The sequence below is a fragment of the Trachemys scripta genome, chromosome 11, assembly GCF_013100865.1.
Source record: "Trachemys scripta elegans isolate TJP31775 chromosome 11, CAS_Tse_1.0, whole genome shotgun sequence".
In the NCBI taxonomy this organism is placed as follows: Eukaryota; Metazoa; Chordata; order Testudines; family Emydidae; genus Trachemys; species Trachemys scripta.
Window position 1 is genome coordinate 12,056,739 of NC_048308.1, and position 144,179 is coordinate 12,200,917.

Below are 144,179 nucleotides of genomic sequence, written 5' to 3' on the forward strand. Positions count from 1 at the left end.
CAGCCTACTTCATCGGATGCACGACACCACACGCATCTGATGAAGTAGGCTGTAGTCCACGAAAGCTTATGCTCTAATAAATTTGTTAGTCTCTAAAGTGCCACAAGTACTCCTGTTCTTTTTGCGGATACAGATTAACATGGCTGCTACTCTGCTACAGGAAATAGTATCGGGGGTAGCCATGTTAGTATGGATCTGTAAAAAGCGACCAAGAGTCCTGTGGCACCGTAGAGACTAACAGATGTATTGGAGCATAAGGTGCCACAGGACTCTTGGTCGCTTTTTACAGGAAATACTGTGCCAAGATATGTTCTACATGAATACTAAGTAGAAGAGAGAGTTATCCAGTTGCCTGTGAGTTTAAAACTACTAGAGATGAATTTTGGGATTAACTATGAACACATTTAAAATTATTTGTAGAGAACTGGTGTGAGGTGTCTGCGTCTGATCATTATGATTTGCCCAGTACCCAGGTTTAGGAGGCACTTTACGGTACAAATAAAAAGACAAGACAAAATCTCACAATTTAATGTTAGATGGCGTATGTGATGGAAGCAATATGGCCGTGGTTTACAAACTTTTTTTCTGGTGACCCAGTTAAAGAAAATTGTTGATGCCTGCGACCCAACGGAGCTGGGGATGAGGAGTTTGCGGTGTGGGAGGGGCTCAGGGCTGGGGCAGGGGGTTGGAGTGCGGGGGTGAGGGCTGTGAGATGGGGCCAGGAATGAGGGGTTCAGGGTGCGGGAGGGGGCTCTGGGCTGGGGCGGGGGCTGGGTTGTGGGAGGGGGTCAGGACTCTGGGATGGAGCTGGGGATGAGGGGGTTGGGGTGCAGGAAGGGGCTCTGGGTTTGGGGGGGCTCAGGGCTGGGACAGAGGATTGGGGCACGGGGTTGGGGCATGGGCTTACCTCAATCAGCCACCAGTCAGCAGCGCAGTGGGGGTGCTAAGGCAGGCTTCCTGCCTGTCCTGGCACTGCAGAATGCGCTGCACCCTGGAAGTAGCCAGTAGCAGGTCCGGCTCCTAGGTGGAGGTGCACAAGCGGCTCTGCGTGGCTCTCACTCGCAGGCACCATCCCCCTGCCGGCTCCCATTGGCCGGGAACCAGCCAATGGGAATGTGGAGCTAGTGCTTGGGGCAGGGACAGTGCGCCTTTGCCTCGCCCAGGGCCGGCTTCAGGCACCAGCAGAGGAAGCACATGCCTGGGGCGACGCATGCTAAGGGGCGGCACAGTCCAGGCAGATTTTTTTTTTTTTTTTGCTTGGGGTGGCAAAAATGGTAGATCCGGCCCTGGCCCCGCCTCTTCCTCCCCCCACCCCCGAGGGCGGTGGGCCGTCCTGCCCTAAGATTTGAAGGCACAAGTAGTGTTCTGTGTATACTGTGGCACACTGCACCTAAATCCAGCTTTTTTGCAGCAAAACTAATGCTGAATTCCACAGCATGTTGAAATTGCTGTGACCATTCAAGTAAGTTCCAGACAGAGCTTTGTAGTGAATTATATATGCATAGCGAGTTTCCAAATGGGCATGCAGTATCATTTCTACTCTCATCTTTAAGCCCAGCATTTAAAGGCATTACATAATATTCTAAAAATAAATTACTGAAGGCCAGAGTCTGATACCTTTATGCACCTGGCAGCTCCTCACTCCCCAAACAGGTCTCACTGAAGTCAGCAGGGCTACTCATGGAGTAAGGTACTACTCAATGTACTCAAATCAGGGCCTGCGTTAGTGCATCTCTTGAGATTTCTCACACCCACTTGATGGTACTTGCATTGGCTGTTTGTTTTAACGTCCAGGGGACACACGTGAAAAGCTGACACAGCAGGGAACTTCAGAGAAAGACACCCTTGTAGATCACCAACCCGAAATTCACATTATTAGACAAATGAGATTATAATGACTAGGGTATTTAATTAGGGAATTATAAATGGGAACATGGCCCATCCCAACCCTGCCCTACCCTGCTAGCACAAAAAACTTTCTGATGCCCATTATCGATCCCTGTCTTTGTGACATTCATAGCATGGGGCCCATTCTGCAGGAGCTGAGTTCTTGTTGCTCTCCAGACATAGGTGCCAGCTCCATGGATGCTCCGGGGCTCAAGCACCCACTGAAAAAAAATATGAGGTGCTCAGCACCCGCAGGGCTGGATTAATCTTTTGTGGGCCCCAGCACCTGGACTGTGGCTCCGCCCCCACGGTCTGCCCTGAGGCTTGAGGTCAGTGTTTTCCCCAGGAATTGAAATTAGTGGGGATGTTCAAATTTACAGGGGTGTGTGTGTCAGGGCTGATGCGGGGTGAGACCGTGAGGGTGAAGGTGGGCTGTATGGTACCATAGTAAAAACTAAAAAATGTTTCATGACCATTTTATTAGATTTAACTCATGTTTTAAAATCATCACACAAATTAAAGTTGGCCACTCAAGCCTTCTATGAAGCACTACATCTACATCCTTCTTGGTTTCTTGTTATAATTTTGCACAACTCTGTTAAGCAACTTCTTGAATGCAATGCATTCATCTTTGGTGACTTCTTGTGTGTCTGGTACTTCCATTCCTTCAGCTGATATGCTCATTAGTTCATTCACATGATTAGGCAAAAGGTGACTTCTTTCAGAACACAAAATTCTATTCAATGATGAAAAAGAATGCTCAACTATAGCTGTTGATACTGGGAGTAGCAAGAGATGAATTCCTACTTCTTTCATCCCAGGAAACAGCATAAAGATTGGGTCGTGCCTCTAGTGATGATTAAAAAATAAGTTGAAGTCAAATCTTCATTCATTCATCGTATGATATTCCACTCTGTGTTCAAATTCTCTATTCTGTCCTGAGCACATGGCAGCCCCATTGCTGGTAGTGCCTCACTCCACTCAACTGTTGGTGTTTTATAGGACAGGGATCTGTAAAAGCTATGTAAAGGTTGAGTAGAATCTAGACGTCAACTTCTGGACTGAAGTCTTTGCTTCTTCCAATACGTTTTCAATGGATAGCTCTCTGATTGATCCAATTGTAGCTTCTATTGCTGGACAAAGATCTACTACTGTTGTAGCAGATGCCTGGATGGCATTGTTTAATGACCCAAGTGGTTTCAACAGTAGACTTACAAGAGAGAGAATGGCAATAGTCTTCTCTGAATGTAGTAGCAAAAGTAATCCACCAGTCTCACTACTTAGATCTGTCCCATCTTAGTAGATACTTTCCAAAGCCAGTAATTACAGCTGGAGTAATTTTAAGACAACAGCCAAGGATCGCTCATGAGAAAGCCAGAGGGTTTTCCCAGATTGGACTAATTTGAACTTCAGTCCCAGCATATCTTCTATATTTTCCAAGATATTCAGTCTTTTTGGACTCTTGCTGAAAAAAGAATATAATGAAGACATTAAATGTTTAGATTTTTTAGTGTCTTTTGAAGAGTCTGCAGCTCGTACTAGCGCTAGTTGGAGTAGATGGCCTCTGCAGTGTGTATAGGAGAGATTAGGGTTACACTTTTCTCTGAGCAAAGCTTGTACTCCACCATGTCTTCAAGAGAAGTTTGCAGCTCCATCAAATGCACAAGCAGCCATCTATTTGGGGTCCAACTGACAAGCATTTAACTCTTCTAAGATAGGGATGTGTCTTTTATACATCTAGAAATGCATCTGCTGGCCTACCATTGACATCAAGATAATGTATACAATGACTTAATACTTGACACCCATTTGCATCGGTGCATTCATCAGCCATCTATGCAAATTTTTTGAATGTGGTGAGAAAGTTCTTCACTTTTTCAACTGTTGAGTCTTTCACTGTTGCACCACATGCTTCTAGCCAGTCAGTTGAGTTTCTTGCAGAAAGATAGTGAGCATTTGCTGTAGGGTGACCAGATGTCCCAATTTTATAGGGACAGTCCTGATTTTTGGGTCTTTTTCTTATATAGGCTCCTATTACCTCCCACCCCCGTCCCGATTTTTCACACTTCCTGTCTGGTCACCCTAATTTGCTGGTCTTGTTCGGAACCAGTGTTCAACTTCAGGATGAACAAGTGACAATGCACTTAATATTGGCCTCCAGTTTGTAGTGTGTGGTATCTCTTGCTTAAATAGAAAGTATGATGCCACAGTAGGGTGACCAGACAGCAAGTATGAAAAATTGGAATGGGGGTGGGGGGTAATAGGAGCCTATATAAGTAAAAGACCCAAAAACCGGGACTGTCCCTATAAAATTGGGACATCTGGTCACCCTATGCCACAGCCATGTTTGTTCGCATGAACTGTGTTGTGTCTCCAGCATTCTTAACAGCCTCATTGACACTCACCGGTGTTGTCCTTGTTCAGTGGAGACTCAGAGTTCAGAGGTGCTTTCACATGAGTTCACCTCCCAGGTGGGGGGCAAGAAGGCACCTTGCTCATTCCTCCAGCTGCTCACTGTTCGCTCTGGCCACCATTGTTCATTGTGCCACTGTTCACTTCATCGCTCTGTTGCCAATGGCCCTGTGCCATCACCTTCTGCTGCCACCTGCCACTGTGACCTCTGCGAGTTGGTCTCTTGAGGTTCCACCCAGCTCTCAGTGATTTCAGGTGAGCTCTCAGTGGGGGAACCTCGCTGCTAGTGCAGGCTGGGCCGTCTCTTCCACAGAAACACTGTCCCCACAGCAGGACTAAGCACTTAGACCTGATTATCAGTGATTTCAGCTGCAGTGGTCACTTAACAAAACAAATGACTATCTATGGAGCCTAATCAGCTCAGTCTTTAAACAGTGGAGAGGGGCAGGTCAAATAGTACTTGTGACTCAGGCAGACCATCAAGCAAAACACCTGTCCCCACCCTCTCTCTTGATGCCCTCCATCAGCACAGGCTAAGTACAGTTCTACTGCCCTTTACTCATACAATAAGAATAACAACATTTCATTACTCCCCTCACCCCCCTGCATTCAAGTGATTTGTAACCCAGTCTCAGTCAAAATCTATCACTTGGGCAACACAGCTCTGTTTGATGGATAGCTAGGTAGATTAGGTGTGACTGTAAATACAGTCTGGTCCTGAAGCCTTTCCCCCCAGCCCCAGCTCATCACTAGCTGTCAGGGAGAGCTCCTTTAGACTTCGCTTATGAATCATCATTTGAAATTATTAGGTTGGCCAACATCACCGAAATGAATGAACTGACATTGTCATCAAAAACAACCGCTGTATAAGGAAGCTAGTCTATGTTCAAACTTTTAAAATCTATTATACTTTTTCCAAACAATCACTAAATTGGCAACACTGCATGTAACTAGTTCACAAAACTGGGGGGGGGGGGCGCAGAATTCAGGGGTGTGTGTAGGGAAATCACTGCTTGAGGTCCTAGCCGCATTCCACCTCTTCCCCCAGGCTCCGCCCTGAGGCCCAACTCCCACTCAGCTTCTTCTCCCCGAGGCCCAGCGGCGGGGGGCAGACAGGAGCACCAACCGGCAAAAACAAAAGTCAGTGCCTGTGCCTCCAGCCTTCAGGGATTGATTGTCAAGGTCACAGCTTTCCTATAGAAACCTAATACAGGAAAATTGACGGAAGTGTCTTTATGCCAACTGTACAAAATTGCCTAATATGGTTTTAAAAAGTCCTCCTCCAGTGCTGTGCACCACTGGGAATTTATCACTGTTCTCTTTTAATAAATATCCCCCGCCTCCGTTCTTGCTGCAATTCACCGCTGACAATTACTGGTCAACTCAACAGAGCAGAGAGCAGTGGCAAGAGCAACAACATTTTAAAAATCACTGGGAACTTAAAAATCTGGAAAGAGAAAAGATAGACGGGATTAATGTATGAGGTACGGGTAGACACCAGTTTGGTTCAATGCCAACAAAGGTGATGAAAAAACTGGTGCCAATAACTGAGGAAAAGAATGTTTACCACTGTATCTAGCAAAGGACTCCAAATTATTTAAAAGTATTAATTCATGGCCTATAAACTAATTCTCCTTTGGTGATATGCAGTATGTTCTATCCGGGTCTTGTCTGATTGCTGTTTCTGTGAGCTCCTGGGGGGTCAAGTGGCAATTACTGCTACTTGCCTGTTGTGTTAGAAACATCGGACGTAATTAACTTTGACTTATTTGTCAAATCAGAAAGTAAAGCAAAACTTCATTCACAGCAATGCATGAAACTGAGAGCCTCCTATGAGTAGCTGAGCACCCTCCACTGCCAGTGAATGCAGTGGGAATTGAGGATATAGGCACCTTGCAGAAGCAGGCTAGATATTCCCAGTACTTTGCTTTTCTCTGGTAAAATTTGTTCCAGTGCACCACCCAAACCTTTAACACGGAGAATTGAGTCTTGTGCCTGGGGAGCATTTCACATTTAATGCAAAAAAAAAAAAAAGCAACAGCTTCCATAATAATACTTAGCACAGAGGGGTAGATGTAAAGGTATAGAGCCAGCTAGAATCATAGAATATCAGGGTTAGAAGGGACCTCAGGAGGTCATCTAGTCCAACCCCCTGCTCAAAACAGGACCAATCCCCAGACAGATTTTTGCCCCAGATCCCTAAATGGCTTTAAATCCCTTGACGATTGAGCTCACAACCCTGGGCTTAGCGAGCCAATATTCAAACCACAGAGCTAGCCCTCCTCCTCAGATCCTCAATTGATGCAAATTAGTGTGGCTCCATTAATTTCAATAGAGCCATACTGATTTACGCCAGTTGAAGATCTGGCCTGTAATCTAATACAGTGGCTCTCAACCTTTCCAGACTACTGTACCCCTTTCAGGAGTCTGATTTCTCTTGCGTACCCCAAATTTCACCTCACTTAAAAACTACTTGCTTACAAAAATCAGACATAAAAATACAAAAGTTTCACAGCACACTATTATTGAAAAATTGCTTTCTCATTTTTACCATATAATTATAAAATAATAAATCAATTGGAATATAAATATTGATGGAATATATAATATATAATATATGGAATATATAATATTTCAGTGTATATTATATAGAACAGTATAAACAAGTCATTGTCTGTATGAAATTTTAGTCTGTATTGACATCACTAACGCTTTTTATGTAGCCTGTTGTAAAACTAGGCAAATATCTAGGCCTGGTCTACACTAGGCGTTTATGTCGAAGTTAGCGCCGTTACATCGAATTAACCCTGCACCCGTCCACACCGCGAAGGTATTTAGTTCGACATAGAGGTCTCTTTAATTCGACTTCTGTACTCCTCCCCGACGAGGGGAGTAGCGCTAAATTCGACATGGCCATGTCGAATTAGGCTAGGTGTGGATGGAAATCGACGTTAATAGCTCCGGGAGCTATCCCACAGTGCACCACTCTGTTGACGCTCTGGACAGCAGTACGAGCTCGGATGCTCTGACCAGCCACACAGGAAAAGCCCCGGGAAAATTTGAATTTGAATTCCTTTTCCTGTCTGGCCAGTTTGAATCTCATTTCCTGTCTGGACATCGTGGCGAGCTCAGCAGCACTGGCAACGATGCAGAGCTCTCCAGCACTGATGGCAGTGCAAGCTCAGAATAGAAAGAGGGCCCCAGCATGGACTGATCGGGAAGTCTTGGATCTCATCGCTGTGTGGGGCGATGAGTCCGTGCTTTCCGAGCTGCGATCCAAAAGACGGAATGCAAAGATCTATGAGAAGATCTCTAAAGACATGGCAGAGAGAGGATACAGCCGGGATGTAACGCAGTGCCGCGTGAAAATCAAGGAGCTGAGGCAAGGCTACCAGAAGACCAAAGAGGCAAACGGACGCTCCGGATCCCATCCCCAGACATCCCGTTTCTACGAGGCACTGCATTCCATCCTCGGTGCGGCCGCCACCACTACCCCACCACTGACTGTGGACTCTGAGGATGGGATAGTGTCCACGGCCGGATCCTCGGACATGTTAGCGGACGGGGAAGATGAGGAAGGAGATGAGGAGGACGAGGCAGTCGACAGCGCTCACAACGCTGATTTCCCCGACAGCCAGGATCTCTTCATCACCCTTACAGAGATCCCCTACCAACCCTCCCCAGCCGTTACCCCGGACACAGAATCTGGTGAAGGATCATCCAGTAAGTGTTGTAAACATCTAAACATTTATTTGTAACAGAACATGATTATTAACAATGTAAAAAATGGGTTTCTCATGATTACTTTGAATAACTTAACGGTTCAGTCATGGGCAGTGCAAGTATTTCAAAAAAATCTAGCAATGTCCGGTTTTGCATGATTGTCCTGCCCAAGCCGCTCTACTGTGTAGTCCCTGCTACTGCAGCTACAGTAAGATGCGGTCTATATGTCCGGGGATGGAGCAGAAATCCTCCTGGGACATCTCAAGGAAGCTCTCCTGCAGGTAATTTGAAATCCGCTGCATTAGGTTCTTGGGGAGAGCGGCCTTATTGGGTCCTCCGTAGTAGGACACGTTGCCGCGCCACGAGACTAGCAAGTACTCCGGAATCATTGCTTGGCACAGCATGGCGGCATACGGCCCTGGTCTTTGGAGGCTTTCCCGGAGCATTCTCTGTCTGTCGCTCTCAGAGATCCTCATGAGGGTGATGTCGCTCATGAAGACCTGCTTTGAATGAGGTAGGGGAATGTTATTAGTGTTGGCTGGTTTGCAGCCACGCGGTGGAGGCGGGAAAGGGTCAGCCGAAAGGGATCGTTCCCGGGGACAGCCGCGAGGGTGTGGGACAGGAGCAAACTTCCTGCTTGCCGGATTGCTGGCAGCAGGGACCGACATTGATTTCAATGTGAAATGAGGCCATTGCTAATATTAAAGTTTTAAGCTGCCACGAATCTACGGCTTACCATGTCTGCCTGCAACAGAAATTCCGTTGTCCTGACAGGGTTCTCAAAAGTGCTCTGCAAAACCACAGACAGTGAATGCGAAGGCCGAGAATTCGACCTTGTGCTGAGTGCGCATGTGATAGGTGCTGTGCATGGTCCTGTTCACAGAGAAAGACTATGTTCTTTGTTCACAACTACATTTATCTTTCTGAGGAATTCACTCCCTTTTTCCCATTCCCACAGCCCCATCTGCGAGTGTCTTCCTCCCTAGCCTCTGGGAGTGTGATGACAGGCTAGGTTGTGAGACAGTCGCAGATGGGGCTGTGGGAATGGGAAAAAGGGGACACGGGAGGACATGTTCTCCGAGCTTATAGCCTGCTCCAGAGCACAGGCAGCACAGCAGACCCAGTGGCGGGAGAACTTGTCCCAAATGCACCAAGCCAACATGGATCGGGAGGAGAGGTGGCGTCAGGAAGACCAGCAGGCGACTCAAACCCTGCTTGGACTACTGAGGGAGCAAACGGACACGCTCCGGCGCCTTGTGGATGTTCTGCAGGAACGGAGGCAGGAGGACAGAGCCCCGCTGCAGTCCATCTCTAACCGCCCTCCCCCGCCACCAAGTCCCATACTCCCTTCACCCAAAGTGCACAGAAGGAGAGGCGGCAGAGTCCCTGCTAACTCTCACTGCACCCCTGCAGAGAGCTCGAGCAGCAGAAGGCTCTCAGTCCCCAAAGTTTGACAAGTTCTTTCCTTCCCGCCTGACACAAGCCCCCGTCCAAGTTTCACTTCCCAGTCCCCTGTGTAGTTGTTAATAAAAAATATGTTTCTGTTAACTACTGTTTCCATCATGTTCTTTTGGAGGAGGGGGGGAAAGGGGGTTGGTAATTGGACAGGACAGTCACCTTTGGCAGGGTACATAGTCGGGGGCAGGCACAGCAGCAGGGCACATACATAGTGCAGTGATGCAGTGACTACTTACCCTGGTTAGTCTGGGAGGTTCTTTTCATGTTATGTGGTGGGAGGTGGGTTGCTCTGTGACTTTGTGGCACGGGAGGGCAGTTAGAGATCTGAAGCGGCGGTCCTTAGGCAGGATCACAGAGCCACACAGCAGGGGATCTGTAAGCGTCCCCCCCCGCCACAAAGTCACATAGTACCCCCATACACACAGTCCCTATCAGGAGGGGTGACAGGCTCCGTTGAAAGAACCATCCCACCGCACCGGAGCCTGTCAGTCCTTCAGTTTAGAAGCTGCATTCGCGCGACTACACTACACCCGCTCCGCACCACAGTCTGCGTCCCAGTTTTAAAAAATTCCCGCGAAAACAGTATTACAGAAAACGGTGTGCTTTAACAAAGTAGAACTATTTTTATTTTGAAACGTGTGTTGGAAGTGGGGTGAAGGCTTCTCTGTACACAAAATTAGAAAGTCACAGGTTACCCTGCTCACTCAGGAACTTTGCTTTCAAAGCCTCCCGGATGCACAGCGCTTCCCGCTGGTCTCTTCTAATCGCCCGGCTGTCTGGCTGTGAGTAATCAGCAGCCAGGCTAATTTCCTCAACCTCCCACCCCGCCATAAAGGTCTCCCCCTTGCTCTCACAGAGATTGTGGAGCACACAGCAAGCTGCTATAACAATGGGGATATTGGTTTCGCTGAGATCACAGCGAGTCATCAAGCTTCTCCATCTCCCCTTGAGACGTCCAAAAGCACACTCCACCACCATTCTGCACTTGCTCAGCCGGTAGTTGAAGAGTTCTTTTTCAGTGTCCAGGGCACCTGTATAGGGCTTCATGAGCCAGGGCATTAGCGGGTAGGCTGGGTCCCCGAGGATGACTATAGGCATCTGCACATCCCCAACAGTTATTTTGTGGTCCGGGAAGTAAATACCTTGCTGCAGCCGTCTAAACAGACCAGAGTTCCTGAAAACACGAGCGTCATGAACCTTGCCCGGCCATCCCACGTAGATGTTGGTAAAACGTCCCCTGTGGTCCACCAGTGCTTGCAGCACCATGGAAAAGTAGCCCTTTCTGTTAATGTACTGGCTGGCCTGGTGGTCCGGTGCCAGGATAGGGATGTGAGTTCCATCTATGGCCCCACCGCAGTTTGGGAATCCCATCGCTGCGAAGCCATCTATGATCACCTCCACGTTTCCCAGGGTCACTACCTTTGGCAGCAGTACATCAACGATTGCCTTGGCTACTTGCATCACAACAACCCCCACGGTAGATTTGCCCACCCCAAACTGGCTCGCGACTGACCGGTAGCTGTCAGGCGTTGCAAGCTTCCAGAGGGCTATGGCCACTCGCTTATGGACAGTCAGGGCTGGTCGCATCCGGGTGTCATTGCGCTTCAGGGCAGGGGACAGCAACTCACAAAGTTCAAGGAAAGTTCCCTTCCGCATGCGGAAGTTTCGCAGCCACTGTGATTCATCCCAGACCTGCAGCACTATGCGGTCCCACCACTCAGTGCTTGTTTCCCGTGCCCAGAATCGCCGTTCCACGGCATCAACATGACCCATTGCCACCGTGATGTCCTCGGCGCTGGGTCCCCTGCTTTCTGAGAGGTCTGTGCTACTCTCACACTTCAGGCCATCACCGCGTTGACGTAGCCTCCTCGCCTGACTTTTCTGCATCTGCCTCAGGGCAACCTGTATGATAAGCTGCGAGGCGTTGAGAGCGGCCACAACTGCAGCGATGGTTGCAGCGGGCTCCATGCTCACAGTGCTGTGGCGTCCGCGCTGTCAATGACTTGAAAAGTGCGCGAAATGATTTCCCGCCGGCGCTTTCAGGGAGGGAGGGAGGGCGGGAGTGAGTGATGGATGGATGACGACAGTTACCCAAAAGCACCCTCGACACATTTTTTTACCCAGAAGGCATTGGTGGCTCGACCCAGAATTCCAATGGGCAGCGGGGACTGCGGGAACTGTGGGATAGCTGCCCACAGTGCACCGCTTCCAATGTCGACGCTTTCCCCGTTAGTGTGGACTCACAAAGTCGAATTACTGTCCTTAGTGTGGACACACACGTTCGACTTTGCAATATCGATTCCAAATATTCGATTTAAGTAAAATCGAACTACTCTCGTAGTGTAGACAAGGCCCTAGACAAGTTGATGTACCTCCTGGAAGACCTCTGCGTACCCCCAGGGGTACGTGTATCCCTGGCTGAGAACCACTGATCTAATAGACCCATTACTCTTGTGAGGTAGGTACACATTATTACTCCCGATTGAGAGACTGAGGTAGAGAGATTAAGTGACTTGCTCAACAAAGCAGAGTGAATCAGAGGTCGGACTAAAACGGTAGTTTTTCTGTGGAAAAGAAAAGGGAGCTAGAACATAATGTTAGAATTACTGACTGAATGTTTAACTGCTAGATTGCACCATTGTACCACATGGGGTCATTGTTTTCCACTCTGTATCGTAAGCGTCTGAGATCTTTCAAAAAATCTGTAACAACTAAGCATGTGATTCATTCTTTGTCATTTAAAAAAAGACAACTTCTGGCGTAGCACTTGGCAAGCACTTTGGAATTAATCTTTCCTCTGTTCATTTCACTTCAGGGGTAAAATAGCAGTGTACGGCTTCGGGATAAATTAAACTGCAGCATGTGAAAAGTTTAACAACTGTGTGTTTAGAAAACAACAATTTAGGTCTGGCCAGCTGGAGTTCTAGACATTGATAGCTCGTGTGTTTCTTCTGTATTAGACATGTTTGTCTAGAAAATTACATCATGGCAGCAACTTGTTTTCACCATCTCATTTCCAAAACTTCAAGCAAATTCTTTAGTCATGACCATGTTCCTCTGCTGGGACAAAATTAAATACATATGTGAAACTTAAGCAAACAAGGTCATTTAAGTTGAGGAAGCATTTGTTTACAAAGAATGAACCAACCCACCCTCAGTCCAACCCCTCAGAAACCCAGAATAAATGGCATTTGGGCCAGTAGCTCGGGGGAGGAGGGGAAGTCATGCACTTATGGTAAAAAATCACAGAAAGAATCACTTTCTTCTGACAGTGAGCAAGGAATTTTATTAGAACAAGGAAAATAATATTGTTCCTTAAAGCTACTGGGTTTAATTCTCCATTCCCTTACAAAAGCATTCATGAGTAATGTGGCCATAGGCTGGAGCACCCACGGGAAAAAAATAGTGGGTGATCAGCACCCACCAGCAACCCCGCAGATTAGCACTTCTCCTCTCCCTCCCAGCACCTCCCGCAGAGATTAGCTGTTCAGTGGCGTGCAGGAGGTGCTAGATGGAGGGAGAGAAGCAGGGGCAGGGAGAGATGGGGAGGGAGCGGAACTGGGCAGGAAGAGGCGGCATGGGGCCTGGTGGAGCGGAGGTCGAGCACCCCCTGGGAACTGAGGCCATGTTTAAACTACCAATCTGTGTCGACAAAAGTGATGTCAATACCCAAAAGTCGACATAGCACTATCCCACTGTTCTCTCGCTAGGTGTTGTGGGATGATGGAGTAGATCGTGGCACATCTTGGGACAGTGCCAAATGTCCCATGATGCATTGCTTTCTGCCTCAGCACTCCATGGGCTTCTGGCTTTCTTTTGGGGCATTTTTTCAACAGCCCTTCTTTGCTGTGCACCCCGACATCTTTGTGAGAAGGGATGGACCCCGCACCGCTCTCCTTTGCTCTGTTAACTGTCATGAAGACATCGCAGATGGCAGTGGAGTTAATCGTGAAGTTCCTAACTGAAGAAGACTCGCAGGCGCCCGACAGTCTGCATGATATGGATAGGAGCAACTTTACATTGCTTTTGGCATTCACAGAGCAGGTGCATAGGGTAGGCCATCGCTTTTGGGCTCGTGAAACAAGCACTGAATGGTGGGATCGTATCGTCATGCACGTGTGTGGGATGATGAGCAGTGGCTACAGAACTTTTGGATGCGGAAAGCCACCTTCCTGGAGCTATGCGCGGAGCTCGCCCCAGACCTGCGGCACAAGGACACCAGAATGAGAGCTGCCCTCCAGGGGAGAAGCGTGTGGCAATTGCTGTGTGGAAGCTGGCAACTCCAGACTGCTACCGGTCAGTTGCGAATCAATTTGGAGTGGGGAAATCGACCATTGGGGCTGCATTAATGCAAGTGTGCAGGGCAATAAATCGTATCCTGCTACGAAGGACTGTGACTCTGGGAAATGTGCATGAAATAGTGGATGTCTTTGCAGTAATGGGTTTCCCTAACTATGGAGGGGCAATAGATGGCACACATATTCCAATTTTGGCACCAGACCATCTTGCAACGGAGTACATCAATCGGAAGGGGTACTTTTCCATGGTGTTGCAGGTGCTTGTGGATCACCGGGGGGGTTTCACTGACATCAGCGTGGGGTGGTCTGGGAAGGTGCATGATGCATGCATCTTCAGGAACATCAGCCTGTATAGAAAGCTGCAAGTGGGGACTTTCTTTCCTAACCAGAAGATTACAGTGGGGGTGTTGAAATGCCCATAGTGATCCTGGGGGACCCTCCGTACCCCTTACAGCCGTGGCTCATGAAACCATACATGGGACACCTGGATAGCAGTAAGGAGTGGTTCAACCACAGGCTCAGTAGGTGCCGGATGACAGTTGAATGTGCCTTTGGCAGATTAAAGGCGCACTGGCGATGCCTTTATGGCAGGTTGGATCTCACTGAGGATAATATTCCCATGGTCATAGCCGCACACTGTACATTGCATAATCTCTGTGAAGCTAAGGGTGAAAGGTTTGCTCAGGGATGGTGCAACCTTGGCCACTGATTTTGAGCAGCCAGATACCAGGGCTGTCAGAGGAGCCCGGGGGGGAGAGGGGGGGCTATTCGAATCAGGGAGGCTTTAAGGCAGCACTTTGACAATGACCACCAGTAACATATATCTCTGTGTGAGTTGCTTCAATGTTACATGCCATGTAGTTTTCCTAGGGGGCAATTGTGACATTTGGGGCCTTATATTCCTGTAATAAAGTGATTACAATGCCTGTGCATGTATTGGCAGTGTCTGCAATCTCATCTTGTAGAAACAAAATAAAGATGATTTAGTATTGTGAAACTTTGCTTTTATTGCACAAAAACCAGCACACACAAACACACAGACGCTTGGTGGGAAAGGAGGAATCACGGAAGGGCAGACTTTCACAGCTGTGTGTAGGTCCAGCTATCATTATGAAAGTTGTCCGAGGGAATGGAGTAGAGTGGGAACTGAGAAGTCCCGGAAGGTGGAAAGGAATGTGCGGGCAGTTTCGGGAGGGGGCATGGAAAAAAGTTCTGAATGTGCTGCAGTGGAGTTCGAGCACTGATCTGCTCAGTCTGCGGCATGATTAAGGCTTTCAGCATCTGAGTTTGCTCTTCCATAATTTTTAGTATCTGCTCAGTAGCATCCTTAACAAATATATGGTTCTCTTTTCTGTCCTGCCATTCAGCTTCCCAGCACTCTTTCATTCCCTTTTTTTCTGCATTGGAGAACTGCAGGACCTCCCGGAACATGTCTTCTTTGCTGTGTCTTGTGCGCTTTCTTATCTGGTGGAGACGCTTGGGCGGGGTGCGTGAGGTGTTCCTGAAGGCCACATCTGGTGAAGCACAGGGGACAATGCACAGAAGCGGGATTGTTAAATTCAGCATTGAAACATTTCAGTTAAATACACCTTTTGCAACATTGCCATCACTTTCTCACTGACCCTAGCCAGGCACACATCTCTGCGAACATCCAAAGCATGGTGAGTGTTGGCGGAGGGGTATCCATGGGGCTCTAGGCAATGGATGTGGAGTCGCCACTGAGGATAGCATCCATCTCCTTGTAGAACTGACAGCTCTTAGGTGCAGCACCGGAGCAACGGTTTGCCTCCCTCGCCTTATGGTAGCCTGCCTCAGCTCCTTTATCTTCACTCTGCACTGCAGCATGTCCCAATCATAGCCCTTTTCGCAAAAGCTCGAGAAAACTGCCTGTAGCTATCCCAATCCCTGCAGCTCAAGCGCAGCCAAGACTGCACAGCCTCCTCTCCCCATATACTGAGCAGATCCAACAGCTCTGCAGGGGGAGCATTTGCTGAGATAACCCACCATGGTCACCTGGGAAGATGCAATGAGACCGCTCCATGCCGAGCAAACCGGAAATGGAATTTCAAAAATTCCCGGGGCTTCTAAGGGGGAAGGGTGGATGGTTGTTTACCTGGCTGCAGGGCATTGGAGTTCAAACTGCTGACCAGAACGGTCAGGATGGGCATTGTGGGACATCTCCTGGAGGCCAATTAAAGCGATGAAATGAAACGTGGTGTCTACACTTGCACTTTGTCGACAAAAATGTGGAGGGAAAAGACGTTAATCTCTCATGAGGGTGGATGTATTTTGTGGCCAAAACCGGGCATTCTCCCCGACAAAAGCTACCTCGGCGTGTGTACGCACTGACTGTTTGGGTCGACAAACAGCAGTTTTGGCGACAAAACTTGGTAGTGTAGACAAGGCCTGAGGAACTCGGTGCCTATGAATGTGGCCATTCCAGATTCTTGAAATATGCCTTTTATACCACACCCATCACACATTTTATAAGTTTGTTTTCCTATGTAGTAATGTGAAACCAGCTTGGAAAATGTCAGCGTTCTAACGGTTAATAATAAACAAAGTCACACAGAGGTAAAGGAAACACACAATATAAACCCAAAGACTGCTCCCCAAAACACAATGGACCCAGTTAATATGTGAGCCTGGCTATTTTGCACTGCTCCACTGGCACAAAACAGCTATAAACGTGACTTACCTGTACCTTTGAGGATTCCCCCTGCCTAAGAGAATCCCCACGTGGTGTTGAGCCACTGCAGCAACATCTGTCTTACTCACCCACCTTGTACTCCTGCTGCATGGGTGTTCCTATGCCCTGGTGATCCCTGACTGCCAGAATCATCTCTGGGGACTACGGGCAGCTGGCATAAAGTACAGCAGCCCTGAGGCTACTCTACCTTAAACCAGGGGCTAGTCTTAGACTGAGCACAGCTAGACTGGACCAGAGACCCCAACCCCAAGAATGAAGGACAATTAAGGGACCTTGAGTCTGGGGAACAGGAGCATGAAAAAAAAATCATCTCATGACTTGAAGGCTGGAAAGAAAATGAAGAGAGTTTTTAATCTCTGAGTTAAAGCATCATAGGTTAGAGCAGAGCTGTGAGAAACAGCGGTCCCGCCTGCTGCACGCATTGCTCTGTTCCTGACCGACGGCTCCCAGTTTTGTGGTTTGGCGTTAGTTTTGTTCAGTATGGACACAGTCTACTTTTGCATGCAGATTAAGATTCCTGCTTTTCATCTGGCCAGAAGGATGTTATTGTTTATGATGAATTGTTTCTGTCCCAGAATAAAGAGGAAAGCTCCAGCTGCTGATCTACAAACTTTCCCATATCACTTAAGCTGTCATTTCCTCCTTAAACAGAGGATGAATTCTGTGCCCCACCGATCATTTATTAGATGCAACTTCGGCTCTTTTGCTTTTCCCTTTTTAAGGATGCTTGTTTCTTCAGAGGTTAAGCAGGGAGCAGCCTTATTTAGTGGTGTCTGATGGATTCAGTGAGGGGGTGACACTTGTTCAATCAGTTTGCTACTGGAAGTCCTGACTAACTCAAAATTATTGTGATTCTCCATGAAGTTATGAAAGTGACCCACTACCCAGACAGTGGCGTGCAGAAAGTTATAAAAGTTAGTGGCTTCTGGCCATAGCGTGCCATTGATTTTAAACTCCTGTTTACCCTTTCTCATAATAAATGAGGCAGTCAAGGCTCTAAAGAGCTTACAATCTAATTTAAGACAGACTTGGCAAGTGGGTGTACTGTACAACAAACAAATGGGAAAATGAGTGAAACATGTAATAGTTACCTCAATCCCCTATGGGAACTGCTAGATGTTTTTGAGTCAATTAATTTTGAATGAGACATCAGTACAATTAGTAGCAAAAGTCTCTATGAAGTGGGTCTTAACAGGGACAGGAGAATGGCTTTATCAAATAATCAGGGGAGGGTGAAGGCACGAAGACATCTGTGGGAGAAGTGGACAAATGGGCTATTGAGACTGGTACTGTTGGTGGAGAGAAGCAGATGTGGGTAACTAGGGAGGAGCTAACTGTGAAAGGCCCTAATGGTAACGACAATAGGTGGAATTCTGGCATCACTGAAGTCAATGGGAGTTTTGCCACCGACTTCAGTGGGTCCAAGATTTCACCCAAGAAGTTTATATTGGATGCAGTGCAGAAACGGGAGCCAATGAAGGACAATATATAATATGGCAATTCCTATGTCCTTAACCAAATTCCCCATTGGAGTCAGGGGGAAGCTGTGCTTAAAAATCGCTGTCACTATGTGGCGCCTTATTTTATAAATGAAATGACTCAATAAATGCAGTGCTGGATATTCTGGGCCGGATCCTGGACTGATGGATAGCTGGGCTGCACCGCTTAAGTCAGGAACTGGTGCTGAATTGCCAGCACTGCATCTATTAAACTGAGTCAAACTTCACTGAGGTTATAGGGGGAAGAATTTGGCCCCAATTACTGATGACGGGTGGTAGTCTGATTCTTCCAGAACAAGGAGTGTTCTGATAGTTAAGTGAACATCAAAGCCTCTAGGAAACAATGACAAATTTTGTCTCAAGCTCTGGACACTCTAACTTGCAGTTCTTGTGGAAAGTGTGCATGAAATTATTTTGTGACTACCATTTTTCATTGTTTGTTGCATCAGAAACGCTGGGCTGCTCTGCAGATTTATTTCATGAAATCACTGTAAACTCAGCTTTCAATTTGTCCTTTTATTTCTTGATTTCAAAAATGCTGGGTATCTCCGGTTGCTAGAAGAATATAAATTGTCCTAGCAATAAAATTAAAAAAAAAAACCACACTTCTTGGTGCTAGCCCACACCAGTCTTGTGGGTGTCCTCAGATTTGCAGGCCAAGTACTACTGTACATGATTCCCCTGCAAGATATATAATAATTCCTCCCTCTTCTTCCCCTTCCCCTCTCTTTTATTCGGTCTTCAGCTTCTTGTGAGGTTCTAAATCCACTAGGTGTCTACAAAATTCTTCTGTTAAAACAGGAGACAAGACCCAATATTTCTAATATAAAATAGTAATTTCTTCCCTCCCCCTAAATGCTCTCTCCCAGCACTCAGGTCTTTATACATGGTAAAGAAATCAAACAAAAAGGCACAAACATTTTTTTATCTTTCCATGTCACCTTTATAATTAAATGGTTTCAGGGAGACCATATTTTTGGCCTCTGCTTTACTGAGCACATAAAAATCCTTTGTTTCCCATCAGGAAACCCAGGCATCGGAGCAGCAGGCTCAAGGTAGCAGCTATTGCTCATTTCATGTGTCAATCTCTCGGAATAAATGACTTTGCTGTTAATCAATCAGCAGAGCTAAATTTGCTGGGAAACATCTACAATTCAGGGACTAGAAACACTAGCTTCATTATATGAAGCTAGAAGCTGAAGCTGGACAAATTCACATTGGAAATAACACGCACATTTTTAACAGTTAAGGTGATTAACAACTGGAACAAACGGTCAAGGGAAGTGATGGATTCCCTATCTCTTTAAGTCTTCACATCAACACTGGATGCCTTTCTGAAAGTGATGTTTTAGTCCAGTGGCTCTCAAACTTTTATACTGGTGACCCCTTTCACATAGCAAGCTTCTGAGTGCAACCCCCCCTTATAAATTAAAAACACTTTTAAATATATTTAACACCCTTATAAATGCTAGAGGCAAAGCAGGATTTGGGGTGGAAGCTGGCAGATCGCTATGTAATAACCACACGGCCCCAGTTTGAGAACCCCTGTCTTAGTCAAACCCAAGTTATTGGGCTCAATACAGGGGTACCTGGGTGAAATTTAAGGGCCTATGATACACAGGAGGACAGACTAGATGATATAATTGACCTTCTGGGCTTAAAACCTATGCATATTTTTAAAGTTACATTAGGATTAAAGAGACTTGAACAATACCATCTAGGAAGTTCCATCTTTCCTTCCTACCTAAAAGGAGGCTCTCTAAGAGTACATCTATACTACCCGCCGAATCGGCAGGTAGTGTTCGGTGTATTGGGGATCGATTTATAGCGTCTCATCTAGATGTGATAAATCGATCCCCGAATCGACGCCTGTACTCCACCTTGGCAGGAAGAGTAAGTGGAGTCGATGGGGGAGCTGCGGCGGTCAACTTGCCACTGTGAGGACGGCCAGGTAAGTTGAACTAAGATACTTTGACTTCAGCTACGCGAATAGCGTAGCTGAAGTTGCGTATCTTAGTTCGAAAATACCTCCCTCCCCCAGTGTAGCCAAGGCCTGAGCCTTGGACAACAAGACTGGAAATCAGTGGGCAAGTTCCCAGCCACTCAAACAGTTTTGTTCTGAAGTCACAAAGTCAATTTCTTTCTTTGCCTGGTCTCCAACTCAGATAGGGCAGTCAAAATCATACGTGCAGGTAGCTTTGAAGTCTACTTTTCACCCTGAAGCGAGCAAAGAACAGCTTGCTAGAGGTGGAGGTAATTTAGTGAAGCCCTACTGCTTTCCAGGACATTGTGATCATGACAGATTCTGGTGTCAGTTTGGTTTACTACCAAAAGCCAGTGAAACTGCAGTGATGCTGTGCTTAGTGTAATATTTCTGTATGGGCCTATGCAAACTTGCATTTGTCCATTCTCCGGCCACTTGATGCTTTCAGCTTGTCCTCAGACGGTGGGCTTGATCATGAGCCCAGCTGCATGACTGTGCAGGGGAGAAAGGGGATATAAAGAGCCCCCTTATTCCTCTGTGTGGGATACCCACAGTCCCAGTCCCTGCTACTGGGCTGCTACTCCATCTTCTGCACTGGTGCAGAGAGGGAACATGGGCAGAGCCTTGGCTGCACAGACCTGACTGCGCTATCTGGCACTGCTGAATCATCACAGAGCTACACCAGAAAAAGGGTTCATGTATCCTACCTCTCAGATCCCTGAGCTCCCCCTGGGCCACACAGGTACAAGGTGTCCCTTACTCAGGATAGACTGTAAAGGGCTCAACCAGCCCTGCGTTTGGATCCTTACCATCTGAGTCACAATGATTGCTCTTCCACAGAGTAATCTAGTATGTTATCACCGGGAATTAGACTTGGCAAAATACTTCAAATCGTTAGCATAGCTATACCTCAGTTAGTGAAGAGACAAAGCTGAGTCCTGGTGAACCCTTTTCAAAAGAGTTCCTATGAATATTTAAGTACTGAGGGCCAAAATCCTCCATGATCATTCAAATAAATTACCAGTCGGGGATCTTCGCAGTATATGGCCTACTTTGCTTTCTGGATGATTGAAGAATTTAGCACTAAGTCCAATGGTAGCCCCCATAACCTGTTCCACTTTTTTGGCTGTGGAGATAAAAGGATGGAATTGACCTCTCAATGATTAGCTGTGCTGGAAGATTCTAAAGATTCTGTTTACCATGAGTTGAGAAAACAGTTTTTACTGAACTCTGAGCTGAACAAAGTCATGACCCATTTCAGACTTGAGTGTACAACAAAAGCAGTCCTGGCCCTTCCCTTTGGCCATGCTCCTTCTCATCTATCTCCTTCCCCGCAATTAGTACACGAGCTGGAGAATTTCTACTGTATCTAGTTTATTTTAAAAAACCCATAGTTTTACTATAGCAACTACAGTATGTTATTGTGAAGAGCTGCTGTTCACAGGAGCAATTAAGGATATCACAAGACTCAAAGATTCCATTGAAACCTATTCAGCTTCCCCATTGGTCCTGGGTATTTTTAATGGGTTGATTTGTGAGGGGGTGGGGGAGGGTGTCCAAATTTAGGTGAAATCAAGAATGCTGAGTACAAAGAAAATTCAGCACCTCTTTGGGATAGAGAACTCATCAGGCCTTGCTCCTGCAAAACCCATCTGTGGTACACAGAGTATGTACGATTGTTACACACTGCGGTGAATGGAAACGACATCTTAAGGCAAGTAAGGTTAAGAACTGAAGTGTAGGCCTCCTCAGTGAGCAGCAGCAGGACTCAGATTGGAAACTCTATGGAAAAGGGACTGTACCTTCCTATGTGTTTGTATAGGGCCTACCAAAATGAGGCCCTGATTGAATCCTCTGGTCACAACTGTAAGCAAAATAATCAATAGTAATAACTGATAGCTAAAGTCAACAGACTGGAATAGGACCTTTGACAGATGAGAAAACTGTCCATTGACTTCAGGGCTGAATGTGTCCCTTTGACTTTAGCTGTTCTCACAGATACTAACCTAAGTATGATTGGCTCAAATACTCCATACTACATCTATTTCTACTCTTTAATGGAGTTACACTTGTTTATCCCAGGAGCTGAATTTGGCCCAACCGAGTTTCATTCACAGCCACTACAATCTAGATGTCATCTTTCACTCTGAACTTTATAGAACTTAAAAAAAAAAAAAAGTAATATTTACAAATCAGGGATAGCTTATTTCATGGGACAGCTGATGATCCAATACTTTAAAGCTGTCAAATTTTTGCAACAGTCAGAATTCTTTCAGACAGTTGTGCTCTTTGCACTTTTGAGGGAAACATGATATGAGAGTCATTGCTGGGAAAGTTCTCCAATATCTCCTCCATTCCAAAGTAAACAAGCAATTCACATAGGACTAGACCTCTATCCTCTTGTTATTCAAGTAGCTGTAGGAAAACCTAATTCAAAATAAGATAGTGAGTCAAAAAAGATTTCAAAATGCACTTGTTATGGATCTGAATAGCTAGGGAGTTTCTTATACAGCAGTTTTATAAGGCAGATTGCCGTCCCTTATGGAAAAGATTCAGGCCAGGATTTTCAAGTGTGACTAGTAATTTGGGGCACCCAGCTTCAGATACTTTAAAGTCACATGATTTTCATAAAACACTGAAACTTTATGAACTTTTTATAAAATGTTTGGAACATCATGTGGAGTTGAATAGAGAGTTCCCTATGATAGAATTCTATAGGATTATGCAAAAACCTATTGAAAGTATATCATTCTCTGTTAAAACCCCTGAGGTTCAGCTCTTCCGCGGGCTTACTCAACAAAGCTCCACCCATTTCAGTGTGGGGCTCTGCTGAGTTAGATCGATTGAGGATGTGGCCCAGCTGTCTGAAAATCAGGCCTCTTTAAGGTGTCTCAGGTTGGCCACCCATAAATGAAAGCATCTAAAATCATTCATCACTTATGAAAATCTTGGCCTTATGGAATTTAATGGAAATGCAACTGATGGGGTTATACCAGTGGTGCTCAAAATTTTCCTGTCGTACCCCCCCCCTTACTAATATTGGACTCTATCTGCCCCCCCATTACTGCACACTTGGTTCAGCAGAGGAGCTGGAGCAGAAGACAGAGCTCGGGGCAGAACTGGGAATAGGGGAGGAACTGGGGCTAGAGGCTAAGCTGGCTTGGGGGCAGAGAGGGAATCAGGGCAGAGCTGGGATGGGGCAGAGCAGGAGGTGGAGTGGAGCTGTGGCTGGGGCCAGAACTGGGCTAGGGGGCACTCCTTCCCTTTCCCCCCATGCGGGCTGGCTCAGGCCCCAATGCGTGCCCCCAAAATGTTCCTCCATGCCCTCTTAGGGGGGCATGCCGCACAGTTTGGGGACCACTGGTTCATATAGAAATTAACAGATCCATAGAAATTCTACTAAAAATTCTGGGCCACATCCTCAATTGATCTAACTCAGCAGAGCCCCACGCTGAAATGGGTGGATCTTTGTTGAGTAAGCCAGCGGAAGAGCTGAACCTCGCAGGTTTTAACAGAGAATGATATACTTTCAATAGGTTTTTGCATAATCCTATAGAATTCTATCATAGGGAACTCTCTATTCAACTCCACATGATGTTCCAAACATTTTATAAAAAGTTTATCATTTTCTATTACATTCTATAGGACTTCTCCAGGATGGGAGAATGTTCTTAAGCTATCCCTTTTTCGCCTGATAAGTTAAAGCCTGTTACCTTCCCTGTGCATCTCAGACTCTCATCGCCTTGAGTGGGTATTTGAAATGCATGTGAACAGGTTAGGTCCTAAGTGGGCACGTATTATGGCAGCAACAAGTCAGGCCATCACAAAAGTCCACACAGGGCCAAATTCTACGGTTTTGCGAATGTAAGTAGTCCCAATGGGACAGACTATCTGTAAGGTGAGCAGGATCTGATGCACTGTAATGCAGTTAATATTAAGTGCAGCATTATCAAAGACAATGAGCATATCACATATATATGGGTGTGTGGCGGGGCATTCACCTTACACTAGCCTGGAAAGGGTTAAGGTGGCTCAGAAGGAGTTAGGTCAGAGGATGGGCCGCACCCCGAAGGAGAGACAGGCTTGATAGGCAAGCACTGACTGAGGATGGAGCCCAGCTGGGCAGGAGTAGGCAGGGCTGGTATAGGGTCAGGCAGTGATGATAGGAGGGGGCTGCAGTGTGGAAGACTGCAGTTATTCTGGGGGCTTCGGGAGGGAAAGGAGGAAAGGGTGGTGAATAAGGAAGTCTAATAGAGACAGAGCAGGAAGCAGCCCAGGGAAATAGCAACAAGTTTTGGGACAGAGCAGACCTTAGCTGTAGGATCCCTTGGCTGGTATCCAGAGTAGTGGGTGGGCCCACATCCCTCTACTAGCCACTGGGGAAGTGGCACAGTCTGGGCAGTAGAATGGAAGGCTGCGGCTGCTTGAGACAGATTGTCCGGTGATACTTTCATACCCTGGAAGGGGGAAAAGTATAGTGACCTGGCTGGAGGGCCAAGCCACGAAGAGGGAGCACCCCAAGCTACGAAGAGGAAACACTGCAGATCTTGGTGCATGAGAGGAGATGCGATGTGAATGAGAGACAGAAAGGGGCATCACGCGAGGTGAAGCTATTCCCACAAGAAGGGGCCCCTGTGGTTTGTGGAGAACCTGTGACAGGGTGCTAATGTCTGAGAGGAAAATTATAAATGATTTCAACATTTTGTTTCTAATCAGTGCAGCTGCTGCTCGGTTAGCTGAACCAGAGTGAGTGGAAAATAACTTATTTTCAGATATTTATTGAGTGATCTTGATAAGTATATAAAAGGGGCTGAAAAATAGCCATGTCTTCCTTTCTGAAGGAAAACAGAAGAGTATCACCTCTTCAGAGTCAATGGGGCAGAAAGCAAGAAAGGACTAATAACTTTCTAAGAGGCATTACAGAAGTCTTATCGCAAACCGAGTTGGCATACCATAATTACAGGCGTTACAATAGTGAAGTGTTAGGATTTATTCATGTAAATGAAGGTCAGAGGTTTTGCTGTAGAAAATAATATTTTAAAAAAGATTGGTAGGGTAAACATTTGTAAAGCGTAGTGCTCCTTAAAATTGCTGAGTGCTCTAAGCTCATAATGAAGGTAACCAAGAACAAGGCTGCCTAGATAGTGGACGAGACTGAAAATATAGTGGGCCAGGAATTCTGCAGGTGTAAACTAGCGTAGTCCATTAGAATCAACGGAACTATTTTGATTTATACCAGCTGAGGACCTGGTCTCTGTGTATTAAGGCTAAACCAAGGCTCATCATTAAATACATTCATACAACTAAAACGTGATCTGTGCCTTCTTCCACAAGCCCTGCTCTTGCAGGATGTCCCAGTGAATTCAATGGAACAGTTCCCTTGTGTACAGATTACTTGTGAAGTTTGCAAGAACAGTCTGTCAGAGCATGATCCAGCTCCCATTGACCCCAGTGGAAGATTCCCATTGTTGGACCAAGCCCTGATTTGGTAGGTGCGGTATTATAGGTAAACCATGGCAAATATTTAAAGGAACAAGGTGGGAAAGAGGCAGATGTTTATATTTGTGAAAAAAAAAAGATGCAAGAGCCCAGGCATGTACAGGGCTTTTCCATTGTTAACCAATATTACAATTAGTTTAAAATGACGGTAGTTCTGCCTACGTGCTATGTAAATAATTATTTTATTTAATCTTAATAGGAGATGGACTGCCAAATTTATTTCTGGATTTCTTAGCCTTTTGTGGACGAAAACTGGACTTGGAACATTATTTTCCCAAACGTACTTGCATTCTGTAATTGTGAGAATTTCATAAATTCACAGATTTTAAAGGCCAGAAGAAACTATTATGACCGTCAGGTCAGACATCTTGCAGCACACAAGCCATAGAATTTCATGCAGTGACTCTTGCACAAAGCCCAATAGCTTGAGGTTGAACAAGGGCACGTCAGTCCTCTTCAGGGGCCAAGATTTATTCATATCGTTTTAGTTCCACCAGCATGTTGTCAAAATCAAACTGTTTTGTCTTTGAGGAACTTTTGGGAAACATTTGTGAACAGGACTTTATGAAGAGCTTGGTTCTCTTCTCACACCATCCCAGTGAAAATTTGCCCCAGTTAATATCTATTTTAAATTAATTATTTAATGTATAAAATCCACCATAGCAACAATGTGCACTGGGCTCCAAACTGTGGAATAGCAACTGTAAATGGTTACTTTAATAGTAATACCCAGCACTTTTTGCCTCCTAAGTGCATTACCAACTTGTATATCGTTAAGCTTCACATCTCCCCCGTGAGGTGGTGGTGTTACTGCATTCAGTCTCGGAAACTGAGACAAATAGACAGGGCCGGCTCCAGGGTTTTGGCCGCCCCAAGCAGCCAAAAAAAAAAAAAAAAAAAGCCGCGATCGCGATCTGCGGCGGCAATTCGGCGGGAGGTCCTTCGCTCCGAGCGGGAGTGAGGGACTGTCCGCCGAATTGCTGCCAAATACCTGGACATGCCGCCCCCCTCCGGAGCGGCCACCCCAGGCACCTACTTGCCAGGCTGGTGCCTGGAGCCAGCCCTGCAAACAGAGGTAAAGTGACTTCCCCAAATGGGAGTCTGGTGTATAGGTCCCTGGACTGGAAGTTTGGAGACCTGAGTTATATTCTTGGCTCTGCTACTGACCTCCTGTGACCTTGGGTGAGTCACTTAATCCATCTTTGGGCTTCTGTCTCTCCATCTATAAAATGAAGATGTTATTTACCCTCCTTTGTAAAGTGCTTTGACAGCTACAAATGGAAAATACTGCATAAGAGACTTACAGGGCAAGGACTGTCTCTATCCTATAGGTATGTCTACACTGCAAAAACAAACAAACAAAACACCCAGTGGCAGTGAGTCTCAGAACCCGGGTCTACAGACTGGGGGTTGTGCTATGGTCTGATAACAGCCTTATAGCTGTTTCAACTCAGGCAAGTGGAGTGGGCTTCAGAGCCCACGCTCCAGCCTGAGCTGAAACATCCCACATGGCTATTTTTATTGCCGTGGCATGAGCCAAATCGGTAGACCTGGGCTCTCAGAGACTCACTGCTGCTGTTTTTTTTTCTCAGTGTAGACATACCCTATGTTGTTACAGCACCCAGCACAATAGAGCCTCAATGCTGATCAGGGCCTTTAGGCATTACCAGAACATAAATATGTATTACTGATTAAATAAAATTACTTTATGTAAAAGTTGGAATAGAACCTAGGAATTTCTGGCGCTCAATCCCCCTCAGAGGCCATTACACCTTTTCTCACGTGAGGAAATGATCTGATCTACTACTTGACATTGAGACAGGTTCCGCAGGTGTTAACCACACTCTGTGGGCTGAAGAAGCCACGCCCCCTCGCCCTGCTGGGCATGCTCAGATTGGAACCAGAGTATAAAAAAGGAGTAGCTCAGCTCAGTCTGGGCTGATTTGCCAGGACGGAGACCAGATGTGTATTGCAGGCTCCTTACTGGGAAGTTGCCAGAGTGCCAGCAGGCCACAGAGGCCAGCTGTGCTGAGACGAGGGTGACCAGATGAGATGAAGAAAATATCGGGACACCGGGCGGGGGGGGGAACCCGAGTGCTGCCGGCCGAGCAAAAAAAAAAAAAGCTGAGTGCACAAAATATCGGGACAAACAGCTCAAAATCGGGACGATCCCAATTTTATCGGGACGTCTGGTCACCCTATCTGAGACCCTGGTGGACACCTAACTGACTGCCAAGGCTGTGAGATTGCTGTCACTGAAGTCAGGGTAGGAAGCAACTCAGGGATTCGAACTGTAGCAACAAGCGACTGAGACTGATCACAAAAGTACGGGCTCCTCAGGGCCCTGGTTTAGGACCCTGTGGAGAAGTTGGGGCCAGGTCTGGCTACACCTGCCACTGTCAAAGGACAGTTTTATAGACTCTTGCCACCTGGCTGTGCTGCCCTGAGTAGAAGGGCTGCCATGTTGACATGAGGTACTAGACCACTTGAGCCCTCAAATCCCCATTTTGTCCCCCCCGTCCATGACCCAACACCCCGTGACAGGGTGTACCTACCTCATGACAAGGTGTATACCTACCCCGTGAAAGATATGTTTTGCATTTAAAAAGTGAAAGATATAGCAATACATTCAGAAAAATCATTTCACTCCAGCTCCCGTTGCTCATTTTGCAACATCAGTGGGGGGCAGTAAGTGTCCATTCTGTAAAACTCACTAAACTTCTGTTCCAATTTATAAAAAGTTTGTGGAATGTTTCACTTGAAATAAAACATTTCTCTCTAGGCTCGTGTGTGTGGGAGGTAGGGTATCACCATACAGGGCAACTTCCCCTCAGTGGTTCAGCAAGGACACCCACGCTCAGGCTTTCAGCTTCCCAGCTGTTGCCTCTCTTGGCTGGAGACCCATGTCTCTCTCTCCCTTCTGACCAGGGCATGGCCAAGCTGCACAGCTCCCGGCCTTCACCGTGCATTTCCTAAACAGACCTCCTTACTGCTTCTTCAGAGACTGATAAGAGTGATTGCTACAGATATAAATTCCGACACAGTTCTTTCTACTTTATTCTTAAGGTAAAAAGCATTACAGAGGAAAACATACTAAAACCAATAAAAGAACCTTTATGCATGCTAATGGGCTTACCAGAGTTCACCCTAACATGGATTCTCACAGGCCCAGTCCTTCCAACCCTCCCCTAAGGCCTTCTGTGGAGCACGGGTCCTGTCTAGTAGCTGGTCTACACTAGGGGGGGAGATCGATCCAAGATACGCAACTTCAGCTACGCGAATATCGTAGCTGAAGTCGAAGTATCTTGGATTGAATTATCTGGGGTCCAGATGGCGCGGGATCGACGGCCACAGCTCCTCCGTCAACTGCACTACCGCCACTCGCTCTGGTGGAGTTCCGGAGTCGACGGTGAGCGCGTTCGGGGATCGATATATCGCGTCTTAACGAGACGCGATATATTGATCCCGGATAAATTGATTGCTACCCGCCGATACGGCGGGTAGTGAAGACGTACCCGAAGAAGGCTATGAGCCAGTTTAAACTCGAGCTATTATCCAAAAGTCTCTTCTTTGTCTGTTGGGCTCTGGAGAATCCTGTTTGGACTAGGCTTTGTCTACACTGGACTTTCGTCAGTAAAACTTTTGTCGTTCAAGGGTGTGAAACTGCCCCTCCCTCCCCCATGACAAAAATGTTACCGATGAAAAGCGCCAGCGTGAACAGTACTTTGTCGGTGGGAGAGCCGCTCAGGGGCGGGGTTGGAAGTTTTTTGTCTGCCGACAGACAGCGGCTACACTGCGCGCCTTTTAGTGGCACGGCTGTAGCGGCACTGCTGTGTCACTGAAAGGGGTGTAGTATAGACATAGCCCTAGTGTACGTTTATACCTCCAGAGCGGTGGCTTGAAAGGCTGATAACGGAGGATGTTCATGAGCATTCCCCCTTGCTACCAGAGAAGGGACAGACCGTGCCACAAGAACACATACACAACTGCATGTTTAATGCCATGTACCCCAAAGTTAGTAACTCTAATTCAACAGAGTTTATCTTTATTCCAAAGGTTTCCTCAGGATATTGTCAGTGTCACATGGGGGTTGGAGGACATATGGGATAGGGTTGCTGTATGCCTGTCCCTGGCTCTGAAATGAAGGAGGGGGCCCTGCTCTTGCCCGGCTTTGAGGTTATTCTTACAAAGACTGTTCTAAATTTCTGATGGTCCATTCCCTTGGGATTTGCTGGGGTTTATTAAAACCCAAAAGAGTGATAGATGAGTAGAGATGATTCATGTCAGTGCATATAAACAACCCTGGGTGTTTGAGAGATTCAATGCTGGGGCCCCTCTCTCAGAGCCAACATGCTGCTGTGATCGCCTGTGGGAATCTTTTCCATGAAGTAGCACCCGTGGGGCTCCAGCAGTGCCCACAGATGCTCGGTGACCTGCACAGGCTTCTTTTCAAACGGCTGGTGATTGGCCGAGAAGCTTCACTTTAGCAGATTCCTCCCGTCTTTGCCCAGTCCCAAAGCTTCTGCACCAAGGTGCTTCTGCCCAGACGATTCCGTTCTGTAGAATGCCAGAAAGAATGGACCAAGGAGTGACTTTAAAGCTCACCTCCCCAGTTGGAGATGTACTATCTGTTTCAATCAGGGACTATTAGTTCTTGTGCCAGCTGGGCTCAGCTGCCACAGTATCACACAAGGAGAAGTGCCAGGATCCAAACTATCTAGGGCTTGGAGTTCCCTATTCTAGCTTTGGAATGACTGTTTAGTATAGCAAGAGGCATTAGAGACTAAAAGGGCTGATTTCCCCCTTCCATTGCTGTCAATGACAAAACTCCCATTGTTTTCAGCAGGGTCAGGATTAGAGACAAAATCCAGATTGTAAGCAGAAAATTCAGTGTGTGTCACTTTTGTAAAGCTAACTTTCCTAAACATCTTTATCTGCCTATCTATATAAACACATTACTCCAAATAAATGTGACAGGATAATGATTCAAAGGATAGCTAAGCACAACTGCGTGTCTCCAGAGTGTACAACTCCAGTCTGATAATCTAGTCCAAATCAGGGAGGTGGCCAGGAATTCCTTCAGATAGACACAATGTTTGGGTCTCCAATAGCAAAGGGCAGAAAAATAACTCTAACATTAACGTACATTCCTCTGTTTATTTCTTTTACTCCCTCATAAAGAGATGCTCAATGAACAAACTAGGCCATGTTGTTCCCTCGTCTGGTCTTCTTCTGATTATGAAGACTCAAGGATGAAAGCCAAAACTCCCTGGAAGAGACTCCAAATGGCAATGAAAGACCAGGGTGACTTTACAGCAGTGGTCCCCAACGTGGTGCCTGTGGGCTCCATGGCGCCCGCCAGGGCATTTATGTGCACCCACCCAGTGCCCAGCACGGGAGAGGAGCTGCGGCCCCACGCCTGCCAGGGACAGAGAACTCCAGGGCTGCAGAGAAGCCACAGCCCCGCGCCTGTCGGGCAAAGAGAACTCCGGGGCTGCAGGCTGCGGGCGCCAGTGTTCTCTGTCCCCGGCAGGCGCGGGGCCGCGCCTTCTCTCCGGCTTCAGCCGCGGCCCTGCGGCTCCACGCCTGCCGGGGACAGAGAACTCCAGGGCTGCAGGCGCCGGTGTTCTCTGTTCCCGGCAGGCGCAGGGCCCACCTAGTGCCCAGCAGAGAGAGAAACCAGGGCCCCGCGCCTGTTGGGGACAGAGTGCTGCAGGCGCTGGTGTTCTCTGTCCTCGCGGCTTCTCTCAGGCTTCTTTCTGCACTGCCAGAACTGCCGCCAAAAACAAAACAAAACAAACAAAAAAACGCTCTGTCTCTGCAGAATGGACCAAATGTTTATGATATTTATTTTGTAAAAACTCCTTAATTTTTCTTACAGGTAGATAAAAAAGGGCAAATTCACATGGTAAGGTGAAAGGGTAATTGCCGAATAATTTAATTAATACCTTTTACATGTAAAATTACCTTTTTTATCTTATGGATTCATATATTATGTAATATTAAATATGATGTTTTTCATATTATTTAATGTACAAATACAAAATAAGCCTTGAAAAATTGTTGGCGCCCGCCACACTCTTCTGAAAACATGAATGTGCTACTGGCCACAAAAAGGTTGGGGACCACTGCTTTATAGTGACTTAATAAATCCCCTAGATACAAGGCCAGATCCTCAACTGGTGTAAATTGGTGCAATTTCATTGACTTCAGGGGAGTTTCAGAATGCCAACACTAGCAACTTTACTGTCAGTCTCATGATATTCAGTGTTTTTCTTGAAGTCCCAGCTCCTGGAGTCAGGTGATAGTGTGTGAGAATCTCTTTCTTTCTTTCTTTCTTTCTTTCTTTCTTTCTTTCTTTCTTTCTCTTTAAATAAAGTTTCTAGCTCTCATAGTTGCAGAGAAAAGTTAGAAAACATGACCTGGATGACTTAAGGCTCAAAAGCCAGTAAGCAACGAAACAAAGCCCCAATTGGCCCAGTCTTAACTTCTGACACTGGGGGGAGCATAATACTGAAATCATACAAATCTCTTTTTTTCTCCTCCATCTCCCAACTGGGGACACTGCACAGCAACAAGGCAAGACCTCATCTAGCGCTCAAAAGACCACAGGGAAGGGGACCCAGCTACCACGCCCGCTGCTACATCATGGCCCCGATGAAGTGTGATCATCCCATCTGGGCCTTAAGTGTCTTGTACAACATTGCAGAGGAGGTCTGTGGAAGATCTAGAACTACAATCTAGAACTTCTGGCTCCTACTTGAGTGCCATCCTTCCTTCCCCTGCATCACCCCTTTTAGCATGGGAAAGCGAAATTCTATGCTATTGACTGGTATCAACACAAACAGAAGTTCACCTAAACTAGTGAGCTTAACAGTCTGAGCTTCATTAATCATCAGTAAACTCGGAGAAACAAAAGGCAGTGCCCGAAAGTGCCTGATAAGGCGCTGTGCTATTGCACGGCTAGGAGGCGCGTGGCTCTTTCAGCAGAGTCAGCCAGCTGGCCGAGAGAAAGGTCAGAGTGATGCTGTGGAAAATCATGTAGCGCATGTGCTCAACAGCAGTTTATGAGTCACTGCACCTTCCTGCAGTCGCTGAAGCTACTCAACTCCTTGAAATGAGAGGGCCAAAACTTGAGTTGGTGTAAGACAGTGTAGTTCCATTGACTTCAATGCAGCTACCCTGATTTATGCCACCTGATGATCAGGTTCATACACTTTGGGGAGTGGGGGGAAATGGTGAAACAATGAAAGTTTAACATGTTTGTGTGACGGATAGGCCAAGCCAGTGACGTTTGCAACTTATTTTAAGGCAGCCTTAAAGAAAGAACGTATGTAAAGTTCCATGCGAATGAGAGAGAGCAAGCACATAGTGAGTGATTCCTTCTGACATTCTGCATGTGAACTGACACAAACTGGCAGCTGCCCCGGCAATGGGGAGGCAGACGACTCTAAATTTAAAGGAGCAGTACACAGAATGACAGCTCCCCTCAGTTTCACAGCTACGTACATGGCAGTGGCATTGCCTTTGCTAACTATATGGACTACTGTGGATGTGTTACAGTCTTTATAAGGTAGCCTCCGTGCGTAGTTAATGGCAAGCATTGTATGGAGGTCAGGAAAGTTTTTGTTAAGATCAGACAGGCTACTGTAGATGGTGAATAAGGTGTTGGCTTTCACTAGCAACACTAAGGGTACGTCTATACTTACCTCCGGGTCCGGCGGTAAGCAATCGATCTTCTGGGATCGATCCCGGAAGTGCTCGCCGTCGACGCCGGTACTCCTGCTCCGCGAGAGGAGTACGCGGAGTCGACGGGGGAGCCTGCCTGCCGTGTGTGGACCCGCGGTAAGTTCGAACTAAGATACTTCGACTTCAGCTATGTTATTCATGTAGCTGAAGTTGCGTATCTTAGTTCGAAGTGGGGGGTTAGTGTGGACCAGCCCTAAAGGTGTGCTGGGGTTGAAGCTAGGAGTATTGCAAGTCAGTATCTGCAATTCTTCAGAAGCTTGGGCAAGAAATAAAACCTCAGTGCACCAACCATTCTCTGCTTCATAGTTCATCCAGAAAGGAAGCTAGAGGAGTAAGCAAGCTTTGGAAAAGGCGTTGGAGTTGTTCCTGTTTTATACAGGATCCACTACAAATATAACTTATGTCTAGGAAAATCAGCCAATGTTTGTCAGTGCTAATGCATTCTGCCCTGGCTAGATTAAACATTTCCTGCTCTCATAAATAAAGAGCTGGTCTGTAATTAAACTCTCACTAGGCACTAGCTTTGGCTTAAGCTTGTCAGCAGTGTGGATTAATTTATATTTAAATAATATCGAATGACGTTTATTAGGTTAAGATGTGATCTGACGCTGAGACCCTTCATCTAACAGTCCTGAGACGTAAACGGCTGGGAATTCTAGGCTGGGGGCTCTGAACTCTGCCTCTGTCTTTCCCTGTTGGTCTGAGAGAGACAAAGGCGACGTCTACACTAGAGACCTTACAGCGGCACAGCTGTACCGATGCAGCTACTTCACTATGCAGCTGTAAAATCTCCTATGTAGCCACTCTATGCCAATAGGAGCAAGCTCGCCCATTGACGTAATTAAACCACCCCCAATGTCGGCGAGGGAGCATAGCGCTGTCCACACTGGCGCTCCGGTCGATGTAACTCGTGTCGCTCAGGGGTGTGGTGGTTGTTTTCCACACCCCTGAGTGACACAAGTTATACTGAGAAAAGTGCTGGTGTAGACATAGTCGAAGTTTGCTGAACTCCACTGAAGGGTGTAAGGCCCATCAGGCTAGCATAAGTCTGGACAGGGGATTTCCCCAATTCCAGCTATTGCAGTACCTACACTAGTGGCCTGGTAACACTGCTATTTGCAGGAGTGCAGTTTATCCTGGATTCAAGCAAAGAGCAGCTCCACCAATGCAAATAGCAGCTTTCCCTGTTGCCCCCACTAAGGGTTTGCATTGATGCGGCTACATGAATGCCTGGCTTCCTATGGCTGAATAGAGGACAAAGCCCCACTCAAGACAAGGCCTTATGTGAGTCTTTTCTTGGGGTGCATGTGGATTTTAAGGATGGGGAATGTCGAATTCTCTACCACCAAATCACATTTGTTTTATATGAAATGTATTCTTAAATGTGACACTCACCTAGAGTGCATCTATAAATGCAAGAGTTACAACGTAGCTCTGTAGAAAATCGCTTCAAGTCGTTTTCATGCCATGGCCCAGAAAGTCTTTAGCTTAGCCAAGACAGGACTGTCCCATGGCTTTACAGACATTAGTTCTGTCCCATTCATTTGTAGTAATGCAACAGCATCCACGGCAGCCACACATGAGGGGGGTCACATGATGCTAGCGGCTTTACAGACATTTCTGAAGACATGAGTCAGCCTGCTCTGGCCATGGTATGCTGGGTAAGAGGGCCAGAATGATGTAGAGGGGCCCTGCCTGTTGTGGGTATTGGGACAGCTGGGTGTAAGGGGATCCTAAAAGCCTTGGGGAGGGGTTGAAGAGAATTCCCTGGGCGCAGATGGTGCGGAAGCCCCTCATAAGGCTGTCTGCCACGGACCCACTTGGGAGCCCTAGGGTTGGGGGTGTGCTGGGGTGAGGCAGAGGGCAGGAACGGCGTGTCAGGGGTGAGGCCCCAGCAAGCAGCATTGTGAAGATTCTTGGCAGCGCTGTGGCTGTATAACTTATCACCCCGGTGCTGCTTAAGTACGCGGGGTGGCTCTCCGGAGGCTGGAGCAGCCCAGCATAGCTTAAAGTCACTTTAGCCTCACCTCCCACTTGGCAGTGAGTTCTGTGTTGTGCCTCTTATGTGAGAGTCTGGCCTGCACCTCTGGTCCCTGCCTTTAGATCTTACGATCTTAGTAAATAAGTGACATAGGTGAGGGGAGAAGGGCACAAGCATTTACACTTTTAATGTACGTTTGCAATTGTTTAGAGATACGCGAGTTGCCATCTATCCCCATTTGCTCCCTTCATAACCATCATTAACTGATGGATTGTTTTGCTTAGGCATGATTGCAGAGAGATGTCCGGAAGAGGGATTTGAAAGAGCAGTGGGGAACACACAGGGAAGCTTGGGTAGAAGTTGATAAATGGGTAGACAAGGCCTGTGAGACTGGCAGACCAGAAGAGGCGGGGGAAAGTAGGGGGAGGAAGCTGCAAGAAGAGACAAGAGTGGACAAATAAGGAGGGGTGGCGTTGAATGGCCGTAACTGTTCTGCAATGTCGCTAGGTGTTGTCAAACAGCTACCAGTGACATGATCCTCCATGTGCAAGTATATGTAATGTGACACCCCAGGGGGGGTCATTGGTGTTGGGGACTGAACCTCTGGATTTAAGAGGCCCAGGTCAGTTAGCTGTAAGCCAGTAGTAGACTCAGAAACCTTTCTGGGTTACAACCAGTATGGGGGAGACAGCGCCACACTGTAAGCCCAGAATCTACCTGACGCAGCAAGTCACCTGAGCACTCCCCTCACATGAGTGATTCCATGGACTTCACTGGGATCGTTCATATGCTTTAAATGAGGGCTTGTCTATATGGCAAAATTGACTGGAACAACTATTCCAGATTAGCTCCCTGTGTGGATTGTTACTTTTGAAGTGTATTAATTAGTCTGGAATAAAAGCCACTCTTGTTCCTGAATAGAATGTCCACATGGGGAGCTGCTCTGGACTATAGCTGTCCTGGAGTTCTGATCAATTTCCTTGTGCAGACAAGCCCCCAAGTACCATCCCAAATTGGGGCCATTGTTTGTAAAATGCTTTGAGATCATTCAAGATGAAGGGTGCTATATGAATGTAAATGGTTCCTACCCACTGTGGCTGGGCATATCACTCTGTGTGACACCCATGCCTGTGGTGTTGCCAGAAGCAACATGTATGTCCAAACATTACACTAATTGCAAGGACAGAACAGCAAGCACAATGGAAGAGCAGAAGCAAAAGTCTTGGTTATAATGGCTGAAGGCAGTTCTGATGCATGAGGTCCATTTTCAGAGCAATACACAGGCCATTCAGTAGGCAATCCTTTTAAAAATAATGTGAATTAAACCTTTGCTTCTTCACTCACTGCACTCAAAATTCACTCAGTGATACATGCATCCAATATCATTGCAAAGGTAAATTATTATTGATTTGTAGGCAACACACAGACTATTAGAGACCAAGCTGGTGACATTTTATATTTTAATAGGGTGGTAATTCATTGCTGAAGCAAGTGTAATTTGGTTAAGAATTCTGAAGCCCTAGCTACAAATTTAATCAGCTGATTAAAAAAGGACACCATTATCAGTAACTTGTGTAATTAAAATCTCTCTTAGCAACTAGTTGAAAAGCTTTTCTCACAGCAGAGAAAACTAACTCATCACAGACGGTGAAAAAGAGGATGCCCAATAATGGTGAGATACAATCCTTAGGGCCTGATTCTGCAATCTCATTAAAGTTAGCGGGAGCTAGTGATGCTCAGCACTGTAGCACCTTGCAGAATCTAGCCCATAAGGTGCATCTGAAAGCTCTCCTTTGTCAAACATGAATGATACTGATGCGAGAGGGTATCTGACAAGTGCATACCTTACAGGAAGGCATTGCTTCATGGCATTGATATAGCGTCTCTATTGTTGGGGCCACTAGCACCTGAAGACGGTGACAGAGAATCACCGAACGTTTGTAAGAATTTGATCTCACATTTGGAGCACTCATGTAGTTCCCAGACCCCAGCATATGTGTTGCTTAACAGTGCCTTAGTGACCAAATAGCTTCTGCGGTTGCTGAATAGTGCAAGTTATTCTTGCCAAATCTGTCTGGCTATCTATGCCGAAGCTCTACCTTCCAGCTCTACTTTTTTTGTTGATGTAATAGAATCAATACAAAACACTAAGCCCTGTCTGGTTTGGGTGCTTGTAGAGAAAGAAGGCATGTGTCCACAATGTAAACACAGGAGCCGTGGATCTGTGTATCTGTCCTTTCTTGGAGGATAGGGGCTTCATCCCTGTAGATCTTTAATTAAGTGCTAATGGCAAAGTCTGCTATCAGCCCTATACTGTGGAACAACCATCAGTTGTTTTTAAAATCCTTTTTCCTCTAAATGATTTGTTTCTACTGTTAAAACAAACAATAGGTTAGTTTAGTTTACTGAGCAGCCTGATCACAGGCTCAGGAAGGAAAGAACTACAGCTGCTAGGTAAGCAGGCATAGCGCACTGTAACCCAGGGCATGGTTTAAAAGAGGGGGAGAATTGTGGAATTCTACCCTCCGGGATAAGGGAAGGCAGGAGGCCTGACACCTGAGGGGTGCACTCTGAGAGACCAGGGAAGAAACAGAACTGCAGCTAGCCCTGCCACCCTGAAGGGAAAAGAGACCCCGCCCCCCATTCTCCAATCTACACACCCCTTTTAAAACCCTGATTTTTTAAAGGTCTTGGGTGACTTCAGCACATAAACTGTTACTTCTCAGTGCCTGGGGAAATCAGGCCATTGATTTAGGTGTCTAAATATGGGGTTAGGGGCCTAAGTACAGACACCCACCTTTGAGATTTTGGGCTGCAAAATGGGGATCTGATTGGTGGCCCCCAGATGTTGTCGTGAGGGTTAGTAGATTAATGATTATAAAACAGTTGGAAGATACAAATGCTGAGTGTTATTATTTTGCATTCAGAAAATCACTTAAAAATTTGCACAAGTGTATATGAAAAAATTCTGACCATGTGCATTTAAATGCTGATTTCTTATGTTTGAAATATATTTTCATACACTTCTTTTAACTCAGACACATGCTACAGTTTTTCCCCAGCAACCCTACAAAATGTCATTCAATTTAAAGAGATTGATGGCTTTTCTTATCCTTATGAACAAAAAGTGATGTTAATGCCAAATTATCTAGCATTCTAGCCCAAAGATGATTTGCAGATGAAAACATTAACAGTCTCCTAATTTTTAACATGCACATTTAACCTAATTTAGTTTTTCAATGCTCATATTTTAGGTAATCACGGGGTAAGTGAAAGCATGATTCAGAATTTCAATATATATTAGCTCAGCTAACGAGACAGGCATTTGCTAGGTAAGATGAATACATCTTACTTTACCAATATAAGGTAGATAAATAATAGTTTAGCCAATTAATCCTTTTCAAAGTAAGGGAGGAAGAGGCGGATTGACTTTTCTCCAACAGCACAAATTTACCACATCCTGCATATCAATTTACATGCTCCTGCCCCATGGAAGTCAGTGGGAGTTTAGCCTAAATAAACAGTGTATTGAAGTATTTGCCTATATGGTCATTCTCTCTCTCTTTAGGGAGCAAACCATGTGTTAAATACACACATAGTATTATAGGGCTAGTCTGGAAAGCAACTTCAAGTTTCCCTACAAGAACTCTGAAGTTATCTTTTTTAAAAGAACAAGGAGTCCGGTGGCACCTTAAAGACTAACAGATTTATTTGGGCATAAACTTTCGTGGGTAAAAAATCCCACTTCTTCAGATCCATGAAGAAGTGGGTTTTTAAACTAGGGTGACCAGATGTCCCGATTTTATAGGGACAGTCCCGATATTTGGGGCTTTTTCTTATATAGGCTTCTATTACCCCCCCACCCCCGTCCCGATTTTTCACACTTGCTGTCTGGTCACCCTATTTTAAACCCACGAAAGCTTATGCCCAAATAAATCTGTTAGTCTTTAAAGTACCACTGGACTCATTGTTGTTTTTGTGGATACAGACTAACACGGCTACCCCCTGATACTTTTTTAAAAGGGATATTAGGGCAAGGAAACCATATTTAAAAAAACCCCACACCTTAATAGTGTTCTTGGCAGAGAGTGTAAATGCATATTTTTATGGCCAGTGCTTGGATGATCTAAGTTACATTTTAAGTGGCACTGATATAGATTCTTGGACAACAAAAAATGTTATAATGGAGTTAGTCCTGTTAAAAGTACATGGGTGTAGAAATGAGAAGAAACTTAGCAGCAGCTGCTAACTTTTAATGGCCTAAATGGAGAAAAGGAGGCAGGCAACATTTAAAAAGTCACTCTTTGGATATTTACAAATACTTCCCTTTAACACTGAGGTTTTCCTCTGCTAGATTTTGGTCATCCCTTTTAGAATCATAGAAGATTAGTGTTGGAAAAGACCTCAGCAGGTCATCTAGTCCAACCCCCTGCTCAAAGCAGGACCAACCCCCAACTAAATCATCCCAGCCAGGGCTTTGTCAAGCCAGGCCTTAAAAACCTCTAAGGATGGAGATTCTACCACCTCCCTACGTAACCCATTCCAGTGCTTTACCACCCTCCTAGTGAAATAATTTTTCCTACTATCCAACCTAGACCTCCCCCACTGCAACTTGAGACCATTGCTCCTTGTTCTGTCATCTACCACCATTGAGAACAGCTGAGCTCCATCCTCTTTGGAACCCCCCTTCAGGTAGTTGAAGGCTGCTATCAAATCCCCCCTCACTCTTTTTTTCTGCACACTAAATAAGCCCAGTTCCCTCAGCCTCTCCTCATAAATCATGTGCTCCAGCCCCCTAATCATTTTCATTGCCCTCTGCTGGACTCTCTCCAATTTGTCCACATCCTTTCTGTAGTGGGGGGCCCAAAACTGGACGCAATACTTCAGATGTGGCCTCACCAGTGCCAAATAGAGGGGAGGGATAGCTCAGTGGTTTGAGCATTTGCCTGCTAAATCCAGGGTTGTGAGATCAATCCTTGAGGGGGCCACTTAGGGATCTGGGGCAAAATCAGTTCTTGGTCCTGCTAGTGAAGGCAGGGGGCTGGACTCAATGACCTTTCAAGGTCCTTTCCGGTTCTAGGAGATAGGATATTGCCATTAATATATATATAATAATGCTCCTACTAATGCAACCCAATATGATGTTAGCCTTCTTGGCAACAAGGGTACAATGTTGACTCATATCCAGCTTCTCATCCACTGTAATCCCCAGGTCCTTTTCTGCAGAACAGCTGCTTAACCAGTCCCCAGCCTGTAGCAGTGCATGAGATTCTTCTGTCCTAAGTGCAGGACTCTGCACTTGTCCTTGTTGAACTTCATCAGATTTATTTTGGCCCAATCCTCTAATTTGTCTAGGTCACTCTGGATCCTATCCCTACCCTCCAGCGTATCTACCTCTCCCCCAGCTTAGTGTCATCCATGAGCTTGCTGAGGGTTCAAAACCATCCCATCATCCAGATCATTAATGAAGATATTGAACAAAATCAGCCCCAGGACCGACCCCTGGCGCACTCCGCTTGATACCGGCTGCCAACTAGACATCGAGCAGTTGATCACTATCTGTTGAGCCCGACAATCTAGCCAGCTTTCTATCTACCTTATAGTCTATTCATCCAGTTCATACTTTTTTTAAGCTTGCTGGGAGACCATATCTAAAGCTTTGCTAAAGTCAAGGTATATCATGTCCACCGCTTTCCCCATATCCACAGAGCCAGTTATCTCATCATAGAAGGCAATCAGGTTGGTCAGGCATGACTTCCCCTTGGTGAATCCATGTTGACTGTTCCTGATCACCTTCCTCTCCTCCAAGTGCTTTGAAATGGATTCCTTGAGGACCCGCTCCATAATTTTTCCAGGGACTGAGGTGAGGCTGACTGGTCTGTAGTTCCCTGGATTCTCCTCCACCTCCCTCCGCCCCTTTTTTTTTTTTTTTTAAAGTTGGGAGTGTAGGCTTGTTCTTTGGTGGTCAAATATGAACCTTTGGGAAATCTTTCATGATTTTCTTTCTATTATGCATCAGTAAAATCTGCTTTTTCTTAAGATAACTAGAATCAGGTCTTGGATGCTGGTAGGATCCTAGAAGTGAAATGGAGTCTTGGCTACCATCTTGGATTCAGGCAGGGCAAATACAGCAAAACCATTAATTGTTTACAAACGTCATTTCTGAACTTCTCTCTTTCCTTATGCTCGAAAGATCATATGCTAACGTTAAAATACAAACTTGTGTTAATGCTTTTTAAAACTTTTTTTAAAAAAGTTGAAACATGCTCAGGAGAAAGGAATCCAGAAACTGTTTTCCTTCTGTCTTCCTTGACTCAAAGTTGACATCCCAAACAAACAGACATACACCCTTTTAAGTCCAGTAAAAATATTAAGGTCCAGATCCTGACTAGCTGCGTCACACTAGAGGAGCCTACAAAACCTTTGAGCATTTATTAGCAAGTATTAGACAGTCCCTTATAGACACAGTACATTTTTAAAAAATTTGTCCGTTCTTAATAGTAAATAGCTGTACAAAATTGATTCAAACTAAAATTGGCACTCAGATTTAGTACACTGTAAATCAAACATCCTACTCTAGCTAGTTGTTATAGGAATATTTTAGTGCACTGGCCAACATTAGCCCCAAATCTTTTCTCCTTTTACTCCTTAGTTTCCTATAATCCTCCAATCTTCCAGACAAGACATAGAACACTGTAAATAACTATTGGTTTGTTTTTGACGTATTGCTGTTTATATCCCATTTCTAAAAGGAATCTGTGCTTCTCCAGTAGGCGACTTAAGTGGCCTCTCCTAGGGAAACTAGTACACTTGTTGTTTTTGAGATATATTGTTTTAAAAAGTGCTACTAGCTTATTTACAAAAATAATGTTTAATCATAGAAATAACTGTTCTGTGCATGCCAGAAAACTTCTGCATTTAGTGTCTGACACTTCAGGAAGCACTTATTCTTTAGGCAAGTTTCAAGTTTTTAGGCAAATGTACAACACATGAGCTAAGGCAGGGGATGCATAGAATACAATTAAGGAAGAACACAGGGAGTAAGTCCCTTCTATCCCTGTTATGAGTAGAGCTATGGGGAAAATGGGTTCCCCATTTCATGAAAAAATTTGAGATTTCAAAAGTGTTTCCTGTTCCACACTGGGACAAAACCAAAATCTTTCCAAATCTGGTGCAAAAAAACCCCAAAAACAAAACAAACAAACAAACAAACAAAAAAAAAGGGTGTGAGAATCAACCCCCTTGCCAATACCTAATGGTTAGGGTACTAACCCAGGTCTCCCACACAGGGCCGGCTCTACTGTTTTTGCCGCCCCAAGCAGCACGCCGAATTGCCGCCACGGATGGTGGGGGCAGTCCATGTGCCGTTAGGGCAGCACGCCTGTTTCCGCGACATCAGCAATTCAGCGTGCTGCTTGGAGTGGCAAAAACACATAGACTGCTGCCCCTTGCAGATTGCCGCCCCAAGCACCTGCTTGGAATGCTGGTGCCTGGAGCCGGCCCTGCTCACACAACCTAGTTCTGAATCAGGGGGTACATCCAGATTACCCGCCGTATCAGCGGGTAGCTATTGATTTATCGGGGATCGCTATATCGCGTCTCATTAAGATGCAGTATATTGAGCCCGCACACGCTCCCCGTCGACTCCGGGACTCCACCGGAGCGAGCGGCGGTAGCGGAGTCGATGGGGGAGCCGCGGCTGTCGATCCCGCGCCATGTGGACCCAAGGTAAATCGATCTAAGCTACTTCGACTTCAGCTACATTATTTACGTAGCTGGTTGCGTATCTTAGTTCGACACCCTCCCTCCCCCCGGTGTAGACCAGCCCAGGCAGAGCAAGGATTTGAACTTGGGTGTCTACCACATTCCAAGTGTCCTAATCACTGAGCTAGTGTGGGGTGGGTCTCTGGAAAAAAAGTTTAATTGAAACTGATACATTGGTCAAAACCAAAGCCTTTTAGTATAATCAGCATTTTCCTATAAAAGAAGTTGAAAAATTCCCCAACCAGCTCCAATTGTGAGTACTTTTTTAACTGATGTAGGATAAGCAAAACCAACATTCATGTGGTAGTAGGATACAGAATAGAATTTGGAATTATATACCTAGTGACTTCCATAATCCAGGTATCCCAAAGTACTTTGAAGTAGTCAGACGGAGCAGCGGAAGCAAATGTTTGGCAACCATTGTGAGTTAGATTCCAAAGATGTGGCCAGTCAGTTTGCCCAACTGTGGTGTGTTGCAGAAACACAAACTTCCTATAACTGAAGAATCTGCTATATTGCAGAAAGGAGAGTCGGATTCCTGGGGGCACAAAGGGGACATTAGCTGACCTAATGCCCCCTCCTGCACAAGGGGTCACCCAGGGTGATACAGAGTCAGCTCCACACCTTCAGGCTGTGGGGATAAAAGGTCTGGCTGCTAGACCACCTCTCTGCAGCGGTTGCTGGAGTTGTCCCTGGGGGCTATGGAAGCAAAGTACCTCCTCTCTGCATGCTGATCCCTGGCTCTACAAACCCTAAAATGCAGAAGCAAGGTGCATCGCTTTGAAGACCTAATGGGTGGTTCTGGGGTTCTGCCAGTTGGGGTGCAGCTGTAATTACCACCACGATTGCATAGCAACTGCACTTCTAGGAACACCACTCTGATGAAAGCTGTTTTATCAACACATTCTCTGGCTGCCCTGGCAACATCCCTTTCCCCACCCACTTTCTGACCCCTTCCTCCACCACCACTATAAGCAGAAACTTGGCTGCTTTGTGCTGCCACAGTCTAGCATCAATCTTTCTAATGGGGGTCAGGAATTGAACCCAGGTGTCATGTATGTCCCTGCAAATTAGAGTGTTAAAGAGACAAGTCCCACTAGGCCTGTTGCAAACATGCCTGATTTCCTTCAATAGAAAAAGGAAGCAGCATATACCTCCCATATCAAAACACGCACTGTAATAAGAGACTCTACAGAAACCCAGTACTTTGCAACTGTCCAGATTTGCCTTGTTGGCAACTGTGACCAGGCAGCTAGCAGAAACATACCGTCCTACTTGCCTCTCTGAGACAGCAAAAAAATACGGGGCTAGGACTTGCTGTAGCTGTCTGACACATACAGGAGAAAACAGACTCCCTGATTGCACCACTCCTAGTGCCTCGAGCTTTTTGGTCTGTCAGCATTTGTCTGTTCTCTCTGAATCTAATTTGCTTTCTAAGGGACAGCATGTTGAGTAAGTATTTCTGGCATGCAATCCTAACCGGCAGTGTGCATTGCAGCATTTCATTACCTTACAGGTTCACAGCACATAGGAGTCGCGCTTTTTACTTTCAGCTTTAGGTAGCTCAGACTCTTCTTCCAACTGGATAACCAGCTCTCCCTGGATAAACCAAACAAGCATGCCAACATACTACTTGCCCACGACAAAGAATCGCTTTATACCAGCTGCTTGGCACTAGGAACAAAGTTATATGCATCTCAGGTAAAGGGGCACTATACTTAAAACTTCCCCCTAGGATAACTCCTCCCTTAGTTACCTTCCCAAAGTTTAAGCAAGGATGTGTGTGTTTGGTAATACCTTGGAGCACGCTTTCTTTTGGGGACACACTGGGTGAAGGAGCTCTTCTAAGAGGCCCAGTCAGGCAGCACAGAGAGATTTTCTCTCAATGCTGGTCATAAACTTACATAAGACGAGCTTTAACTTGAATATACCACAAACGAGAGAATAAACAAGCACTACTTAACCTACTGCAAAGCCAGCCCCCATCTAACCTGTCACGGAGTTCCTGTGGCTGCTTCCTATCTCCCTTTCTCTTTAGTCAATAAGCCCTGTTCACCATCAGCTTTCCCCTCCCTCAGAAGCTCTCTCATTACCCCACAATCTATTCCACCTGCATGACACTTGAGCAAGGAGTTAACTCCCTGACTGCTGGATTCTGGAGGGGACTGTACACAGGTGGCTCCAGTCACCAGCTGGGGATAGACAGTGGGCCGCACCCGGGGTAGGTTTCTGTCCCTTTCTTCAGGGCTCTGTTTATTGTCTTCACAAAGAAAGAAAAGTGCACAACAAGAAACACAAACAATGTCACTAGGGGTTTGCACTTGGTAGGGACCTTTCTGAAACCAGGGGCTTCACAGGAAGGGGGTGGGCAGGCGGCTGGCAGACTCCTGCTCTGGTTACCAGAGAGTACCCTCTCTCGTCTCTTCTGGTTTTCCCCTCCCTTCAGGGAGCTGAGTTCACCTTTCTGATGTCCAGGTGAGAGTGTGGGCCAATCATGAGGTGCTGATCATCTATGTCAGCTGATTCCCAGCACCTATCTGCTGGGCTGCTCCCTGTCTCCCCTCCTTCCCCCAGATATCAAAGGGGCAGATTGCCCTGTCATAGGGACCGGCTTGCATGTTATTTCTTTGTGGACAACTTAATTCACCCCTCCCAGTACAAAGCTCGAGCGAACAGCTTAGGGTGAAGGTTAAGAGTCAGGGTATGTCTACACTTAAAATGCTACTGCACAAGCTGCAGCTGTGCTGCTGTAGCGCTTCAGAGTAGACACACACTACCGCAATGGGAGGGGTTCTCCTGTCACTGTAGGTGATCCACCTCCCTGAGGCCATGTCTACATGAGTGAGCTTACGGTGACACAGCTGTACTGATACAGTTGCGCCACTGTAAGATCGCTCGTGTAGCCGCTCTATGCTGAAGGGAGAGAGCTCTCCCGTTGACATAATAAAACCATCTCCACGAATGGCGATAGCTCTGTCGGCAGAAGAGGCTCTCCCTCCGACATAAGGCTCTGCACGCTACCGCTTGTGCCAGTGAAACTTACAGTAGAACCTCAAAGATACGAACACCAGAATTACAGACTCACCGGTCAACCAGACACCATGTGAAACAAAGTAACCAATCAGGCAGCAGCGAACAACAACAACAAAAAGCGAATACTGTATTGTGCCTCTATTGCATCTTAAAGGTAGGCACATCTGGGCTGCCTGTCCCCACCCTTTTCCTTACCCCCACCCCCATGCGCGGGGCACCCACTTCCAGTAGGAGTTGAAGATGCTGAGATTCGCAGGCAAAGCTGTGAGCCCCCACTGCCAGCCCGAGGCAGCCAGAGCTGAAGCGGCACTGGGGTCTGCACTACTTTCCTGTAAGCCGTGGGTGCTGTATGCACCCACCCTCCCCTAGCCAGGAGTGGGGAGCCCTGTTTTCACAGACATCCCCCTGCTGTGAGGGGGATGTGCTGTTTTCATCACCACCACCCTGGTTGGGAGGGGGACAAGCTTAGAAGCTGCCTGCAAGGAAACTGCCTAGGTGCCTCTGGAACCTGGCCTGGAGTGTGAACTGCTGGAGCCGGAGCTGTGTTCAGAGTTACGGACAACCTCCATTCCCGAAGTGTCCGTAACTCTGAAGTTCTACTGTATGTCGCTCAGAGGCGTTTTTTTTCACACCCCCGAGTGACATAACTTTTGCCGACATAAGTGGTAGTGTAGACATGGCCTCAGAGGCTAAATCGACAGAAGAATTCTTCCATTAACCTAGCACTGTCTACACTAGGGGGTAGGTTGGCATAGCTACATCCCTCAGGGTGTAGATCTGTCACACCCCTGAGCGGTGTAGCTAGGCTGATGTAAATTCCCAGTGTCGACCAGTCCTCAGTGATCCACCTGCAACAACTCATGGACAGGCCACTGGGCTGTATTGCAGTTCAGCTATGGCATTTATTCTAGCATGTGTGCAAAGTCTATAGCCAAACAATACCAAAACTAATGAAATCCAAACAATTTCTTCATGTTGATTTTTTACATTTTATTTGAAAGCAGCACACACTCTCAGACAAAATGCATATAACAGTACTTAGTGGCAGAGGAAAGACAGTCCATTAAATAGGTGAGGGGAAAAGTTGTATATAAAACTACAAAATATCTATGTGCTGGGGTAGTTTTCCAGCACTTAACCCCAGTGCACAATGAATGAGCATGTAGGGCAGGAATCCCTCACAGAGACATCATTAAGCTCATATACAATATATACAGTAAGGGCCATAGCCGAGATTATACTAGAGAGTGCTTGGGCCTACACAGGAATCTGTTGCTTGTTGAATATAATTTCATACCTGTTCTGCACAGATACAGAAGTCCCGAACCAGCAATAATGGGCTGTATCTCCGCCCCACAGTAGCAACTGAGTTGTGGAATTTGTGAACTAGCTTATTCTAGAATGAGGGTTTTGTTGAGTGCTTTCTGCTTCATTTTCTCCATGTGTCCTTGCAGTCTCTCTCTGAGTTTGCTATTCTGGGACTGTAAATACCAATCCAGCTGCTCTCTCGGGTCTCTGCAGGAGATGGTGAAAGTAATTTATATTTATAACAACAAGGTAAACTATTATATAAAGGTGATAAAACCAAAGAGAGCCATTCATGGCAATGTGTCATATTCACTCTTTTTTTAAGGGCAGGAGATAACTTTAGTAAGGTCTATATAAATGCTGTTCTACATGAGTATATGCAGTATTGAAAAGCGTAACAAGAACTGCAAACGTGGCATTCCATCTGAGCTCAGCTAACTGCTGACTGGGGAGGTAACTACTTACCTTACAGTGAGAATGTACTAGGAGCAATTTCAAGAGTATTTAGAAAAATGTAAATGGTATAATCCAGTAAAACACACACACATACGATAATGCTAATAACGAGCCTTCCATTGAGAATGTCAGGGACTTCCACTGGCATTGAAAGACACTGAATTGGGCCTTAACTGTTTGTTAATACAATCTTGGTTTCCCCATCATAGAGCCCAAGCAAATAGGGAACTTTTCCCCAAATCTGCCATGCAGGAAATGCTAAACCAGGTTATGGTTGTATTACTGCCTACTGGTTGTAGCAGCAGCCACTGTCTTCTGTGTCCTCTTCCTTCAACCTGGGGATTGTGACCTGTGGATTGGCCAGGCTCTACCATTTCCCAGGCCTGTCCTCAGTCTTCTGTGTAGCCATGTGGAGAAAGCAACTGTGGGCAACTCAGCACTGGGATGAGAATCACAATTTTTCATATTTATTCCGGTTGTTTTGGCCATCAAACCACAAGCTTCTCTGTAGCCAAGTCACAGAGTTTGTATCATTGCACAATAAAATGTCCTGAGAATAAATTCAAACTCCACATCTTATCAGCTCCATGGAGAAGCAGTTTCATAGAGTTTAAAGTCAGAAGGGGCCATTAGATCATCTAGTCTGACCTCCTTTATATTGCAAGCCATTACATTTCACCCAGATACCCCTATGTTGAGCCCTGTGACTTTAGGGAGATCAAAGCATTTCAGTCCTCATAAGACTAAGCGACTGTGTGTCCCAGCAGAGAACAGGAGAGACCAAGGTGCCAGTAATGCCAGAGGCTCCTGCAATGGCAGGGAATTGATTAGCTGAGATATGCCCCGATGATCCTAGCAGGCGATCCATAGCCCAGGCTGCAGAGAATGGTCAAAACCCCCAAGTCCCTGCTGATCTGACCTGGGGGAAAATTGCTTCCCAACCTCCAACCAGGGATCAGTTTGACCTTGCACATGTGAGCAAGACACAGCAGCCAGGCATCCGAGAGAGGATTCCCTGCTCTGGTCTATCCCATCTAGTATCCCACCTCCTGCTGTGGCCCATCTCTGATGCTTTAGAGGAAGGTGAAAACCAAACCAAACCAAACCAAACCAAAAAACCCACAGCCATGTTGGCAAAGAGATACACTATATTCTCTAGTAGATGTAATCACTGCTCTACAACTAATGCAAATTGGAGTTTTGTGATCACCTGCAAAGTAATCTAAATAACACAGCCTCCTCTGGCTAGTGCAGAAGTACCCAAAGCTCAATGAACAGAACATTTCTAATGCAATATTCTACTCTGTTCAATAGAGGTTTTTATGCTGTGTTCATTACTATAATATGTAAGTGCCTTCCAATCAGGGGTGGCTCTATGTATTTTGCCATCCCAAGCACGGCAGTGAGGCAGCTTTCGGCGGCATGCCTGCGGGAGGTCTGCTGGTAACGCGGATTTGGCGGCGCTCCTGTGGGAGGTCCGCCAGTCCCATGCCTTCGGCGTACCCACCGCCGAATTGCCGCCAAAACCGCGGGACTGGCAGACCTCCCGCAGGCACGCTGCCGAAGGCAGCCTGACTGCCGCCCTCACAGGGACCGGCACGCCGCCCCCTGCTGCACTTGGAGCCGCCCCTGATTCCAATCATGCATTAAACTATGTGACTAATACCTGTCACATGTCTATTCTTTCATTTGCTCCCCGGGGGGGGGGAGAAGTGTGAGTAAGGAGTGTTTTGTTTTGATTTTTTATAACACACACACACATGTGCACACAAACCTGTTTGTTAGAGAAAGCCAGGTCAAAGAAATGTGTCTTACACTTAGAGTGAAAGGTGGTGAGGATTGTGATGGTCTTTGGTTCCTATGAGAGTTCATTCCAAAGCTGTGGGCCAGTCTGTCTCCTGATCGAAGACGTGTTTAAAGTAGGGTGGGTTTTTTTAGCTTTGTAGAAAACAACAGAATTTTAGAAGATTGAATCTTACAGTCACACATCTTCTTACCCAGAAAGAGGAGCTGAGGTATCCACTAAGTTGCTGGAAGCAAGTTTAACATCCAGGGGTGTATCGCTAGGAGAAAAAGGCCATTCTTTATTAACACAAACTATTCCAGATCCTCATGTTCTAAACAACACAGTGAGAGGAAATAGAGAAAGCAGTAATGAGACACATAAGTAAACCCAGGTGCTTATGTACTACAAATTACTGTCAATTGACACTGCAGAGATGACAGTAATTACAGTTGCCACAATGCTCGGCATTTATATAATGCTTTATGGATGATATGCTGCCTACGGGGTTTGGAAACTCAATTCCTTTTCAAATTCATGGGAATTAGGTGATTTGAAAATCACAGCCTGCAAATTCAAAGCTCTGGATTAGTTGATTTCTCAACAGCTTTGTGAGGGAGGCAGGTAAGTATTATTACCCCCATTTTACAGATGGCAAAACTGAAGCATGGAGAGGTGAAGCAATTGGCCCAAAGCCACAGTGAGTCAGCGACAGAGCCAGGGTTAGAACACAGGACCGCCTCATGCCATTTTGCCAGACCACATTGCCTCTGGCTTAAGATCCCTACCTCCAGAATACCATGCTCACCATCATATTTTACCACCTTAGCCCTGTTCACCTTCCCTGCCCTCGTCAGCCCCCCTCACACCCTTCTACAGCTCCCCATAGGTGTGCTTGCCCTCACATATCTCCCCACAGAGTTGCTATCTAATACATCTTGAAGCCAGGACAACAGAGTTAGCCATACTTCTCCCTCATCATCTAATCCACAAAACTCCTGTCCATTCCCCAGAGCACTCCCCATCCCCCAGCTGACCAGCCTGGCTCCCCCGAATCCCTGTGCTGAGCTGTGGATGCAATGCAGTCTAGCGGTGATGCAATGTCAGTCTAGCACTATTGGAGAATGGAAGTCACCAGCAGAATTTGATTGGTCCCTTTGCTTTTCCTTGCAGAGATCAGGTTATACCAAAAAAGGGGAATAGCTCTTTGTGTTTATAAATGTGACATTTGAAAAGTAGCTTGTGTGTGAGACGCCATGGGAATGACTATGTGTGGGAAGCTGTGATTCTTTCGCTGGGGAAGTCTAAAACAAACATCACCATCCCAAGGGAAATTTCAAAGGACTCATTTCCTCTGCCAATGTCAGTAAATATCTGACCAAAAAAACCATTATAGAAAATTCACCTGGCCCAAGAAGAGCGAGTGCGTTTTATTTTGGAGACTAAATTCAGATCTTCAAGCATGAAACAAAGGGATTCAGTTCCACTCCAAGTGCACGATCTGAGCGTCATCTTAAGGATGGCACTGCTAGGAGACCTCAGAAATGAGCTTGTACATAAACCGAAACAAGAGACGTGCCCTCAACTTCCTTGCCAAGCGTCTTCCCTATATTTAAATAAATAGACATTTACCTTCCAACTTTCAGTGGTTTGCTTTTAACTTCTTCCCCTGATTCAATCTGCGGAAATTCGGCTTTCAGCATATCCGGGGTAAGAACCACTTTTAACTCAGCTTCAGTCTCACTGAAAATGAATATGTTGAAAAACACTTAGTTTTCACCTATTATTATTTTTTACCTGTCCTATATTTTTTAGCCTGGGAAAACAAAAGGATGTGTTATGCGAGAAGAACCATCTGTACCTTTTTGTTGCTCGGTGAGTGTTTTTATACACATGCTATATGTACACCCACATACACACACAGGTGCTTAAAATCTCAGTGCAAATTATATTAAATAAATAATAGAGAGGAAACTTACTAGCCAGTTATATTTTCCTTGTCTCTCTCGGGTAAGTCATCCAACATTGGTGGTACATCTATTGGAAGCATATCTAAATTGTAGGGATCACTACTGTGGAAATGACATAATCATATGTTTGAGATGAGAAAGATAGGGTAATGGCACATGATAAATATGTTCTGGGGATCTTCACATTATAAATATTCACCCCCAGGGGTGGGGCAGATAGGAGGTGGGGGCCGGGCCACGACCCGCTCCCCTAACCGGCCCGCCATACAATTTACAAAACCCGATGCGGCCCTCAGGCCAAAAAGTTTGCCCACCCCTGCTATAGACACATGAGTCAACAAAGCACAGTTTCGTTTTTTAAAGGTTAGATCCAAAATTGTTAAAGTGAGGCACCTGAGTATATACGTAGGCACCTAAATAAGTACACCTCTACCCCGCTATAACGCAACCCGCTATAACACAAATTTGGATATAACGCGGTAAAGCAGCGCTCTGGGGGGGCGGGGCTGCGCGCGCCGGCGGATCAAAGCAAGTTCGATACAACGCGGTAAGATTTTTTGGCTCCCGAGGACAGCGTTATATCGGGGTAGAGGTGTAGCTTGATTTTCCAGCAGCTGCAGCTCCCATTAACCTCAATGGCAGCTCTAAGTGCTCAGCACCTCTGAAAGTCAGGCCATCTATTTAGGTGCCTTAGATACCTAACATTAGGTACCCAGGTTTTGAAATGGTCATAGTGAGGTTTTCACTCAGCTGTGAGTGTGTTACACTGCTAATGCAGATAGCTATAGTAGGTACTAAGACTTCAATTCAGCAAAGCACTGAAGCACGTACTTACATTTCATTGGCTTCAAGGGGACTTAAGTACCTGCTTATAGTTAAGCACAACTGAAAGACTCCCATTGACTTCAACGGGTTTTTGGTCCATGCCGTGCTGAACAGGGATGCATTTAAGTATGTTCTGAATTGGGGCCTAAGTGCTATGCTCCAAGTGAATTAGTGTCACCCTCTTCCCCGCTGCAGAGCTAGAACTATGGGAGCACGGTGAGTAAAGAAGCAAAGCTGCTGTGACCCACAGTGGCAGTGGGGAGGAAGGGAGAGAGATGTTGCAATCAGATGCGTGTGTCTTAGATGTCACGTGTCCCGCTCACACCCTCACACATGCAGGGTATGCAGAGCTGAGTTGCTAGTATCTCCCCCCGGTGCCTGGGGCTGACGTGGAGCAGTCTTAGTCCATAAGGTTGGCTCTTATTAGACTGAAATGCCACTTACAGGGTTAGATTCTGCCCCCCACCCTTACTCACACTGAGCCTGACCCACTGCCCACTGAAGTCAATGCGAGTCTTTCCACTGGCTTCAATGGATTGGGCCCAGTGAGTAGTAATTTACTCTGCACATAGTCCTCTTTGTTTCAATGGGACAATGTGTGACGTTATGAGTAAGGGTGGCAGAATCTGGCCCGGAGTGAAGGTGTTTGATGTTCAAACTCTTTCTTACCAATGATGCATCACTGTGCTTGCCAGAGTGGGAGCATTAGACAAGGCTGAATAAACCACTGACGGGAATCTTCTCCAGTACGTTACTCCTCGAATGACTTCCTGAAACGACAACAGTCCCAGTGACCATGCGGGTAAAATGCAATCAGTAAAGAAAGAAAGGGTGGGAGAAATGTGTGCAGGAGGGAACGCCTTGCTTTGCTTGGTTAAAGCCTGTGTGTGCTGAGCTTCAGTTCTCTTCATCTGAAAAGTTACTGGCTCCAGTGCAGGGCCCTGGAGATGCAGTGGGGGGTTAAAAGAGGGAAATCATGAGGAGATCCTCAGGGCTGCTGCAGAAAGAACATGGAGAAGCTCTAGGGAGGAACAAGCTTCCACCAATGAACAATCAAATTTACCCATAAAGGCTAATAATCAACTGCGTATGCCATTAGTAGCATAACACATCTTCCATCTGGGATAACTGTTTAGGTTCTATTTGAGTCTACAAGGCAAATTCTCTGCTGACTTACACCCTTTGCAACTAATATTTCACTGAAACCAAAAGCTGGACCTTGTGATGCAGAAATTTCTTTTGTGTAATTGGAATGCTGGATCCTGTGGGATATTCTTTGGTGAATCTATATTTTGGATGAGGACAAAGATGATACTCAATGTTTGTTTCTGAATAGTCCAAAGGCTGCATACAGACGTACAATCCTGGAGTAGGATTCTGAAAACAAACACAAAGAAGAGATTTTAAAAAAATAATTCTGAGCCCTTTGAGCAAATCTGTCACTGAAAAATTCAGTTCTTGTCATTAATAAGAAAGGGATTCCCAGCTCAATCTCCACCACCTAGATCCCACTTTGCCTCTTTAGTTCAACTCAACACCCGATCTCTCCTTCCTCCCCTCTACCCCAAGGCTAAGTCTGTCCTATGATCCCCTATGGAACACGGCTAGCAACAGACACTACCTGGGATCACTCCTGGCTCATTGATTTCAATGGGAGTTAGGCACTTTTAAATATCCCACTAGGCATCTAGCAGTGTCTTTAGGCACCTAAATACCTTTGAAAACCCACCTATGATCATGGGCACTAAGATGGATACACAGAACCCAAGGAGCAATCCTCCTCCCCAACCCTTTCTCATTCTGCCTAAAGACGAGGCAGAACTGCAGACCCTGAGTGCAAGAGAACTGTGCCAACCCTATCCCACGTAAGGAGGTGCACGATGCCACACAGGGGTTGGAGAGGAGGCAAGGCTATGGCCCTCCTCTGTGCTGACCTGCAGATGAGCGGGGGACAGGCTGCAGCCCATATAGAATGTGGTAGTGGGTGTGCTGGGGAGCTCTGGATGTCAGTCAACACTTACCTATTGCTCCCCCTGGGGGTGGGGAAGTCTGGCTCTGGCACCTCCATAGCAGGGCTGTGCCCTACAGCACCATCTAGACCTGTGGCACACAGTTTTTATATATAAACCTAAGAAAGATAATTGTCTTCCAATTCCTTACCAACCCTGTAATGGAGCAAACGTACATTTCCCTCTGGTCCTTGGAGGCTTTACTAGAGCCGCGTTTTACTTACAAATATGCGAAGTGAGTGACTGTCTGGAGCTTGGAGTAACGCTTTGGGAGCTGCCAGGTTTAAAAGGCTCGTGTCCCTTTCCAAGGATTTCTCTCCTGGGTGTTCGTGTAGATCCTCCTGTGGTGAGGGAGGACTGAGCTGTGGCTTTGAAGAAGTTACTATTGAGATCAGCTCATCCTGGAACAATTCAGAAGACAAATGTTTTCAGGGTGCAGAGGGAGTTTTGGTGTAAAATATTGTGGCAAAATGCTATGCAGTGAAACCAAATAATGGATTTTGGTTGACTTGTTACCTTGGCTCCCTGCTTTAATGGTCGGGAAAGATTTTGAGGTTTATAACTTGTTGATGCATAGTGTGTACAAAATGGCTGGTACCCCATAATGCTGAAGTGCTGAGGAACCTAGGTACAAATGAAGATGATTTATTGTAACACATGCATATGGAGGTCAGTGTGTTCTAACTTTCCAGCTCTAATATGGACACTTCACATGGTTTCTCGCTGTAACAAATGCTTGGACCATCATTTGGGGACAGTGACATATGACGAAAACTTTGAGCAGGAATACTTAAGCCCTGTACAGTCAAATGAATTTGTGAAGGAATGTTTTCACTCTAGATGTTTTCTACAAAGGATCATGTGTGAAGTAATAATTTCTTGCACAAACAAGATTGATGGGCTGGAGGAAAGCAGTGTTTGCGTAATACACCTACCACTGGTATGTGAAAATAAAATGGGACAGCAGCAAAAGTACAAACAGGAAAAAAAAATTAAGAGCTCCTTTAAGCAGTGTTGTTTCTATGCTTGCTGCAATCAGCAAAACAAAGACTAGGCCAAATTCAGCACTGATTTAAGCCCAGTGGAATCTCCTGACAGAATTCGGCCTTTTTCATTTTCTAAATGTTGAGGGAAGAGGGTTTAGAGGTAAGAAGGTAAAAAATAGGTTCTGGATTCACAAAGCTTGAGAACTATTAAAATATAGCTGAAGATTGAGAAACAAGTCTGTATTTACTATCCACATTAGTGGAATACATAGGTATTCAACAGCACCTAGAAAAAAATCATGTCTTCCCTTTTTTGTAACTTTTATCAGGGGAATCTGGTATTTGCTTTGGGGCCAGATCCTGCACTCCTTGCATGCTCAATTCTTGAATTCAATGAGAAATGTGCGAGAAATGTGAGATCAGGCCCCTTGAATCAAAAGACTAGTAAGCCCAAGTCATATAGTTTCTCGAAGACTGTCTTCAGTCTTACGATTCAGGAAGCTGAGAGAGCAGAAGAGCAGAGCACTGGAGACACCATCCACTGGGGACACAGAACCTCATGCCTATGATGTGGTCTTCATCAGCTTGGTGAGCACATGGACTGACACTCAATGTGGAGAGTCTGACCCTGCAGACCCTTACTATGTCACTAGCCCTTTCCCATGCAAGTGTCCTAGTTAAGAAGTCATAGCAGTTGTATTAGTAGAAACTCTGTCTGAGGTGCAATGGCTCGAAGAGGTCACACAATTGGGGTGGTGCACCTCTGTACTGCCCCCTATTGCTGACTCTCCATGAATACTGCAAATGAGTCCACGCATTTAGGGAGTTAACAAAAGATAAATCCCACAGTCCTTACACAGTCAAAACTCCCATTGACCTGAATGACAGGCACTACTGGTTCATACACAAAATGCGGCACTGTATTTTTTATGTCACACTGACCCTAATGAAAGAAAGCAATATGATACAGGTGAGTGACTAAGCTGTACTGTCTCACCTTTAAGTCGTAGAACGGGTGAATGTGCTTGACTTTCATGTCTAAAGACTTAACAGGAACTGGACCAAGACCATCGGGAGCCTGAAACAATACAGTATTTTAAGACAACAATATACTGGGTATTTTCTTTTTCAGCCGAAATAAGTCATCAATACAGCCAGTTGGAAAAATGGGGAAAGAATTTTGGAAACATTTTAGCAGCATTTTCTTCCTGTCTTTTTGGGTTCTTGAAATTTCAGTGAATTTTTTTCTCCCCGAAAAAGTCAAATTTCAGAAAATTTCAATCTGCTCCAGCCATCGCTGCATTATTATGAACTTGAGGACAGTAAAAGGCAGTTAATAAAATGTAACACTTCATTTTTTTCACTATTTTGCCAGTACTTTTAATAAACCTATTGTCTGAATTAACAGTATTTGGTGTTTTGTTTTTCTCAGATAGCCACTATGGTACCTAAGGAATTTCACAGATGAATTCTCTGAGTTGGTATCTGCATTGATGTTGGAGTCCTCATGGATTACGGTTTGTTGGCATTTCAATGTGCAATGGTCCTCAGCTCAGATGGGTGCTTAGATGTTCTCCTGGAAGTTAAAGCCCCTTTGGGCTTTAACCCAGAAGCCTAGGGAAAGCTGTAACAAGTCTAGCCATAAGCATGGTTGTCTTTGTTTGTTGTCCGAATACATCATGCATAAGGCTACGTTTATGTCATGGAGGTCATGGAAGACATGGAATCTGTGACTTCCAGAGACCTCCAAGACATTCTCTGCTTCAGCCCAAGGAGCTGTGGGACTCGAGCTGGCAGCCAGCGGGGCCCTGGCAGGGTTCCAGCAACAGGTGACAGCAGCGACAGGGGGCCCCCTGCAAGGTTCCAGCATCAGGTGACAGACTTCTGAGGGGGCCCTCCTCAGGGTTCCAGCAACGGGAGACAGCCTTGCACGGGGAGAGGGCGCCTCAGGCGAGCGGCTGGAGGTGTCCCGTTTTCTCTTTGGGAAATATGGTCACCCTACAGCTCCCAGCCACCACTGTGGTGGGGGAAACCATGGAGCCGCAGCAGCAAAAGTCACAGACAGGTCACAGCTTCCATGAATTTTTGTTTATTGCTTGTGACCTGTCCGTGACTTTTACTAAAAATAACCATGACAAAATCTTAGCCTTAATCATGCGTTTAGCTCTTTAGCACAGACATTTGTAAGACAACTACCACTGTAGCATCTAAATAAGGGGAGAGTGTGTTTCCAAATGGATAGAGCACTGGACACGGGCTAAGGAGATGTGGGTTCTATTCCTGGCTCTACCACTGGCCTGTTGGATGACTTTGGGCAAGACACTTAGTCCCTCAGTTTCCCCATCTGTAAAATTGGGATAAATATACTAACCTCCTTTGTTAAGCGCTTTGAGATCTATTGATGAAGAGGGCTATATAGGAGCTGGGTATTGTCATTAATAAGTATCCTGTTAGATGGTCTCACCACCTCTTTGACTCCTTGTAGATGGGGGTTAACCTATATCAATGTCAGAGCTAGTCTGTTTCTTCATGTGATATTGTTGTGTATCTCTTATCCCATGCACCCTGTAAGATCAGTCTCTCCCCTAGAGGAATCCTGCCAGTTATGTGCAAGAGGACTCCATTTGTGTGATTTTTCATCTGCATCTGTGTCTCTACAGCAATTCAAAATAAAGGGCACATCTTCAATTACTCTTGAAATGAAAAAAAGGTTCCAAGCCCAACTCTGCCCCTACTTATAAAGTTGCAACTCCCAGTGAGGTCAATGGGATCTTTACTGTAATCTTTAAAGAATCTTACACAGTGAAACCTGTCTTAAGAGACCCCGCAAGTGATGAACAACACCAGGTGATTAAAAGAAGTTGCAGATGATCTAAAACCTCTGATTCATATACAAACAGTGTGTAAATCCATACAAAGAACAGGAGTACTTGTGGCACCTTAGAGACTAACAAATTTATTTCAGCATAAGCTTTCGTGGGCTACAGAACCACTTCTTCAGATGCATAGAGTGAAACACACAGACAGAAGATATTTATACATACAGAGAACATGAAAAGGTGGAAGTACGCATACCAATCGTAAGAGGCCAGTCAATTGAGATGAGCTATCAGTAGCCGCAGAAGAAAAAACTTAGAAGTGATAATCGAGATGACCCATAGAAGGTGTGAGGAGAACTTAACATGGGGGGGGGAAAAATTCAATTAGTGTAATGACCCAACCATTCCCAGTCTCTGTTTAGACCTAAGTTAATTGTGTCTAATTTGCATATTAATTCGAGTTCAGCAGTCTCTCTTTGGAGTCTGTTTTTGAAGTTTTTTTGTTGCAAAACTGACACCTTCAAGTCTGTCACTGAGTGATTAGAGAGGTTGAAGTGTTCTCCCACTGATTTTTGAATGTTATGATTCCTGATGTCAGATTTGTGTCCATTTATTCTTTTGCATAGAGACTGTCCAGTTTGGCCAATGTACATGGCAGAGGGGCATTGCTGGCACATGATGGCATATATCACGTTGGTGGATGTGCAGGTGAACGAGCCCCTGACGGTGTGGCTGATGTGGTTAGGTCCTATGATGGTGTCACTTGAATAGATATGTGGACAGAGCTGGCATCGGGCTTTGTTGCAAGGATAGGTTCCTGGGTTAGTGTTTTTGTTGTATGGTGTGCAGTTGCTGGTGAGTATTTGCTTAAGTATTTGCTGAACTCGAATTAATATGCAAATTAGACACAATTAACTTAGGTCTAAACAGAGACTGGGAATGGTTGGGTCATTACACTAATTGAATTTCCCCCCCCCCATGTTAAGTTCTCCTCACACCTTCTATGGGTCATCTCGATTATCACTTCCAAGTTTTTTCTTCTGCTGCTACTGATAGCTCATCTCAATTGATTGGCCTCTTACAATTGGTATGCGTACTTCCACCTTTTCATGTTCTCGGTATGTATAAATATCTTCTGTGTGTTTCACTCTACGCATCTGAAGAAGTGGGCTGTAGCCCACGAAAGCTTATGCTGAAATACATTTGTTAGTCTCTAAGGTGCCACAAGTACTCCTTTTCTTTTTGCGGATACAGACTAACACGGCTGCTACTTTTAAATCCATACAATGATTCTGTATTGCAAGGAGCTCCAGACCCATTGAACCATACAGTCAGTTTTCAGATACAAACACATGATCTTAGAACAGAGATCTCTAAAGAGTATTGGCCTTTAGAGATCTCTTCGTATTTGAGGACAAAAATGAATATGAGAAAGGGAAATGACCTTTTTGTTGGTCAGAATGGTTAATGCACTGACCCTCTTCTATAATGTGCAGTGTGGGAATTCATTCTTTATAGGAAACAAGAGTAGAAGGTGTGTTACTAAGTGATACCAACATTTGGGGATATTTTTAGTAGCCTTACAGCCACTTATCTCATTCTGACTCTGCACTGTACTGTGCTGGGCATTGCTCAGAGTTAGGAGATTGTACAGAGTGCATATTTTAATGTCAACTTTAAAAACATTGAGGAAAATTATTGGGCAATAATAGTCTTTAACCAGCTGACTAGCACAGAGCCCTTGTCTTCATATGTATGTAAAGTCCTATGCACATCTATGGTATTATAGAAAGAGCCTGGTATTTGGTATAACAGAACTAATACAATGGTGTTTATACTTCCAAGGCCAGGTCCTCAACTGATGTACATTGTCATAGTTTCATCAGCATCAATGGAGCTTCAACTATAGCAGCTGAAAATCTGGATCCAAGCTTTCAGGCTAAGTTCTCATTCACACTACCTTACTCTGGGTATTATATTTGTACCCACTTTAAGGCCCCTTTACACATCCAGAGTGCGGTAAAGTGGCCTGAGCGTAAGTGAGAATCAGACCCTTCATTTCTAGTAACTGATTTGTTGCCACTATAATCAAAGGACCTACCAGTTCATCAGACCACTGAGGTGGATGGTAGGTTGGGAATTTGAAAGGTAATATGCGATCTACAGACAAGTTGAAAGCAACGCTCTTATGCTCTTCACCCATAGCTGTTGAGCTGATGATTTTCAAACTGCTGTTTTCTGCCATGTGGAGAGAAAGAATCAAGATCTTGTAATAAATGTGAAGATATTCTCTTAAAAATAAAACCCAACCACAACACAGACTTTTAATTCCTTCCTGAGTCAGGATTTGCCCAGCCATTTTGATATAAATCGTAAGGTATTATTTCACAGGGCAGGGCTCTAGATGCCACATTTAAGAGTAGACTTGGAAGCATTTGATTTTTATTGGTAAATGTTGGTAAACATCAATTTCACTGGACAAACACAATCTGAAAAAAAATATTTCCATCAATAATATTCTAAAATGTACAGATAGGAGGAAGAAAAATGCTGCTTGAGAATATATTAGTTTGATTTAAGGATATTAACTTTGTATATTTTGACCTGTGATGTTGACAATTTGTATTTTAACATTTATAAAACTTTAACTTTCAAATCTGTGCCTACTGTCATTAAATAGTTAATATCTGTCTCTCCCTATTGTCTGACTCACCCCCATTATTTCCCACAACTGTGAAAATTAAAATTGATAAAACTAAAAAAAGTAATAATAAACATTGACATTATCCATCAAAATGAGAAAATAACAAAAATCTAACTCTGCCAAGCCCATTTAAGAGGAGGCAGGCAGTCCTGGGATTGCTGGGTCAATTCAACGGCAAGACATTCCCAACCGCTCTTCTCTAGCAGTAGTATTTTTGCCCACTTGTTTCCCTTCTCTGCAAAGGTTGTCGTGTCTGTTTGTTTCTGCTCATGCTGGAGGGCATATATTTAAGTCCTCAGATGCACCTAAAAATCCTTTGCACTGGCTGCCATAGCATCTCAGCTTTAAGGCGCCAATGGAGTTATTGTGATGGGTTTTGAGGAACTGGAATTGCCCACTGCAGAAAAAAAGAACTTTCTTCGGGAAAGGAAATGACATGGACAATAGACAAGGTGGGTTGCCAAACAGGGTGGGTAAGCAAGAAGGAGAGAGCGGTGAAGGAAGAGACTAAAATTCCATCATCACTTAGGACAACAATGCACCCCAGGGCTGGCCTTGTCTTGGATAACTCAGTGGTTTCTCAAAGGCTTATTCATTACAAAATGAGTAGCGTTTCTGTACTACCGCTTCTATTTCACTATGAGGAAATGATCCACTGCTGTTCTCTGCTTATCAAGAGCCAAGACCGATGTCACGTAATTACTGGCAAGCATCTGTTCGGAAACAGTGACAGGAGACAAAAGGAGCAGCACTGGATGGATGGTGTTGTATTTTCTGGTTCCCCCTGTTTTACTGCACCAAGTTCAAGCATCCTGTCCTCATCACCTTCAAGATCCTTTCTCAACTCTGTCCCTCCCTTTTTGTCCTCACTCACCTCTTATCATGTTGCCTCTTGGCTCTTCTGCTCCACCAATGATACCAGCCTTGTCCACCTGTTTGCCTGCTTCTCGGGCAAACATCTCCACACCTAGCACCCTACCCCTTATGAATGGAACACCTTCACTGAGATGATCCCTACAGTTAATGCCGTCTCCCCTTTCAAGTCCCTCTTCAAGACCCACTCCTTACTTGATGCCTAAAATAATAGATGACCAGCTAATAATAGATAAGCTTTGAGACTCTCAAGGATTGTTAAGGTGTTTTTCAATGCCTGTAAATAACGTGTATCAAAATCATACATATTTTGACTATACCCATTTCCAATTCCCATCACAAAATTGCAAGCTCTTGGGAAGGATTGTCTTTGTATGTGTGTGTGCGTGAGCTATACCTAACACTGTGGGTGCTATTGGAATAACCGCAATAAATTGAGATGAGCTAAAATGCAAATATCTTGTCCTACACTTTACCTGATACAGAGCTTTCTTCATCACTATGCTCTTTGATGTCTCTCTCTAGTCCACGGAACAAAAGTAATACGCGATTTAGCCGCCACTGAATCAGGACCTAGGATAATTATTTAAAGTTTTCAAGTTAATATTAAGTTGAATACTCTACAATTTAAATTTATATTGACATCCAGTACTGACAGCTTTATTTATTCCTCGCAGGTCACTTGGACTTCAGTTAAAAGGAGTTTTTTGATGTATTGCATAATTTTTGTCCCAGGATATTTCTGTGTGTTTATTTTTTTGGAAGTGTGGCAGGATGCATGTACTTGCTGCATACATTTTGACTAAAGACCAGCTAACTGTGACATTACATATAGAAAATAGAAGACTGAGCAGGTGGTTGTACTGTCAATTTAAATACAGATTGTAAATATAAGCCTTCATCCTGTAACAGGATCCACGTGAAGGCAAAGATCTGCCCATGAGGATCCTGTTGCAGGACAGGACCATGGATGTGTTATTGCCCCTGTAGAGCAATAAAGTCTTAACATGCACTTGGGGGCACTTTACACCACATGATGAAGTAGCAGCACAGAGTCATAGATTTTAGCGACAGAAGAGTCTATTTGAGCTCCTGTATAACACACACCATAGAATTTCACCCAGTTACCGATGCACTGAGCCTAATAACTCGTGTTTCACTAAAGCATATATTCCAGCAAGGTATCCAATCTTGAGCAGAAGACATCAAGAGATGGAGAACCTACAGTGGCCATTGCATTTGGATTGATGGGAAATGAATGGTAGAACTGCAGGGTAATATTTAAATCCAAACAGATAACTTTTCATTTATTTGATTTTTAGTTTCACAAAAACATTTTTCTTCGAATTCGGTTTTGCAAAAGTTATCGGTTTGTTTGTTTACAAATTCTAAATTTGGAGCCTTTAGCATTTTATCTCTGTTTAACATTGATTTATTCTAATAGTGGCGTATGGATTTTTTATTAAACCCTTTGTTTTCTGGAAAGGCCGTGGCACATTTATGACAAACAATGAAACCAATGGGCTAGCTGTGTAGGTTCCTTGAAGATGGCAAACTAAATCGGTGTGGTTTTTTGTGCGTTTCCCAAGACATGTTGCTATTACACTGCATTTTGGTTGTTCACGTTACCCGGCGAGCTGCTTGTTGAAACCGTCTTAGAATCCTGTGTCTGTTGGCCCAAGGGTCGTTAAGGAGGAGGTCAAACTTGGGCTGGACACTTGGACACTGCACAGCACACAGAAAGTGAAAATGTAGGTTATAATTGTTTTAATTAGATAGTGGAGGAATATCTAGCAGTCATTCCATGGACTGAACCCATACAATATTTTCTAGCATTGAGGTTATACCATGTAAAAATGTCCAGCCAAATAATAAACTAATTCTGCTCCTAGGCCATATCACACCCACAGTTTTTAAACTGAAATTCTCATTAATGGGTTCATTGGGAAGCCATTGTTAAATATTCAGAGACACAATATGCTCTCCTGTTGTGCTAGTGTAAACCTGGAGTAACTCCACTGAAGTAAGGCAGGAACACTACATAAATGTAACCAATTAGTGGTAGAATAGGGGTGAAAATGACGGGCCAGATCCTGATCTCCTTGATACCTGTGTAAATCTAAACGAACATCATTTATCTTATGGATGTTCGGGCCAAAACCTGGTCTCATTGAAATCAATGACAAAACTCCTTTTCAGTTCAGTGCAAGCTGGTTTGGCCCTTACTCCAGATATAAACTGGTGGAACTGAGATCAGAATTTGGCCTGATATCCTATTGTAGATCCTACAAGAGTACAGATACAGATACCCAAGGGTAATGACATCGGCAGAGTAAGTTCACCGTAGGGCGAAACATTTAAAGAAAAGGGTGTGATCAACCAGAAATCCTATAGGTCCAATGGTAGTGAGCAAATTGCTCCTAGGAGAACCTTCATAAACAAGCAACCTGCACCTCAGGTGGGGCCGACATGTCATCCTTTATAGCAACAGCAGTATATAAATTACAGCAGCTGCCTCGGCCTGCATAGTTGTGCATGCAGTGTTTCCCACACTGTGCTGACCTATGTATACAGTGAGCAGCTGGTCCTAACATTCTAAAAGTAGCACTGAAAAATTAGAGCTCTCAAATTAATAGGAAAAGCAAATGATGCAGAACAGCTAGGTATGCGGTATTAGCATAATAGCCCATGTGGACGTACCTGTTCGACAGACCGGATAAAACGTCTGAAAGAAACTTCCACTTTATTCCTTTGAAACTCTCTCTCCACAAAGGGATCTCCCCTTTTGATCTGGTTTGCCATCAGTAAGAAGGTCCACATTAGTGCAAAGTATTCAATATGCTCTTTCATCACTTATAGTTAATTACAACTGTAAAATTCCAGAATTAAACTGGTAGACAAATGCAGACTTGATACATTTCAGGGAGATGATCGCTGCACTTTAGAAAGTCAAACTAAGTAGCTCTTCTGCAGCTACTATTTACTGGAACATCCACTGAATTCAATGAATGTAAGGGCCTGGGAGGACAGGTTTGGGGGCGAAGGACCTGTCTGGTTTTAAGATTAAACTAGATAAGTTTATGGAGGGAATGGTTTAATGGGATAACATGATTTTAGTCAAATGAACAATATGCCATCGCTAGTAAATAGTATCAATGGCCAATGAGGGTCTGGCTGGAGAGTCTTGCCTACATGCTCGGGGTTCTACTGATCGCCATATTTGGGGTCAGGAAGGAATTTTCCTCCAGGGTAGATTGGCAGAGGCCCTGGAGGTTTTTCGCCTTCCTCCGCAGCATGGGGCAGGGGTCGCTAGCTGGAGGATTCTCTGCTACTTGAAGTCTCTAAACCACAGGATTTGGGGACTTCAACAGCAGAGTCAAGGGAAAGGGTTGGGACGGCTTTGTGGCCTGCATCATGTGGGAGGTCAGACTAGATGATCATGATGGTCCCTTCTGATCTTAAAGTCTATGAGTCTATGAGTCTAGGTCCCATTTCTGCATTAGGGTTGGGGTCTCCAGACCCCCAGCATGGTCAGGTATCAAGGAAGTGAGTTGGGCCCACTGCCTTCTCCCATGGCCCAGTAAGAACAAAGGACCCACTTTTCTGTGCAGCAGAGACCAGCCTCTAGATGGGCTACTAAACCAACACAGTGACAACTTCCAACCCTCAGCAGCACTGGACCAGGGAGCTCCTTCATTGTCCTTCTGCATATTGGCTGCAGTTTTCCCCCCTTCTGTAACCTCCCACTCTGCATTTCATCTGCCACTGCTTTTAACGGTACTCTTCCTATAGAAATCTTTCACATCACTGTTCAATTAGTAGTTTGTGCTGACATCTCTTAACTTCACCATGCTGTAAAAGCCATTCATGCTATTGGACTGAATGTTGATTTGTGCCTTTTAATTAACGGTGCCACTTTTCGCCAGGTTACTGATGTTTGACTTTTCCATTGCTGCCATTTGGTTACCTTGTCCTGTCTTAAATTCCTCATTGTCGTATGAGTAACTTCCTTTGCCATTTGATTTAATGGTGCCTTTTGAGTTGCTCCTCGCTCCCTACTTTGTTTCATTATGCCACCTGGGTTTGTCTTCCAGATCCGCATTTCTGATCTCTCCCTCTCTCTCCTGTTCTCTTCCCCCATCCCAATGCCTCTTCCCTACTGTCCCATCTCCTGCACACAGCTAAATCCTTTATTCCCCTCCATTCCAGGGCCATCTTCTCATAATCTCATGCTCAACTATGTTTCCCTAAATTAGCTTAAATAAAACTTTTGAATGTATTAAACATTAAACAAATACATATAAAAGAAGAGTGAAATCCAAAAGATGAACATGCAGCTAATGAAGCATCATTATTTTCTATTACTGTATGCCTCATTTTACTTCCTGTTCCTCCTTTGTTTTCATTCACATAGTTGTGTCTGATGTTAGGGCATGAGCCTGCAAACACATATGTGAATAATGAGGAGTCCCATTGATAGCCATGTGAATAACGTTATTCTCATCTGAGAGTGTTTACAGGGGTGGGCTGAGGGCTCATAGGCTGTAAGGCCAAGTCTTTCATATGTTCTGTGCAGAGCCATGCACATGCAAGGCATTATATAAATAGTAATAACAATAATAAGGGTTGGGAATAATATGTGAGGGAATTAGCATCACGAACACTGGTATGTATCAACCTGTTTAATAAAGCCAGCAGCCATCACAAACAGGGTATTAGTTCATTAGTCAATTTTATTTAGTCCAAAATTATAAATCTGATTTAAAAAATGCAGAACAAACAGTGAAGGCTAACCTTGTATTGCTCTTCTTCCTGCTGTCGTTCTTCGATAATCTCTCTCTTAAATTTCATAGAAATTGGATCTTTACCTGTATGAACTTGCCTGGATTTACAGTAGAGATGAGAAAAATCCTTCATGCAACATGCTGTTTGCTTTATTTAAAAGATAATGGACCTAATAGTCCTATTTCTAAGGCTTCTATCCAACTAATCCTTTAATTTAAACGGGACTACTCATGTGTTTAAAGTTAAGCATGTGTTTAAATGCTTTGCTGAACTGGGGCCTTTTTTAAACACAGGTGTAACTCCACTGACTTAATTTAACTCGGTGTGAGCTTGATTCTATACTCAGTGAAGTTAATAGCAAAGCTCCCATTGACTTTATTGGTGCAGGATGACGGCAAATGAGAGTGGAATCTGGATGTGTTCAGCAGCTTTCTTTCTGAATGGCAGTCAAAATAATATCCTTGTGCTTATTGCCTACTACTACTAACTACTTATCAGATTCCTCTCAGGAAAAAGAATGTGAATAGAATAAAAGCAATTTATTTGTTAAATTAATCTACCATGATCAGAAATGGTGGTTTTAAGCATGAATAAACTTTTCTTGCTTCATTCAGAGAAAGCATATTTAAACAAATCTTACTGCTGCTGTCCGTTATAAAAATGAATAATTAACACTCACCACTTAAGTTGATTTGCTTCTTCTTCCTGAATATCTTGTTTGACTTTTAGTTCAAATACAGCTTCCTTCATCTGTCTTGTTTTTGCACCTTCATTACCTTGGTACAGGACTGTGGACAAGAGCAGATAATTATTCTACCACTCTCAAACCAGAATTCTGTGTAAAATGAAAATACATTTTTGATGGGAAAACCTGACCGTTGCAATAATTGAGCTTATTAATCAAAAGTAAGGTTAAGGTGACACTTTCTTCAGAAACTAGGGTCATATTATGCCATCCGTTTTGAAGCCAAGCTCTCCACCTGAAATCATCATGGAGTTCTGTTAAAAATTAAAAAGCAAGATAAGGCCCCTCAAATTTATTTTATTCTGGATTGTTTCATTACGTTACCTTCTTTCAAGTGTTTAATCTTTAATTTGCCAGGCTCTTGAATCAAAACCGTTGCCACAGCATAGGGATTTGACAAATCTGCTGGGAATCGCAGGTTTTGGTATTCAATCTCCTGTGGGATAAAAATTAATAGGAAGAAATAAATTGTGTGTGTGATGTTTAGGTATAAGGAATAGTATCAGCCCCTGGAGGTACTTTTGGTAGTAGTTCTCTGTACCTTTACTTTCTGAATTTGGCTGGATTGTGGATGCTTTAAATGGTCTTTTCTCCGGATCACTTGCTTTCCTACTGACACTGTTTTCTTCTCTGAGAGAGTTTTATGTGTTTTAAATTCTTCCTTTCTAGATTTCAGAAGAAAAGACACAACTTTAATCAGTATTCTGAGAGTTGCGTAGGAGCCCACCACATGCCTGTCTGTGCCTTCTAGATATACAAGAAGATTGTGATGGTGTCTCTCAAATTACAATGATGGGCACGTAACTTCCTAATCCTGCTATGTCACAGTTCCCAGGAAGGATGAGAGATGTTCCAAAATATCTTATTGCCCCCTTGCTTCTGAAGGCCTTGGTGATTAGAGTGCTGATTGCATCTCAATCGGTGGAACAATATGTGGTGGAATGCTGTTCATTAAAGTTTCACTTAATGCAGTCTAGTTGCACTTTAAGCAGAATGGTGTGTAATCAAGATATTTGGCGTATTTGAATAACACAATCTAAGTGACATGGCAAAATAGCATGAAATCTTGTTTCATTAAGGTATTTTTAAAACAGAAATGGGCAAAAATATTCAAAGATAAATCAATCACACATACATGAAACCCCCATGGGGCATTGATGTTCCTGTGAATACACATACATAGGGTTTAGAGTTAAACTGTGCAATCCACAATTGCATTTTCATCTGTGCTGTTCCATATTCAAATGGTGCATATTTAACAACCACATCCACTTTCCCACTGGCTGGAATTATTCCTGTACATGGGAACAAAATACATTCCATTTACACTGAAATCATGGGAGCACTCTACTTCTGAGTAAGCCCAATAAAATGTGCTGAAATGGACCATGGTCTACATTTTTAAGAGTGACCAGGGTTTCTGGGTTTCCCAATTTAATCCACACATGTGCTAGAATCCTAGTATTAGTTTCATCTGAAGGTAAGAATGAAAATCCATCTAAATCAAGTAAATTTTAAAACCGTTTCACAGTTAATATCATGTCAGGAATAAAGATCAGATTATATTACCCTTAGGGCTGCTCTTCACTGGGAAATTAGGTCATGTTAGAACATGACCTTGGGGAGCCATGTTAAAATTAAAATGTTAAACATGATTTACCAGTTAGTGTATACAGAGACCTTCATACTTAAAATGCTCATGGGTAAGCCCTATTGGAAACAGAGAGTTAAGCATGTCCATCTGACACCATGTTTAAACAGGGTAGTCCCATTTATACCATGCTTAACATCATGTTAACTAACATGACTCCACAAGGAGTGTTCTAACATGACCTAATTTTGTGGTGGAATGAAGCTTTATGTTGAAGAGTAATTAGGTAAATTAAGCCCTGGTCTACACTGGGGGGGGGATGTTGATCTAAGTTATGCAACTTCAGCTACGTGAATAACGTAGCTGAAGTCGACGTACTTAGATCGACTTACCATGGTGTCTTCACTACAGTGAGTCGATTGCTACCGCTCCCCCATCGACTCTGCCTGCGCCTCTCGCAGCGCTGGAGTACAGGAGTCGACGGGAGAGCGCTCGGGAGTCGATTTAGCATGTCTAGACTAGATGTGATAAATCGATCCCCGCTGGATCGATTGCTGTCTGCCGATCCGGTGGGTAGTGTAGACATACCCTAAGAGGAGTAAGGTGCCACTCAATATGAGCAAGGATATCAAAGTCTGTCCCTAAATTTGCAAGATGTTTCCCTTTATTGTTCTATGAGAGCTAATGTTATTACAAGAAGATGAAAATTTTCAGAGTCTGTGCCTCTACCCACTTAGCTCTTACTATCATTTTTTCCATTTGCAAGGACAGAGAAGCTGAGGATACTAAATCTGTCCCTTTGGATTTGGGAAAGCAAGACTTTGTTGCTGTCATATTGTAACTAATGAATATTTTGGATCTAGTTCTAGGAATGGAGAATAGTTTAATTCTCCTGGAATTTATTCTACACAGCACGGCTGGGAACAAATCCAGACCATCTGTTACATTTCCAATACCCATTTGTCTGACATGATGCTTTCCTCTACTGGAAAAAGATGTAACAAACAAGTGGATAACTAAGTAAAGAAGAGAATGCTCTTTTGTTGGAGCATCATGTAGATCATTTAGAGAAGAGAAGCTCTAACTTTCCTACATGCCTAATTGAAAGAGTGTGCAAAAAGTAGCTGTGACACTACACTGTGATTCAGATGATCTAACTTGAAGGAGTTAAGTAGTATCTCCTTCCTATTGTTTCCATTGATGAGTTTTATTAAATTGAATATTTAACAAGATATAGGATGTCATTCATATCACAGTATAACGGGAGATGGGTATATTTTTCAAAAGTACCTAAGTGACTTAGGAATCTAAGTCCCATTTTCAGAACAACTTAGGCACTGAGGGCCAGATTTACGAAGATCTTTAGCTACCTAAAGATGCACATGGATGCCCAGTGGGATTTACAAAGGCACCTACGTGAGTTAGGCACCTAAGTCCCATTGATTTTCAATGGGAGTTGGGCACCTAACCTGTGTACATGCTTTTGGAAATCCCAATAGGTGCCTATCTGCATCTTTAGGCACCGCTGTATATGTAACTTCACACTACAGAAAAAAAAGCAGTTGAGTGTATGGTATCTATGTCCGACTCAGAATGGTCCGCCTCTTCTGCATATGCAGATACATGAAAATGTGTGACTAAATGACATCCAAATGCTGTGTGCTCAGCACCTGTCTCCTGTAAAACCCATAGTGCCTGATTCTCCGTTATGGTAGGCCCCTTTTATACGGCTGTAGAAGTACAAAGGGGAGCTGAAGTGGCTCTAAATTACACTGCCATGATGCAGCCGTATATCATATACAGATTACATGATGCAGTCATATATCATAAGCAGATCACTAGATTTGTTACTGACCCTGGAATATTAATAATCTTATTAGGTTTTTCTGATATTTTTAATGAAGCAAAGACCAGCATGGCTGCCTTTTTGTTAGTTTCTCTCTCTTTCTCTGCATCATCAATAATATCAAATGCCATGTGCAGAGTTGCGCCCCTGGTCTTCATTAGTGGCTAGATTTCTTGAGCAGGATGAGCTAATTATCTGTTGGAATTAGCTGTGTTACACCAAAATAGTGGCTATTAACTCCTCCGAAAACTTGCTTTAGACAAACCTTCCAGATCCCATCCATGTCTACATCACCCAAAGAGACTTGGGTCTACATCACCAAAGAGGACTTATGCTACAAAGGAAAGATATATACTAGCTGCATAACAGTTTGACCTTCCAACGAAGTTGCATGTTTGTTTTTCTATATGCATGTGTGGGGCTATGTTTCAAATGCACAGTTTAACTGCAAACTTTTGGGGGCAGGGACTGTATCTCCTAACGTGCATTTCTGAACAGCACTGAGCACACAGTCATAAATAATAGGACTCAGCAAACAATTATTTGGATCTTTAGAGCTTTAAACAGATGTGGTCTACCTGAGGTTGGCTGAGTGGTAAAGGCTTTGTGAGGCTGAATGTAATCGATATGGAACTCAAACTCTATTGGACAGCTGCACTGCAAAGGGATAATATACTCCTTGCTGCAAAAGAAGAAAGGAAGACTTGTGAAAGAATTAGAAATAATTATAATCAGTGACTACAGGCTCACATTTGGAAAATGACTTTTTCTCCATCTAGAGCATGCATTGCAAGATATAGGAGGCATGGAGATGGACTACCTAATTTTAAAAACATAATCATTTTCCACAGTTACACAACAATTATGTCATTTTAGAACACCTTCAGATTAGAAAATGAGAGTAAAATAATTGTCTTAATTGCTGTGTTGCTCTCTATCTCCTATACTTAGTTTCTCCTATGCATACATTTAAATTTATCTAATTTAATTTTAAGAGATTAATTATTCCTGTGTGCTATGACCTGTATGTTTTACAAACTGTACCATTTAGTAAAGACTAACATTCAAATTTAGACCCACACTGGCTATACAAACAGAAATCAGCCCTAGGCTGCAGCCATCATGGGAGCAGAACAAACCACACATGAAATATGTTAGGTATGTTGCACAATGGTTTATTGGAAAGCACTCAGATACTATGGGGATGAGTGTGGTGTAAAAATCTACATAGGACAGAATCAGTGAATGCTATTCTCCTACCTACTCTTGCCTCTGAGCTGGAATCGCAGCTGGAATCAGTAACAAGAACCAGGTAGTGTTGTTACATATTTTGCACTGCTGGAAATATGACCTGTCTCTAACTAAAGACCTGCTGGAAATGAATTACTGGGAACAAACTCAGAACTGCTACAACACGTTGGTTGCAGTTCACTACAACAGAACAGGTCACCTGTTAAAGTACCGGCTGAAAAAGGAAAATCATGTTAGAGGGTCCACAGTCATGTCAGACAAGAGGCCTCGTTTCAATCTGTGGAAAAAACATGGTTTAGTTCAGAACTAAACAATGCTTTTTCTCTTGTATCAATTGGAGAACAGGAATTGCTGTTGGCAAGTAGCCCCGCCTATCCCCAATCCCATTGTTTTGGACAATTGTTAACCAGGGGATAGCTCTAGGGCTAGGTCTACACTACCCGCCTGAATCGGCGGGTAGAAATCGACCTCTCGGGGATCGATTTATCGCGTCCTGTCGGGACGCGACAATCGATCCCCGAATCGACGCTCTTACTCCACCAGTGGAGGTGGGATTAAGCGCTGTCGACAGGAAGCCGCAGAGGTCGATTTTGCCGCCGTCCTCACAGCGGGGTAAGTCGGCTGCGATACGTCGAATTCAGCTACGCTATTCACGTAGCTGAATTTGCGTATCTTAAATCGACTCCCCCCTGTAGTGTAGATGTAGCCTAAGACACTTAGGGCTGGTTCAGCTTTTTATTCATCTGGTTTTTTAAAAGGACACTGTCAGGATAAAAATCAGAGATGAACAAAGATTCTTTTCCTCTATAAATAATACATTGAAGCTGAAATATTTTCAATATTTATTGCTTTTCAATATTTATTCTACTTCCCTCAGCTTGGACACTGAACATAGATGCAACAATTGATCTCTAGTTTCACATTCGCTTCTCACGTCTTATGCACCAGCACAATGATGCAAAGCTGAAGTTGAAAATACTGAGGGAAGTGTTCACTTTTAAAAAGGCCATTTCCATTGGAATTTTAAAAAAATTAATACAAACATTTCTATTAGTCTTTGGTTTTGTTAAAGCTTACTTTTTACCCAATCTAAATTTTGGGGCAAATTTTGTTTATCTGTGTTTCTTTAAAATCCCTAACAATTGAAAATAACTAATGTGAATTTGTTGCCCAGTTCTCATTAACATAAATCAACAATGGAATCATTTAAGATCTAATTCTGCACCCACTGCAGTCACTGGGAGTTCTGCCACTGACTTAAAGGGTTGCAAGGTTATGTCCTTGAAGACCAAGCGTGCAAAGTGGTGAGCACCTAAACATAACACAGGACTGGGCCTTGGAGCAATAATAAGTACTGTGCAAGGGCCTGATTCTCATTCCCGCGTTGGCAGTGTAAAGAGGGTTTCATACAAATGAGAAATAAGCCCTCACACTTTCCAAAGTTGTGTCTTTTTTTGTGTGCATCTATTTTCATGTCCCTAACTTGGGACCACGATTTGGTGAAACCCTGGATATCATCCTGCAAATCTAGAAACTTGTTTGACACAAGATTACTCCTGCTTTTAATAACTATTTGGCTGATATTATGTCCTGCTGATTAGCAAGGAATGCATTTTATACACAGCGCTTCTTTGGAAAGCATACTTTTAAAAGGTTAGGGAAATAAAGAATAACAGTGAGTGCCTTTATTTTGCGATTTTCAGTTATAGCCTGTGTCTTAACTGTAACCTGCTCTGGGAGTTAAAAGAGAGGGGAGCACTTTGCCTTAAACATCTGATCATTATATTATATTGTTGTAACCAAGGTAATTACATAGTCATGGAGCTCTAGAGACAACACAGCCTAAGACATAACCAGAGTATTGAGCTGGAAATAACTCCACATAGCTCACTGCAGCCCAAATGGCCTCTTTGGTCCCCCACCATCAAAGGTCTGCTGCCTTTTGGGCTCTATGGCCCAGATCCTCAAAGGTATTTAGGTGCCTCACAGTCACTGAAATCAATCAGAGCTAGGTGCCTAAATACCTTTGAGGATCTGTGCCTACATGCCAATGCAGAATGGTGGGTGACAGGATGTGGAAGCCTGATCCAAAGATCACTGAAGTCAATCACTGACTTTGAAGGGCTTTGAATCAGGCCTGTGGTCCTTAAGTCTGTCTCCGTATCTTGTACATTATTTGGGATCTCAAATAGCTTTCACCTTTAAAATAAAGACTACACATTGTATATTTTCTGCTCTACCTGCTCCATTCTTCTGCACAGGTAGGATAACAACTTATTAAAGAATACTGTTCACTGAGGTTTTCTGAAAGCATCAGGATTCTTGTGTATTTCAGCACTGTGTTTGCTTATAAGAATGGTGCAAATAAGCAAAGCTGAGTCACATCATGACATGCATGTGTAGGTGACCTGAGATCAGAGAGAGATTCAGGGTTCGTGGTAAGCATGTCGCCCAGTTGGGGAGCTGGAATTTCATTTATGTGGGGGGTTTGATTGTTTGGAGAGGGAGTTTATAGAATCAGAAGGATAAGTGAATAAAAAGAGCTCTGAGGCTGAGTTTAGCCATTTGCTACCACCACTGTGCATCTGTCATTACGTGAACTCTAACAGTTTCACACCTTCACTTCTAGAACCTTTATATCGAAAATGATGCTCTACTCACTTAGGCCTCATGTACACTAGAAAGTTGTACCCCTTTAACTAGCGCAGCTATCCTGATATAAAAGTGCTTATACTGCTATAGCGTATTCCTGTATGAGAAGTGGATTAAGATATTCTGGTCTATGCCACTTTTATATTGGTATAATTAGGTGCTGTATGGGTGTAACTATTTTAGTAAAAAAAATCACACCCATAACCAATATAGTTCTACTGATACAAAAACAGTATGCAGACCAGACCTTACGGTGAATTTCTAGATCCTCAAAATACATCTTAAGTGGAGCATAGACCTATGCTGGCTCCCTGCATAGGGGGAATTTCACTTTTAAAGATAAATCAAAGCTAGATCAAAAGTGAATCAATGTCAACTGATAGTAGCTGAGGTTCTGGCCTTATGTCTCTATAGATGTTTAGTTTATGCAGAGTTCAGTCTTCTATGAACATACTTTTGAAAAGAAGTCCCGTGTAGTGGTTTTGCAATCTGTATAGTAGGTGACTTAATTAAAACTTCTAAGGTCTTATGTTTAGACAGTAGATTAAAAACAAAAAAATAGATATTTTAATTTTTGCAAGCCTTAAAAAAAAACTGACTGTCATCTTTACTCACCTCTGTCCAAGTGAAACATCTGATAAGCTTATAAATGATGGAAATTCTACAACATTCACAGCAGGGTAGCCATGGATAGGAACAAGCAAAGTATCATCTCCCTGGAAGAAATGGGGGAAAGTACTGATTTAACAGAATTCATTAATGTTATGTATAGAAAGAGAGGCTAATTTAGAATCATACTTCAGGAATCAGGTGCCTATCCAGTGTCCCCAGAACCTTTCTGAGCAGTAGTTAGCAGTTAGGAGGCATGTGAAACTCCTCCTCCAGCATTTCATAGACTGAGACTGTAGAAACCTTGCTCCTTTCTAAGTACCCCTCAGCTTCTCTCTGTCTCTAGAAGCTATGTTTGGAGCTCCCCCATGTCTGCTCAGCTAACACATTACCACAATACCATCTGTGAAAGCTGCATCGAATACAGTCTGACTTGTGGAAGAAAGGATTATTGAACCAGGGTGAGGGCCCACAACTCTAGTACATTTTTCTGAGGTCTTCAGAATCAATGAATAATCTAGGGTCAAAAATGTTGGGTGCCTTAATATGGGCACCTGTACCCATCTATCATTTAGCCATCTATATCAAAGTGTCCCAATAGTCAATGTTATTTTGTGGATTTGTGCTAGGCTCTGGATAATAATGTAATTTTGCAATGAATATTATTTTGATTGACTGCAGGCCAAAAAGTAAGGTGGTCTACATTGGGCATAATGAAAGAGAGATCAATGATGCACTAAAGAGGACTGTGGAGTAATATGAATGTTTGTTACAAATGTCTATGCTTTATTATCATGCCCTGTAAAATATTTTTATTACATTACAGCCAAAACGAGACACTTTTATTGAGATACTTCTTACCTGACAGTGAATTCGGATACAGTCATAGTAATATCGCCACTCATCAGGACAAAAATCAACTGTAACTGCAAATGACAAGCCGGGGACAAGCCGATGCTATAAAATGACACAGAATATAAACTAGGAGGCCCTGTAGTTCTGTTTGTGTGCAATGTTATCAAGTGCAAAATCAAATATGAACAAACTGATGGTTATTTTTGACACTCACTGTTTTGTTGTATTTGATCTGAAAGTATTTTGTCTGGGGTGGTATAATGTGAAGATTTATGACATCGCCAGAAATATTTACCAGATTCTGTAGAAGAAAAAAAAAGTTATTTTTATGAGAACATTTGGGAATATTGGAAAGCTGCATTTTTGTGAGACCGTACTTAACAAAGGAACTCTGTTAAACAATGAAATAATAGATTGAATGTTGACAGAAAAAATGTTGAATGTTATTAATTATCACTTGAATTAGCACAGTGACTCAGCACTTTAGATATGGACCAGGAGCCCAATGTGCTAGGTGCTGTACAAACACAGAACAAAAAGGTGGTCCTGCTCCAGAGAGCTTATAGTCTTGTTCAGAATTTCAAAATACAACACAACCAGTAGCTGATTTAAAAAAGAAAATTGTTTAAGTCTTGAATGCAGAATCTCCCAATCATAAAGGACCAAATCCTATTACCTTCAGCATGATGAGTTGTACCTTATTCCACAAGTAATCTCATTGGAATTAGTGGGACTACTTGCAAAGTAAGATGCTATCTGTCAAATTTGGCAGTCAGAGTAATATTTACTTATTAGGACCCAACTGAGATTGTGCTGCACACTTAACAAACACATAATCTGAGACAGTCTCTGCCCCCAAAGAACTTACAGCCTAAATAGACAAAACAGACAAAGGGTGGGAGCAGAAACAGACATGACTTGCCCAAGGTGACTCAAAAGGCAAGGGGTAGAAAGCAGCTATTGAACCCAGGTGTCCTGACTCTCAGCCCAGCTCCCCATTCACCAGATCAAACTGCCTCTAGAAGAGGACTGAGGGCATTTTCAAAGTTTCCTTTGATTAATGAGCACATATGCAGCCAAATGCAATCACAGTGACCCAGGAAAGTTTTGGGGTGGATCTACCGTTAGCTTTATGGCAAAGTATCCTGTTCGAGGACTCCAAAGGGCAGGAGGGCATATTGACCAGGAGGACAGAAGATTGTTGAGCAGTATGCACAGTGTACATGGATTATCCCTTTACAATGTATTAGCTAGTCCCAGCTTCAAGACTTACCAGGATCTGCTGGTGATGTTTTTCGATTTCATAACCTCCATAATGCAGTACGGCAGGCTTAGCCTGTATGACCTTGTTTCTCAGAAGTTTTGCATAAATCTCTGCAATGAAAGATAAGCAAACATGAGAGAAGGAGACTGGGCTACCTAAATGCCATTATTGTTAATTATGTTTATTTAATATTGTGTGTAGCACCATAACCATGCACAAGAGAGAGAACAAAGATATGGGGCTGGATCCTCTTATCTGGCTGAGCTGTGCTTGACGCAGAACGAGGGAGGGGAGTTAAAGTATCTTTATGCCACCTCTACAGAGCCATGATTCAGAGGCCAGCCTCACCCCTGGCACAATATTAAATTGCATCTGGCTGCCTATGGCTCCAAGGGTCATTCCAAAAGCTCGGGATCAGCCAAGCACAGTGGTATTACAGGCACGCCCCCTTTTCCCTGGCCATACCCTCTACATCCCGGCCGGGAGGGAGGCAGAGCTGCTATGCCACAGAATGGGACTTCAAAAAGAGCAGGACTGGGTCTCTGAAAAGTAACAATGTTCTTGACCCTTTGTCCCAATGTTCCGGCCTGGAGGATGGTCAGACAGCAGACTACTTACTCGACTCCAGCAGGTGATTGGGGACACCATTTCCCTTTTGAGGCTCCTCCACAAGGCTGTCCAAAAGGATGGTGGGTACTTTCTGAAACGATTTTTCTGCATGACTGAATTCTAAAGGGGCTGACTGAACCACCTCCATGTTGGCATGGAAATGTAGGCCCACGAGTACCAAGATATGTCATTACCTGTGATCAAGCACAAAAGTTTAATCTTAACACAAAATATCATGTTGACTGTTGCAGTCTCATTCTCTCCCTGTACTCTTTCTATCCAGCAGGAACTTCTCCAAATTAGTTCTCAGAGCAAATCTTTAGACAAACATCCAATCTTGATTTTAAAATTGTCAAGAGATGTAGAATCCACCACAACCCTTGGTAAGTTGTTCCAATGGTCAATTACTTTCACTGTTAAAAATTTACACCTTTATTTCCAGTCTGAATTTGTCTAGCTTTGACTTCCAGCCACTGAATGATGTTAGCCCTAGATAAGATGGACCAGCCTTCCTGCCTCCCCTGGACAGGCATTACCTGCACACTCTACTATCTCCTAATGGAGATATTCTAGTATCTCCCAGTGGAGCCTGTATGGTTGTTTGTTCCCCTCAGTGTCCTCCAACACAACCAAGGGCAGAAAAGGTTCTTTTGATAAATTCATTGCCCAGGCTGGTTCTTCTAGTATCTCATAAGTATTTGGGTGTGGGGTGTTAACTTGCAGGTTCCGCTTTAATTGTTAAATGCTAATATGTCCGATTATAGAAAGGGTATTTAAATCTTTTGTTTAAATAGTGTTTGGATGGGTTATTTATTTAACCAAGATAAATGTATAATTCAGCAAGCCAAGGGGATTATGGATCCTGTTTAAGTAAGCACAGTTATCAAAACAGAAACTTATCTAGAGAAATGCCCAAAACATTGTGCAATAAGGAAACCAGACATAATCCATATGGAAGTTTGCTCACAAATATAACAGGCCCTTTTCCTCCCCCATCTCCCACACCTGCTGCATGGAGGAGAGGGGAACAAAGCTATGGCACAAGCACGGAGGGGAAAAGCCGCTATGCCAGATGCTTCCCTCCCTCAAGTAGCACCCCGTTTTCCCTTCTCCACAAATGTTCTTCCGACCAAGGAGAATGGGTGTGGCCAGGGAAACTTGGTGGGGCCACATTAAGTAGCATGCACAAGACCCCGGGTTAAAAACAATCACATGCTTGATGCAACATTCATTCCTGCAAGTGAAACCAACCCCTACTCAATGTGTGGCTCTGTTCCCCTCTAGTGATAGCTGGGCCACATACGGTGGTTGATGAGCCTGGTACAGACTTAGCTAACAGAGTTGGGTCTTTTAACTCAGATAGTAGATGCTCAGGCTTTAAGATCCAGAGGTCCCACATCAATTCCCACTGCAGACAACCCATCCAGGAGTACAGCATTACACATGCTTTACAATTCTTATTGTCTTATAGAGCCCACTATAGCTACTGGCTACCACTACAATGGTTGGAGAAGAGCTCCAGAGAGGAGCATTATAGAAAGACACTCCACACAAGTTCCTTGGATCTGTTGATCTGAGGAACAGAGACTCACAGATCCCTGGTACTTTGTTTAATGGTCCTTCGTCCTGCTCTCTGTTTGTCTAGCCTCCTTTAGGCTATAAGCTCTTTGGGGCAGGGTCTATGCTTTTCTCCTAAGCACGTAAAATGCCATGTTGATTTCTGGCCCTGCATAATGTTTATTAGTAAATGAGCATGCTTTGGCTTTACAGGCTAGCTTTTCTGGATTCAATACTTTACACAAATCAGGGTGAGAAAACATCCGTATTGTGCAGAGCAAAGGTAATTTTATACTGGTCCCAACAAAATGTACACAACAACATGCTAAAACAATTATAAATAGCAGGCCACTTTCTCTCCATTTGCGTTACTTAAATTTATACTTTAAATTTTAACTATAAAATCACCATCATCATCCTCTTTGCTACTGTCCCGCATTAGGTGTAAAAGGTGTGAAGAGCAGGTGATGGCATGACATTAGGAAAGTATTCTTTCATACAGGTTCATATCAGTAACTGACAACAGCAAACCCTATCACCCATCTACATTACAAACCCTCCATATTATTCCCTCCCACAACACCTGTGTCTGCCTTTAAGAACCCTGATCCTACAACTACGGGGCAGGACTGTCAGTCGGACTACTCTGTGTAATAAACATTATAGGTGAAATCCTTGCCCCATTTAAGTCAATGGCAAAACTCACATTGACTTAAATAAGGCTAGGAGTTCACGGTACATCTATTAATACTTAAGCCATTAGATCTTTTTGTGTCTTGTAGAGCACCGAGCACACTTAACAAGTAATAAATTAAATACATAAGAATACAATTAAATGCAGTTGCACATAGCATGGGATTTTCAAAAGCACCTAAGTGAGTTAGGAGCAATGGGACTTGTGCTCCAAAGTCAATGAAGCACTTTTGAAAATTCCACTCATATTGGTAAAGAGGCTGGTGCTGATTTAACTCCCAGGTCTCTTGATGCCTTAGTGTCACAGGCTTCCTATTATAATAAGAGTGTTTTGCATATTTTTTCAATTATTTTAAATAAATCTTCATGTTTTATGTTATGAAGCTAAAAGCTTCATTATTTTATACACTATCATAAAAAAGTTAGAGCACACTGTCTTGAGACTGACTGCTTTTATTATTAGCACTGGGCTGTGTCTCACACCAGATGAGAATCTGAATGGAGGAGATTTAAAATAATTCAGCGTTGGATTATAAGAGCCAAAGTTTCAATATAATTGTGCCCAGGAGGACACATATCCTTGGCATGCACAAAACCCACACAATTGCATTTGGAAATCATAGCCCTGATCCTGCATGAGCTGTGCGCAGGCAGAGACCGCCTGTATGGAGCTGTTTGCAGGCTCAGGACCACAGTAACTAAGATTAAAATCAGTGGGAATTAGGCACCTAAATACCTTTGAGGATCTAGGCCTGAGGTGCTTAGTTACCTGACTGGCACGCATACACTAAGGTTTTTGCACGTAAATTGGGTTAGGGTGCATTCAGATGGACTCCAGATACACAATCACCTGACTGGTACCTGCAAATAGACACACTTGCAAATTCTCCGTTGTTAAAACAGTGCCCCTAAACGTCTCACTGAAACACATGCACATGGCAAAAGTCCCTGCTTCCCCCAGAGAGAGAGACTCCCTTAAAGCGAGTCCCCAGGCTCAGAGAAGGGCAGGAGATGTAGGGCAGTGGGTGCTGCACTGAGGTGCTGTGGGGGGCTGGTACGCTGCTGCACCAGAGTCCTGGACACCCACAACAGGGCAGGCTGCCAGCCACTCACCTGCACGCAGCCTGCAGCCAACTTCTGCACCTACCTCGCGTGCAGGCCACATCCAAGAGCCTTGACCACAGCCATGAGTGAGAGGGGGTGGTGGGCAGGGAGGGGGAGCAGGGCAGCCCAGCCTAGCAACCTGCCTGCCCTGTGCACAGCAGGGCCAGCAGCATCTCCCCAGCCCAGCTCCTCTCCCCTGGTTGCTAGGCTAACATCAACTCAGTTCCAAGACAAAGCCTGCAGCGGGCTGTACCACGTTCAGCTCTGGCACAGGGGGAGAAGTGGCAAAGTTTTGGGGGAAGAAATTAAAGAAAAACACCTGGATTTTTTCCCCACCCCTTCTAAGGATTTTTTCCTAATGTTTACATTTTTAGCCTCCAAATCTCATGTCAGTGGTTTGTGAAAGGGTTTGAGGGGAGTGAGCTTAGCCGTAGGCAGTACCACCACTTAGTTAGAAAGGGGTAGGCTGGCACTATGTAGAGCCGAGAAGCTGGGTCCTATAGGTCAGGTCCTGGTTTTCAACCTTTTTTCATTTGCAGACACCCCTAAACATTTTAATGGAGGTGCGGCCGCCTTTGGAAATCTTAGACGTAGTCTGCGGACTCGAGGTTGAAAACCACTCTTCTATGGCAGTGACTCGCAACTTTTCCAGACTACTGTATCCCTTTCAGGAGTCTGATTTGTCTTGCATACCCCCAAGTTGCACCTCACCTAAAAACTATTTGCTTACAAAACCAGACATAAAAATACAAAGTATCACAGCACACTATTACTGAGAAACTGCTGACTTTCTCATTTTTGCCATATCAGTATAAAATAAATCAATTGGAATATATTGTACTTACATTTCAGTAAAAAGAACAGGAGTACTTGTGGCACCTTAGAGACTAACAAATTTATTAGAGCATAAGCTTTCGTGGACTACAGCCCACTTCTTCGGATGCATACAGAGTCCACTCTGTATGCATCCGAACAAGTAGGCTGTAGTCCTCTGTATGCATCCGAAGAAGTGGGCTGTAGTCCACGAAAGCTTATGCTCTAATAAATTTGTTAGTCTCTAAGGTGCCACAAGTACTCCTGTTCTTCTTTTTGCGGATACAGACTAACACGGCTGCTACTCTGAAACCTTACATTTCAGTATATAGTACATAGAGCAGTATAAACAAAGTCACTGTCTCTATGAAATTTTAGTTTGTACTGACTTTCCTAGTGCTTTTTATGTAGCCTGTTGTAAAACTAGGCAAATTTCTAGATGAGTTGATAACAAGGAGTCTGGTGGCACCTTTAGTCTTTAAGGTGCCACCAGACTCCTTGTTGTTTTTGTAGATACAGACTAACACGGCTACCCCCTGATACTTGACACTATGCAAGGCACTACATTTAGCCGTATGGAGTGGAAATCCATCAACCTCAACAAAAAACTTGCACAGATACAGACAGACATCATCTTCCTCTCCAAATGCAAACAGATGAACATCATATTAGTCTTTAAGGTGCCACCAGACTCCTTGTTGTTTTTGTAGATACAGACTAACACGGCTACCCCCTGATAGATGAGTTGATGTGCTCCCTGGAAGACTTCTGCGTACCCCCAGGGGTCCGCATACCCCTGGTTGAGAACCGCTGTTCTATGGTAACGACACCTTTTGCGGACCCCTTAGACATAGTCTGCGGACTCTCAGGGAGCTGCGGACCACAGATTGAAAACCACTGGTCTAGAGGATGAAGTCTCAGTGGCTGCATCTTGGTGAGTGTGGGGAATACTTGTACTTCTCTCAGGCGTCACTGGAACAACAGCAAAGCAATGTATTTATTCATCCCTGTCACTTTGAACTTGTCAGTGCCCCGTGAGGCATTTGAAATGAAATCCTTAAAGACAGTTTGCAAATGTCTTTATCTTTTTGGATTGCAAAAGGGTTTTAATTATGGGCTTGACCCTTCAGCTTTTACTCCCGTGAGTAATCCTTACTCCTCACTTATGCAAAAATCCCTCAAGTGCACAGGGATTGCAAGACAGAGCTCTGTGTTTTTATTGTATTATAATGTACATTCTTTGGAAAAGGGATCTTCATAATTAAAATTGTTAATTATTATTATTCCATATAATTGCTCACACTTTTAATAACATGACACGCAAAGGACAACCAAACAGCTACGAACTGAATACATACAAAGATTATACCTTTTCCAATTAAATCCTGTTAGTCCACTCTGAGTACTTGCACGTGGTTCGCTGCTATAAAAGGTCACCTGACGGTTCCTGCAGTTTGTCATAAAAGCAAAATACTTTAGTTGCAGCCATGAATGCTTATGTTTAGGGGATGGAATGATCTTTTAAAAATTCCTATAAAGAAAACCAAATAGTGCTACAGATATTAATTTGGTAAGGGTTATAATATTAATGAAATCCAGTTTGGAGACACTTGATCCTTGCAGATATAATTTCGTTACATGAAAGTTTATTCTCTAACGGTAATCACTTCAGATAACAAAATCAATGAATACTGTCAATTTTTTATGTTAACAACTAAAGAAAATTCTAGGTGAAACCTTTTGTAACTCTATTGCTTGACAAATTACATGTGTGGTTTTGTGCTGCCTATTTATCTCCTTCTAGACACAAAGAAAGGGCCTCATCCTGCAAGCCCTTCCTGAGGTTAGTAATGTCGTTGATTTTAATTAGGCTGTTTTCAATGGGAGAAATTGATCTCTCTGCAGAGGTCAGCTCAGTGCATCCATATTGCTTATGTGCCACCTACACTCTGTTTTGAGGGCTTAGGTAGGGCATGGACAATGTGCTTCTGCAAAGGGATCGGTTTGACTCAGTGGAATGTCTTGTGCTCATAAGAGTTTCCAGGATCGGGCCCAAATGTTTTTCATTGTTTATATTATTTGACTATTTATTATTTGGGTAACAGAAGGATCCAAAGGACTCATCCAGGATCAGGGCCCCATTTTGCTAGATGCTGTATAACAGTTGCTGTCTACCCCTATTTGAACTGCAATCATCTCAGATAAAGGAAATTTCACTTTTGTTGCTAGTTAGTTTCCAATCAATACCAATATCAGATTCTCCTACATTATTAGGGTGCTGCAATATTTGGGTTCCAATGCTACAGGGGATTTTTTTTAAACAGTTTTTATTGAAAGCATAAATAAATAAATATTTTCCTTGATAAAACCTAGGAAAGGGCTTTTTTGTTTTTTGGTACATAACCTACATTTTGGGTCTTCATGGTCTTAGAATATCCCTATAAACCAGCGTTTCTCAACCGTGGCCCCTGGAGGAGGGGGGACTGTGATGCACTCAAAATTTGATTACAATGGAAAGCAAAGAAAATCTCTCTCCCCTATTCCTAGCCCACCCTTACTCTTCAAGGTCAAGTATTTTCTGTCAACCTCTCAAAACACAAACACAAAAGATATCATTGATACATTTTTTACTTCTGCTTTTATAAAAAATGGGTTGCAATTTTTTTTTACCACAAATAAGGGGTTGCCAACCTGAAAAGTTGAGAAACATGGCTTTAAACTTCTAAATGACCTATCTCTCCTGATAACCTACTCCTATGTTGCTGAAGATACTATTGTAGCTTTAAAAGGTACAGTTAGTAGGGGGGCTTCAAACCTGGCACTTGCTTTGAAGTCAGTGGAAGTTCCATGCATGAGGGATTTGCAGGTTGAACACCAGACTATATTAGTTTACTTGCTCCATTTTTGTGATCTCTAAAACATCATTGTTAAAATAAAGCATTTTGTGGCAGTTCCACTTGTTTCTCATTTGGTATATATTTTTCCTGGCAGTGAGCACACATCTGGAACAAATCATATTACTGTCCGTGCCATTGTTTGCACAATGTCTTGTAGACACCTTATTTGGAGGAAGTGATTGCTTCTAACCCCCTTTTTAAATTTCTTTCTACTCCAGCAATACAGTAATTCTGTTCTATTAAATGTAATGCAACCATAGAAATGGAAGATAGGAGTGTAACCCTCAACTCAAAACACATGTGATCAAGAGGCATGAAACCATTTTTAAAAATTAGCTCATAAAATTCAGCTCTCAATATCTTCATTCCTACTGTTTAATAAAATATAATTGCAAGTAATTAAAAATGGAGTACACCCATATGCCTTACATTTACATAGAAGCACTTTCTGCAGCACGTTTATCCTTCTTACTTTTATCTTGTCCCTACTGTAACAAATGCATGGTTCCTAGGACTTCATGGTTGTCACCATACTCATGTAAACTGAAGAGAATCTCCATTAGCTGTTTTTTGTATATGGCCTATGAGACATAACTGAGAAGTTCTAATTCTATCCAGTGGAGGGATACACATACATACTGTACTAACCAGCACATTACATTGTTCTGCGTGAAACAGAAAAGAATACATTGATAACAATTAGTTTAAAACTTTGCCCAAGATGTTTTTCTCTGAAAATATTTCTATGATTGAAATGCATGGGCACAATTGTACAGGTAACAGCTGTACACACAATAATACAGTTGTTTTTCTAAAGCTCACAGAAACATTTAGATTGATCGATTTTTAATAAACAGATCAATTTGAAGCAGCATACTATTGGTAGAAGAAAAGCGTGTGGGTTTGGGAGCTCTTCTGATTGAAGGATCTGACATAAATTGATATTACATGATAGTCAGGAGAGGCAATCAAACCACTGTAATTAGTGTAGGTGACTTTCCTTTTTTGGTTAGAAGGCTATGAGGAAGAGAAAGGATGGTCTAACTGGGGTAGGGTTTAAGTAGGGTCTAGGGCACTATCTTAGGACTGTTCTACTTCCTGTGTGACCTTGGGCAAGTCACTTAGTCTCCCTGTGTCTCAGTTTCCTATCTGCAAAATGGGGATAATAGCACTTCCTTACCTCCCAGGGAAAGACTGTAAGGTGCTCAGATATAACATTAAAGGGGCCCATATAAGCACCTAAGACAGCCAGAATTTCTTCCAAACTTCAATTTTTAGACTTTATCCAATAGCAAAGTTTCCTCTCTCAGATGTCAATGACTTTGTCTCTGGTCTAGGCACAGAATCATCTGACTTTAGCAGATAGTTGATCACTTCAAATATCAGGGCAGTATAGTATAGAGTTGGTGCCTGCTGCTTTTCCAGCTTCCCCACTCGCATTCATCATATACACGGCCTTTCAAACAGAGAGGGTGTTCTGTTCATTCTCTCTGGGGCACCTGGCATTGGCCACTATCGGAAGACAGGATACTGGGCTGGATGGACCGTTGGTCTGACCCAGTATGGCCGTTCTTATGTACAGTGCTGTCTTCATTTACCTGGGAAAAACACTTCAGGACATTTTTAGAAGAAGGTTAGGAAAAGAGAACACATCATAGCAAATAGGGTATTATAATGGTTTAGTCCCATGCTCCCTCTCAAAGACGTCATGCATATATAGCTCTATCTATTTATTGATCTATCTCTCTGCAAAGTCATATTGGGGTATGTCTACACTGCAATGAAAGACCAGCGGCTGGCCTGGGTCAGCTGACTCAGGCTTGCAGGCCTCAGGCTACAGGGCTATAAAATTGCAAAATAGACATTCAGGCTCAGGGTGGAGCCTGGGCTCTGAGACCCCACAAGGTGAGAGGGTCTCAGACCCCAGGCTTCAGGCCAAGCTCAAACATCTACACTGCAATGTTATAGCCCTACAGCCCAAACCCCATGAGTCTGACTCAGTTGACCCACGGCTGTACTGCAGGTCTTTTACTGCAGTGTAGATGGACCTTTGGGTTCAAACCATAACCAGGTTCCATCTGCATCTCCCTCCCTATCTCTACAAGAACCCTGGATCTGAACTAAATGTGCCTTTGGAAAAGTGCTGTGTAAGTTATTCTGGGGGTGATGACACTCAGTGAAAAAGTTAGGCTGAATGAGAGGATCAACAACCAGAATGATGAAATTTGCTGACAGGGCCAAGTTAAAGAAACTCCTAATGGATTAAAATAAAAAAGTCCATTTAAAAATTGAATGTAAAACTATCTATGGAGTTATTTATGCTGTGTGCATCAATCTAGTACAGGGGTAGGCAACCTATGGCACGCGTGCCAAAGGCGGCACGCAAGCTGATTTTCAGTGGCACTCACACTGCCCAGGTTCTGGCCAGTGGTCCGGGGGGCTCTGCATTTTAATTTAATTTTAAACGAAGATTCTTAAACATTTAAAAAACCTTGTTTACTTTACATACAACAATAGTTTAATTATATATTATAGACTTATAGAAAGAGACCTTCTAAAAACATTAAAATGTATGACTGGCACGCGAAACCTGAAATTAGAGTGAATAAATGAAGACTCGGCACACCACTTCTGAAAGGTTGCCAAACCCTGCTCTAGTATCTGATCACCTTACACAAACTATTAGCTTGAGTCTACAGACCCTTTCACCATGTAAGCAACCACACAGACGTCAGTGGTATTGTAAGTATAAGTAAGCGTTTGACGGATCAAGGTTTATATTAGTGACTCTAGCCTGTGATTCTTTAAATCGATATTCCAAACATCAGGTTAAAAAGATGTATTGCATGAGTGTCAAATCATAATGGAGGCAAATTAATCCAGGATTTAAATCTGATGAGGATTACAAATCACTGGAAGGAGGAGAATCAGAGAAATTTTAACAGAAGTATTGAAAAAACTGAAAGGTGTTATTAGCAAGCACTTACAATTGAAGTTAGTTGGAACTTGATGTGTAAAGAGTCTAAAAATCTGACTAATACAGTTCAAAGTGCGTACTCTGTTTAGTTTGCTCATAGAGCCATAATGCAAAGTTCATTTAACATTGTACTATATCTGGAGCATCACAGATTGAAACTAATGCGGCTTTTTAATTTCATGGACTACACTAGTAATGGGCCACATTCTCAGCTCCTATGTTGATCTGGATCTTTGCTGTGGCTTATTTGACTGTTCAGTCCTATATGGCCCTCTCTTTTAAATGTTTCTGGGGGCCCTGTTGCTATGGGAAAGGGTGGGTTGGGCAGAGTGCTTCAAGATACTTCTTGCCGCAGCTGGGGATCCTGTGTTTCATTGCACTGACAGATTTCTGCTTTTCTTTGAGGCTGCCATTAGTGTTTGCACACGTGTGGTTTGTTGGATGTGTGATTGCTCGATTGAATTTACTCACAGCTTCGAATAAACTCGGCAGCTGGAGATTTCTGAGCACTTGGGTTTGGCAATCCTGGACTTGTAGCCCACAACCCATGTAAGAGGTTGTCCCCTTTAAAATGGTTGACTTTGGCAGCAGTCCCCACTAAAATGAAAAGTGTTCTGCTGCCAGTGAACAGGATGCGGCGAACACTGGAATCACTGCAAGGAGCACGAGAAGGGTTGACAAACCTACATTTCACCAAGAGGTACAGCAGTTGTCTGAAAGTGATGGTGACCTGAAATCTGTAGTGCAGTAAAAAAAATAGAACTGTTCTCTTGGAGGTTTTATGAGCGCCAGTGGCTGAGGGTGGAGTCCAGAGAATATTTAGATTCCTTCCCTTAGGGGGTGTGAATAGCAGATCATATTCCACTCTCACCCCTGAAGCTTGCCCCTGCCTTAGATCTCCTTTAATGTGCATTGCTGCCTTCAGCCCCACCTGCTTGGTAAGTAACAGTTCCTCTATAGAAACTCTTTCACTCTACTGATTTATCCTTGCACTTGTCCCATCTGCACGCTCTCTGGAAACGCATGTTCACAGCGGAGAAGGCTCACGCAGCCTGAATCACATTCTGCTAGCCCAGTTTCCCAGCAGGGCACTTATTCCTGGGCTGTGTGCATCTCCGAGCCCCATGGTAATTACTATTTCCCCTTTACAGATTAGCTCTGCCATTGTGAAACTTGCATCTCACACAGGAGCCCTGATTGTTCCCTTATCAATTTGAACATGAGGAATGATCATTCCTCGCCGACATGCAGCGATAACAGTGAATAATAGCACAGAGGGGAAGAGGACGGTATTAGGAACATGCTCAACGGAGGTGCTTGTTATTCTTGGGACAGGATCTTGCTGCAAAGCAGGAGGTAAGTTTGGGGGTGCTGCTGTCATTGCTGAGTCTATCTAGGGTTCAGCAGCAGGAGAGGAGCATTGGCTCGGGATGATAAAAGCTAATTCCAGCCAGGAGACCAGAAGGAAGATGAACTATGTGAAAGAAACTGAAGGGACCGAGAAAGCCACAGTGCAGAGCACACAAATAGCCTGATGATCTCTCGTGCATAGGGATGAAGGAAACAGACAGCAACTGACCATGTGGAGCATTCTGGTGATTCTTTTCTGGTTCTCAACTCTAATTGTAAGTATTTGCAGCTGTTTATTTTATAGCTCCTGGAATCACACGTGGCATAAATAAATATATTCATGTTCCATGCGGCAGCATAGTCTAATGGAGAGAACACCAGACTGGGTGACAGGCGTCCTGGGTCTATTCCTGGCTCTGCTGCTTGACTCACTGTGTGACCCTGGCAAGACATGGCGATGTTCTGTGCCTCAGTTTCCTCATCTTCCACTGGGGAGGATAATGCTTACCCACTTTTGTAAAGAACCTGAAGCTCTGTGGGTGAAAGAATGATTATCTCCAAGGCAATTGTATATAAAGTGCCAATGCACTTCACTGGAGCTATACAGATCTGCATCAGCTGAGAATCAGGGCCATAGGCTTAAAGGGAAACTGGTTTAAAAAACATATTCAGCATTACTAACCTCTCACTTGTTTCAGACTGGAAGAATGTAATATTCTGACATGCTTTACCACATATATTTTGGTTTGCTAGCATAAGATTCCTAAAGTTATTGGGCTTTTACCCCGTTATTCACCCTCCAGTACCCCTGCGTCTCACCATCAACTAATTACAAAGGATAGCTGAACCTGGGGCAAAATCATGGCAAACTGGTCAGCTTACACCAGTTTTTTCTAACGAGTATAAAATCAATACTTGAATACACCCAGGGTAAGTGAAGATGAGCTGGTGCAGATGAATACAGTTTTAATCCATTTGGTGAAGATGAGCTGAGCACAATTTTATTGCAGTCAATGCAACAGATTATTTACACCAGCCAGGAATTTGGCCCATGGTTGCTGGAGAATGGGTTAAACCAGTGGTTCTCAATCAGGGATACATCTTCCAGGGGGTACATCAACTCATCTAGATATGTGCCTAGTTTTACAACAGGCTACAGGAACAGCACTAGCGAAGTCAGTACAAACTAAAATGTTTGTACAATCACTTGTTTATACTGCTCTATATACTATACACTGAAATGTAAGTACAATATATTCCAATTGATTTATTTTATAATTATATGGTAAAAATGAGAAAGTCAGCAATTTTTCACCAGTAGCGTGCTGTGACACTTGGTATTTTTATGTCTGATTTTATAAGCAAGTAGATTTTAAGTGAGATGCAACTTGGGGTACACAAGACAATTCAGACTCTTGAAAGGGCTACAGTTGTCTGGAAAGGTTGAGAGCCACTGTATTAAGCTGGATCTAGGCATTCTGTTTCCATGATGAATACAGGTTGCTGACTTTTTGCGTTTCGTGTAGTGCCAGCTTCTTCTTCTTTTTGTTTTCAGGTTCTTGGGCTCTAGCCCAGGGGTACTCTAGATTTTTGTTTTACTGAGAACTCCAAAAGCACCCACTTTCTTCTGTGATTCCAACCACCCACTTCTATCTCCCTACATCTTTTGTGCCTCATGTCCAAGAATCCTTTGTTCTCTGTCAGTCCCGCTCAAACACAAAAACCAGACCCCCAACTATCATACAATACAATAACATACTGATTTGTTTTACATTCAATGTGCTATATATGGCCATTGCTGCTATTTATATTCAATATGTATAGCTCTGATAGTTTCACAAGTTTAAAAATGTCTGGAAAAAGAGTCTTGATTGTTATTGAAAATGTCATGAATTGCAGATTTCTGTAAATTCCATGCACCTAATTATTATAGCTGTTTATATTTGGAACATTTTCTATATAACTAGAACAACGAACTTTTTTTTTGTAAATTAAAACTTAGAACCTGTAGAAAATTTTGGGAACCCCTGCCCCCCTCAAACAGGAACAGCATAGGCTCAGGGAGGGAGAAGTTATTTAAGTCAAGGCAGTTAGGAAAGCAACTGAGAAACTCTGGAATCAAATGTTGATTTTCCTCAGTAAACACTAGCTTGTGAGCTGCATGCTGCACTAACATGAAAAGCGGCAATGTACAAGGAAATGAAAACTGGATGGGCTCAGAGTCAATGGGGTATAAGGAATGCAGCATCAGGCTGTTTCCTTTGAACTTGTGTACTGTGGACACTAGAGAGATTAATTGTCTAGTTCTCTGGTCACTGCATTAATGGGTGCTCAGGGCATTGCTGGAGGTTTTCAGCACATCGCAGAAGTAGACCCACTGTGTGCCCAGATCCTTCATTTTTTGCATACTCCAGGTTCCACTGACATCAAAGAACCAAGGATCAGGCCTAATAGAACCTCTTCTTAGTTGGAAACAAAGTCTGTAACTCAAAAATTAAATTCTTCCTTAACTAGCTGTTGAATGTGAAATCCAGATACCAATACTGAAGCCAATGACACAACTCATGGGAGTCAGATAAGCATGATTTGGTCCCCCAAACCCATCATTTTAAGACATTAAATTGCATATGTACAACATATGCTGTTTAGGGAATAGTTACTCTGGCAAACCAGATACCTAATAAGTTGCCGAACAGACAAAAACATTCTAGGGATAGAAAAATAATGTGTAATATTAATTCAGAGAAAGATTTTTTTTTAATTTCTAAAATAACTTTTCGGGGACCTAAAGGAAATGATATCCAGAGATGATGTATGGTGCTTTAAGAAAAAAATGATACTGTTTCTGGAAATATCATTAACCCAGTCATTAATATTTATTTTTTGTATCTGCTGACCAGCGCCTAGAAGAGTTAATATCCACTGTAGAGGATTCTAGGCCATTTTCACCTTTTGCTTTAACAGTTCTTGATAGTGATTTTCCTATTTGTAATTAATGTTTTGCATTGAATTGAAACACTATTACACAAATATATTTTAAGCAGGACTGCTGGGGTTGTATTGCTAAGTCCTGAAAATCTACTAAACTTCTTTAATAATGTAATTGATTTGAATATAAAAATACATTTATTAAAAAAGGCACCTAACAAAATTCAGAAATGACGGAATGCAATCTAAAACTAACAACAGAAACTAGTGACTATAATTTGATTTCTTTACACATTTAAATCCAACAAGGCATCCCTCTTTTTGGAAGGCTTTTGTTCTAGATCTAATGATTTATAAACCCCGATTTCATGAATAGTTATTTTTCTCGTATGTTACTATTCTCTGTTTGTGTGATTCCAAAAAGTTCTTTTACTCAGACATGAATGAGTGACCTTTCATTGTACAGGTAGAACCTCTCTAATCTGGCACTCCCTGGTCTGGCATAGGCATCGACTCCGTGGGTGTTCCGAGGCTGGAGCACCCAGGGGGAAAAATTAGTGGCTGTGGATCATCCACTAGTGCCAAGCTCCTTCCTCTTCCATCCTCCCCCCACGCTTCTCACACGCTGGCAGCCCCACGCTTACCAACTCCTCCTCCTTCCTCCCAGCACTTCCGGAGTGCTGCGAACAGCTGATTCACAACGTTCAAGCTCCAGGAGGGAGAGGGAGGACCTGGGGCCAGCAGCTGGGACCCCGGGCAAGGAGCTGGTGGCTGGGACCAGGGGCCATAATCGGAGCCCCTGAGCGGGTGGCCGGCGTCCGGGATCCCGGGTGGCAGCACCCCCCGCACCACTACTTCCTGCGCCTATGGAGACCTGCTGGCACTCTGCATTGACCTTCTGTGGTTTGGCAAATTCTCTGGTTCAGCACCAATTGGGTCCCGAGGGTGCCGGACTAGAGAGGTTCAATCTGTATTATGATGCACAATGGAAGGGGAAAAGAAGGAAATACTGAATAGAATAGACCAATTGGATGAGCGATGATCCACTTTTAAAAAGAGCAAACTCTATTCAGGAAGAAAATATCAAGAAAATATTCTTGGGTGAAATCTTGGTTCCATTGAAGTCAATGGGAGTTTAACTGTTGACTTGAATGGGGCGAGGATTTCACTCCTGTTCTTTAGAACAGACTCTGCATTAGAAATCATTATGGATCCTATTGTACAAGGTACTTATCCTCTCCTTCGAGGTTCTCAATGCTGATTGACATTTCAGTCAAAGCTGAAAGTGCTCAGCAACTTACACAATTAGTAAAGAGCCCCTGCCATGAATTTTACACAAAACTCTCAGTGGCACTTATGCGCTCACGTCTCCACCTGCAGCCTCACCGATTTGCAGCAAGATTTTTGAATGAATGAGCACACTGTTGACTTTCATAGGATTGTATGTGTACAAGCAATAGAATTTGGCCTAGTTTTGCAAGTGAAAGGCTGGCCTAGAGAATGCCCAACAATTCTGTGGTCTAGTATTCTGTAGGGCCACACTCAGCACTCAGTTATACAAGTACAATCCAAGACCCCACTGATGTTTTTGCAGTGTAACAGTACACAGTTGGGCTCCTCATACAGTATTTAGAGTAATAATGGGCCCAGACTTGAACGCATTGATGTCAGTATGCGGGAGCAGGCCCACTGTAAATCATTAAGTGCTTGTATACTGTTAATAAAAGGTTTATTTTTATATGCTGTGTTTCAAGGAAATAACAAGGAGTCTGGTGGCACCTTAAAGACTATTTCTTTGGGCATAAGAAGTGGGTTTTTTACCCACGAAAGCTTCTGCCCAAATAAGTCTGTTAGTCTTTAAGGTGCCACCAGACTCCTCGTTGTTTTTGTGGATACAGATGAACATGGCTACCCCTCTGATACGTTCAAGGAAATGTCACTCACAATCAGATGATGGGGCTGTATAGACAATGTTACTGTAAGGAGAGTTTTGTGGGTGGCAAATGTTTCAAGAGAAAAAGTCAAACAACTCAACTTCTTTTCAAAATGTGCAGATCAAGGCTACCCCACCAATATGTGACTTGCTGTTTGTCCTGAGGAAGGAAGAAGAACTCTGTGCTGAGACGCTGTCCCAGGAAGGACAGAACAGAACATTTGAAAATGACCAGTTCATGAGTTCAGGTAAATGGTGGATCTATGGAGAAAATTCCAACCTCAGATCTTCACTGTGGCTGTGCAATCTAACACTGTTCCTCTCTATAGGCTTAAACTCTCATAGAAAATCTATGGGAGCGCTGACCCATAGGGAGAACAGAATATCAGTCAAGATCTGTCGTGTGGCTCTCAGAGCAGATTTTTGCCCTTAGCGTGAGTATGACCAGTGAGGTAGCAAAATTTGCAGATGATACAAAGCTACTCAAGATAGTTAAGTCCAAAGCAATTTCCTTGCCCCACGTTGTTTGGTGTTTAGTTCCTCCCACCCTCATTTTATTATTATGTCCCTTGGTCCAGGGAAGGCAGCTTGAACTCTCAGCAGGTTTGGATGAGCGAAAACTCAGGGAAGCCCAAGGATGAAGTACAGTGCAGCAGAGATCTGCTTGGTAGATATGAACAGCTGCCTAGAACACATCTGATCATGGCCCCAGCCTTGCTCCCCACTGTGGTTTGTCCAAGTGGTATCTTACTAAAAAGGAGACAGGCCATAAGAGAAGCCCTTCGATAGGAAGGCAACTGTGTACAGAAATGTGTAGTTACTGTGTACAGGGTAACAAACCCACTACTACTCTCCAGCCCCAGCCTGTGACCAAGCCTGCCCTCAGCTACTTTGTTGCTTCTATTACCCAGCACCCAGTGCCTCACAGGAAAACGAAATGGATGCATAAAGGGTGTACAAGAAGAGTGGCATCTCTATGCTTCCCGGAGGACTTACTCTATGGCACAATCTAATTTTTCAGAGCCCTCATGCTGTGTCTCATGGAAGCACAATAGGTTTCCTTTCCCCTAAGACATTCCCTGTAGTTGAATATTAGGTCACTTGTTTCATATTTGGCTGGTCATATTTGCCAGCGATTGAAGAGGACGGTGGTTAGAAGCAGGGATTGCCTTTTCACAGTCCATCCTCTCATCTGCTTTGATCCATCGGAGGATCTCAAAGCACCATACATACACATTCATGAGTTAAGCCTCACAACCCCCTGTCATGTAGGTAAGTGCTATTATTATAATTTTATTGGTAAGGAAACAGAGCCCCAAAGACTTTTAGACACCTAAATGTTCAGAAGCACCACTAATATGGAGTGCCTCCGTTTTTGTTGCCCCAATGAGTGAGATGCTCAGGGCCTGATTTCTAGAGCTATTCAGAACCTGCCTTGCGTTTGTCCCAAGAGGGTGGAAGTCTTGCATTTGGGGCCCAAAGCTTATGAGGATACTTTGCGAGATTTGGTTCCATTAAATCCAGAACCTAATATTGATTTAGTCTCCAACTTGAATCCAAAAATCTAGTCTAAACCTACCCTGGATCCAGATCTGAAAACTGCCTCCTTGGCCTGTTTCCATTTGTTACTTGAAATCATCCCATGGGATTTGCTACTGGAAAAACAACTGTGAAGAAATCAGTTAAAAACAAAGGGCCACATTCAATCCTTGGTGTAACTTTGTAAATGAAAGTCAGAATAAAGCAGTTCCCATAAGTCAATAGGACTGATCAGTCACCCTTTTAGAGTGGCAGAGAAAACCCAGGCAAGTGAGTGTGGGTAGCTGTATGCCTTTTCCTGGGTAATGACTTCAGAAGAGTGGTTGAACTAAAGAGCAGTATTTTCTGCCTCCTGTTCGTGTTTTAATGATGGTTTGTTATTACTTTGGTGTCTTATGTAAATAGAGCTGCAGCCTTTTGCTTCTAATATCAGTGAGGTTAATTTAAATTACATCCAGCAAAGGCTGAAGTTGTGGGAGCCTGCCAGCACTAATGGCTTCATGCTTTTGTTATCTGCATGATTTTATGCTTGACACCTGTGCGGAGAAATACACGTGCAGTGATCCTCAGGCTGGTGCAGTGCGGAACCAACCCCTGGACAGCCTGTGGTGGACATAATAGGAGTAAGCATGCAGGAAAGAGGAAGGCAGCTATGCAGGGTCTGACTCCCCCATCCCCTCCCCCTGCTCTTGTATACCTACCCCGGACCCCTCTGCAAAAGCTCTACCTGGTGAATGAGGGAGTAGCTGGGCATGGAGTGGGGGTTTGGGAGGAAAAGAGCTTCTGTCGGGGGCATGCTCTCCTTCTGATGACTAACATCCATTAAAAAAGCCCAAACAAACAGGATTAGTTAACTGTGCTTTGCACATTGCTAATTTCTGTGATGTTAGGGCTGTGCCAGAATCAGGCACAAAACATCTACACGAACGGCCGTGCTCTGGAGATTACTATGTGAATAAAAGGAGCCCTTTGGATTTCCCCACCATGGTTTAAGGGAGGAATGTTACACTCAAATACCAGTGGGGTATGTCTACACTGGAGCTGGGGTGCAACTTCTAGCTTGGGTGGGCGCAGGGCCGGCTCTAGGTTTTTTGCCACCCCAAGCAAAAAGTTTTTGGCTGTCCCCCACCCCAGCCCTGGGCTCCCCCTGCACCACCCTGCTGCCCCAGCCCTGGACTCTCCTCTCCCACTCGCACCCCCTGCCGCCCCAACCCTGGGCTCTACTCCCCCCCCACCCGCACCCCCTGCCGCCCCCGCACCAGTGCTGACTCAGTCTGCTCCCCCCTCGCCTCCAGCCGGTCCAGCGCTGGCAGGGTCGGGGTAAGCAGCGGGGCTCTCGGGCTGCACCTCAGCCCAGGGTCCCTCCAGCCAGGGATCCCGCCTCCAGGACCGGTGGGACCCAGGAGGGCAGAGCCGGGGGATCTCCCCGGCAGGGGGCTGAGGAGTGAGGGCAGGGAAGCCCCAGAGGGAGCGGAGCCCCAGAGAGCGGGACGTGGGCCCTGCATGGCAGCACCCCGCCCTCTATGGCCCCGCTGCTGCTGCTGCTTCTGGCCACCCTGCCGCAGTCCCTGGGTCGCTCAGGCCGCTTCGCCCAGCCCTGGCTGCAGCGCTGGGGGGCGGCCTCCCTGCAGCACCTGCAGGTGGCTCTGTGCGCCCCACAAGGCGGCTCCCAGCCTGAGTGTCCCGCACTCGGAGCCTGCCTGGCCCAGCCACAAGGTGCGGGTGCTGCTCCCCGACGCGAACCACAGCGGCCCAGGGTGCCCCCCGTGCAGGACGCGCTGCTGCCGCCAGGGCCGGCTCTAGGTTTTTGCCGCCGCAAGCACAAAAAAAAAAAAAAAAAAAGGGTGGCCGGAATGCCGCCCGTGAAAATGTGCCGCCCCAAGCACCTGCTTGGTTTGCTGGTGCCTGGAGCCGGCCCTGGGTGGACGTACAAGTGCTAACTTTGATGGACGTAGCATGCTAAAAACAGAAGTGCAGCCACTGTGGCGCCTGCGGTGAGGGGCTCTGCCCAAGTAAGTACCTGTGTTTCCAGGTGGGGCTATACTCGGGACGGCTAACCCATCCCATTGCTCTCGTTACCATAGCTACACTTCTATTTTTAGCACACTAGCTAGGTCAAAGCTAGCACCTGTACGTACCCACGCTAGAAATTACATCTCCAGTGTAGGCGTACCCTTAATTACCATGACACTCTTTTTTACACTCCAGTTTATAGGCGGGGGAGATTCTTTCTTGCTTGGAATGTGCTTGGTGCAGGAGAGTGACTGGGGAGGGAGATTATTAGGGAACTGGGATCTTTGTTCACTCTGGCATAATTCAGAGCAGTTATGGGGCTGCTCTAATTTTTGTTAGCTGGCTATTGTTCCAAAGACAGCATACAGCAGATGAAAATCAGCAGAATGCAGCGATGCTCTGCCCTCACTCTGACATGCCTCCTACGCTGGGGTCGGGATGGGTAGTTGCCACAGAAGCCAGTATGCCTGCTTTACAGCAGCTGAGAGATACCGCCTTTCGGAGGCACTTCTCAGCTGGCCAGTTACATCTAGATTCCAACAGCTTCGTGCCACATGAGAATCTGGCCTTATATGTCCAAGGGCAAAAGTAACTAAAAACTTGTTTGTTCTGTCCCCGCATCGTCCCTGGAGAAACCCATCTCCCAATATTACAGACTTGCTGGTGTTAAAGTTGTTATTGTTCTCTGTGAAATGAAGGAGTTAGAACAAAAACAATGAGGAGTCTGGTGGCACCTTAAAGATTAACAGATTTATTTGGGCATAAGCTTTCATGGGTAAAAAACCCCATTCTTAAGGTGCCACCGGACTCCTTGTTGTTTTTGTGGATACAGACTAACAGGGCTACCCCTCTGATACTTGGGAGTTAGAACAGTCTGTTTCACTGATTTTATATCAGCTCTGTTGACACAGAGCTTTTAAACCCAGACAGCACAGCAGATCTCAACATAAACACCCCTGGGGTTAATGTATGGTTTGAGTGAACTGCAGTAGTTAAATTATATTGCTTAGAAATAAACAGTTGCCAGGTCAGATAAACATTCAAGCGGAGGCATTTGTCAGAGCTGAAAGCCATTGGCTGTGAGTAAGCTACTTGTTTCTAAATGTGATCACTGTCATACAGGAAGAAATCAATTGAAAAATGACGAAAGCATTTCTGGAATTTAGAAATGTGTGTTGGTCTGATGGAGGCTGATCCTGTGAGGTACTAAGCACTGTGTAGAAAGTGCCACACACTTTTCTCTCTCTCACGTTTTTTTACAAAAGTCTCATTTTCCTTCTGCATCACAAAACAAAAACAAATTTTGAAATCTGGAAATTTTTCATAAAATGTAATTCTTGTTTTCCAGCCAGCCCCGTTCAACAAGGTGTTCAGCACCTTGCAGGATTGAGCCCTTAGTCTGCAAATGCAGCACCGTGCCAGCTGCCTTGTTTCTCAGTCTGTTACATTGGTGGTGGGAGGGGGAAGGGTGGCTAAAATGAATATAACTGAGTGAAGGCAAGTGTAACTTTTTTCATACACAGATAGCAAAACAGGTCATTTTAATTTGAATGACTTGTACTTAAATGAAGAGAGCATCAAAACAAGAAAGAACAAAAGTAAAGTCTCCGTGTGTGTGTGTGTGTGTGTGTGAGAGAGAGAGAGAGAGAGAGAGAGAGAGAGCACAAAGGGTGTGGGGTGGGTTCTTCTCTGCTAACAGTCTCCAGTCAGAATGTCTGCCAGTCGTTGCAGAGAGCAGAGACCTTAGTGAGTTAAAGATGCAGTACAGAGAAAAAGTCACAACAGTTACATCACTAAATACATTGCAAGTGGGATCTCAAATCAATAAAGGTAGGGCCTCAAATTGAAATAATTGGTGGGAAAGTAGGTTCAAACAGTACAGTCTCAAAGGCATGGCTTGTGCAAGAAATAATGTTGTTAGTCAGCCCTCTGTCAGATTTGACTAGTATTTGGGAGGGAATAATGATCTTTCTTTCCCCCTAACTTGTGACTAGCTGGTGTAATTCGTTTACTTTATAATCACAGTAATTGCTTTTCTAGAATAGCTAAATTAGTTTTGATCTCTTACAGCAGGAAAGCAATCGAGAACCACAGCTGAGCCCAGAATGCTGTACATTAACATTATTCACTCTAACACAATCTCAGCTGTAATGAATGAGGTGTTGAAATGGTAATCAGTATTTACATTTGTACAAGTCTGACATCAATGCAGTATCTTCTGGCTTTTTCTGTAATATAATTTTGTAGCTGTTTAACATATTAGTCAAGGTGTGTATTTTTGTATTTATACAAATGAATTGTGGTATGTAAGTAAAAGACTAGATGCTTTCCAAACGGCAGTTTTAGAAAGGCTGAGGTGACCCAAAAAATTCATTAAACCGTTATTGTGATAGAGGAGTATGGGCCAAGAGCATAATCCAAAACCCATTGAAATCAATGGAATTGACTTCTCTCTGCTTTTGAATCAGGCCCCAGCTCTTCCTCATCCTGATGAAGCAAGTAGTCCAAGGGAGCTAAGGGAACTACCTGTAGCTAGAGGATGAAGACATCATTGTCTTCAATGGAAGCATTAAAGCCTTCAGACTTGCTTTTAAGAGTACAGTACTGAATGTTTTTATTCTCTGAAGATGTGACTGTCCAGGGAATATGGTCAATTTTGCTTCTGTTCTTACAACATAGGCAGATGTGCTGGAATGTGGGATAACACGAGCTGCTGGCCTTCTTCTTCAATTGGACAGACTGTCAATGCTCGTTGTTCAGAATTCTTCCAAATGCTTACTGGAAAAAAAGGTAAAATAAAGTAATTTAAAGGAAAATCCTTTCAAGGGGACACTTTCAGGTCAGATTTCGTTTTTAGAAAACCTAAACTAAGAAAAAATGTTTCCATGTTTTTTAAAGGCCAATGACCAGAATTCTGTGGTGTTTGCAGCCTGAATATTTTCATCATTGTACTAATGCAGGAGAGCTTGAAAATGAAATTGACTAAAAACAAAAATAAAACGAACTACTCTCTTTTTATTGTGGTGATCCAGAAGGCCCAGACAGGGATGAAGAACATTTTTTGTTTTGTTTTTTCATTTCAAAAGACTTATCATTTGAAAATATAACTTATTTTATACCTAATTTAAAAAAGAAAAGAAAAAAGGTTGAAATCGGAACAAAATGTTTGAAATTTTCAAAACAAAATGTTTCAATTGACCCAAACTGTTTTTTGTTTTATTTTCAGTTTGAAAAAAAATCAACTTTTCATCCCGATTCCAAACGGGGAAATCATTTGAAATGTTGAATATTCTCATGGGATGGGAAAACTATTTCCCAGCCAGTTCTACTCACGATGATTTTTGGCTGGAAAAGCAGGAGCCTCTGTATGCTAAAAGGACAGCCACTAATTCAGCCACTAGAGGGAGCTGCTAACACTTGAGAAGGTCCAATATTTAGTCTGTCCAGTAGAAAACAGTAGCATACATATCAAAGTTGGATGGTGATTGGAGTGGAACAGAGGTCAAACATCCAAAGGTTACTATCTGAAATCATGGGTGCATTCTGTTATCTGAAGGAAAGGGAAACCACAACTCTAGCAATTCTAAACTTAATTTGCCTTTAATATAAGGAGTGTCCGAATTGTACTGAGTCACTAATAATAAACAATGATCAAAGTGGGTGGGTTCAAAACAGAATCACAAGACAATGTCCACTAGCATTAAATTTTTTTTAACTCTATTCATTTAGCATCTTGGGTTGAAACCAACAACAGTTTATTTCCAGTGTAGCTACATTCAGTTCTATTACATATACTCTGACTTGTTTGTGACTCATACGTTTAAACTCTTAAACTGCCTACTGCCCTGTCTTATGCAATTTTAAGGGAAAAACCAAATATACACAAGATTTGTTTATTTGCAAGAAAAACAACTCCCAAAAGTTTGCTCTCTTAGCCACTTAGCTACAAAGAATACTGCTAGCCACAAATACAAAAGAACCACGTTAGGGACACTGATGGATCTGAACCAAATCCTCGATCCAAACATCCCGGAGCTCTGGGATCTAGATCTGTATCTGCATCACAAACATCTTGGCTGATCCCTGCCTGTGTAATGAGCTGAAACAAAGGTCAGGACCCAAATATCGTATGAGTGAAGGTCAGATCCAGATCTGAATGTTGAGTCTCACACGCATTCAGGATGGAGTTTCAGCAGAGTATAAAAGAGAGCATGTCATGATTTCCCCAAAATATAAATATTTCCTAAAAAACAAATAGCATCATTAAAATCATACTGATGTACATCAATATTAAATTTCCTCCTTGATTAAGCATCTAAAGCTCTGCACTTTTGTGCACACCCAGCCCCCCACCCCTTTATCATGCCTTGTCCTCTTTGACACACTTAGAGCCTTTCTTGTCAGTTATAGGCCCACTTCTAGGCGTACTTCTAAGCACTGCATTTTGGTTTAACTTAATGTTGCTTATCTCTGTCTGACAGAAACACACCACAGTCTGCTTCTACAGTCAAGGACACGTGCACTCTACTTTGTAGGCAGGCTGAGAGGGAAGGATGGGGTGGGGAGGCGATGGGGAAGATGTGGATTGTCAAGAGATGCTCAAAGCCTGTGTCAGGCATCTTTCTTTCCACCCGATCTTTAAGTGACAGTCTTTTTTCAAGGGTCATAGTAAATTCAGAACAAAATGTAGATGGGCTGTCGGTATATCGGAGTTGTCCTGTCTGGTGCAGCAGCCCAAATGTTGTGCTGATTTATTCTCCATACAATACTACTGACTCCAATGGGGTGCCACAAGGCATGAGCCAGTGCAAAAATCTCACAAGGTGTGCATCTTAGTTGCTTTCCCTTCTCTCCCTTGAGTATTGGAAGGATCTTGCCGGACACTCCTGCTGCAGAAATGTGATAGCTTAACTTAGAATCACTGGAAAAATAGAAACCATGTGATACCATCCAGGAAAACAAAACTTGTCAGGAACCAGCTGTGGTCATTGAGGAGCTGAGTATGGCCTTCTGAGTCATATCCCTGCACTGGAAGAGTACAACAAGAGATGGAGAAGAGCAAGTGGGTTTGTCCTGAGAATGGTTGCTGATGTGGTTGGCATCGATGGAATCCTGACCATACTGAAGTCATTGGGAGTTTGATTCAGTATCGCCAGTATTTTACCCCATATCTCTAGAGCAATGGTTCTCAAACTTTTTTTTCGCGGACCACTTGAAAATTGCTGAGGGTATCAGCGGACCACTTAATGATCTTTCCAAATTTTGTTTGTACTGTTAGCTAACTATTGTAATGCACTTTGGATAAAAACGCTATATATAAAAAACCCTTAATAATAATTAATTTTTTTTGTTCTACAAATAAAAGTACACAACTCATATTTTAATATCAGTAGTCTTACCTTTCTAATGCGGTGGATGTGCCCTCTCTCCCCCGCCGCAGCAGCTCCCGAGCTGGAGCAGGGAAGGAGGGGGGTCTCTCTCTCTCTTTCCCCCACTGCAGCAGCCCCCGAGCTGGGGTTGGAAAGTAGGGCCATCTCTCCCCTGCCACAACAGCCACAGAGCTGGGGCTGGGAAGGAGGGCCGTCTCTCCCTAGCAGCCGCAGCCCTGGAGGTGGGGAAAGTCACCTTTTTCTCTGGCCTGCATGTCCCAGATTCCCCCCACCCCCTCTTCTCATGCCACTGCCTCCTCCCACCTTACATGTGCATCTTCTCCAGGGTCCAGGCACCTTGTTAGTGGAGCCATTCCTGCACGGCTCCACTAATTAGGCTGGTGGCCCTTCATTCTGCCATGTGCGGCCGCCCAGACATGCACCTTACAGGGAACTATCTGCGGACCGCCTGAATGGAGCTCGCGGACCACAGTTTGAGAACCTCTGCTCTACAGCAGATGGGACAGTGGTAGCTCCTGGCTGACAGTTGCACATGGCTATCGCTATTACCCAGACTTTATTTCTTGGCAAAAATACCTTTCTCTTCAGCACACCATGTGGGTTAGATGGCCATAGCAGCAACCAATCACAGTTACTTTTCTCCGGTAATCTGATGTTAGCTTGTAGCTTGTCTAGGCCAAGACCAGGACTTTTTTCTTGTAGTATGAGGTGCCTAATACAAGTTTGAGCACTATGACGTCAATACACTTAACCAAATTCAGTGTGTGATTGGTCCTCTAGAAATTCCACATATAGATTGCTTCTGATTATGCTGCAAATCCCAGCCCACTGTGATTTACCATATGTAAAATCCATACATATGCATGCTCACTAGGGAAAAACTACTGAGGAACATTCCTGTGTATGTAAATTTCAAGGAATGCATCACACTTCAGATTGTAAACTGAGTTCTTGCTGGAAGCCCGCTGCTCAACAGACTGGTAGTACAGTCAAGCAGGTGGTGTTCTTTTTCCACGAGGTAGAAAACCCACAGATATGGTTTACTGCTGTAAGAAGGACTTGTATCAATGTTATAATTCCACAGGACTCAGCTCTCCCCTCCTGCTGGCACACATGCGCACAAATCAGATGTGTTTTCCTTGTAAATCCATAAAAATACACAAATACACACACTCACAGTTGTGTTTTTAAAAGAAGAGATGAGCCATCACTCAGAATCACAGCAGTGATTTCGTACAGATTGAACAGAGCCCTCAGACCTGAGGCACTATTCGTACTATTATGAGCTGGGTGAAACCTTGTTATGGGTTGAGTTAAAACCTTTTTCAGATTGATGTGTAAACACGCCCTTCACTTAAGATAGTTGTAAGAAACACTTCAGGGGTCACACCTAAAATCTAAAAAAGAGAATCTGTCCAGAAACTACCGCCAGGTGGGTGACGGGTTGGGTTCCTCTGGGTATTGTGACCAGGTGTGTGAGAGCACATATGGAAACTGAGAATAGATAAAGACCAGAGAGGCAGAGGGGTGTGTGTGTGTATGTGTGTGTGTGTGTTGGGCCGGCTCCAGGCACCAGCGGAGGAAGCACGTGCCTGGGGTGTGTGAGAGCACATATGGAAACTGAGACAAGACAAAGAACAGAGAGGCAGAGGGGTGTGTGTGTGTATGTGTGTGTGTGTGTTGGGCCGGCTCCAGGCACCAGCGGAGGAAGCACGTGCCTGGGGCAGCACATGCTAAGGGGTGGCATTCCGTCCATTCTTGGGGTGGTACTGACCGGGTGTTTTTTTGTTTTTCTTTTGCTCCGGCATTTCGGGTGGCAGTCTGAGCAGCTTTTTTTGTTGCTTGGGGCAGCAAAAATGGTAGAGTCGGCCCTGTGTGTGAGAAAGCCAGAGTCAGGCAGCAGGCTAGCCTGTGAGTGCAGTGTGACCCTGAAAGGGGCTGGGGAGAGAGAGAGAGCAAGCTTTTGGGTCTGTTAGCTACAGAGGCTTGGGGCTGTGAGCTAGGAGACTGCTCCTCTTGGTTCTGGTTCCTCCTGTGTTCAGAGGAGCAGGACTTCATGCTCTCCTTGTGGCTAAACAAGGGAAAAATACCAGAATCTATCAGTTTCTAGTTCCAATTGGAGCATCCCGAGGGCCCCAAAATATAACTAGCCTCTCAAGTCAAAAAGGGGCAACAGTATTCACTGCTGCAAATCAAACATCTTGTCCTCTCATCAGACAGAGATAAACAATCAGACCTTTGAGCTAGGGATCTTCAGGAAAATATCAAACTTCTCCAGGGCATGAATCTGTGGTGCAATGAGTCACCGATTTGCTGTTCCCAGAACACAAACCAGCAAACACCAGATGTACAGAACAGCTTTGCTTATTTATGTTTCAATTAATAAAATGCACCCGTCACAACTGTCCCTGGATGTGTGAACAATATCGTAAGAACCACACAATACATTGGACAAATATCAATATAATTAACTCGCCGCCTCATCAATAAACTGCATGCACTATGCACTGTAATTCTCTTTCCTCCCCGCCCTGAGAAAAAAGACTGAAGAATTGGTGGGCTTTGCACTGGGCCCCTAAAAGTTAACAGACTCAGTCCCTGAACTCCAGAGTCAATGTCCATGGCTGAGAATCACATCTCCAGCTCCCAGATGTTCAAGACTAGGGACTGTTAGTTGAAACACCTCAGCTGATCTCAGTTGTTGTGACGACACAGATGCAGAGAAGCATATGTATAGCCCACAGCCAAACAGTATAGGGCTGTAGGGTCTGGTCTAGCTCCCACTGAAGCCAATAGCATAACTCCCATTAACTTCATTAATCCAGGATTGTAGGCCTGATCCAAAGCTCATTGTGGCCAATGGAGTTTTCCATTGACTTCACTGGGCTTTGGATGAGGCTCCTAGCCCTTCTAGACACTTAGGTGATTCATTTGGCTTCTGTTCAGCTACTAGCTACATCAAAAAGATGCTCACACCGATAGCTGCATTTCACCTGTATTATGCTGTCTGCACTCTGAGAAGGGAACTATTCTGCATGCTGTTGGAACACTGCCATTTGCTCGTTACTGATCAGCAGGTGGAATAGTCATCCTGGTACAGTTGGGAGGCATTACACCTTGCTTTGTTACTGCTGCCACAATACAGGTTTTGTGCATCGAAACTGCACCAGTGAAGGGTGGTCAGAGACATTCCCAAGACCTGATGTTGCTTGTGGCTATGACGTGAACGACACTGCCAATGAGGAGAGAGTGAGTCTGATTTATTGTTTGTAAGTTACAGTTTGTTGCTTCATGAAACAATGGTCTCAGGGGAGAGATATTCCAAACTAGTAGCAGAGAGAAAGGATGGTGTTTGCAGTTCAAGTGTGAGATTGGGAGTCAGGTGGCGGGGGTCTGTGTGTATGTGTCTGTCTGTCTGTCTGTCCGTCCATCCCAGAAGATCCTCCAGTTTGCACACCGCACTCCTTCCCCAAAGTAGAATACCTGTGTTTATGAAAAAAATATAGATGTGAAACAATACAAAGAAAGAAAGTGGATGCTCGTTTCGTAACACGTCAAAATGGGCTGATTTCCAGGAGATATTTAAAACTTAAAGCAAAGATTCAAATGTATGTCTCTTTACAGCGCATCTACTTCATGAAGCTGAAGACCATGTACACAGTTGGATATAGTACTTCCCTTGGGACTCTGACGGTAGCCTTAGGAATCCTGGCCTCATTTAGGTGAGGGGAAGTTCTATGCTGTTTGTTTGCATTTGTTCGGAACTGCTGATTAATCCATAGAAGCCCCACATTCCTTTGTTTGCTTTCAGATGAATTTAAATGGTGACATTTTCAAAATTGTTATAGAAATCGGAGCTGGAAATGCACTCGGGGTCACTAGTCCATCTCCTGTTAGTGCAGGATTCTTCCCCATAGCATGTTTTTTCTGTGCTTTTGCCAGGCTGGTTTCCAAGGTTGGCGCTGCCACCATATACTTCCCTTACGAGACTAGTACATATTTTAATAGTTTTCCCCACAGGAAATTTTTTCTTTGCTATTCAGCCTAAATTTCCTTTTTTAAATGCATTTTTGGGGCCTAAATCTGGAGTAACTGCATTGGCTGCAGTACAGTATTTCAGATTTATACAAGCGTGACAGAGTACAAATTTGAGCCCCGGGCATGTATAATTTATGTACACCGGAGGCTTGATTTTGTTGTTTACTCAACCAAATAAACTTCATTTATCATAAATAATGTATCAGTAAAGTGCCTTCGGAACCCAAAATGCTTTGCAAACTATAGTCCGTCCTAAGCCTCCAGGCACAGATTTCCAATTGGCTGCTGGGGGATTCAGCACGTAGTGGGTTTGTGGGTACAAGTCCAGAATCTAGACAGCACCACTGATGTGCAACCAGCTTTGGGTGGGGGGCAGCAGCTTGGCGCACATCACAGTTCAGGATGTGCGGGGAGGGGAAATTTTGGCCAGAGCTATTACAGATATTACCCTCAACTTTTATGGCTATGTCCTGATATCATCCCTGTAAGAGCAGACATGATTTTGTTTTTTCAGATTTTCTCGAAAGGAAACCCTTGGGGTGGGTAAATTGCATGGAATTAACACTGATGTCCCTTTGAAGGACAAAGGGCTGAGTTGATTCTCCTAGGCTTTGAATCTGTAGGCCCTGGTAGCCAGGGCCGGCTCTAGGTTTTTTGCCGCCCCAAGCAAAAAGATTTTTGGCTGCCCCCCACCCTAGCCTTGGGCTCCCCCACACAGACCCCTGCCTCCCCAGCCCTGGGCTCCCCCCCACCAGTGCTGACTCCGTCGCTCCCCCCCTCACCTCCAGCCGGTCCAGCGCTGGCAGGGTTGGGGTAAGCAGCGGGGGTCCCGGGCCGGGCCGTGCCTCAGCCCAGGGTCCCTCCAGCCAGGGCTCCTGCCTCCAGGACCGGCCGGGACCCAGCAGGGCAGAGCTGGGGGCTGCCCCAGCAAGGGACTGAGGAGCTGGCGCAGGGTAGCCCCAGAGGGAGCGGAGCCCTGGAGAGTGGGACGCAGGCCCCACACGGCAGCGCCCCGGGCACCGGTTCCCACTATGGCCCCGCTGCTGCTGCTGCTCCTGGTCGCCCCGCCGCAGTCCCTGGGTGGCTCGGGCTGCTTCGCCCAGCCCCAGCTGCGGTGCTGGGGGGCGTCCGCCCTGCGGCACCTGCAGGCAGCTCCATGCGCCCCGCACGGCGGTCCCCAGCCCGAGTGTCCCACGCTTGGAGCCCGCTCAACCCAGTCACAAGGTGTGGGTGCCGCTCCCCGACATGGGTGCCGCTCCCCCACAGCGGTCCCAGGGCGCCCCCGCGCTACTGATGGCAGGGCTGGCTCTAGGCTTTTGCCACCTTAAGCTAAAAAAAATGATGGCCGGAATGCTGCCTCTGAAAATGTGCTGCCCCAAGCACGTGCTTGGTTTGCTGGTGCCTAGAGCCGGCCCTGCTGGTAGCCTAGGTCTTTGAAGCCTGCTTAGATCAATAAGCCATCCCCTTTCTAGAAACATAACTTCATGAGATTTCTCTCTTTTGGGTACAGAAGACTCCGTTGTACGAGGAACTACATCCACATGCATCTGTTTACATCCTTCATTTTCCGAGCCTTGTCAAACTTAATCAAAGACGCCGTTTTGTTTTCTTCTGAGGACATTAACTACTGTGGGGCACATACGGTAAACCCCCAGACTTCCAGAATCTTCAGTTCCCCACCCTTCCACTGGAATTTCACCAAGGCAATTTGTAAGGAAATGCTTATGCATGAAAGATTCCTTGGTCTTTCCTTTACATAGAGAGTTACTGGAGAAGAAAGTGTTGTCTTATCATATAAAAGCACCTCTCTCTCTCCCTCTTGTCACTTTATTGTGCATGTTAATTGTGTCAAGCTGAAATTCTCACCATCTTTTACAACTTTGGGCTAGACATTGGTTTTATTCTCTCCTCCCAAGGAAGAATCCAAATGAATGGGGGAAGTGCTCTGAGAACTCTGGGAAATCCTGGCTTCATTGAAATCAATAGGAGTTTTGCCACTGATTTCGATGAAGCCAGGATTTCACCCTCTGAGCTGAATCTTGCAGAGGGTCACAGGCTTTCTGTCCTCTCTGTGTGTGATTGGGTGGGAGATGGTCACATGGAAGAGGAAAAGGGAGCACTCATTCGACATGCAGAGCCTGCCCTTAGCTCATCTGCATAGGCAAGAAACCTTTATCCATGGCTGTCTTAGGAGGCACGAAGCCATAAGCTTCCTCCTCTGCAGTGATGCACTATTCCCTCCCCCTTCCAAGGGGGTAGAGGCCACGGAAAGAGAGTCAAGGCTACATCTACTCCCCAGTTCAGCCTCCCCACACCAAACCCACGGAGCTCTAACCACCTGTCAGCTATGAGGATGGCTTCAACCTAGTAGGGTGGGGAAAAGGTTTTGCTCTCTTGCATATTCATGATCCATTCAATCCTTGGCCTCTCTACTGAGGTTGCCAAATTAAGGGACCAGTGAGTACCAGCATTTGGCAACTCTCTTAGGTACTTATACAGCCCCCATTACGATACAGCCTGAGAATCTCACAGTCTTTAATGTATTTAGCCTCACAACACTGCTGAGAGGTTATTATCCCTGTTTGACAGATGGGGGACAGAGAGAGACAATGTGACTTGCCCAGCACAGGAAGTCTATGACAGAGTAAGGAAGTGAACCGATCTTTCTCAAGTCTCCTACCCACTGGACCCCCCTTCCTTTCCTGTCAATACCTGGAGTGAGCCCACCAATCTGTTTCAATATTGGATACCAAAAATGATTGTGCATCCATGTTTACCTTCTGACTCTCTGCAGGAAGATAGATGAAGATGCAACAAAAGCTAACGATACTCTCTCTGTTTCCTCAGATTGGGTGTAAACTCGTCATGATCTTCTTTCAGTATTGCATCATGGCTAACTACAGTTGGCTTCTTGTGGAGGGACTGTATCTCCACACCCTTCTGGTCGTTTCTTTCTTCTCGGAAAGGAAGTTCTTCTGGTGTTTCATCGCCCTGGGATGGGGTACTGTTTGGTTATCTTTTCAGTCAAAATAATGGTTGGGTGATTGTTGATTTATCTGTGAGAGGTTTATAGAACAATAACTGGATTTTCCATCACAGGCATCCCAACCATATTTGTTATAGCATGGTCCGTCACCAGGCACCTATGTGAAGATACAGGGTAAGCCATTTTAATTAAATACAAGTTTTACTCAATAAGGGAACATGCAACATAAACGTCTAAGAGGCAGCTGCATCGATTATTTGCCCATTGAAAGCCTCGTCAGCTGTTATTACTGTTTAACCCTAGTGAATCAAACTCCACTTTGCTGAGGTTCAGTTAGCGCCTGAAGGCTGTGCAGATACTTAAACCCTGATTGAGAATTGTGACGTTAGGGGGTTCACCCAGACTGGTAAGGGGGTTCTGTCACCTCTTGCCCTGTAGCCCTGGGAACTTCTGTGCTGTGCAGCCTTAGCTCAGAGCCCTGACACCAGCAGCCTGCTCACCGCACAGGGACCTCATCTTGGCTTCCAACGGCCTGACTACTCCCTGCAGGGTGACACCAACAGCCCACAACCATCCCCCCTGCAGCATCCAGTCCCTCTCACTGGACCCTTACAGAAGTTAAGTTCACTGTTTCCAAGGAGGCAGAGCACACACCAGCATAGGTATTGGAACTAGAGGTGATGGGGGTGCTACTGTACCCCCTGGCTTGAAGTGGATTCCATTATACAGTAAAAGCTATTTTATGCACTTCACCAATCAGAAAGCTCTATAAACTGGCATTTCTGATTTTCAGTGACATTCCGGTTTATAGTCTGGTTGGCGCGGGGCCAGCAGGGAGTTGGGGCGTGGGAGGGGATGCGGGGCAGGGCTCTGGGAGGGAGTTTGGATGCAGGAGGGGACTTGGGGAAGCAGGTTGGGGTGCAGGAGGGGGTGCGGTGTGCCGGATCCAGGGGCCGCTCACCTCAGGTGACTCCCTGCAAGCGGCGACCTGTCCCGGCTGCTCCTAGGCGAAGGCACGGCAGGCGGCTCTACATGCTGCCCCCACCCTGCCCCGAGTGCTAATTCTGCAGCTCCCATTGGCTGGGAACTGCGGCCAATGGGAGCTGCGGGGGCGGCACCTGCGGGCAGAGGCAGCACGCAGAGCCACCTGATCTGCCTAGGAGCAGCCGGGACAGGTCACCACTTGTGGGGAGCCACCCGACGTGAGGAGCCTCCGGATCTAGAACCCCACATCCCCTCCTGCATCCAAACTCCCTCCCAGAGCCCACGCCCCGCACCCCCTCCCGCATCCCATCCCCCAGCTCCGCACCGCCTCCCACACCCAAACTCCCTCCCTTTTAATTAACTGGCATTTTTCACTTATTGACAACCCTTATTCCCCCAACACGCCAGATAAAACAGCTTTTACTGTATACAGGGTTTACAGCTTGGTTCAATGGCTCTCAACACTCCCACTATACTAGTGGTTCCAACACCCCTGCACACCAGCCTGGTAGTTTAGCTGAGGACTTCACCCTTTCTTTTAATACACAGCACTGAGATGGAGTTGTACTAAAACGAGAATAAGCGTATTGACAAAGAACAGATATTTAAGTGACAATAAGTAGGACTAGAAGATACGGGTATGGTAACAAGTGCAAGAAAACCAAATATGCTTTCTAGTGACTAAAACCTCAGCAAGTTACAATCTTTGCCTAAGCAGGTTTTCTCACCTATAGTCTGTTGCAGCTGCTCTTGGTTTTTAGGCCAAGAAGATCCACATTTGATGAGCTCAAAGGGTGCTGCTTCCCCTTTGTCCCCTAGGTGATGGATGCCAAAAAGGCTCTTCTTCTGCTTATATTTCCCAGCGTGTAGTAGTTTTGGGCCGCAGTTCGGCCCTCAGCGGGGCTGTGGGGTAGCCCACCACCTAGCTACAGTCAGGAAAGAGCCCCGAGCCCCCAATCAGGGTGGGGCAGTACTCACACAGTCAGGCAAATACCCAGGTCCTTAAGCAGGGGCTGGGTCAGAGTTTGAAGCAGCCCAGGCCCTAGGTCAGGGCGGGGCAACAATCCAAGAGTCAAGCAAATACCCAGGCCCTTAAGCAGGGGCTGGGTCGGGGTTTGTAGCAGCCCAGGCCCTAGGTCAGGGCGGGGCAGCAAGCAAATAGTCAGAGGCCCAGCCCTTAAGCAGGGGCTGGGTCGGGGTTTGTAGCAGCCCCCAGCCTCTCTAGGCCAGGGAAAAAGGGGGGAGTCTGCCACCCAAGGAGTGGGTGGCAGGGGGGACGCAGGCCCTCCCACTCCACTGCGTCCCAGCCTGGGGCCCTAGCAGTGACGGAAACTCGCTGCTGTCAGTGGGGATCCTGGCACACACTGACATCGGTTCTGGCAGTGCAGCAGCCAGACTGGGGTCGGCTGCCCCCGGGCTACTTCCACACTCCCCCTCGTACGGTACCTGGGCCGTCTTAGTGTCGTCGGTGCTCTCCACCAGCATGAGCTCCTCCTCGGGGTAGCTGGCATGGGGCAGGTTAGCCAGTCCTCCTTGGGATAGCTGGCGAGAGGTAGGCTTGACCGGCCCGGTGAGTCAGCAGGCCGCTTGCGGCCTGCGGCTGTTTCCCAAGCGGGAGCTCGGCCACGGACGTCTGCTCTCTCCGCCGGCCTGGGCTCCACTGAGCTCTGCAGGCGGGCTTTTACACTTCCGGGTCGGGGCCGTGACCTCGGAGGGGCGGGCGCTGGACCCGGTGGCTCCGCCCACGTTGGAGTTAGGGGCGGTTCGGCCCTCAGCGGAGCTGTGGGGTAGCCCACTGCCTTGCTACACAGAGCCTGTTGTCTCTGTTTCAAGATCCAAGAAGAGCTACTGGGGTTCCAGTTCCATCTCCCGTTGTGATCATTAAGCGGTATCCACAGACACACACACACACACAAACACACACGGCCTGGTTGTTTAGCTTGCTGGCTTTGTTTCCCTTCTATGCAGATGTACTTTTCATTGTTCTTTGAGGTATTACATTGGAGACACACGAAAACGGTGAAATAACATTCCTTTGTCTTGGACAGGCTGGGCTTATGCACTGTTTGCAAAACACCTTTTAAGACCATATTTCCAGCACACCTCCATAGTTCTTTATACAACCCCCTGTACATACATTGTGCAATGATATTAATGACCGGCGGGTTACTGGTTTGTCTATGACACCTTCCATGATACCTTTTAGAAACAGATGATGACCAAGCGTGTTGTGGCAATGAGTATGTCTGGCCTGATGGAAGTTATTGTATGATGTGCCCTCTGCCAGATGGCACTGAGGGACTCAGTATGCACCAAATGATTTAAAACTCTTTTTAAATGGGGTTCGTCTACAAAGGCAGCCAAGTTTTTCAAACCTAGTGGATGCCCCCTTTAAAGCCACCTGGCCTTCTCTTTTTGCACTCCAGTAACAGACTTGGAGCACAGCCATTTCAAAGCCCGACTTTGTAGCTGATTTGTAAGAACAATGAAACCTCGTTTCTTTGATGGCTTCAGGTGTTTTCCCCAAGGCTTTTGGATAAATAGGATTGTACTTCATTTTAAGGGCAATATGTCATTTGGCTAGTCCAGATGCAATCTAGCCTCATTGAAGTTTTGCCACTGATGTCAGTGGGCACAGGAGTAGGCCCTGAATGGAAATTATTTAATATTGTGAAAAATGCAATAGATACCTATTTGAAGAGCTAAGAAATTAAGACCCGGTGTGAAAGCAGTTGGCATTTGGGGATCTAAAAAGTACATCTTTTTTTTTTTTCTTATTATTATTACAGGTGTTGGGACATTAATACCAATGCTGCTATCTGGTGGATCATTAGAGGCCCTATAGTCCTGTCTATTTTTGTAAGTCTGTTCTGTAACAAGTGCTTGCAAAGTGCATTTCCAAATGTTGTGAAATCAAAGATCACCCACTTGACATGTTTTAAAACTGTTTGTCAAAAGATTTTAAACATGTGCCTTAACTGGCGTGATACAACCTCAGTGACTTTCGCTTAGTAGGAGTCAGCATCTGTAACTAATGCCTTAGGGCTAACTTTACAAAGAAAGCTCTGAGCTTCCTTCCAAGAAGCAAAAGCCTAAGGGGGATCAGGTTTCCACATCCTGCTGATTTCACATGAACTTCAACTGGCTTGTGGAAGCTTGTTTTGCATTGTTCCATGGGAGGCTCTGGAGGAGAAACAAAAGGGCCGAAGCTTTCAGCACAACAGTCGTTTTGCCTACGCTCCGACACTGCCTCGCTCAGCAAAGCGCAAACCAACTTGCTTTGGACCACACAGCCACCAGTTTTAGCTTTTCAATATGAATCCCGGGCCAAATTCTGCCCTCATTCACACCCAGGCAACTCTCTTGACCCCACAAAGTTGAATGGAAGGCTGGACAACTGGGCAAGCCAATCAGAAAACTTAGCAGGACCACAGCATTTCTTTGCATTGACTGCAACAACCTACATTCAGACTAGATGGGGTGAGATTTAAATTCCAGCCAGATCAGGAAATTCAGCAATAAAGTGACAAACTTAACTGTGTATTGTGGCAGAAGGGGGTGTCTCTCCTAGAGCAGCACAAAGCACAGCTATGAAGATAGCTCACATACACTGAAATGCAATAACATTTTAATGGATAAAAATAAGGAATCACTCATTTAACAAATCTACAGCACACAAAAGGGCATTCCAATCTGCAATGTCCACTGGGGAAAACACAAAAAGGTTCTCCTTCATGTTTCCTCAAATTAATCTGAGACCCCTAATATAGGGCATTACATTTAATACTGTCTGTATGTGTAGGAAAGGGTTAAAAGCGACAGTGCAGCGGCATGATAAGGAAGCCACTGCAGCTGAGTAAATTAATGGGTCACTAGCTGCGTAGTGGATGGAGCACAGAGTATCCACGTTGGGAGAGGTGATGTGAAACATAGATAAGCTGAATTTTATTTCTCCATGCTCCAGTCTGGTTTACACTACTTCTTACCAAGAAAGGAGAACTGAATCTGTATCTCACTATATCATATTATTTCTACTCTTTGTCTGCAGGCTAAATGAACAGAGAAAGATATTGCTTCCCTTTCCCACTGCCCAAGAAGCCGATCAGCATTTTTAGTTGGTTTTCCTCCTTGTGGAGGAAAATGAAAGCATTCCTACAATGGTTATCAGTATGAAGCCTGCTTTGCCTGTAGTTAATGTGGATCCAGTATCTAAGATCCCCGATATGCAAAACAAATGGTATCTGTAACAATGATTGTCAAAGGATAACTTTAATGGCTTCCTCTGAACATCTTCACTTGTGTCTAATCAAGCTGGGGCAATCAGCTGGCCCCCTAAAAGCCAAATTTTGAACAGGAGATATTTGAAAATTGTGGCAACTATTCATTTTACCAGAGTGCATCACCTCCCTTTTCTTTGGTGATTTGTCTTGAAGTTTGAATAATGAATTCTGTCCACTATTTAGTTGTGTCTGGATGAAATTAACCCCTTGGCAGAGGGACAGCACAGGGCCTATGTGCTGCTTAAGTCTTCAAAATAGGGATTAAGTAGGATTTAAGTGATGCATAGGTGGCACACAGGTGAATGTCACCCTCTAGGACAGTGGTTCCCAAACTTTAACAACCTGTGAACCCCTTTCACTAAACTGTCAAGTTTCGCAAACCCCCTTCTAAAAATAAATATTTCCAGGGATTTTCTCCTTTATCAGAGTATAAATTATAAAAGCAGTGATCTTGGAAATATAACATTTGTTCTTATCATATACTTATTCCACACTATTATTAATTATTATTTATCATTACAGTATTTTTATTACATTATGAAAACGGCAACACTCTTCCAAGATCTCACTTTCGTAGCTTGTATCACTTTGCATAAGCCTGTTATAAGAAAAGGCTCCTATGTTTCATCAAGGAGTATCAGATGTGAAACAGCATGAAGGTATTTAAGAAGCCAACTCAAAGAGTTCCTCCTACACAAGCATTCAGGTCTTGAGCAGTCCAGGCAAACAATGCACGTTACAACAAAGCTTGTTCTTCATAATAATTTAAAAAACAATACTAGCTGCCTATTTAATTATAAAATCAGCAAAAAATATCCACCTCCCTTTCCATTTCTTATAAGGAGTCTTGAAGTTTAAATCTCCTCAGTGTGATAGGCTTGCTTTGATCTGCTTAGCTCTTGGAAGCTCAGGGGCTCCAGGCTGCTGGCCTCATGCTACCCGGGGTTCCTAGGGACAGCTCTGTCCGCCATTAGGGATTTTTTTCCCAAGAACACCCTGTAAATTTTGTGAACCCCCAGGGGTTCACAAACCCCAGTTTGGGAACTACTGCTCTAGGAGCACCTAGAGATTAATGTAGTTAGATAAATCAGATGGGTAAAGCCAGCCTGCAGGTCCCGTGTAGGGCACAGCAGTGTGCTGCTAATAAGTGATTTCAATAGTCTGACGTCTGTCATCCATGTTTGTTGTTCTTACAGGTTAATTTCATTCTTTTTGTAAATATTTTAAGAATCTTAATGAGAAAGCTCAAATCGCCAGAAGGAAGGGGAAATGATTTCAACCAATACAAGTAGGTTATCTCTTTACTATTTAATATATATATATAATTAATATATTTATATATATATAAACACCTCACCTTTAAATAGTTCCCTTTTCTCCCAGTTTACAATATCATCTTCCTGTTTATTTCTACTCCTAGGAGACTTGCAAAATCAACACTCCTTCTCATCCCCCTTTTTGGAATTCACTATATCATCTTTGCTTTTTTCCCTGAGGACGTGAACAGCGGCACGATGGAAATTCAGCTGGTTTTTGAATTAGGACTCGGATCATTCCAGGTGATATTTGGCATCTATCATCTTTTAATCAAAGAAAGGACATTTCCCTCCCTTTCTAATATCCCAGCTGCAGCAGTAGAAGCAAGATACTTGATCTGCTTTTACATTTTTAAATCAATTCTAATCTGGAAAAACTGCCCCCAAAATACTAAATCTGGTTATTGATATGGTTCTGTTATTTTACAGGGCTTTATTGTGGCTGTGCTGTACTGTTTTCTCAATGGTGAGGTGAGTTTTCTGCATACACAGCTCCTATTAAGTTATGCATCCACTCAAGCTTACTGCAGCAATGAGCATTAGTTCAAATTATTTCTTCGCATGTGAATTCCCTTATACTTCATCTGTCAGCCTGCTGCCCATTTGCCCAGCTTCTCCTCTGAAGTTCTCCACAGTCTTCTTTAGACTTGAGTAACCTATGTAAGTATGTACCATCTGCAAACCTTGCCACCTCTTCGTCCCCCAAACCTTTCCCCCGGTTATTAAACACCAGGCCTGGGAGGGAACATGAGAGCATCCTGTTAATCATTGGCCAGACTGAAAACTGACCATGTATTCCTACACTTTGGTGTCTGTATCTAAACTAGGTTCTAATACACAGCAATACTTTACCTGTCACCCCATGACTGCTTAGTTCTCTTAATTGCCTCTTGTGAGAGAATTTATCAAAAGTTTTATTAGAGTCCAAATAAATTATGTCATCTTAGATCTTTGAGGCAGGGACTCTTTGTTCTGTGTTTGTACAACACCTAGCACAATGGGGTCTTGGTCCATGACTATGGGTCCTAAGTGCTACCTCAATTACTGCAGAGTCGGAAACAATTTTCCCATCCCAAGAGAATTTGAGATTTCAAAAACTTTTCCCCATCCCAAATCTAGCCAAAAAATCAAAATCTCAAATGTTCACTAATTGAAAATCTGAAAAACAATTTTGGATCAAGTCAATCAAAATGGTTCCCTTAAATATCAACCTTGAAAAAAAGAAATTATAAAATCAACTTACATTTCTAAATGAAAAAAGCCATTTCAAACACAAAAAGGGAACTTTTCATTCTGAAAATGTCAAAACAGGGTGTTTTCATAATTTAGAAACTTTAAAAAAATTAAAAAATGGGAAATTTGTCAAAGACCCTTACTCTTTTCTGAAGAAAAAACCTTTGTTCAGAAAATTCCCAACCAGCTCTAACCGCAATACAATAAAATAATAGTATCCAGTATCTACCTCCATTCTTAAATTCGGGGTTAAATAAAGAGTACCTTGTGTGGAACAAACATAAGCTTTGGATAAGGGGAACTGTCTCTCCTTTTCCCATTGTGCTGAGTCCCTGTAAAAATGCAAGGTTCTACACATACTCGCTGACCAAAATATTCTGTGACTTCACTGCTTAGGTTCAATTGGAAATTCACAGAAAATGGAGGCAGTGGCATTTAAGCCAACACATTCGCTTGAATCAGCACCACAGCTCTTCATCCAGTAACGGAGGAAGTGGTTCCACCCAGGTGATGCAGATGATGAAGCCCAGCCCTCAAGAGCAAAAGAGGCAGACTATCCAGAAGTCAAGTGTAATTTAGAAAAGTGCAGTCCAGGGCTAATTCTGTCCTAAGATATACATGGGCAACTCCCATGGGCTGCACCAGGAACTTCCTGAATGTATCCGAAAGCAGAACTTGGCCCTCAGTCAACTGTTCTTGCAGCAGATCTGTTTGTCTGTATCCTGTATAGCGGTATTACTACTATGGTTATTTTGCAAGGATTCTGCTCTCTGCCCCCCCTCCCCGCCCCTTTCTGGTTCCATGACAGCTAAAACCAGATTATATACAACATTCATTGTACCTACATTACTTGAAGGTACTGAGAAAACATCTGGAGCAAAAGCTGCAAACATTTGAAATGAGGTGCCTGGGTCATATCCTAGGAGGGACAAGGCTAGATAAAGTAAGAAATGGTGACATCCGTAGCGCTTGACGACATTCATTAAAGAGCACCGATTACAATGGATTAGCCATGTTGCTAGAATGACCACACACCAACTGACTAAAACTGTTCTCTATAGAAGAGTGCACAGTGAGAGGCTGTGGACATCCAAGGAGAGAGGTATAACACAGTGCATAAAACCACCCAGCCAACTACTCAACAGGCTCAAATGGCAACTCAAACCAAACATCGATGGAATCTTCTCAGACCCTCAGCCCTACCCAACCTTGGCGCTGGAAAAAGGAGACGATGATGATGATTCACCTTGTGTGATGAGTCAGCCTTGAGTTACCTCTGAAACTGAGCTTGCTTAAACCTAATCAGTCATCCCTTAGCCAGAGAGTGTGATGAGTCATCAGAGGCAATTACCTGCAGATCTTGTGATAAGACCCAGGACATTCAACCAGGGTTCAGCCAATCCACAGGTGAGGACCAAGGCAGGTATATAGGCCCCTAAGGGACATAGTCTCTCCAGTCTGCTCAGTGTCACTATCTGGCTGGGATCATTCCCATTGCCTTGTAGTTCTGTGTTGCCGACCAAGCCGTGGGCGGTCAGACCTAATGGTGAGGGCGAGAGTTCATCTTACCACTAAGAGCTGGGTCCCAGGTGGGTGGAGGGTCACTACTGGAGACACAGAAGCCAAATGCTAGAACTAAAGGGTATGGTATGCGCTGAATGGCTGTGGGGCCCAGGCTTATAAGCAGGACTGTTAAAGCAGCAGCCCATCGGGGCTGTGGCACTCTGAGTTCTAAGGCGGTCCAGCGAAGCTCACTAGTTGCCTACCAGCACAATTGGTCAGGGAGAAAGCCAGCATCTGTTCCTGGCTGGTCTGAACCCCGACATTCTGACAGACTGCTCTTGCTCCAGCTAGTCCTCACCCCTGCTTCAGTGCCTGTTTCTATGCTAACTAGACTCTGCTCCTGCCTCAGCTGGGTGCCTGGCACTTCTGACACCTTGATACACTCGGTAATTCCTTCTTCCTGTAACATGGCTTCCTTCCACTCCATTGTGGCTGGGTTGGGCTCATGATTATAAAATGTTTCATATTTCTTTTTCTGTTGAAGGCTGGACTGTAGATATGATTCTGCTTTGCAGGATGAAGGTTGTACAATATATTCTAAAGCACCATATTAGTTAAAGATGTAGAATTAGTTGTTTAACCCTTTGTTTCAACCTTTAAAACTTGTCTGTCTTTAAAATCTCCCAGTTGTAGATTAAATGTGCTGGGAAGGCTAGGGCTTGGTCCAGCTGTTGTTTCTTTCCTACTATGTATCCATTGTCTAGCTAGGTTTCAATGGCATCAGAATAAATGGGAATAGTTTTCTTCCCTTCAACTGTTCTAACAATGCAGTTATCAGAAAACAACGCAATTGTATTGTCTGGGTTAATATGATCACTTGAACTGGTAGAAGCAGAGACTCATTCTGACAAGTTCCCATACTAGCTCCCCGTTCCTCCAAATTAAAAAAAAAAAAAAAAAGCCTTCAACATTTAGACTGTTGTGTCTATACTTGTGAGATCTGCCTCTCTGGTCTTCCAAGTGAAGGCAGGGGAAAGTCTTTACAAATTCTGCCTTATAGCATATTACTGAAATCAATGAGCTTATACAGAGCATGACCTCAGTGGCGCTACACATAGTGCTTAATTTGTGCCAGGGCTGAGCCCCGGCACCTCTGGGCTTGGCAGTTCATAGCCCTGGCACCTCTGGGCTTGGCAGTTCATAGCCCTGGCACCTCTGGGCTTGCCACATCAGTTATGAAGGTAAAAAAATTGCTTGAGCCCTGGCATCTAATTGCTTGAGCCCCGGCACCTCTTTCATTACAAATTAAGCGCTGGCTACACATATATACCACCTGACCTTCTGGTCCAAAATTCTGATTTTAAGAATAGTATCTTGCCAACTGAGTCCTCTTGGTCCCAATTAGGAAGGGATAAAATAGTTGAGCTGAAAATAAGAATCAAACTAATTGGTGGTTGGGTTTTTTTGAGAGCATAGAAAAAGTTCATTTACATTCTTTTCCTCCACTTGGGTTAGTGCTTTTACTCGTGAGGGAATTCTGCGCCCCAAAATTAAAAATTCTGCACACAAAAAATATATAAAAATTCTGCAAATTTTATTTGTCGATAAATGAATGTGGAGGCTCCAGCATAGTAGTGGGACGCAGAGGCCACTGGGTACACAGAGGTGGGAGATCACCAGCAGCCCCCCTGGGACAGGAACTCGGCCGTGAGGCTGCACCCAACCCTGACAGTGCAAGGGTTGGGCCTGCCCCAGAAACACCCTGGGGCCCTGCCCCTCTGCACCAGGTGCACCAGATGTGGGCAAGCAGGCTCAGCCCAGCAGGATCCAAGTGTAGAGGGACTTAGTGTGAGGGGATCCAGGTGTGGGGTAAGAGAGTTCCATGTGGGGGCAATCTCGGGCTTAGTGTGGAGGATCTGAATGCACAGGGGCTCGTTGAGGCAGTTTCAGGCGCAGGGGCAGTGGCAGATGAATAATTTTGCCGCCCCTAGGCCAGGAAATAATTGCCGCCCTGGCCCCGCCCCACCCCGACCCCGCCCCCATTCCAACCCCCTCCCCAAAGTCCCCGCCCCAACTCCGCCCCCTCCCTTCCCCTATTGGATCCCTTCCCCAAATCACCGTCCCCGGCCCTGCCTCTTCCCCAGCGCGTGGCGTTCCCCCTCCTCCCACCTCCCTCCCTGCCCCGCGAAACAGCTGTTTCGCGGCGCAAGCCTGGGAGGAGAGAGAAACAGGATGCGGCGGCGCGCTTGCAGAGGAGGCGGAGGTGAGCTGGAGCAGAGGGGCGGGGCGCAGAGGGGAGGGGAGCTTCCACCCCTGCAAATTTGCCACCCTAGGCCTAGGCCTTGTCGGCCTAGGCAATAATACGGCACTGCGCAGGGGCAATGGGATTCTGCAGTGGGAGTTCAGGTGAAGGTGGCTGGAGTTCAGCAGGAGGGATCTGGGTGTGGGGGAATGGGGTTCGGCAGGGGTCGGTGTGAGGGGCTCAGCGGGGGGGGTTGGATGCTGGGGGAGTGGGGCTTAGTAGGGTGAGGGTCTGAGTGTGGAGGGTCCAAGTGCAGGGGGACAGGGCTCATCAGGGTGGGGTTCGATGGGCCTGCTTACCAGGGGGAGCCCCTACCGCTGCTGTTCAGGGGATGCCACATGCCAGGTTCCTGTTCCCCTCCCATTTCCCCTATCCTCTTCTCTATCCCATCTTCCTTCCCCACTGCCCCCCGCCTCATCTCCTCCCTCTTCCTCTCCCCACTGTCCCCTGCCTCATCCCTCTCCCCTGACTCCCACATCCCCTGCCCTATCCCACCGCATTCCATCCCCACTCCCTCTTCCCCTCACCCCTCTTCTCCCATTTCCCCCAACCCACCCTGCCCCCTTCCCCTGCCCCACCAGGGGCATTCACTGTGGTACAGAAAACAGGATGGCTCCCAGCATACAAAGGGGAGCACGACTAGCCTAGGACCCAGGAGGCAACGTCTGAGCGGCACCCTCCCTCAGCCGGGCAGCTCTGCCTTGCAGAAATGGGGGGTGGGGTGGTCAGCAGCACATGACCCTGCATGCCCCCCACTCGCCTTTGTTTGAGGGGACAATGCACCCCAAACTTCACCCATTGGCATCCCCAGCCCCCTCTCCCCCTGCACAGCTTCCCTTTGCTTCCCCATCATTTTCTGGTGAGTATCTCTTCATATGACCTGTGCTACTGACTAAGTGGAACTACTTGGGTGAGAAAAGGCTCATCACGAGAAGAAAGGGATGGACAATCTGACATTTGTGTAAAGTCAGTTTCACCGTTTCCCTCTATATTCAGTTAGCTTCGCTGTTGATGGTATAGCTCACCCACCAACAGGAAAACAAAAATGTTTTTAAAAAAGAAAGATGCCAGTGTAAAATCACACAAATTGATAGGACTTCCCAGGAGCAGGCCTACAACCTGGAACCACTGTTAACTTGTGTTTTTGAAAATGGCTGAATTTCAAGTTGATGGTGTCCCTTTAAGTTAGGGCGAGTCTACACTGAAAAGTTACGCTGGCATAGCAACATCTCTCAGGGGTGTGAAAAATCCACACCCTTGAGACGTTGTTAAGCCGACCTAGCCTTCTGTGTAGACAGCACTAGGTGGATAGAAGAAGTCTTCCATTGACATAGCTACTGCCTCCAGTTACCTACAGCAGCGGGTAACCCCTCCGGTCACTGTAGTAAGTGTCTGCACTGAAGTGATACAGTGGCACAAGTGCTGCGGTAGCGTTCTGAGTGTAGACTTAGTCTTACTTACCCACAGCAACAAAAGGAAGGAGAATCAGAATCAGGCTTAGAATCTGGGAGTCCTTGGCATCTAGCCCTGTGCTTGGGTGATTACATTACACCACTCTCTGACACAGACAAGCATCTCTACTTCTGGTTTACTTACCCCAAACAAATAGAACTTACAGGCTTTTTGTGAGTCACTCAGCCCAGTCCATGTAGCATATAATTAAATTTCCCTCCCTCACAACATCCCAGATGCTGCCAGAAAGATACAAACATTAATCCAAATTTTCCATCACACAGATACACAAACCTGAACCAAAACCAACAAGAGTAGCTAAACAGTGTGTACGTTCTCAGTTTGAGAATCATTTATCAGTTAATTCAATGCCTCTGATTGTTGCGTGTTTGTAGGGAAAAGCTTTACTTCTATCTGAATACAAAATGGTAGATCAAGAGATTTAGTAGGACGTAATCAATGTAGATTTGCATATTAATGCCAACTGTTATCTGATGTAACTATTTGCAAACCCACATAACAATGGAAGGGTTTAGCCTCAGAATATGGTAAAAGGAGAGAGGTACCCAAAGACAGCAGCCGGCTACGTGTGAGTTAGCATTGGTATAAATTTTATAGGTCATGGAAATCCTTTTAGATCAAAGGTGAATCCTATCATCAACATGCACTGGAATAAACACCTACCCAAGCAGGGTTTGATCACAACAACCTCTGCAGTCACAAAACTGCATTCTCTCCCCCACTTCTTTTCCCGGCGTTCTAGTACCAAATGGAGTTTTAAAAGGTCATTCTGTTTGATCTACTTAACCCTGTTAGAGGAAGTGTTCTCCACATTCCATATTCCTGGCACTCTACTTTGGGTATTTATAAAGGCATTAATCGTACAGGATCTGTTTTTCAAAGGTGCAGAGCACCTGCAAGGCCCATTGTATTCAGTGGAAGTTGGGGAGGCTCAGCCCTTCTGAAAATCAGGCCCGCAGCATCTAAGCCCCAGATGCAGAAAGACACGTACTATGTGTGTTGAGAACTGAACATAAAAGCCATCAGTTTCTTGCAGACACTGGGCACTCCCCCTGCGGCTCTTCAAAAGCAGTAAGCGAAATTGTTGTTTGCTCTCTGTGGATATTTCTGCTAACAGCACTGGTGCTGTGGTGGAGACAGAAGGCAGCGGCGTGAATTCCTACAGCACTAGACTCATATTGAAGTGTGTACTGAACTGAACAAAAATCAGTAGGAAAATAGTTCTCAGGAAACATTACAATGGGGAATAGGACAAAATGATTATAAAAGGAGTTCATGCAAAATTCTGAATCTAGTCACCTGGGGCTACTTATCTTCCACTGAACAACGAATGTAAGTATGATTTGACCATCAGAAAATCCATTTTCAGGGTTCATTGGTCAGATGCATTCCTTTGCCAATGCATTGCTCCCTTATGTTCACTTCAGTGACATTTGTTAGTCATAAATTGAAGTTCTATAGCATCTTTCATCTTACAGCCCTTTAGAAAGACTGTGAACCCCTTACTGCCTGGCACAAATATTCCCACTGAAGTTAACGTGACTCCTGGTGTGAGTAACTGCTCACCAACGGGAAGAAAAGATTCTCAATCTGCTATTAAAGAAGTGAGTCTGATCACACCCCTGTGAGCTAGGAAAGTATTATCTCCATTGTATAAATGAGGAAAATAGATGTTGATTGCCTTGTCTAAAACCACTGTAGCAAAGAAGAGTGACCTTCCTCGGAAATTGACAGTGAGGGAGTGCCAGACACCCCTGGGGATGGTGGAACCTGGAGGGCCTCAGTCACCATGCCTGAAGCAAAAGGGCAGGATAGGAATAGGAAATATAAGAGGCGGGCTCTGTAGCTCAGTTGGGCTGGAGCTGCTGAGGGAGACAGATGCGTCCCGCCCGCTGCTGGAACCGGAGCCCGCAGAAAACTTCTGCTGTCCTGAGGACTCACACGAGCTACCCAAACTGCCAGACACACCCAATGCTGATGGGCTGCTGGGATTGCCTCTGACAGTGTACCCTGGGGAGATGGAAGATCACCTCAGGGTTCAGGTACACCCTGAAGGGAGGAGAGGAAGTAGCCCAGGGGCAGCTGACTACTGTCCGGCTACACTGCTGGCTGATTCTAGGTCAGCGTGTTGTGGCTGGATCCCCACTGACCCAGTGGCAGTGCCACAGTTAGGGCCCTGGGCTGGGAGATGGTGGAGACCTGTGTTGGCCTACTGTCCACCAAGCTAGGATGCTAGACTGTTTGTTTGGTGCCCTGCCCTTGCCTGGGCCCCCTGAACTATTTGCTGATCTACCCTGCCTGAGGTTTGGAGCCCTAGAGACTGCTAACTTCCCCCTTTTTTAAGACTTGTTCCAGGGGTGTGACAGCAAAGGGGCATGGCCTCCCTCAGATACTGACAGCGAGGGAGGGCCACACCCTCCTACATGCCTACAACCACATGTAAATTTTGTTGGTAGAACCAGGAATCCTAACTCACAATCCTGGGACCTAGCTCCTAGCACCACAACCTCCGAATAAAACTTCTGGAACAGAGATCAGGTTGTTCTTATATATTTCACTTAGTTGCCAGTATCCCAAACTCAAAAGACCAATATAAAAATGGGAGGGGAGGCAACAACATTTGTAATGTGGTTGCCTAGTGAGGGCAAGGAGAAAGACTGAAAATACATGAAAGGAAAAAATATAGAATTTTGTGGTAAAACAATATGTAATAGAAGGGAGGTGCGTGTGTGTGTGTCTATATAGGGGCAAGGGTGTTGCCCCTAATCTACATGAAACACTGCAGACTGCATTTCCCCTCACAGAGAGCTGGCCTGACTGTGCAGGCTAAGGGGGACATGAGTAGTCTCCATATTAGATATTAAGTGGGTGTAGGCCACAGCAGACCAGCTGGCCATATTTGAGTATAGATCAAGATGTAATGGCAATAGTTTCTCCAGCTGCCTTTCTGATCAGTTCCCTTTAGTGTGTGTATCTTCATACACATTTGTTACATGTGAGATTATGTATATATTTAAAGGGGTGGGGGGGAATGAGGAATCCAGATAAGATCTATTCATAAGGTTACATACAAACAAATTATAGTTTGAACTGACTAGTCCTCTAATTTCAAAGTAGTTTATTTAACATCATCAACTTCAGGAATATTGACTTTCAATTTTTTTTTTTGTCTTAGGCTTTAGAAAAGGTACAAACTACTGTATATACAGGCATTTATTAGAGGCAACAGCCTAAGAAAAATTAACAGCAGTACTAGCCTGTTCTGCAGTATTAACTAACAAAATACACCTTATAATCACAATGTAATAATCAAGCACAATAATTTGCTAGACAAAGCCAGCTATAGAAGGAAACTTTGCACAATTCTTTCAGTAGGGGACTTTTTCAAAAAAAGACTTTTCATTTATTCATAAAACTCTACAGGACCATCCTTAAGCACAAGCAACTGTTATGTGTCCCATGTGGACTTTAACTCATCCTCTGATTTTTCCTCTTTATATGTGACTAGTGGGGATATACAACTCATGGTCCACTTTCCCCTCCTCCCAAAAGAAGCAGTTCAGGAGCACCGTGGGTCTAATTCTTGCTAGTGTTAAGGCTGGCCTCAAAGTGCATACATCATTTATATCCATTGTTTTGAAGTTACCAAGAAGGAATGTAATTTCATCAAGCGTTGTATCTCCACAAAACCCTGGATACACTGGTCATGGATCTCATGCAAGTGCTCCATCACCAGGTTCATCCTGCTCAGAGGTACTCTGTGTTTGTATCCCCATACCCCATACTGAAACACTACTTAATGACGGCTTAAGGCACTCACTCCACAGACTGACGCCGTTGATATAACCCATGTGCAACAATTTGGGGCTTGATCCTGCAAACGCTTGCTCATAACAGTAGCCCTACTGAAATCAATGGGACTCTTCCCATGAGTTAAGTGGTTGCAGGTTCAGCTTCTAGTTGTGTTAAACAAACTGCAATTCGGTGAAGCAAAAGCACCTTATTTAAATAAGAGAAACAGCTAGGATCACAGTGCAGCATGTCATAGGCAGATCCAGGGGCATGTATCTAGTATTCCTTGTGCATCCCAAATTCCTACTGAAGGCACAAGGAATGCAGGAATAGGCCCAATATTGCAAAAAGATAAAATTCAGTAGTTACTCTGGGTAACTTAGCTTAGTGCATTATCATATCAAGAAGACATACAAACTAGGGTGCTAGGGAACAATGGACGTTTACCAGAACAAGACATACATATCTAAATCTGGACTGAAAACTCACTCTCACCGTACTGATGAGGAACACAAAAAGGTTTAGGAGTTTATTCTGTGAAAGTTGACATCTCTTAAAAAGAAAATATGAAAATATTTCCTCATTAGAAAATGAGCAGTCAGTTTAAGAGCATTGTACAAGATTACAAAATGTATGTAGTCAGTGCTTATGATTCTTGGCCTTAAAGAACAGATTTGCACAAAGGATGACATTTATTCATGGCTCGCGTAAATAGCGTTCTCTCTCCACTACATTTATTCTACAAACTATACTGGTGTGTTTGCACTGGGTAGAGTATGTTTTAGAAACTGGTGTAGTACAGGAGATTAAATGCCTTGCTGAAGAATTATTGATTCAAATATAACTATGAAGAAGGAACATGTTTAAATATTTGTCTTTATAGAAATAAAAAAAATCTTTCCAAAAGACATCAAATAGATTTTATCAGACGCTGTGAAACGCTTTCTAAATGTTTTAATCCATTGTCAATGGAGTGTTCTACTTTGAACAGGAAGGATATTGAAAAGAATTTGGAGCAATGCTCCAAGCATTAAATTCAGATGCTTGTATTCTGCTTCTGCCAGCCATGCAGGAACTTGACTAGACTGTCGACAGCTTGACTAATTTTACTACATCAACAACTTGCAGGGTTTTTAAAGCTGTAATGAACTTATGCATCTTTTAAATTAGAGATCTTAGGTCTGGCATTCTGCTCTCCATCACACCAGCAATTTCACTGACTTCAATGGAGTTACTCCTGATTTACATCAGCGCTCAGTGAATGCAGAATCAGCCCCTCTGGTTACCTCATTTTTGGGGAAGTTTATTTTTTGATGTTTCCTCATTTTAAATCACAAGGGGAAATCATTCTGTCTAAATTGTCAGGTCTACAGATTTTCTCTCTCATCACAGAAGAGCCTCTACATGGCAAAGCGAATGAGTTTATTTCTCTAGCTACAGGAGTGCAGTAATTCCCATTGACTCACTGGGAATTATTGGTGTTGTGCAACCAGAGTAATTCTGACCGTCTATGGTAAAAGGCAGGGTGAAGGGTCACCGTGGTGGAGTAAATCACATCAGCTTCTTTAACACTCTCAGACATGCTTGTCCTGGGAGCGAAGTGAAAGGAGAATGGACAAATGAATGACCAGAAATAGCAAGGCTGAACTTTAATTAACCCTATGGGCCAAAGTCGCCCCTGTGGGGATATGAGGGAGCCAGTTGGAGCTCCCTGATTCTGAGTCCTGGTCTGCACTGGCCTTTACTAAAGTATCCCATGAGCGCCTACACCAGAAGAGGCTGGAATAGGGTGGCTGGTGCAGGAGCAGGTGCTGCTGGCTTTATGCCAGTGGCTAGTTTCCTTTTCCTCATGGAATTCTCTGCTGGTAGGGTGACCAGATGTCCTGATTTTATAGGGACAGTCCCGATTTTGGGGTCTTTTTCTTATATAAGCTCCTATTATCCCCCATCTGTCCCGATTTTTCACATCTGCTGTCTGGTCACCTTATTTGCTGGACATGTATAGCCACAATCCAGTCCCTCTGTGCTACTAGGGGCTGGAGACAAAATGAGACTCTGGCCCTATATCCTAACCATAGTGGATGTACATACCCCAAACCTCTAATATATTATATATGGAAGGGATAGTTATAGGGGACACGAATGACAGTTGGAAAACATGAGCTAATTAACATTGATTCAGACCTGTTTCACCCATGTCTTGTGAAGAGAATGACGGGGCGTGAAACCCTGATAAAGATTTTCAATATGCCATGCTAATAAATGTGACCAGACATAAATAGTCTGTCCAATCTGAAATGAAGCTCCATCGGCCGGGCTGAACACGCTGGGCATGCATTCCTCCTCACGCTCTGTTCGCATACTCAAGAAGAGCAACTGAAGATAGGGAGAGAAAATGCAATACCAAACCCAAAAGCACCACCCAGAGTGTTTGACCCCAGTACTTTAAAACAACTGGTATAGAGTGCAATTTTCAGGTCTTCTATCCATAAAACACTTTCGATGCTTTTTTTAAATTTAAACAAAATAGGAGCCTTTCCTTATTTTGTTATCTCTACTGCAGAAAATTATAAAACTAGAGCGGGTCTTAATTTTTCCCCTGCAGCCATCCTCAGTGAACTGTGGGTACATCCTATGAAATTCTCAGACTGACTCAAACCTTTTCTCTTTGCAAATTACTTTAAAAACATGATGTCCTTTTCCAATTTCATTTGACGGATTTTTCCAGTCTAACTGGCAAAGCTGATGACACAAAAGCAGAATACTCCCACCAGTTCTAGAATTTTCTTGCTCTGTTCCACGGGTATGTTATGTTGTTAATGTGAAGTCCACTCATTCCATTAAGGAAGAAAAGGCAGGCAGCAATGAACTCACACCAAAAGGTCAGTGTGAAGCCCATGAAGGTAATGTAGTCCTTCAGGAGGATTAAAAAACTCAGGACTCCACTGGAGGACAGGAGAAATGAGAGAAGAATAAGGATTGATCCCATTGACCATTTTCGTCTTGAATTAGTGTCTTCACAGACTTGGGAGACCATCAGAAGTTCCAGGCCAAATATTGCTACAACCACAGCAAGAGACACCACACTTCTTGCAAGAATCATTCCAAAATTAATCCCTTCCACACTGGCCTGATTCAGATCAGTGACACATTTCAATATGGTGCTGTTGCCTATGGTGCAGAAGTGCCACAGTCCAAACAACTGTCCTTTTGCAAAAAGCCAGTGGCCATCGCAAACTGAAATTGATGACAGGACAACTGCTATTGCCACGCATAAAATAATGAGGCTTCTGATGAACGTCTCAAAGAATGATTTCTTGGGTCTTCTGTGAGCAAGCAACCTCTGTGCCTTAAAAGAGATATTACAAAAGAAAACAAGTTACAAAATTCATCTGTTTTAGTTACTATTCAAGATATATTTAAGACATAGGAACAAAATGGAGAGGCCTTTAGAAATTATGGGAATGCATGCTTAATAATAATAATAGAATATCAGGGTTGGAAAGGACCTCAGGAGGTCATCTAGTCCAACCCCCTGCTCAAAGCAGGACCAATCCCCAGACAGATTTTTGCCCTAGATCCCTAAATGGCCCCCTTAAGGATTGAACTCATAACCCTAGGTTTAGCAAGCCAACGCTCAAACCACTGCCCTAATATCATGATTGACTACATAGATCCTGCAGTGTACATATATCTTTAAAATTAGAGAAGACGCATGGTATTGTGGTTGAAGCAACGTATGGGGACTCGTGCTATCTTGTGTTGACTTCCCTGCTTGACCGCAGCCTTGTGCAAGTCATTATTCTGCTTCACTTTGTCTGTCTTGTCCATTTAGGCCCCAATTCTGTGAATACTTATGCATGTGATTAAATTTGCACATGTGAATGGTCCTGCTGACTTTAGCAGGACTCCTCACTACATACTCACTTATGGAAAGTTAAGCACATGCATACGTGTTTTCAAGATCAGGACTTTAGATTTGGGCAGGGACTGTCTCTGACTGTGTATTTGTACAGTGCCAAGAGCAATAGAGCCCTGGTCAGGACTGGGGCCTTAAGACACTACTGTAATGCAAATAAGAACTTACTTTACATTGGGAAATGTGTATTTCTCCCCCCCTCCCCCACTCTCCTATCACTCAAAGATGGCCACATAGATATTCTGCTCAAATTAAAAAAAGAAAAAGAAAAAAAGTCACCCTTGGAACAGAAACCAAGCATGGAAACTTTCAGACCAAAAGATTAATTTTTCAGAAAGGCACTAGCCATGGAAAAGAGGAGGTTCCAGTGGAAATGACTATAACCTTAAAGATAACAATGCCTCCTATGCACCAGATGTAGGCTGAGATTGTCAAAGGAGCCTAAAGGGGGAATGGGGGCTGGGGTGCATTAACTCCTGCAGGTTTCAGAGTAGCAGCCGTGATAGTCTGTATCCGCAAAAAGAACAGGAGTACTTTTGTGGCTTGTGGCACCTTAGAGACTAACAAATTTATTAGAGCATAAGCTTTCGTGGACTACAGCCACATACAGATGGTATGCATCCGAAGAAGTGGGCTGTAGTCCACGAAAGCTTATGCTCTAATAAATTTGGTAGTCTCTGAGGTGCCACAAGTACTCCTGTTCTTTTAACTCCTGCATTCTCCATAGAAACCCAGCCTTCATGAATGTAACTCACTAGGCCTGATTCCCATCTCACTTACCAGTTTTTCACCAGTGTGTTACACCATCGATTTCAATGGTATTCCTCTTGATATACAATTTGTGCTAGTGAAAAGAGACTCAGGCCAACTCGCTTCATGAAACAATTTGTAATATGCTTTTTCGGAGATTAGAAAGAGAGTTGCCATATAACTTTAGGATCATGCTTTGACCTTCTTTATAACTACTGGAATCTGTAGAGTATTCTCCATTAGATCATCAGCCCAATACTGCACTCTGTGAAAGGCAATGGGAGTTTTGTCTGAATGAGTGTGGGCCTGAACCCTCGAACTAGGGGGGGAGCTTGTGATAGCCTTGTTCATATTAAACAGTCCCACTGAAGTCAATGGGACTACTAGTAAAGTAGGAGTAAGGCAAGCACAATCTGACCTATATTATTTAAATCCAGTTCTCTCAAAAATAAACCACAAGTGTCAAAATAGCCCCATTTTGTATGGTGAACAATCCTTTGTGCTCTGCCACTCCAGAACTAGCCAGCCAATGGGGCACAAGGTCACTAACAATCCTTATCCCTAGAGTGTGGCTAACACTGCTGATGGTGCTAGAACACAAACAGGAAACACATGATGCAGAGCAGTGTTTGGTGTATGAGCCAAAAGGAAAGTGGGGAAAAAACTGTTTGCCTAATGGAAACGGTAGGGAAAGAAGTATTATACTGAACCTGCCAAGAGGGTTTTAAAAACAAGAGTTTTTAAAATAGTAATACACGAACACTAAAATGTTACTTATGAGACTCTAAAATCTTTAATCCTTTGAGTTGTTTTTAAAATCGTATGTGAGTGCTCAGTGTACTCAGTTTTTAGAGCCTGTACGTTCACAGAATATCCTATTCATGAGGAAACAATCTCTGATTTTATTCAAATTATTGTACTGTACAAAGCTACCCACAAGATACTGAATCATAATGCTGGAACCTTGCACAGTCATGTATCAGCCTACGCAGTGCACCTATAGCCATGTCGGTCCCAGGATATTAATCCTGTATTATCCTGGAATATAAAGGCAGAACTGACATTTCTTAGTCAGAGATCAGAGCCCAATTGTACTAGGAACAATACACACTCCCAAGAAAAAAGACAATCCCTGCCCCAAAGATTACAGTCTTAAAGCCCGATTTTCAGGTGCTCAATACCCACAATTAGAGTCAGATTTTCAAAAGTGTTCAGCAGCTTCTACTGTCAGTCCCTTCCAAAAATACCATATTATATAGTACTAAACAGCATGCACATCATTGCTGACTAGGTCAGCATTAACTTACTCCAATCCCCTGTGCAAATAGCATTTGGGTGCCTGGGGCAAGTATGGCTATTGCAGTAGCCTAGGGTTGCCTGTGTATCACTCAAGCGTGCTCAATAACAGCAAAGTAGCACATTCTGACAGGGAATATTTTATAACACTACCCCTGCCAATCTACTGCCTGTGACTCAGTGAGAGCAGGTGCCTCCAAAGCCCAAATACACAGGCTGTTCCGTGCCTCCCTGCATTCTGCTGCTCTCCTCCCCCATCCCCCAGCACTTGCCCACTCTCCCCTTAGGTAGGTTTTCAACCATGCATTCCATGATAGCTAAAGACAAAATACACCCAGGCTGCATAAAACCTTGGACTCTGTATCTCCTACTCATGGGTCTTAAATCTCCTTAGTAACTTTGCAATGCAGTGACTTGCCCAAGGTCAGAGAAAGTCTGTGTCCGGGCTAGAAATAGAACTCAGGTCTCCTGTTTTCCAGGCTTACCTGTTAACCCCTAGCAGACCATTCTTCCTTTATATATGCTTGGAATACTTAATTTTCTGGAGTGGTGGTAAAGGTGGGCATGAGTTTGGCTTGTTACCAACTAATATTTATCTGCAAAAAGAATAGGAGTACTTGTGGCACCTTAGAGACTAACAAATTTATTAGAGCATAAGCTTTTGTGGACTACAGCCCACGAAAGCTTATGCTCTAATAATTTTGTTAGTCTCTAAGGTGCCACAAGTACTCCTGTTCTTTTTGCGGATACAGACTAACACGGCTGCTACTCTGAAACCTAATATTTATCTGGTTTTATTCCCACCACATGCTACACTGATAAGGTCAGTATACGTTTTTAAAATAAATGGAATTGTTTTAAAAGAAATGAAATCTAGCTTTAATTGGATATCTCAGAGTGACATATATGGTGGTTCTGACATGGATGGGCTTAATAAGAAGAACTAAATCCCCAAATGACTAACTACTGCTAAGTACTTACAAAGTAAGTTACTGCTACTAGCATCAATTTGTATGTTCTCACACAAACAGCAAGCCTTCTTTCAGAGTAGTGCAGCCCTGCATGTTGTAATCCACACCCGACTCCATCTAGGGGTGTATAGACTGATTAGCTTGTCAGTCTCCTTGCCAGTGCAGGACTGATTCTTCCCGAATGTGTTCTACAGTTTGGTCCAGTCCAGTTTTACATTTCTCAAATGAGGGGGCTTCACTCACTTTCTTTGAAAAAAGAAGAACAGGAGTACTTGTGGCACCTTAGAGACTAACAAATTTATTAGAGCATAAGCTTTCGTGGACTACAGCCCACTTCTTCGGATGCATATAGCACTTTCTTTGGGAGATTACAGTGTTCCACTGCTTAAGAGATCTCATTGTCAGCAAATTCCCTCCGTCACAAGCCTAAACACCTCCCTTCACCATACTGATGTACTTTATTTTGAAAATATCATCTTTCATATAAAGCGTCACAAGACGCTTAGAGGAAGAGTCATACTGCTGAAGTGTACGTAACATGTCAGTGATGGAGAACTTTGTAAACAACACACAATACTGTGGGGGAAGGGAAGGGAAATGGACCCACTTTGATTTATTAATTAGTATTAGGACTAACTGGATAGACAAGTCTCACACTATAGCCACTTGTTTATAAAATCTCTTGCTTTCTAAATAAGAGCAAACTCTTGTTGTTACAGTATGGTGCAAATCATTTTTCCAGACCTAGGCACTTCCCAGCCACATATTATACTAATAACCATGTACTAGTTTGTTCTGCAGCTAGTAAAAGGAAGGCTTGGTGTTAAATGATCATTGAGAGGATTTAAACGAAGACAGAACAGTAAGAATACAGCTTTTGGGTACACTTTGCGGTAATGAAGAAATCTCTCCGAGGAAAGGTCAGATTAGATTTCGAAGGCAATAGGTCCCTTCCTAACCCCGGTCACTTTCCATTATTTGGGTGAGACTAATGTACCAATACTCTGCTCTGTTCGGAGCTCCTGGAGAAGCTCTCCTTTTTATTTAAAAAGGGACCTGGAAAGGTACATCTGGAGGAAGTTGTGGGTTTTTTTGTGCACAAAGAAGACTATAAACAGCAACAGGTAGCAAGAACTCAGCATAGCAAGTTCAGCTCGCAGGGTGATAAACATCTAAGCCTCCAGCGGGAGAACAAAGGGAAAAAAAACCACAGCAGGAACCCAGCGTCTCTTGCATCAACACTGATTGCATGTGTCTAGTCAAAACAGCCGAGCTCTCCCCCCAGCCAGGCACTCGGGGCCCCGGTGTCCCCTCATTACCTGCACCGCTATGGCTGTCATGCTGGCTCCGGCTGCCTGCCGCGAGGAGGAGACCAGAGAGAAACTTTGCTTCGCTTCAGGTGCAGACAACCGGCTCTCGCTGCCAGCGCCCAGTTCAGAGCTGGAGGGTCCCGGCCGGGATAGCGGGGGGCAGCAGCCAGCCGGCCAACATCCCGCCGGGGTCAGGGAAGCCGGGGGCTGCGGCAAGGCAGGGCTGGCTGCTGCCCTTTGAGCTTCCCCTTTGGCTGAGTCAGCAGCTGAGCCGCCCGGGGGAGGCGGCCGCGGCCACAAAGGAGGGAGGGAGGCGGAGGTTAGCGAAGCGCTCCGAGCAGAGCAACAAGCGGCTGCGGGGAGCCAGGAAAGGGCGCGGGCGGCGGCACGCAGGGGCTCAGGCGAGGGAGGGAAGCGGGGGGTGGAAGGAGAGGCAGCTGGACAGCAGCAACCGGAGCCCCTGTGGTCTCTCCCCTTTGTCCCTAGGGGGTGTGGGGTCTCCAGCCTGGGCAGGGCCAGAGGCCTTTCTCCTCCCTGGTCCACACCAGGGGTGGGTCCTCCTGGAGCTAAGATTTGGACCCCTGAGCAGCTCTGGCCAGTTCAGTGACATGAGCTCCAGAGCAAGTTAATTTTAAACATGTGTGTTAATCTTAGTATCCTAGGGCTGGCTGGGACCTGGAGAGGTCATCTAGTCCAGTGGTTCTCAAAGCCGGTCCGCCGCTTGTTCAGGGAAAGTCCCTGGCGGGCCAGGCCGGTTTGTTTACCTGCCACGTCCGCAGGTTCGGCCGATCGCGGCTCCCACTGGCTGCGGTTCGCTGCTCCAGGCCAATGGGGGCTGCAAGAAGGGCGGTGAACCGTGGCCAGTGGGAGCTATGATCGGCCAAACCTGTGGACGCGGCAGGTAAACAAACCGGCCCGGCCTGCCACGGGCTTTCCCTGAACAAGCGGCGGACCGGCTTTGAGAACTACTGATCTAGTCCAGTCACCTGCACTCATGCCAGGACTAAGTATTATCTAGACCAGTGGTTCCCAAACTTTAACAACCTGTGAACCCCTTTCACTAAAATGTCAAGTCTTATGAACCCCCTCTTAAAAATGAATATTTCCAGGGATTTTCTCCTTTACCTGGAGTATAAATTATAAAAGATCTTGGAAATATAAAGTTTGTTTTTGTGACATGCTTATTACTATGTATTATTTATCATTACAGTATTTTTATTGCATTATGAAAACGGCAACACTCTTCCAAGATCTCACTTTCATAGCCTGTATTACTTTGAATAAGCCTGTTATAAGACAAGGCTCCTGTGTTTCATCAAGGAGTATCAGATGTGAAACAGCATGAAGGTATTTAGGAAGCCAACTCAAAGAGTTCCTCTTACACAAGCATTCAGGTCTTGAGCAGTCCAGGCAAACAACGCACGTTACAACAAAGCTTAAACTTGTTCTTCATAATAATTTTAAAAACAATACTAGCTGCCTATTTAATTTTAAAAACAGCAAAAAATATCTATCTTCAAGACTACTTATAAGAAATGGAAAGGGAGGTGAAGTCTCCTCAGTGTGATAGATATGCTTGCTTTGATTTGCTTAGCTTTTGGAAGTCTAGGGGCTCTGGGCTGCTGGCCCCATGCTGCCCAGGGTCCCTAGGGACAGCTCTGTCCACCATTAGGGAATTTTTCCCCGAGAACCCCCTGTAACATTTTGCGAACCCCCAGGGGTTCTCAAACCCCAGTTTGGGAACCACTGATCTAGGCCATCCCTGACAGGTGTTTGTCTAACTGGCTCTTAAAAACCTCCAATGACAAAGATTCCACCACCTCCCTAGGCAATTTATTCCATGCTTGACCACGCTGACAGGAAGTTTTTCCTAATGTCCAACCTAAACCTCCCTGGTTGCAATTTAAGTCCATTGCTTCTTGTCCTATCCTCAGAGGTTAAGAAGAACAATTCTCCCTCCTCCTTGTAACAACCTTTTACGTACCTGAAAACTGTTATCATGTCCCCTCTCAGTCTTCTCTTTTCCAGACTAAACAAACACAATTTTTTCAATCTTCCCTCATAGGTCATGTTTTCTAGACCTTTCATCATTTTTGTGGCTCTTCTCTGGACTTTCTCCAACTTGTCCACATCTTTCCTGAAATGTGGCATCCAGAACTGGACACAATACTCCAGTTGAGGCCTAATCAGCAACGAGTAGAGCAGAAGAATTACTTCTAGTGTCCTGCTTACAACACTCCTGATGATACATCCCAGAATGATGTTTGCTTTTTTTGCAAGAGTGTTACACTGTTGACTCATATTTAGCTTGTGGTTCACTATGACCCCCACATCCCTTTCCACAGTACTCCTTCCTAGGCAGTATTTTCCCATTTTATATGTCCAACTGATGGTTCCTTCCTAAATGGAGTATTTTGCATTTGTCCTTATAGAATTTCATCCTATTTACTTCAGACCATTTCTCCAGTTTGTCCAGATCATTTTGAATTTTAATCCTATCCTCCAAAGCACTTGCAACTCCTCCAAGCTTGGTATCATCCACAAACTTTATAAGTGTACTCTGTGCCATTATAAATCATTGATGAAGATACTGAACACAACTGGACCCAGATTTGATCCCTGCGGGACTCCACTCGTTATGCCCTTCCAGCATGACTGTGAACCACTGATAACTACTCTCTTGGAGTAGTTTTCCAACCAATTTTGCACCCAGCTTATAGTAGCTCCATCTAGGTTGCATTTCTCTAGTTTATTTATGAGAAGGTCATGAGGGACAGTAACAAAATCTTTACTAAAGTCAAGATATGCCATTTCTACCGCTTCCCCCCATCCGCAAGGCTTGTTACCCTGTCAGAGAAATCTATCAGGTTGGTTTGACATGATTTGTTCTTGACAAATCCATGTTCACTGTTACTTATTACCTTATGATCTTCTAGATGTTTGCAAATTGATTGCTTAATTATTTGCTCCATTACCTTTCCAGGTACAGAAGTTAAACTGACTGGTCTGTAATTCCCCAGGCTATCCTTATTTCCCTTTATATAGTTTGGCACTATATTTGCCCTTTTCCAGTCTCCTGGAATCTCTCCTGTCTTCCATGACTTTTCAAAGATAATCGCTAATGGCTCAGATATCTCCTCAGTCAGTTCCTTGACAGAATTGGGGCCAAAACAAGCGGTTGTGTGTCAGCCATCCTGGGTGGGCAGCTTGCAGTGGGTAAACCTGGCTTTTGTTAATGGTAAAAATCAAACAAAAGGACACAAAATGGGATGAAGCAAAATACAAAGCTGCTGGGAGCAGGGAAAATAATCTCTCTTTGCAGTATTGCCAGCTTGTTTGATTTCTAGCACGAGTTTTGCGGTGTTTGGTGGTTTTTGTAAAGCCCCAGCTGCTGGAGGCATGTGACGAGGTGAGAACCTCCACTTTCATTTTTAAAAAAGTAACTTTCCAGCCCACATGGCTGCAGAGAAAAGCTTGGAAACGTGACTGGAGACAAGTGGAGGCTAACAAACCAAGAGGCAAAAGGAAATGGAATATATTTTTAAAGAGCCTATGATGTTTAAGCCAATCTCATAATTTTCTGAAGCCTGACTCATGATTTTTGAACTCTTGGGGTTAGCGATACTGTATACTCTCCTCAGACAGTCACTGTGGGATCAATTAGATAATGTTCGTAAAGAGCTTTGAAAAAGAAAAGTGCTATAAAATGTGTGCTAGGTTTTATTAAAGCATAACATGCATAGAAATGAAAGTATACTCTCCACTAAACAAATTTGTATTAGCTAAAATACACATTTGTAGGAGCTCAAAGTCTCACGAAGAGATGGATGTGTAAGTGATTTACTTTTTTCCTTATGGAACATCTTAACCTTACTTCATTAAATATGTGCAAAAATAAATAACAAAGTACCCAGTTGATTGAATCTCAATAAAAGGACTCAACCAAAAAAAAAAAAAAACCCCTACAGAAATGAACAAATTCCCACCCATCTCTTTTACCAGACCTTGTGGCATGCTTTGGAGCCCATTTGGACTTTGTCAGCATCGAGGATGTAAGCTGCTGTTATAGCTAAACTAGTACAAAATTGTAGTGTAAACAACCAACACTGATGTATACTGCAGTTTGCATTGGTACAGTTTACTCTGGTTTCAAGCAAGGGTGAGCTGCACCTTTACTGCTTACAGTAAATTGGCCATTTCATGCTAGGGATCGTTTTTGGAGCTGCCCACTAATGGCTATTACTGGGGCAAATCCTCAATGTTGATAACACTGTCTCCTTTGGAAAAAAAAAAAGTGGGGTGACTGCAGAATTGAAGACCCTACACAGTATGAACACCTCGCCTTCCTCTGGCCCCCAAATGTTCAAATCTTTGAATAAGGGGAGAGAGCAAGTGTTCTCCTAAACTACTCTAAAAATACAATATAATCAATTCCATCTTTTCCTCCAGGGCTCTAAGCTGGCACTTTGAAAGTTTCTGGATGGGGTTAATACTTGGAGCATCTTTTTGTCCAGAAGGTTAAACACATCCATTCTGCTCACTAAACCCTCATCTCCACATGTAGGGGGGAAAGGGGTGCACAGAGAGGGTCTGATTCCAATCTTATTTTACATTTAGCTGCTCCTGATTTATGCTAGCGGAGCTGTGAACAAAATCTGAACCAGTAAGAAATCTCTCACATGCTCCATTAAGAATAAAATAGCCTTGGAAGAAAATATCACCTGTTGTTAGATTTCCCCTCAGTTCTGCAAAGGGCGGTATTGTCTGCAGCAGTAGCTGCTAGTGCCGTCATAGTAAGAAAGCATCACTCCACTTTTTTTTAGGCTTTTGCCTCTACTTTTCTGAGTGCTCAGTGCTGCTGAACTAGGAGCATACAGGACTTGATCCTGCTTCACTGAAGTCAATGGGAATTTTGCCATTGATTTTAATGGGAGCAGGATTGAGCTCAGGTTTTGAATGTTATATACTAGGGTTACCATCTACCATGTCCGGGAAAATCTGGACGTATGGTAACCCTATTATATACACATAACAAGCCTGCATTAACTGTATGCCCTAGTGTAGATATAAGGGCATGTAGTAAATATTATAGTTAGTGTTGCAAAGGCACTTTTTATTATACACCCTTGTTTTAATTTGCTCAAGACTTTCTCAAAAACATGTATCACACTTCCATCCAGACAGCTGCGGCTCATAAGAGGTATGTGAATTTCTACCCCCAAACTCTGGAAATTTTGATAGACTCCAAGGCCAGAAGGGATCATTGTGATCATTTAGGCTGACCTAAAAGTACTTCCTGTGTTGGCTTATCAGATACCCCAATGATGAGCAGCCATGGAAATGCCTAAACATAAAATAAATAAACCTCTCTCTTGGGAGCCTTAAGATGTCTCCTTGTAATGAAGGGCAGTTCCCTTCCCTGTCTTCCCCTATTAGTAGTTGCTGCATGTGTTTGTATTTCCAAAAGCACAGCACTGACAGATACCTCCCAACCCCATTGTATTTACAACATCTCCAGCCTCTCACCTTGGATTGTGAGTGAAGACTGTAAACATCCTTATCTGTTACCAGCAAGCTTGTAGTTATATATCTCTACCTGTGCCGTCAGCAAAAATATCTCCACTCATAAAGTTTTATTCCCTTTGTCTTTTCTTACTTATTCTTTCCCAGCCTACAATGAATTACTGATCACTTTATTTTCTTCGGCACTCGGCAGAAAGTACTTTTTTTTTAAAAAAAAAAGGAAGTTGTGCTTTTTGCTGCGTCATCAGACATCCTTACCTTACTGCCAGATTCTGATTTCAATTATAGCAATAAATGTCTGGAGCGACTCCACGGACTTTAGTGGAAATTCTCTAGATTTAGGCCCTGATGACACAAGTTATTGTGCATGGGCTATAACTTGTAGGATTGTGACCTCACACGGGTGTACCAAAGATCAGAACCTGGCCCATTATCTTCTATTTTCCTACCTGTATTGAATTCGGATGAGCTCCTTCTCAATGTGTAGCATTTAGGTGATTAAGACTTCTTTTCCCATTCTTCTTGTTTCCATTTCTGAGCAATATATTTATTGATAAATACTATACTTATTTATGTTAATCTTGTAGCAATTTTGCCTGGACTTTTTAATTTATTTCCTTTACAGATACATTTTCCTGGAGACCATTTTCTTTCATAACACTCTATTTCTAGTATTTTTCTCCTTGTTGAAAATTCTGTTACTTTAGTTTTCACATTTTTATGGTAAATTCAGACTTTTGCATTCTCTCTATCCCAAAATCTTTGCTTAAATCATCTGTAATGTATATTATCTGCATTTTGATTCAAGACTGTAGTGAATTCTGAGACTATGCTTCCCCCAGACTCTGAACTGTATGTTTTCCACTTCACTTTTGTACCATGTAGCAAATTTTGCAGGGTCAGTAAAAAAATCATTCTTGTGGTTTTTCTTCGGGTGTTCGCCTGCTACAATTTTGTCCTCTGAATATATTATCTGCGTCATCAAATTTTACACTTCCTATGTTCCCTTTCTGTTTTAGGCTCATCACAAAATGGGATGTAGTCAATAAATCCTGTGCCAATTATGTTTATTTTGCAGATCATATTTCTATGTTTTGGGGGTCTAGACTGGTTGTGTGTATTTGTTGTTATATCTTTTGTCAAAGTTAGACTCAGGACTCATAGTTTTTTAGACCACTCTGTTTTATTAGCACAGCACTCTGCTAATACATTCAGATAATATGAGCCCCCATGCAAGATTCAAACAGTCTTATTTATACAGATAAAAGAGTGCGAACTAAACAAAGGGACAGAGAGAGCAAAATTGTAATTCATTTCACTTTCACAATCCCTCCTTTTGGTCAAGCTTACGCAAAGACCAACAATTACTGGGTTCCACATATTAATCGTTCTTTATCTCTTCGTTCATCAGTGATATTTCGAAATCATCATATTAGCACTCTGTTTTGGGGCAGTCACCTGGGTGGCATACCTTACACAATTCTGGATACAACAGGAGATTAGCTGAAAACATACAAAAATCATTAAGATTTCAAACAGGATAGTCAGGGCTCCCTGAAACAAACAATTTCCTATGCCAGAGAAATTGAACAGGTTACTTAGCCACTTCCATAAAGAACTCAGCTCTTCATGGTGAAGATATATGATTTGTTCTAAGTGACTAGCGCGATCTATTACCTCATTGGTGTCATCAGGTATGAACACACAACAATTCTTTTCCAGTGAGAGCACAGGTCCCTCTGGCCGCCAGCACAATGTCCAATGCCTGACGATTTTGGAGGGCCATCTGTCAGATCACCCGTTTCTTTGGCCAGGGTCTTTAAACTCTCTCCGGTTTCATTTGCCATTATTTTAACTACTGCTTGTAACCTCAGGAGCCTTTTTGCATGGTGTTGAAAGATTGTATTGTTTTCACTAAGATTACTGTAGGGGGAACATGAAATTGATTTTTTTCTGTTTGATCCTCAGGTCAACAAAAAATTCATATCCCCATACCCAGCCCGCCACTTTTTAGTTTTATTCGAATAATCCCATACACCATTGGCCACAATATGCTGAAGGCAACAGCTTTTTCCCAGATCCAGCCCTGTCCATTACACACCCAACACCAATGACCTTTTCCCTCCACCACACTTATCCATTTAGATACATTTATTCCCACTGTTTCCCAAGTGTCATTATTGTTCCATGTTTTGTTAAACGAACAAGGTCCTCCAGTGAGGTCTGGGGAATTGAGTGGGATTGCCAGGACAGGAACACCAGCTTGAGAGTGGGCTGGGATGTGGCTGCAGACCCAGCAATTAGAAATATTAAGGGTCTGAGCTATCCACACTTACTGCTGGATAAAAGAATTGTCATTGTGGACTCCCCAGACCTTAAAACACCAGCAGCTGAGGAACAGGTGCCACCAGAGGCGCATATTGGAGGCAAGGCCCTTCTGGTTCTGACAACCTCAACTGAGGGAATCGCAGTCACAGTTTTACATCCAGCAGGAGCTAGGCTCACTACTGCTTCTTTTTGAGCCTTGCTTTAAGTCCTCGTCTGCTTCTGGCAACCCTTACGAGCGCATAGATGGTAAGGTATTGCAGGCTGTTCCTCTACATCTTCTTCCGGAGTCAAAATTGACTCTGCGTGGTCCTGAGGTGGTGATTGGTTTGCTGGGGGTGGTGCCTTCTTACACTGCGAAACATGTGTCCACACTGTGATGCTAGACAGTTTAAAAGCCATCTGGATAGTAAGCAGTACCTGATAATTCTTTAATGTCCTTTAAGTCTCTTTACTTCTTTTTCCTTGACTCTGGCTATAACAATGGCCTTCACACCTTATCTTTTTCTGATGCATACATTCCTCATTCACACAAACAGATTGAGAATACAAACAGTAGTATTTTATATCGAGCAAAAAGGCATTGCAAATTAAAACCTTGCTAAGTTTTACAATCAATAATCAAGACAATTTGAGACCCAGGCCTTTAACGTTCCTCTAATCTACTTAACATAGACACAATAGAGAATCCTGTCTCTTACTTACTAAACCTTAAACAAAGAAATGTATATTTAACTAGAGTGCCTACTTTGTAATACATGTAGGAAACCACAGTAGACATTATAACTTATTCTAAAACAAAAGGGTGACCATAATCAGTCATAAGGATTGTTCTGGTCTGTCATTCCTTTCTGCTATTCAAAAATAGTGGCTGGCAGGATAAAATCAAATCATACATTAATTCTTATCCTGCTCCTACATATCCCCCTTTTGACATTAAGATTATTAATCGCCAGCGTCACTTCTTATTTAGTCCACGTAATAGAAAATACTGGGAGGTGATTTGGGCCTGTGGCTCTAGCTTTGCATACATTTGTTTTATCCAAC

At 44.3% G+C, this 144,179-nt stretch overlaps 3 protein-coding genes across 3 annotated transcripts; 1 reads left to right on the forward strand and 2 right to left on the reverse strand.

Moving 5' to 3' along the window:
- Positions 1-46,966: 46,966 nt before the first annotated feature.
- CFAP221 (cilia and flagella associated protein 221) lies at positions 46,967-81,474 on the reverse strand. Its single transcript, XM_034786547.1, has 25 exons — positions 81,335-81,474; positions 77,947-78,131; positions 77,338-77,438; positions 76,279-76,365; positions 76,071-76,166; positions 75,216-75,316; positions 71,276-71,379; positions 68,396-68,555; positions 67,802-67,925; positions 67,585-67,696; positions 67,195-67,303; positions 66,525-66,612; positions 64,431-64,520; positions 63,360-63,455; positions 62,207-62,303; positions 60,255-60,391; positions 56,332-56,412; positions 54,865-54,972; positions 54,573-54,749; positions 53,558-53,716; positions 53,009-53,109; positions 51,524-51,616; positions 51,177-51,287; positions 49,759-49,824; positions 46,967-47,512 (listed from the first exon to the last, which is right to left on the reverse strand). The coding sequence occupies exons 2-25, from the start codon at positions 78,083-78,085 to the stop codon at positions 47,389-47,391; spliced, it is 2,661 nt and encodes an 886-aa protein (XP_034642438.1). The 5' UTR covers positions 78,086-78,131; positions 81,335-81,474; the 3' UTR covers positions 46,967-47,388.
- A 7,440-nt stretch (positions 81,475-88,914) lies between these two features.
- On the forward strand, positions 88,915-120,535 carry SCTR (secretin receptor). Its single transcript, XM_034786525.1, has 13 exons — positions 88,915-89,603; positions 94,311-94,437; positions 100,421-100,531; positions 106,277-106,380; positions 106,756-106,853; positions 108,680-108,812; positions 110,017-110,170; positions 110,269-110,329; positions 113,929-113,998; positions 116,616-116,707; positions 116,840-116,978; positions 117,165-117,206; positions 118,365-120,535. The coding sequence occupies exons 1-13, from the start codon at positions 89,559-89,561 to the stop codon at positions 118,545-118,547; spliced, it is 1,359 nt and encodes a 452-aa protein (XP_034642416.1). The 5' UTR covers positions 88,915-89,558; the 3' UTR covers positions 118,548-120,535.
- Positions 120,536-126,349: 5,814 nt separating this feature from the next.
- TMEM37 (transmembrane protein 37) lies at positions 126,350-135,550 on the reverse strand. The gene is made up of 2 exons (XM_034786149.1): positions 135,294-135,550; positions 126,350-130,387 (listed from the first exon to the last, which is right to left on the reverse strand). Exons 1-2 carry the CDS (start codon positions 135,312-135,314, stop codon positions 129,815-129,817), a joined length of 594 nt encoding a protein of 197 aa, XP_034642040.1. The 5' UTR covers positions 135,315-135,550; the 3' UTR covers positions 126,350-129,814.
- Between the last annotated feature and the right edge of the window lie 8,629 nt (positions 135,551-144,179).

What these genes read in the sequence shown, in the direction of transcription:
- CFAP221 (XM_034786547.1), bottom strand. Translation starts at nt 78,085, where the DNA reads ATGGAGGTGGTTCAGTCAGCCCCTTTAGAATTCAGTCATGCAGAAAAA. An exon ending in TTATCCGGTCTGTCGAACAG is followed by an intron (nt 63,456 to 64,430) that starts GTACGTCCACAT and finishes TGTGCTGTGCAG; the next exon opens with TGTCCAAGTGTCCAGCCCAA. An exon ending in CTCAGTGGTCTGATGAACTG is followed by an intron (nt 56,413 to 60,254) that starts GTAGGTCCTTTG and finishes GTATTGTTTCAG; the next exon opens with GCTCCCGATGGTCTTGGTCC.
- SCTR (XM_034786525.1), top strand. Translation starts at nt 89,559, where the DNA reads ATGTGGAGCATTCTGGTGATTCTTTTCTGGTTCTCAACTCTAATT. An exon ending in TCTGGTTCTCAACTCTAATT is followed by an intron (nt 89,604 to 94,310) that starts GTAAGTATTTGC and finishes CAAAATGTGCAG; the next exon opens with ATCAAGGCTACCCCACCAAT. An exon ending in TAGGACTCGGATCATTCCAG is followed by an intron (nt 116,979 to 117,164) that starts GTGATATTTGGC and finishes GTTATTTTACAG; the next exon opens with GGCTTTATTGTGGCTGTGCT.
- TMEM37 (XM_034786149.1), bottom strand. Translation starts at nt 135,314, where the DNA reads ATGACAGCCATAGCGGTGCAG. An exon ending in TGACAGCCATAGCGGTGCAG is followed by an intron (nt 130,388 to 135,293) that starts GTAATGAGGGGA and finishes ATCTCTTTTAAG; the next exon opens with GCACAGAGGTTGCTTGCTCA.